General features: G+C 40.1%; 4 protein-coding genes across 8 annotated transcripts in view; 1 reads left to right on the top strand and 3 right to left on the bottom strand.

The window, feature by feature from the left end:
- Positions 1–2,168: 2,168 nt before the first annotated feature.
- On the bottom strand, positions 2,169–72,247 carry LOC117260927 (uncharacterized). 3 transcript variants are annotated; one of them, XM_033633057.2, is made up of 16 exons: positions 72,093–72,247; positions 35,728–35,810; positions 26,067–26,241; positions 22,350–22,476; positions 17,949–18,089; positions 17,793–17,852; positions 13,249–13,404; positions 12,489–12,591; positions 11,391–11,664; positions 10,794–11,304; positions 8,001–9,342; positions 7,666–7,769; positions 6,291–6,453; positions 6,008–6,126; positions 5,671–5,764; positions 2,169–3,940 (listed from the first exon to the last, which is right to left on the bottom strand). In XM_033633057.2, the coding sequence occupies exons 1-16, from the start codon at positions 72,155–72,157 to the stop codon at positions 3,441–3,443; spliced, it is 4,017 nt and encodes a 1,338-aa protein (XP_033488948.2). In that variant the 5' UTR covers positions 72,158–72,247; the 3' UTR covers positions 2,169–3,440. The 3 variants fall into 3 exon arrangements, with proteins under 3 accessions (XP_033488948.2, XP_033488950.2, XP_033488949.2); XM_033633059.2 differs by lacking the exon at positions 72,093–72,247 and adding an exon at positions 57,691–57,875; XM_033633058.2 differs by lacking the exon at positions 72,093–72,247 and adding an exon at positions 42,804–42,868.
- A 1,716-nt stretch (positions 72,248–73,963) lies between these two features.
- Positions 73,964–77,692, bottom strand: dcps (decapping enzyme, scavenger). The gene is made up of 6 exons (XM_033632746.2): positions 77,451–77,692; positions 76,262–76,412; positions 76,014–76,159; positions 75,780–75,893; positions 75,446–75,556; positions 73,964–75,196 (listed from the first exon to the last, which is right to left on the bottom strand). Exons 1-6 carry the CDS (start codon positions 77,652–77,654, stop codon positions 74,930–74,932), a joined length of 993 nt encoding a protein of 330 aa, XP_033488637.1. The 5' UTR covers positions 77,655–77,692; the 3' UTR covers positions 73,964–74,929.
- A 3,438-nt stretch (positions 77,693–81,130) lies between these two features.
- Positions 81,131–114,024, top strand: ids (iduronate 2-sulfatase). The gene is made up of 13 exons (XM_033632716.2): positions 81,131–81,355; positions 81,930–82,066; positions 84,693–84,870; positions 85,054–85,142; positions 93,620–93,820; positions 104,349–104,519; positions 104,625–104,751; positions 105,338–105,508; positions 105,900–106,006; positions 110,416–110,532; positions 111,013–111,123; positions 111,335–111,460; positions 111,553–114,024. The coding sequence occupies exons 1-13, from the start codon at positions 81,280–81,282 to the stop codon at positions 111,631–111,633; spliced, it is 1,692 nt and encodes a 563-aa protein (XP_033488607.1). The 5' UTR covers positions 81,131–81,279; the 3' UTR covers positions 111,634–114,024.
- A 17,100-nt stretch (positions 114,025–131,124) lies between these two features.
- The window catches only part of aff2 (AF4/FMR2 family, member 2), a 225,837-nt gene continuing 224,181 nt past the window's right edge, over positions 131,125–132,780 (bottom strand). For all 3 annotated transcript variants that reach the window (XM_078169186.1, XM_078169185.1, XM_078169184.1), the window contains exon 26: positions 131,125–131,638. In XM_078169186.1, the coding sequence (XP_078025312.1) occupies positions 131,517–131,638 (122 nt within the window). In that variant the 3' untranslated portion in view covers positions 131,125–131,516. The remainder of the gene's footprint in view (positions 131,639–132,780) is intronic.

The following is a 132,780-nucleotide window of genomic DNA, read 5'->3' on the forward strand; positions in this document are numbered from 1 at the left end:
CTTCATGGTGTTTGAGGGATTTTCCTTTTTGTTTTTTAAAGAGGAAGACTAGGTATATTTTTGAGCAGCTGTTAATTTCTAACACAGCTCAATATCAGGATGATTTTATTCAGACTATCAATTTGGTGTTGATATGATTTAATTGTGGCGTCAGCTTTAAGCTTTATTGTAGCATATATAACATTATGACAAAGAAGACCAATTTATCAGACGCAATGATGTTAGACGATAATTGTAATACACGCAATTCATCTGCGCAGCATTGATTTCATGGGATTCAAGGGTGTGATCAGTGTCAGATGTACAGGTACAGGTACTGTAGCTACTTGAACCAGTGATGAGTAATTTAACCTACACATAATTTTATTTGCTGCCTTGTTTTGTCTTGATTTTTCCCTCTCTCCTCCTCTATTTCTTCTTTCCTGACCCATTTTTTTCTCTCTCTTCTCTATTATGTGATTTCATTGATGTTTTGACAGGGAAATTTCTTTGATAAGCTTTTAGTGGCTTCTAACCTCTCCGGCACTTTTCTTTTTTTAATCTTGTAAATTTTATACTGTCTGTTTTTAACATTATGTGCAAATAAACTAATCTAAACTAAAACTAAACATTATTCATCCCGTTATGCGATGCCACGCATGTTTCCTCCTCCTGCAGCTGCCACGGTGTTGGCCTTTTCTGTAATGTTGCTTTTCACCTCCTCATATTTTAGTAGAATTAATCTCTGATCCTCACGAGAAATACCGTTTTTTCCCTCACATACGGCGCTCTGTGAGGACGCTCGGTGACGCTCAGTGACGCTCGGTGACGCTGCGCTTATCTCATGATTGTGATTGGCTCTTGATAAAGCAACTCTGGGTTGAGTTACCGAGTTGATATCCAGCGTCGTAATACCGATTATCCTGATTGCCATTGTTAGGGTTAGTCAATCCTTGATAGGTCTGGGTAACCCAGGAAAGGTTGATCTCGCTTCGTGATACAGGCCCCAGGATCTATACCAGCAAGAATGAACAAAAATACTAATATTATGATGTGAGTTAAAAAATTATCATGTGCGTTAAACAATTGAAAGTGCGTTACTTAGAGAAGCTGGTTTGTTATTTTGTGACTTTGGTGTTTTAAATCCTGGATCTTCGATAGGGTGTCCGTGACCCCCAGGGGGTCCTCGGAGTTGCTACAGGAGGCCTGTAAAAGAATAAAAACAAAACAAAACAAAACAATTTATGGTAAACAACAATTATGATAGGCTAACTGTTTCCCATAAATCCTTCAGCTAGCTGACACTAAATCACTGTGTGGCAGTTCACGTCACCTCGCCGTTATCCATAATGGCAAAGTGAACTAGTTAGCTAACATTTACGTACTATTAAAACATATTGGCCAATCAGCTGTAATGTTTTTCCATGTGTACAGACTTTCCTGTGGGCCACAGTGGACCTAATGTAACTTTTCAAGCAAGAGACTCTTGACACACAGTCCACCTCAGAAACCACTGGTGAAAGCGTAGAGTGGGAGGCTAACACAGCTAGCCATGCTACAACTGCTGCTGACTTGCTGCTGACTCCCTGCTCCGTTTTTCTTTTAGCTTGGGGGGCTTTAGCCTGAAGAACATTGAAGGCCCCTGTTTTAAAGGGTTAGTTTGGATTCACCAAAGCCACACAATAACACAAACTAGCTATCGATGGAGGCAGAGGTAGACCAGCAGCTCCTGTGTTCAGCAAAGTAAAATTACTGTTTTGGCAATAGATGTTCTGCTCAGTTCCCCGTCAGAAAGGGCTGTCCAGGAAGAACTGAGTGTACGACTGGATGAATGAGACTTGGATTATACTACACTTTTGTGAGATTTTGTAAACAGATGTTTTGATATAGTTGTGCTGTTTTTAAACGTGGACCCTGGTTACTTGAATACATCAAGAATATTCTGTTTTTTGATTCTTCATTCAACATGTAGGCATGTGAGAAAGTTTTCTTAATGAATTCAGTGTAACACGAGGTAAGTAACCGATGTATTACTGATTATTTGGGTGGTGTAGTATTCCTTTAAAGGCATTTTAACTTTTTACCCAAATGAACTTGGCTGTTTTGCTGCAAGAAAAACATATTTCCTTTATAATTCTGCAGACACTGTGTACGGACACACATGCAGATAATAAAAGATGCAGGAAAAACTGATTTAATTTGTTCTTTACTGCACATTTTATGTACAAGACAAATTCTCAAAAGGCAATACAAAATAAAACAAAATGCATAAAACATGTATAGTAACTGTGAGATAGATACATTTAATTGATACAAAGAAAACGTTCAGCCGTGCTTTCTTTTAGTGATGCTTTGGATCCTGCAGCAAACCAAACTCCAAGTGATTAATTAGCGGTGTGTTGATTTGTTTCATTTACATGTTTGCTTATACCTGGAAAGTGTTTGATAAGCGCCTGCAACACGCTGCCAACATAATGATGCTCTGAAGTATTAAAAACACGAGAGTCGATGTGATGAGAGTTTTCCTTGATTCCCGAACAAATGACTGTTTGGAGATGACAGATTTCTGTAGGATGCCAACAAACACTGTGTAGTTATGTATTTAAAATATCAAAAGAGAAAATTAAAAATGAAATTTACATTGACAACCTGGAACACGTTGGACACACTCGGCACTCGCCAACACCACAAAAATTAGATTGGTGTCAGTGGATCGTGTTACAAGAAATATATTTGCCTGAAGAACTTGATACACAGATGGCACTTTGAGGAAATGAGGATCAGCATATTTGACCAAAACTCATGACAAGCAGCAGTTGGATCAGCAAATTCTTGTCCAGCTTAACTTGGATGTTCCCCCATTTTACCCTCTGGTCACAATATTTTCCACTTCCCTCAAAATGTGAGCATGTATCACTGCCCTTAAATAAACACACACACACGCACACACACACACACTGAGACTGACGGTCTTTAACCAACTTTCTGTGAATAAAGTTTCCTCTTTATAAAACAATTCTGTCTTCCCTGAAATATTTAGTGATATCTGGTGGAATCATCTGAGTTACTTAAGATAAAAACGTAGATTTTCTGCTGTGAGACTGCAGGTTTTATCTCTCAATCAGGCACATTTTAACATACTAAGACTGTTGAAAAAATATGGATCCACTTCAAGTAAGACGCTTTACTGTTTGGGGTCCTACCCTGTTATTTAGAAAACACGAATGTACGACATAAGGACGTAAAGAAAGGAGGGGTTAAACTGAGCCTGTCTTTAGCTGTGATTGGAGGCTTTGCACCAATCTGAAGACTTAAGTCAGGACAGAAACCAGGAAGAACAACAGAAAACTTTTTGTGTGCAAATGCATTCTGGTCCATCCAGACTTGAGGCCCACTTCGAACCCTGTTCAGATCGGACCCACTTGGGCCTATGTACAAGATATTACCGACACCTGTGCCCGTCACTGGACGATCTGAGGCATCTCACTCCAGGCTTTGGCCTTCTTCTTGGCCAGGGCCATCCAGGGAGGCTCGTCCTGGGCCAACGCTGGGGGAGGCAGGCCTCGCTGGGAGGACGGGGTCTGGCTGGAAAGCCCCGGAGCTCTTGAACCAGACTTTTCCGGGGCGGTTCTTGATGAAAACGGAGGGGAGGTAAGCGTTGTGCTCTGTGGCGAGGGTGTCTTGGATGAGGTGGCAGTTTTGGTGGGAGATGTCGGGCTTGTGCAAGAGGGAGATTTTTGGGCAACAGGAATGGGAGTGGGGGGTGACAGGGATCTTTGGGGCAAGCTGGGTTGTGGTGTGTGTTTGGCGGCGGTAGGAGGAGGCTGGGGTTTTGGAGGGACAGGGCAGGAGAGCGACTGGGATTTGAAAGGTTGAGGTGGCACTGGAGTTGGAGGAGAGAGAGCCCGCCTGGCCTCCTTTTCTACAGACACTGAAGGTTTACTGATCTCTAACGGATTCACTGGAGGAAAAAAAAATAGAAACATATGCATGTCAACAAACATAAAATGTGATGTATCAGTAATCTTAGTATTAAAACTGTGAGGTGCATGTCAAAGAGAAAAAAAAGGATATTATAATACATATGCAGACGTGCAAATGAGAGAAATATGCAGGAAACAGCATGAAATTATACGTTACAATAAATACCTATATACATACATATATACATATATATATATATATATACACATACATATATACATATATATATATATATATATATATATATATATATATATATATATATACACATACATACATACATACATACATATATATATATACACATACATACATATATATATATATATATATATATATATATATATATATATATATACACACAGCAGTAGATCTGTTAATAGAATATGTAGTTTGCTTTCCCTCTTTATACTCTATTCTGGACCAGCTCTATTTCCATATTCTGAGATGTGCAATTTAACATTACCACTGTCACTGGCAATTAAAAATAAAAAATCAAGATTTTATTTCTGTTAAACTGTTGCCCTGATCAGTCATGTCTTTGTGAACCAGTGGTCGTGTGTGATCAATTTAACCATCAAGTGCCTCAGAGAACAGAGGATGAGCGTTACAAAGTGAAGTGAATTGGAGGGGGAGCCCAACATTAAAATTGCATCGCAAGAAATTACTACAAATTCAAGGACATGGAGGGAGTTTGGGTGGAAAACTATCTTGCTGCTTCACTACACCTAAAATAAAGAGTAAAAAAACTGATACACAACAGTCATGATGGCATATATGTGGGCATAAAGAGGCAAACCATACACATTTTTTTGGGAGTGTCATAAATGAGACTCATTTTGGAAAAATGCAAATGTTACAATTAAGGAAATTCTGGGATATGTAATACCCAAGGCATGCAAAGGTATGTACCCTGGAAATATAAATGCTTGTGTCAGTTGTAATGATGGTTATTTAACCAAAATATAGTTGATCACAAACAAGAAGGCAACAACAAGGGATTGAACCTCCTGCTATAAAACAATGGTTAGAAATTATAAGAGAGATTTATACTTTGGAGAAAATGACTCATTAGCATTGAGTGAGAGAAAATGATTGGTGATTTATGACAAAGTGGAAAATACATATATACTAACTAATTTATACATTTTATGATGCAGTATATGTATATGCCCCTCTTTGATGATGAACATTTGTAACCATGACTGTTTGGTTTGGGATTTTTACCTTTTGTTGCCTTTTTTTTTTTTTATCTTTCTAATTGTGAAAAACCTTAACATAAGTCATAAGTTAATATACTTGATACTTGTGACTTTATGCATCAAGAAATATTAAGGTTTAAAAAAAAAAGAATTTTGTTGGATTGGTTGCAGTAGCAGTGTTTGTCCAGGTGAGGGCACAATTGCATAAGTTGAAAGCTTTGCAACAAGTGCAGAGCAAATACAATAGTAGGGAAGTCGTCTTAGTGTACTCAAATCATGCCAAGGTCATTACAGAAATTACAGAAATTCAGCATGTTAAGTTTTCAAATTCAAATTTCAGTAAAACTAAACAAAATAAAGCTGGTTGTTGCCGCTGGTTATACATCTTTAGTAAATGGATTTTGGCAGCACAATGTCTTCTGCAATTTCAAATGTGTGTGTGTGTGTGTGTGTGTGTGTGTGTGTGTGTGTATGTGTGTCTGTGTGTCTGTGTGTGTGTTCTGACCTTTGCCGGAGGACTGAGCAGTTTTGCTGCTGTGCTCCCTGCTTGCAGCTGAGCTGACATACATTGGCAGTGAACTCTTCCTCTCTTGTTCCTCCTGATGACAGACAGTAGCACACACAGTTATACAGGTAAGTGGCTGGAAAAGTGTGGTGATGTACTGTTAACACGTGGAGTCAGAGGGGGATGAAATAAGATCATGACCATCATTCCATCCAAGCGCACCTCTGAAACTTGTATTTTTGGACTTTTGGAGAGCACAAACTAAACATAGTATCAGCTATGTCAACTTCTTTAACATAGTGAACTGGAACTAACAAACCAGTCACACTCAGATTACCTTCCTGACAGTAATCTCATCCAGAGAGTTTTCCTTATAGATCTTCTGTTTCTGTTTGGCCACAGAAATCCAGCTGGGAGAATCAGATCCACCAGGAACACCACGAGCTGCAGCTGGGTCTGAATCAATAACACAGCAGATACACTGTCACATCATCTGCTCCTCAATCAGGAGCTATTTAAACTTTACTTTTCTGAGAAAGAAAGCTGTAATTAGCTGTAAGCGTTGTGTGCTTTGTATATAAAAATGAAGATGGTGTGAGTTTATGTGTGTATACACACACCTGACATGCACTTGGTTTTTACTCCACTGTCTCCGTGTACGTCTGGTTTCTTAGGGAGAGCCGGCTTGTTGCTGACTGGCTGACTTATGGAGGGCTTTACACTGATTAGCTGCGGGGAGTCAACTCTACAGCTGGTTGGCTGAGCTGGTGGCTCCGTGGGAGGCTGAAAAACAGAAAAGAAGATAATAAATACAAAATTCAATACAAAATGTTATTTTACAAATGCATGAACTGATTTTTTTTGGCCACGTAGGGGCAGCAGAAACAAGCTAACACATTATCGACTTAAAAAGTTGATAACATGTTAGCAGCAGTTGCTTATTTACACATCCAGGAGAGCTGGCTCTGTTAGCTCTGTTTTTGTTCTTGGTATTTTTAATGAGGAAAAAAAAAACAAGAAGGAAAAGGCATGCTGCAGCAAAGTTTGGGCCCTAAAATCAAAACAACAAGCTTGGGGGGGGCAGTTTGGAGAAGCAGGCAGGTGTCCGACACAGAAACTAGGCAATGTACTGCTTTGTACGGGGTCAGCAGCAAAACTTATTTCAACCACCAAAAAAATCAGTTTCAGTTTAAGTGTACACTATACTTAATGTTTTTTTCACCCCTTTAACTTGCTGTCTGCAATTTCCGATAGGGAACAGACGCAGATATATTGCCTTCTTCAAAGCCAGACTCCACTGAGAAAAGTGGTGATTTAACATAGCTGAGGGCAGAAGCTGCTGGTCTACCGCTGCCTCAGTTGGATAGTTTATTGTGTTATTGTGTGACTTTGGCCTTTTAAAGGGTTAGTTTTTATTCCTCAAAGTCACACAATAACACAAACAAACAAATTGATGGGGGCAGCGTTAGACCAGCAGCTCCTGTGTTCAGTGAGGCTAAAATACTATCTTTGTAAATGAAGTGTGGTGGCTCTGAAGAGAAAATAGAGGGGGGAACTGAAGCTGTTAGCGGCTTCCAAATCAGAATGGGCTGTCTGCAGCATGGAAAAGCGGTTAAAATACGCTCAATATAGTATACACTTAAACTGTTATTCTTTTTTTTAGGTGTCTAAAATATGTTTGCTGACTGCCCCCGTCCACAGCAGTATATTGCTTAGCTTCCTTCTGTGACAATTATCTGCAGGTTTGTCACCACGAACAACACCTTTCGCAGAAAAGTAATCAGTCTGCCTATTGTAAAATATTAGTTAGCGCTACATTAATCTACCTTTAATGCTATGATGGCTAATTAAAGCTAATTTTCAGTTTTCATTACATTCCAAAACTAAGAGAACTTTGCCTTGCAGAAAGAAGAATGACAGTGTGTTGCTTTGGGAATGATTCATGTTTAAATGGAAGTAAAACTATCAAAAGTAACAGGAAAGTCTGGGAATCACCTCTGTGGATTCCTCCTCCGAGCCGAAGCGCAGCAGAGCTGACGTCTTCCTCAGCCGAACTCCAAATGGATTGTCGGGGTTTCCCTCCACTACGACGGAGCTCTCTGTAGGTGGGAGGGTGGAGAAGTTGGTCTGTGGTTTAACTTTATTTTAACTCCAACAGCAAGTTCATCTCTTGTGGCTTAAAGCAGACTACTTTCATAGCTTGTTGTGCAAAGAGAAAATGTGACTGGAAATAATATTTTAGGACACTTAAACAGGCCGAGGAAAAGACAAGTCAAGTGCCCCAAAAAATAATCTTCATGATCTACCTTAGACATGTTCAACGTTCTTACCTTCTGTGCTGGCAGCAGCTGAAGTCTGAGGTTGAAGGGATGATGGCGACGATGCAGTGATGGTACCTGCACTCCTCACTTTACTGGGGCTCAACACCAGCTCAACCTTAGCAGAACTCACTGGCCCTGCTTTCATCTCTTGGTCTTTCTTAGTTGTAGCCTCCACCTCCACACCTCCAGGCCCTGTGATGCAGGCAGGTGGGGAGGAGGGAGGTGCCGAGCTCTCATCTGCATCCTCGATAGAGAGTGACCTCTGCCAGGCAGGGGCAATGGTGAAGCGGGCTTTGCTCTTATCTGAACCACTGGACAGCTGGCTGACCACTTCCTCCACAGAGGGAGGAGGTGTAGCTTCCCTCTCTGGGGCTGACTGGTTTTCTTCTTCCACTGTTTCCACTGCTGCTTCTTCTTCTTCTGTGGACACTGTGCTTTGCTCTGTGGCTGCTACAGCATGATGAGGTGTCTCACTTTCTTTGGGGCATGAGGCAGTTGGAGACTGTGGAAAGAAAGATGCAGCTTTCTCTGAGCTTGGAGAGAGCAGATTTATGTGGAGAGTGGCAGTGCTGGTCTTACTGGGACTGCTGGTTCCACTCTCTTGTGGCTGAGTCTCATGATGTGACTCTGGAAGAGACAAAGACGAAGGCTTGGAGAACACAGTAGCTTGTTCTGTGGCCTCTGTTTGATCTTCTTCCACTGGCATCACGTCTAAATGGGATGCCTCTACAATTTCCTGCTGCAGATCTGGTTCAGTTTGATCTACATCAGGTTGGTTCACTTCACTGTCCTCCTCTTGCTCGGATTTTTCTGTGAGGTCAATCTGTACACCTTCCTCAACCTTCCTCTCTTCTCCATCTTCCCTCTCCTCTTCAAAGCTTTGACTGAAAGCTTCTCGACTGTCATGCACTATGGCAAATACCTGATCACCCAGCTCTTCATCATCCTTTAAGTGTTGCTCGATGCTCACAGTGTTGTCTCCAACCAGAACATCTACATCCTCATCTTCCACCTGCAGCGGCATGGCCACTTCTTCATCTGCTGCATCAGGAAACGTCTCAGTCATCTCTTCTGCGTCGTCCCTCTCTTCTTCTGTCGCTTCCTCTGCCTCCTCTACTCTCTCCTTTGCTTCCTTCATCTCCACCTCTTCATCTTCCTCTTCCCTGTTCTCCCGTTCCTCCTCCTCCACCTCTGGCTCTTTCTCCAGCTCTATTGCCTCCTCCTCTCCTTCACTCTCTTCTTCTTCTCTTCTCTCTTCCTCTATCAGGTTGACAGTGTCTCCTGTAAGCATGTTGTTTTGTTCCTCAGTGGTGACTTCCTCTGCCTCTTCTTTCTCATTTTCCTCTTCTTGCTGAAAGATAAAGGAAGGAGGAACATAAGACTAGTAGAGGTTGTCAACAGCAGACAGACAAAGTTAGCTAATAGCTGGTGAACATCGTAGAGTATTAGCAGCTTAAGAGTTGGTGGAGACCAAAAACAGAGCTAAAAAGAGAGCAAATATTAGACTTAGATTCCTCAGGTGGCCAGAAACATAATTTAAAACTAATGCTGATGTTGCTTCATGTCTGCTAGTTCTGTAAATAGGCAGCTGTTTGCTAGCTTGCCCACCTTATCAGCTTTATATGGTGATAACACAGTATGTCAGTGTTTGTATTTACGACAAGCAGCAAACCTCTGGAGCTGAAAAATGAAGCCAACACAGAAGTGCAAAAAACTGCAGTTCCTGTAATGACCACTTGAGGCTGGCTCCAAGAGAGAGTCAATCCCCACAGATCCCCATGTTAAAATGCCCAACTTTACAGCAGGAATAAATATGTTTATGGCCTGGTACAAAAAATGGTTTTGGTCTCTAAAGCTAATTTCCCCTTTTATGACAACTGTATGGGGGGTACATTTTTATTTAACTCACCTGTTTACATTTTAACTCACCTGTTTACATTTTATAAAGGCTTAAACTTGCCCATTATTTAGGGTGGGCTGCTTTGAATGACAGGTGGGTGCCCTCCATTGACAAGACGCCATCATGGTGACAACGTTGGTTAGGTAACGTGTTAGCTGTTGCTATTTCAGAGTTTTCAGTTTATTAAAGTTAACATTTTAGTCGCCTGAAATAGCCTTCTTCCGTGTTTAGTTGTACTAAAAGTTCCTCTAGGAATTTGGACGTTCAGTTTTTGTAAGAAATACATTTTGTTTTGATGGTTTTAAGCTTGTCTTTTGCTAGAAAAAGTTAGCATTAGCACTATTACAGTGAACCATAACTGTAAATGCAACATGCTAGCCAAGCTAGCAGCTAGCATTAGGGTTAGCTCAACCCTTTGGTCCAAATATGGTCACTTCGGGCTCCAAAGTCCAAGATGGTGATGGCCAAAATGCCAAACTCAAGGCTTCAAAACAAGAGACCACAAACCAACAGGTGACATCACGGTGGCTACGTCAATTATTTGTTGCGGTCTATTGTTGACAGCCATAGTAACGTTCGAATTTCTTAGGAGCCCCAAATACCACTGTGAAAATTTTAACTCTTGGTTGTCATTGCTGTGAATGAAACCTTCCCATAAATGGAGCAGAACAAAAAGCAATGTATATACAGTATTCAGAGAAAGAGAAAGTTTGCTGAATCCTGTGGAGACCCTGATTTTTTTTTTATCTTGTGGGCAAAAGATTAAAAAGAAAAATTCACCTTTTGGGACTGTAGAGTCACTTTTGGAACACTAAGAGTAAGTAAGAGAGGTTAAGGGTCGGGGTAAGTCAAAGTACAAGCTACTTCAATCACAACATTAAAAATGAATCAAAGATACATACACCATGTTGACTGACTTGTTCCACCACAGGTTCCTCTTCCTCCTCCTCTGCTGCTTCATCTCCCTTATATTCAACTTTCTCCTCTTCTTCAACATCTTGACAGGAAGGAGCGCTGAGAGTGGTGACCTCTTCCTCTGTGGTGTGATCTGACAGGAGGGAGCCAGTGGGAACAGCCTGATAACTGACAGGCTCTTCCACCTCCACCTCCTCTTCTTTTACCTCCTCTCCTTCCTCTATCTCAACATCTTCTCTTTCCTTTTCCTTCACCTCCTCTATCTGCAGGACAGCACCCTCAGTCTCCATGCTCAGCGAGCAGGACGCGAGGGGAGTCTTCAAGGAGCTCAGCACCTCCTGTAAGAACGAGCTCTCCTCCTCCTTGTTTTCCTGGACTCCATCTTCTTCCTCGCTCAGCGCCAAATCACTTTCAACACCCTTCTCATCTGTTCCATAGGCAATGCCTGGAGGGTCCAGCAGGTACTCTCTCGGACCAGCAGGGGGCTCTGGCGTGGCTCTGGAAGAAAATATCACAGGGGTCAGATTGATAGAAGGAGAAAACAAAAACTAGGAGCAAACAAGGAGGAAATGATGTCTAATCACCCGGGACTGTCCAGAGAGGAGGTTCTCGAGCTGAGCTTGGAGGAGGGCAGCGTCTGGACATCTGGGACCTCCTCCTCTGAGAGACGCAGCTCAGGAGGTGAGGAAGAGTCCAAGCCGTGTGAAACATCCTGTTCGGCTTCCAACCCTTCCTCTGCCTCCTCCCTCTCTTCCTCGTCTCTCAACAGAGAGTGTCTGGAAAGCTGTGGCTGCTCCTCTTCCTCCTCTTCTTCTTCCTTCCTGTCCAGCTTTGGTTTCAGCTCATCAACACTTTCAGCTGGAGCACAGACAGAGGCAAAGGTCTCAGAGGTCAACCTAATATGATACAGCGGCAGGATATGGAAGTCTGTGGCTGCCAATGTTAAATTGAAACCATTTAACCAAAACAAAAATTCATTATCTTATTTGTGGGTGCATAATGTATGAGAAAATAAGAACTGAAAAGTCAAATATTCAGTGTCATATTTGAAAATCCATAAATTGATGTATCTAAATTAAAATAAATTTGAGTGCCGTCCTAAGTAGATTACTGTTATTTCACTAATTAATTTAATTGTGAAATGGACTTTTCTTTTTTAAGTTGGTGGACAATGTACGACCTAAACTCTAAAATTAAATTTCAAAAGTTAAAGTTAGTTTATAAAAAGCCATTTTATCATTTTTATTCTAAATCAGGACATAGTTTAATAAGACCAATTTCATTCTTAAATTTAAGTTTATATTTCAGATTAAATTTCTTTGATCATTATGGCAACATTATGCTCAGGAGCAAATTGACAATTATTTGTCAGTGGAGCTTTTATTTTAATGAATTTGGGATAAATAATTCATTTTCAATTATTTCATTGGCAAACAGACAAACACAAATGGAATATGGAATTTTGATCAGAATAAATTATTTTATTATATTAATTTTCATATTGGCCAATAAGAGACCTCCATATAGGCAGGTAGTCATTAGTTGAGTTTCCATCCATATGTGGTGTTTCCACTCAGGGGTTTTCATGTGCAAATTGAAAATGTGGATAAAGACAGATCTATTGTTCTGAAGTTGAAGAAATAAAAAAGGAATAGAGCAGAGCAGAAAAAAGGAGCACTGACCTTCTGTTGACTTCTGTTGTTCTCGCTCCTCTGAAGCTTCTGTTATGGAGGTGTCCAGTGTGTCCTCCACCACAGAATCTCCCTCTGTTTTAATCTCCAGTTTCTGCATGGACAGGACACATAAGTCTTAACTACCAGTTGGATGGTGCTGAAGTGATCCCTTCACAAAGGCCTTTAACCTGAAAATGCTGGTTATACCCACTACATTTGTTGAAATGAAAGTGATTGGAACACTGGTGCTATGGCTGACCCAAAAGGTCAGTCAGTGTGTGTTATTGTTTACTGGAGCACAGTAAATATGCTCTGTTCTTTCAACATTGGATTGTGTTGTAAATGTGCTGACTGGCTAACTAGCGCCAAGACGGTCTTCTGGTCCCCCTTTATGCATGATAAATACAGAGTACCGCTATCTACGGATGTGGAGAATTATTTCCTCTCATGCAGGTGCAGAAGGTATGTGCTGGTTGGCTGTCAGCTGTAGTCTTTGCAGTGTGTTCATGTGCAACTTTTTGGTCAAGACACAGGCGATGCGAGGCAACGTAGCGGTTGGCTTTCGTTGCTGCTGGTTCTTCTAAGCCGGTTTGGTGTGTCTGGGCCTTTACAAACTTGCAAATGTAGGGGTATTCAGTTGGTTGCAGTCAATAACCTCACCACTTATTGCCACTAGATCCTACACACTGCTCCTTTAAAGCATATGTAATGGGTGTATTAAAGTGTATTTGCTCATGTTAGTGTGTTTGAATGTGTCTGAATGTCTTACACTGATAGGCTTCCTCCTGTTGCAGGCTTTGTGTCTCAGCCCCAGCTTGTGTTTGGCAGCAGAGTTATCCAGGCAGCTGAAGGGACTGGCCGGCTGACTGAAGTCTCCTGGGACCACCAGGGGGCTCACTGCTCTGGTAGAGGCAGCACAGGACAGCTGGGAAAAGAGAAGGAAACAAGAGTTTCACAAATAACTTATTAACAGGGAAAATACTCCTGAGGCATACAGGTAAATTTATTGTGATAAAGGCTGGATTTTCCCTTCAATGATAAAGGCAGCAGATAAAGAAACCAGAGGGAACAGAGCAAGACCTGCAAAGAGAGGGAATGAGAGAGGGAGAGGGTGAGACCAGCTGAATAAATATTAGCTGTTCTTATCTGCAGGACCAACACTTACTCTGTGATCACTGGCGATGTATCCCTCTATGTCCGCTGACAGATTCACTTTTTGACTTATTTCAACACAACATCTCTGAGGTTTTTACCTTTTCTTATTCATTCACAGTCTACACGACCACTGTGGCAGTTTCAGTGACACAGCTCTGTGTTTGAGAACGAAGAAAGTCCACAGCGAGGTCTGTGACTTGGCCTTAGTAACCACAACTTTGTTTATAGGAAAATACAGTGCCTTTTTTCAAATATAATTTTAATGCTTATTGCACCACTCCTTGTTCAGCTCTATTGTTTTACTTAGGTTTGTGGCAGAAGTTTCAGAGATGAAAATCTCTAAACATCAGCGAATGAGACCAAAACTATCTCCATGGTTGGAAACCACTAGATGTCATATGATATGATTTTATTATTTGGGTGAACTGACCATTTAAGACTCACGGTATTGTGGGATTTTGAGCAAAACTCATAACTGGACTGAGAGACTGTCTGTCTGACACACCTCACAGTTCTTCTTTGTTGACATCTAGATTTCTGTTTATGGAGTTTTCAGGTTGCTGTGTATATATGTGTGTGTGTGTATGTGTGTGTGTGTGTGCTTGTGTGTGCTTGTTTCTGAGACAGAAAGAGACAGAGAGAGAGAGAGAGACAGAGAGAGAGAGAGAGAGAGACGGGTTGAGGCAGAATTTAAACGCTATAACTACAAGCAGACACGCTGACTGCCAGAGAAACCATTGGAATGCACTCTGAATACACACACACACACACACACACACACACATACACACACGCACACACACACGCACACACACACACACAGTGGGTCAGTGGAATAACACATACAGTAAAGACAGAAAAGAGAAAAGAGGTCATAAAACAGAGACAAGGACGGAGAGAAAGCGACATACAGAGGAAGATGAGGTCAAGTAGAAAAGTAGCAGACTTCCAAGGTTAAGGTTTAAGGTTTGTAGAACAAGCTTGAGGGTTGGGTTTGTCCACACCCACCAAAAGACACACACACACACACACACACCCTGAGGTCCATCTCCAAGCATCACACACAAGGCACATGACAGCTCCTCAGCTACAGATACAGTATGTATTTAAATGTGTTTATGAGTTTACTGTGTGAATCACAGCTGCAGGTTAAAATACAAAACTCTGATTTTAAATCCCTCTACATTTTAAATTTCACAGCTCAAATCTACACCAACATTGAATGATAGACAAAAAAATGATCCATTTGAGTTTCAGCCCCATGAGAAGAGATGAAGTTGAACTAATGTTGTGCTTGGAGGATTGCCTCCTGTTGTTACTCCATCTGTAGTTGCCTGTTCACACATCCAACAGGCACGTAGCAACATTAGCATTATAACTTCAAGAAAGTAAGTTTGACTATTGAATGAAATATTTGACTCTTTAGCTGCTAAATGCTTAAACTGGAGGTGACCATAGGAGAGGGTGGAGCTGTGAGAAGCAGGGTCATTTTCTCAGAGACATATATACAATCAGACTACTTTTTGCAACCAGTGGAGTCACCCCCTGCTGGCCTTTAGAAAGAATGCAGGTTGAATACACTTCAGCATTGGCTTCACTTTTCAAACCCGGAGGCCACGTCTGCTTCTTTAATACAGCCTATGGCACCTTTTACATTACACACAGTCATTTGATACACTGGTAAAATAAAATTAAACATTGATGAGTGCAGCTTTAACACTCAGAGTTTAAAGTAATTCCTTCAGTCTTGAATATTTTCATCCCAAAGCCACAAACTGAAAACCCCTGTTGTGCGCACCCCCCACCTCCCTACTACCACCTAGTCTTTGCAGATTTATTACTTTCATCAGCCATCAGTCTCAGCAGAGTCATCAGCCACCACCACCAGTGTCTGGACTTGAAGGAGGGGTTTATCTTGCTGCAGCTCAGTGCAGACTCCTCTCAAATGTAAAATCTCCCTATAGAGTCTAAGTGCCTACTGTACGTCTTTCTGTCAAATGTTGACCATCACATATCATCCCTTAATCTCTACATCTGTAATCTGTATTATCTTCACCTAATACACCTGTCTCTCTCCTGACTGAAAAGACAAAGCCTGCTCTCTTTCTATTACTATTCTATTTACAGTAAATATGAAGACTGACTGACCCAAGAACCCTGGGCTGATAATATGGACACGTTGTCCAGCTCAAAACTGTCTGCAGACCTGCAATGAAATCCAAGTTCATTTTCAGAATAAAATCTCAAACAAACATTCTGTGTCTCCATAAAGTCTGTCGAGAGTTCTCAGTAAGAGGAAAAAGTGCCGCTGCGACTGTAATTCACAAGTCGCTGCAGTCCTCCTTGACCACATTCTTGTATGCGGAAGGCACTTTAAAAAGGGATATTTTCAGGTTTATTATGTGCATGTCTTTGTAGAGGGCCATTTGTGGTTCTTTTCAGTAGGGAAATGACGGGCCAAAAATCCTTCTGAAATTGCTAAAACGGCACTATCATTAAATGCTCATTTGTCATACTTTGCTGACTATGCTTTTTGCCCACATTATATCCAGCCAGGCTAAATGGATAGTTGAGGATTTTTTAGGACGTCTGCCTTATCACGAATTGGCACTCCTTTCTGTCCATCTGAACAGTACTTATTATTGCAGTGAACTGTTTTAACTGACAGTGTCGTTGGGGAGTCAGTCACATGGGCTGAGCCACAGACACTCAGTAGGCCAGCAGACAGTTAGAGGATTCAGATGGAGAAGGGGAAAGACAGTAAAAAAGAATGGGGATTAAGAGACTCATAAAAGTCAGGAGGGGGGAAATAGAGAAATATGTCAATTTGCACGAAGGAGGCTTTTATTTTCTCATGTTTCAGAAATTAGATTTGATCATGAGATGTTTTTACCATCATAGTCACATGAGGAGACACGCACACACAGAAACAATCACAGTCACACAGCCTGAAGGTTTCTCTGTATAAGGTCCCTTTATAAAGCATATATCATACCATTATTTGAATGGCTGTTTCCTGATGGAGGACTTCACTCACCATGCTACCCCCAATAATTATTGATTAAGCTTTAAAGTGATAGTTCGGATCTTTTGATGTGGAATCGTATGATGTACTTAATCTATAGTCAGTGTGTCACATACAGTAGATGGCGGTTGGCATGCCCCAAGTTTGGAGAAGCAGGTAGGAGTACCAACACAGAAGATAAGCAATGTTCTGCTGTGGACAGGGGCAGCAGCAAAACATATTTTAGCTATCTAAAGAAGTCAATATCAGGTCAAGTGTTTGCTATATACCTTGCTGTCAGACAACCCTTTTCGATGGGGAACTGAAGCTGTTTTATTGCTCTCTAGTAATTTCACATTGCTGAACACAGGAGTTGCTGGTCTCCCACTGCCTCGATCACTTTGTTTTGGTTGTGTCATTGTGTGACTTCAGTGTTTAAAAGGGTTAGTTCAGATTCACCGATATCTCAAAATGACTCAAACTAGCTAACGATTCAAGGCAGTGGTGAACTGGCAGCTCCTGTGTTTAGTTAGCCAAAATTACTGTTTTTCTCAGTGGAGTCTGGTGGCTTTGAAGAGAGCATAGATGGGGAACTGAAGCAGTTTCCCTGTTGGAATAGGCTGTCTCATGGCAAGGTAAAGCTATGAAAATATTCTAAATACAGTGTACACTTAGGCTGTTACAGATTTTTTAGGTGGGACTTTTTTAGATGGCTAAAATACATTTTGTTGCTGCCCCTGTCCACAGCAGCAAATTGCTTAGCTTCTATGTCAGTACTCATGTTTTCTTCTCTCAACTTGGGGCATGCTGACTTCCATGTAGTACTTCAGGTAATACACCAACTATGGATAAGCTCCCCGTACAAACCCATTTCAAAAGATCCAAACCGTCCCTTTAAAGGGGAACTCCACCAATTTTATACATCAGTCCATTTACAGGTCTTGGGGAGTTCTACTGTATATGTGAAAATCTTATATAAAACCCTTGTGCCTCCTGAGGGAGCTGTGTGTAGTCTGATACATTGGCTCAAGTGATGTCACTTGAGTCATGGTTGGTTGGGTATGAAAACTACATGTTTGAAAATGACAATATCCAACAATGTTATAAAAGGAAAGTACTAAATTAGTGAAGTATTCTTTTAAGTGTGTGTTTACCTGGTCGTCGTCACTGTCTATTCCCTCCAGACTGATGGAGCTGTTTCGCTGAGCCTGACTCTGAGAGGGAGAGAATAAGAATCATAGTGTTAGCACTGCCGTCTGGAAATAGCATTTAGGTGTGACAACAGAGTGGGATATAACAATATGTGTTACCATGGCTGTGTGAAGTGTTGTGTATTCAGGAGGACTACAGGGCAGGCCGTCATCCTCAGACATGGTCCCAGCATCATCCGTTCTCTTCACACACATGAGGGATGGAGGAGAGCCCAGTCTGATGGCCTGCTTCAGCTGGAGCTGCAGAAAGAAAAGAACAAGTAGGCAACTCTGTATGTGTGCGTCACCTATGATCAATTAAAAAAAGAAAGAAAAAAAATCAAAAACCTGGAAACAATGTCACAATTGTGGATATTAAAGCAGGAAGTCAGACTCTTTTAGTTTACAGAGTTTAACAGCTTTTACAGTCCTAAAACCCCCACTGTAGAGATGATTAACAGAGAATGACTTGTGAGGACAGTCGGCTGGTACTCAAGAGAGACACTTTTTGTGTGTGTGTGTGTGTGTGTTGTAGGTATCACAGAAACTCAAACTAACAGACCTGTTATCTGCCTATTACGTGTTTCCCTGTAACAGTCACTCAAGGTCTCTCTGACTCAGGTGCAAAGCAAACACTGGATAATACAGCTTTTCTTTAGCGGGGCTGGACGCTGGCACACACCGAGACCTTGACAGAAAGACACTGACCGCTGCAGTTTTCACTGTTAATGTTTCAATATTGTTACAGTAACTCTAAGACATGAGGAAACAGAGAGGAGCTCCAACTATAACAAGGACATTAAGAGCAGCTTATCTCACCAGTAGCTTGTGTTGGGAAGCTCAACTTGCTGACACATACAATTCAGTTTACTGCTAACTTAAGTTTGAGTTTGAATGTATAACAGCACAAAATGTTGTTTTATGAGGTAACTGCGCATGAATAAGACTTGAGTCGAGATGAAAAACAGAGCTAATAATGCAGGTATGTGGCATATTTGCTACCACCAAAAAATAGCAAACAAGCTAACGTTAGAATTTTGACAAGACGGAGGTAACAGTTAGCACTTCCTGTTTTTTGATCATCTCATTCATTTTTCATTTCCTGTCTCTTTTTCATCTTTTTTTTAAACTGTGCATTGCCAATTTTATGTCAAATGACTGTTTAGCGAATATCTTAATATCTTCACTGATACAGGACATGCTAGCAAAGCCATTAGCATGTCAAATTGAGGACACCATTATGTGACTGTTTGTAACGTGGAAATAATGTAGGCAAGTTTTTTGCTTTAACTTGAGCTATCATTATGAAGTAAATATTGATTGCACAATGTATGATTATAGAATAATGACACCATGAGCGTTTAGATTGGGGGAAAACAATTCATTGCTCTCCATTGCCTTTGTATTGCTTGAAGGTGCCTCCTTGTCATTTTCATCTGCTAGCAAACAACATGAAATACCTAAAGGCTGCATGCTTTGTGGTGGGTTACAGTACCAACATGGTAAAGACTTCATAACTACGTTTTTACAAGCTGCAGAATAAAAAACTGAGCTTTTATGCAGTAAGACGTGAGGCATCAGCAGGAAGATATTGGGAAACTGTGGGATCCTGACACAGTATGCCTATGTGCAACAAGCATGACAAAGGGTTTGACAAAGAGTTTGTCAATGTAACTTCTCCTCTGGTGCTAAAATAATCCTCTGACATGCTGAAATGTAGGGATGCACCGAAATGAAAATTTGTGGCTGAAGCCGAGTATTATTACATTATTATATTATTATTATAAACGCTTGGCCGAATACCGAGTACCGAATACCAAATATCGTTGTTTAGTTTTTCATTCGTTTTTGCAGATGAACCCCCTCCAGATTAGTGTTGTCACGGTACCAAAATTGGGACCCACTGTGTGATACCAATGAAAATATCATGGTTCTGAGTAGTATCACGATACCACAGCGAAAATGAGGCAGATGTGCCTTTTGTCATTTATAAAAAGATAAATCACTTATCTATAATACATCAATTATATTTCAATGGAATAAATTACTTAATGACTTATTCATACTTCAAAAACAGCATCAATCAGTGATGAACATAGGGGGGATCAAAATAAAATAAATAAATAAAATAAAAATCAACCAGCCACCCTCCTCCCCTGACAGTCCCTTCATAAGTAATGAACAGTCCCTAAAGTGCGGTGAGGTTTGTGGGCCGTTACTGCCAGAAAGAGAGAAAAGTGAACGGCTCATTTCTCCTCTGACACGTCACATACCTGTGTTCGGCTGGCTCAGCCGTTCAGGTACTTCTGGGCAGTCATGACACCAAGAAGAGGATATTATTGGAACCGACTTCTCCATCACCGGGTAAGCCGATGGTCTCCATATTTGACAGGAATACATTAATGTTACTGTCTGTGTCTGTGACCCCCGTTCAACCCACAATCGGTGGGATTCACCTTTCGTTTCTGCTGGTGGTGGAAATCTGTAGGCTGTTCGCACAGCGTGCTGAATGATTTAAGCCTATTTTGCTCGCTCAAAACTATTTTTAGTCGCAAATACGAGTGCGGTGACGGACGGATCACCACACTGCCGACATTTTATTCTGCCTGTCACGGCACGCCGTTTGATTGCGTTATCAAAACACGCCGCTATTATTCGGCCTTGCTTTTAACTTATTCCACCGAATACCGAATGTGTGTTTTTTTGCAATATTCGGCCGAATATATTCGGTTACCAAATATTCGGTGCATCCCTACTGAAATGTAATGTTTTTAGCTAGCTAAAAACATTATGTTAGCATTTCAGCCCTTAGTTGCATATTGTGGCCCCCATACTTTCCTCCTCTGGTGCATGAAGTTTTCAGAGTATGATGCTCAGTATGATCATTCACGAAAATGAAGACTTGATTTAAAGGGAGTGTATCAACCACTGTGCAACCAAAACAGGAAGAGGTTCGTGCTTTTGTTTCCCCCAGTAGCTATCAGCAGCTATCCCCAATTAGCAAAGAGTATCAATGTACATTCTCTGCAGTTACTATCCCTTTTAGTGGAAAGGGTTGATGGTGGAACAGGCAAAGTAACAACGGAAAACAAAATTCAGTGTGTCCTGTGTTGTTGGTAGTTACTTGGCTCTGAGGAAAACAGAAAGCGAGCCAGTTGTTTTTGTGACAGTAGCGCTGACAATAATACCACTTGGAAACAACAGTGGGCGAAAGTTGAAAAGTTGTCTGTTTCCACCTCAATTACAAAAATGAAGGAGTACATATTTTCCCGTCAGAATGACATCCTGACACTGTGGTGAGAGCTCTGAAGTAGCATTTAGACCATTTTGTAGGGAAATAAAATACAGAAAATATGATGGAAGAGTTAAATGAAAATATTAAATGTTAAGAAAAAATATTGAAACAAATAATACTGATGTTTGCTGACAAATCAAACATTTCTTACAGGGATGGATTTGGACTGATGACGTCCACAGGATGACCTTGTTTAGCATATCTACAAACTAACAGCAACATTATCTTAACTGAGTGACCATCATGTTGGGAGCACATTACAGTGTTACACTGTGCATTATGTTCCAATAGCTATGCTGCTATTGATCCCTACACAGTGTGTTATATTTGGCTCTGGAGCAGCCTCATTCTGCTTATCAAACAGGCAGCTCAGAGGGAGGATTAAGGTCAGGAAATCTCCATCAGACTGTTTTCCACAGGAAAGTCAGTTTATGCAAATCAGTGTATTCATTTTACTCTCAAGGTCTTACCTCTATCTCAATTACATACTTGTGCAGTTTTGCTTGTGAAATTGTTTTCTAAATGATTATTATCGCCTGTGTCTTCCTGTCTGCTGGCCTCTCGTACACACTGTGTGAATGCGGTCTCATCTGCAAACACTAAAAATGAATCACTTTCTCTGTGTTTTTGCTACAGGAGAAAGTTTTCCCTTTTATCAAATCCCTTTCAGACGTTGTTTAATTCTCACTCCCCTGTAGGTAGCTTAGAGGAGCAGTTTAACTGGAGGTCAGTCTGTCTGGGTCTCACGTCTTCCCATTTTAGCCCGGTGTTGTGACAGATATTGGTTCCGTTTGTCTGCTTTTCTTTTCATCATCCACTCCTTCATTTCACTTTGACAGACACTTCGCTTTGAACCTCTCTTTGTGATACACATCAGCTCTGCCCGTCTGAATAAATATACCAACTAAATATACAGCAGATCAGCTGGTACTGCTCTGTCAACTCATTTATTGATAAATATTGCTTATGACAGCTGAGGACAACACTGCTTCATCGACACTCTCGCTTCGAAACACACAGATTATGACTCTTTAATTTATCTATTATTCTTCCTTAACCTGCAGTCAAATCCTCTTTTCTCTCAGGTCAGAGGTCAAGTCACTATAGGGAAACTGTCCTCTATCTCCAGGAAGAGACCTAAATCTTGTTGACACAGGAGCTCAAACTTGGATCCTTTGGTTGTACATTAAACTAAAAGCCCCTGTAGGCTGGTTATATGTATTTACCTGTAGTGATTTCACTTTCCCATGAATGCTGTCCTGAGATGCCCCCAGAGCCTCGTTGGCCTCTGATGAGTCCGAAACAAAGACAGAGTCATGCGACAAGGCCTTGCTGCCCAGGCTGATCTTTGACCTTTGGGAAACAGGAAGAGGAAGAAATAAACAAAGCAGAAAGTGATGTTTCACAGATGCCAAAACAATATAAACAAATTAAAGACAACTGGATGTTAGGAGGCCCTGATGGGTCCAACACCAATGATCCATTGTTTACCCCACTAGAATTATTTCTCTTCTTATATCAAAGAAAATCATTTAAAAATAAATGGATATTCTTTTCCTCTGGTTTTGCTTGTTGTCCAGCTACATTGTGCTATCTCCCAGGAGACTATGAGGAGGAACACAGAATGGCTTTAATAAAACTGGAGCAGATATATCCTGTGACAGCGAGAAAAAGTCATGGGCAGACAAAGCAGGAAGTGGCACAGCTCAGGAAAACAAAGGAAATCAGGACTGTCCACAGGAAGACAAGTTCTACTACTTGTTATGAAAACAGGAAGCCATGAGCCTCAGCTAAGGATGAACAGGAGATGGATGTTAAACATGATCTTCCTTTCTTAAATTATCTCTGTCCTTTTCACATGAGAGGAGATATTTATCTAAATGGACAGAGGAACGCCCACCAATTGGGCAGACACATAGAACTGGGCTGCAGAAAATGGAAACATTTCAATGGGTATCAGTGTCAGTGGCTCTGTTTTGTTGGTGAAGCCCTTAAAAAGTATTGTGGTGTACAATAAGTGGCGGCTAAATAAAATACTGGAAGGTTTAGGGATATCTTTGAAAAGACAAGGTGATATTGCCAGAACTGATAATGGCTTTAAAATGAAATATTGGAAGCGGTCAACATGCTTTTTCTTACTTTGCACAATGAATAAACATTACATACAGTACAGGCCAAAAGTTTGGACACACCTTCTCATTCAATGCGTTTTCTTTATTTTCATGACTATTTACATTGTAGATTCTCACTGAAGGCATCAAAACTATGAATGAACACATGTGGAGTTATGTACTTAACAAAAAAAGGTGAAATAACTGAAAACATGTTTTATATTCTAGTTTCTTCAAAATAGCCACCCTTTGCTCTGATTACTGCTTTGCACACTCTTGGCATTCTCTCCATGAGCTTCAAGAGGTAGTCACCTGAAATGGTTTTCCAACAGTCTTGAAGGAGTTCCCAGAGGTGTTTAGCACTTGTTGGCCCCTTTGCCTTCACTCTGCGGTCCAGCTCACCCCAAACCATCTGGATTGGGTTCAGGTCCGGTGACTGTGGAGGCCAGGTCATCTGCCGCAGCACTCCATCACTCTCCTTCTTGGTCAAATAGCCCTTACACAGCCTGGAGGTGTGTTTGGGGTCATTGTCATGTTGAAAAATAAATGATCGTCCAACTAAACGCAAACCAGATGGGATGGCATGTCGCTGCAGGATGCTGTGGTAGCCATGCTGGTTCAGTGTGCCTTCAATTTTGAATAAATCCCCAACAGTGTCACCAGCAAAACACCCCCACACCATCACACCTCCTCCTCCATGCTTCACAGTGGGAACCAGGCATGTGGAATCCATCCGTTCACCTTTTCTGCGTCTCACAAAGACACGGCGGTTGCAACCAAAGATCTCAAATTTGGACTCATCAGACCAAAGCACAGATTTCCACTGGTCTAATGTCCATTCCTTGTGTTTCTTGGCCCAAACAAATCTCTTCTGCTTGTTGCCTCTCCTTAGCAGTGGTTTCCTAGCAGCTATTTGACCATGAAGGCCTGATTGGCGCAGTCTCCTCTTAACAGTTGTTCTAGAGATGGGTCTGCTGCTAGAACTCTGTGTGGCATTCATCTGGTCTCTGATCTGAGCTGCTGTTAACTTGCGATTTCTGAGGCTGGTGACTCGGATGAATTTATCCTCAGAAGCAGAGGTGACTCTTGGTCTTCCTTTCCTGGGTCGGTCCTCATGTGTGCCAGTTTCGTTGTAGCGCTTGATGGTTTTTGCGACTCCACTTGGGGACACATTTAAAGTTTTTGCAATTTTCTGGACTGACTGACCTTCATTTCTTAAAGTAATGATGGCCACTCGTTTTTCTTTAGTTAGCTGATTGGTTCTTGCCATAATATGAATTTTAACAGTTGTCCAATAGGGCTGTCAGCTGTGTATTAACCTGACTTCTGCACAACACAACTGATGGTTCCAACCCCATTGATAAAGCAAGAAATTCCACTAATTAACCCTGATAAGGCACACCTGTGAAGTGGAAACCATTTCAGGTGACTACCTCTTGAAGCTCATGGAGAGAATGCCAAGAGTGTGCAAAGCAGTAATCAGAGCAAAGGGTGGCTATTTTGAAGAAACTAGAATATAAAACATGTTTTCAGTTATTTCACCTTTTTTTGTTAAGTACATAACTCCACATGTGTTCATTCATAGTTTTGATGCCTTCAGTGAGAATCTACAATGTAAATAGCCATGAAAATAAAGAAAACGCATTGAATGAGAAGGTGTGTCCAAACTTTTGGCCTGTACTGTACATTGAAAAGTATTGTATTTCATGTGTCCATCTGCTGGTGGGCCATCATGATAAGAGTATGCATGCACTATATGATGTTAATTACACTACAGAAAAGACTTGATGATCACTGAAATTAGGCAGGGAAAAAAGTGGATATATCGCTACCAGTATCAGTTATCAGTCAAATGAGTTGTTACATATCGGCATATCAGATATCGGCAAAAGTCCAATATTGTGCATCCGAGGGTGTAACAGATGATATGGACCGCACACAGACAGCGCGATAGAGGGTGACAGTGTGGAGACAGAGAGGGAGGACAGCTCAGCCCCAGGTAGCTGCGACCAAATGCAAGACGTGGACAGAGAGTGGCAACTGACAGGATGGTTCCTCCAGTGGAGAGAAGCAAAGGAGCACGTGTGTTGTTCCATTTTGGATTGCAAAATTTTGCAGCACATAATAAAACACATTGGACTCAGTGTGCAAGGTTTCTGTGCGTATTGATTTTTATCAGATGATAAATTGAAAGAAACACATAAGAAAAATATGGACTTGGTGTTCGAAGGACTTAAGGATCTGCCAACCCACCAAAACCAATTGCATTAGCTTGTGTTTAAATGTATCCTAGCATCCCTTTAACAGCTTTTCTACCCTGACATGAATATAATTATGAGGAAAACTATAAGCCAAAAAGCTGCAAGTATTTTAATATTTTTGTTAAATATGCTGTATGTACAGTAAAATGGAATTACTGTGAGTATTCAGAATAACTGCACAGTTTGCAGAAAATGTGATGATGCCAGTTCAAAGTCCTAACAGAAATATTTAGCTGGGCCCTTCTGTAAACCTCCTCTAACAAATACAAAGCTTTATGTGGAGAAAGATATGGTTGAGATTGCTGAGCGACCTCTCCTCTATAAAGAGGTCGGCTTTTCAGCTCATCCAGAGTGCATTTAACTGAGCTGTTTTTGAGATGCAAAATGTAGCACTTAAACCATTATCCAAACATTTACCCAATAAACGACACAGAGGTATTTGAATCTTTTTTCAGTCCTGTTAATAGGCACTTGGTACGTGTATGTGCACAGGCTGTGTCAATGTTTAAATAAAAATGTTATTGTGTGTTTTTGTACATATAGTATATACAGTGTGCGTGTCTGATCTTACCCAGAGCCCTTATCCTTCTCTGATCGAGTGAGTGTGTTATTTTCGGATGTTTTGCTGACATTGTCGCTTGATTGGCTGGCTTTGAGCCCTGCGTCTGCTCCTGCGGCTGGCGGCTCCTTTCTCTTCTTCCTGGCAAAGAATTTCTTAAATGTCTGGAACTTGGACTTTTTCTTTCCTGTGGAGACAAATGAGAAAAGAGAGAGAGGTAGAGAAAATTTAAAAAAGTTGGCTTAACCCCCCTACAGGTACCTTCTTCTGACAGCACTACAGTGAATCTTTACAACTAGCTGCACAGCGATATGTTAATGAGAAAATTAGACACACAGCATCTTTACACACTGCCCTCATGTGAACTCTAGTTTGAGCAATTAGCCCTGTGTTGGCTGCAAAGGCCCAGGTAGGCTTCCCTGGAGAAACTACACACTGAGACTGATGTGTGTTTACACAGAGACGTATATAAAGACAGACACACACACACACACACACACACACATAAACACACACTCCTTTTTCTTGTAAACCCTCCCCCCCAGTGAGTCCACCTCCATTAGCACCGCAGTGGAAAAACTCAACAACTCTTTTATAACTCCTAAAACAGCTCCAAACTGCCTTCACTGCTTTCAGTCAGCGAGATGCTCACCTAGAACCTGAAATGTCAACTGGTCCTCTCTCTGTGTCCCACATTCAGCAGGGCCTAGGGCTGACTCAACATTTCATCCTCTATTCAAATCAAATAGTCAGGAGAAGGAAAAATACATGTCCTAATCTTTGTGTTTTAATAACACGACTAAGGTCACGTTCAGACCAGCTTTCACTCTGCATGTAAAAATGCAGCCTCTTCATTTATTTGAAAAAGACCAGTCTGGTGTCACAGCTGGGCTACGGCAAAAAAACAAACAAACAAAAAAAAAAACATGCAGCACCACAACTCTACATCACCTGGCAAGACACTGTGGTGGCAAATCAAAAGCATGTAAGCACACATCCCTGGAAGATTAACTTGTACCAAATATGTAGTCTTTCTCCTGTTTATCAATCCACTGTGCAGTGTTTTTACCATCTGGAAAGCCTTTAAAGTCAACACAGCCCTTTGCACTGTTTAACGAATTGCTGTTTTTTTTTTTTTAACATAGCTGTCAAGCATATCAATTATGTTTCGTGAACTGTGGTCAAACTGTCAAATATGAATCGAGACTCTGTTAAAAGCACCAAACATATTTTAGTGTACTGTTTAGCTTTAGTTTGTGACCCAGCTGCCATGTTGGAAACAGTCGAGCCATAACAAAGCACCATCCATTGGCCAGACCAACTCACTCATTTTACAGCTAAACAGTACACTAAAATATGTTTCTGGAAACATTTTAAGTGAGAAATAGGCAATGCAGTAACAGAATCTTGATTCATATTTAATCAGCGCTGCCTAGTTTGACAGTTTGACCACCGTTCACAAGCAGTGTTTGACATGACTTACAGCTGCGTTTGAGACTCCTCGGCTCTGATTGGTTGTTTTCGGTACACCTCTGTAGACTGTAGCAAATGCCATTAGAAGTAGTAGGAAGAATGTGAGCGATTTTTTTTTTCACAGACTATCTGTCTCATGTACTTTCAGAATACAGTATAGTGACAGTTTCAGTATGTATGAAAAAAAGTTATTTTCACTTCAGCTTAAGTACAATTTGGCTTTGAGCTTAATGTTACTATTAGCATGCTCAAAATGTAAAGTGACGATGCTAACATACTGAGGTTTAGCAGGATGTTTACCGCATTCAACATCTCAGTTTATCAGGTTAACATATTAACATTTGGTAATTATCCTAAAATTTAACATAATGTAGGTAGGTACTGTAGCAGGGTTGGACAAAAAACTTGGATGTGCTGGCTGTGCTAGAGGAAAAGTCAAGGGATCATCAAAGTCAGTTGGGTTAGCCCTCTGGAGATCATGACTGTCTAAACGAAATTTCATCTCAATCCACCCAGCAGTTAGATATTTCAGTGTGGACCAAAGTGGTGGACCAACCAACACTGCCATACCTCGGGTCACACCATGGATATATTAAGAGACCTGGATACAGCGTTGGAGACGGGCCCCGTTCATTCCTATGAAAGTTGCTCAGTGATGCATGAGGCTAAAAAAAGTTCCACTTCCTGAGTGTGAAGTTACTTGGATCTTCCACATAATTGGGCCCATAGAACAAAAGCACTAAAAACTTTCCTGGCCGAGCTGCCAACTTCCGGTTTAGCTCTCCGCTAACTTAAATGAGGATAAAATGACTTCATCTTGCAGCTCTTCTATGTTTTCCAAATATCAGACTGAATGGATCAAATCTTGATAGTGAAACCAGTCATTTTGTGGATGCTCAAAAAAATGTATCCATTGATGCACAAGTCAACGGAAAAAGGTCTAACTGGGCCTGATGTCATCATGTGACAAACACATTTGTGGCTCCTTAGGGAGCTGTGAAAAATCTGCTAAATATCTCAAGTGATGTCACTTGAGTCAGCGTCAGTTGGAGCTGAAGACCACAAGTCTGAAATGAAAAAAATCTGGGATGTGGAGTTTAAAAAAGTGAGTTTACCGGCCTCATCTCTGCTTGAGGCCAGCAGCTTGAGGCTACATTAGCCACTACTAGCATAACACACCCAAATCTCCCACCAACAGTCAGCAGTCGAGCTGCATTGTGGGTAATATAGGCAGCAGGTTTTGACAAGGAGGAAGAATGCAGGGATAAGAAGGCAATATCTGCTGTCTCAGTATTGATTGTTTTTTTCTCTCCTTTCCACTCCTACAGTGTTATAGGAGTGAAATGCTATATCGGTGAAGCACTCGTTAAAAAATGGTCATAAACTAATCTGCATCTACCTTCTATCAGCTTCATAGCACCAAGCATTGCAAAATGTTGGCCTCCTTGACCTCTAACCTGACTAGGGAATATAAATGACAAAAGCCAGAGGCAATCATCAGAGACTCAAACATCCTCATTGTTACAATAGCTAATGTGAAGGAATGATAGAAAACACTATCCCAACACATGGATATATTAATCCTCAGAATTTGGACAGCGTTGAGACACAAACCAGAGGGAAACATGGAGGGAGATGAGCTGTGAACAAAGACAGAGCCAAGAAAACAACAAAACAACTGTGATCGAACTATTTTGAGAATTCACATCTCCGGGCCACAAAAATGCTTTAGAAGAGACTTAAAAAAAAAAGAGAGACATTCTTTTCAGCTGTGTCATTTCTGTCTTTCTCCCGGTGGGGAATCCTTGAGTATTCATTCCTTTCTCTAAAAATACACTTTCTGGTTAGAGCTAAATCACAGCTAAAAAATGTCTGGAATCTCAGCCTGGTACCATGGCTGAGACGCATGAGATTTTAAGGTCACTTGCTGAGGAACACGCCACACAATGATTGAGCCTGTCTATTTTCAAGTTATAGATTTTAAAGTTTGTTATTGTGCAAGCAGCTTGCTTTCTTTTCTTTTGAGATGTGTGTTACTGAGTACAAAATCAAACTGCAGTCACAAACAGTTTGCTTGGAGGGCTAAATATAACACCTGCCAAGCTATTTTGATGAGTTGCCATCAAACCACAAGTAGAAGATTATGATTTTCCATCCAGCTTCTGTGAAGAAATTTTGGCTGCAAAATTCTCCTCTCTTTTGTCTTGACCTTAAAGTGAACTGCTGTATTTACTTGAGGAGCTTCCAACCAGCTCTTGGTGATGCTTCGGAGGCCTTTCTGCACTGCCAAGAGGAAAAATCAGGGGAAACACCAGCCGCCGGTGCCATTTATTGTGCTATTTTAGGCACAATACACTATTAAGTTAAAGGTCTGCACTCAGAGAGCTGAAAAAGGCCACTGCTTCAATGAAAGGTCAGTGGAGCTCTGTGGTCATTGTGGGTCTAAGATACTGTTATCCCCACACATATTATAAATAATTTCAAAGCAGTCTAAGGTCAATATCAGGGGGCACTGACCTCAGCTTACACAATTAGACGATGGTGACCTTTGACAGGGAAACAAGTTCCTAAGTAAAAGTGCTCACAACAAAGTCTGTGGATTATCTTGAGTAACCAGGTCATGATTTCTGCAAAGAGACATTGATGTTGAGTTTTTCATATGTATGTTTTTGGCACTTTGACTCAACTGCAACTCTAGATCTAGATTGATAAACAGCACAACAGGTAAGAGGAAAATATGTTTGTTTTTTTTTTAGTTTTAGGCTTAGTATCTATAAACCATTATAGGGTCACTACAAAGGCCCTGAATACACATTTCTTCGATGAGGTCCTATATGACCATATCTTTTTATCACATCATGAGCCAAAGGTAAAACAGCTTTAGCTATTTCACATGAGAGATATCTGTAGATGTGTTTTTTTCTGTTATCACTGGTTTGAAGTGGGCAGGGCTCAGTTGCAAAAAGGGGATGTCACATCTTTCTGTGCAACTAAATTTAACCAGAATCTGGTGACAGTTGTTGGGCTGTTTGCTCATGTTGTCACTTACATCTGATCAAACAGTCCTGATGAAGCACGAGTTGAAGTGAAATATAAAAGTCGTTCTGTAAGGAAGTATAAACGATAGTGATACTTCTTCATGACACTAAATCTATGGAGCTGATTTTCAGTACAGAATGTTTTTGGACATATTTGTTGAAAAACATCTGAGTCTGGAGTGTCTGGGGACTCCCCTAAGATATGGTATTCACCCAGATGGATGTGGTTTTGCAGGACACAGCAGTGAACACTTCAGCGAACTCCGTGACAGTCTCAGCCTCAGTGTGTGCTCTAAGTGCACGTTCATGCTTTATGATGCATGCAGCTTTTTAAGAACACAGAACAAAAATCCTGAATTACTTTGGTTTGATGAAAATGAGCAGTTTGACTGAGTGTATGTAAGTATGGGCTAGGTTTATTTCTAAAGCTTGGAAATGTAGACAAACTAGACTGAACAATACACACCATAAGTATGAGGACATATAGACTAGACTGTTGTTGTTTTCTTAAAATTGGTATAGTTGGTCTCACACCTGTATACATGGAAACTGATAGCCTGCCTTGTAAGCCCATTTGAGCTGGGCATGATGCCAGATACCACACTGATGTCAGATATCAGAAGACAGATACCCCCGATCTGAGTAGATTCTAGTTGTTGGACACAATTTGGTCCATCTAAATGTCGATATATTTTAGCATTCAACTCAACTCAACTTTATTTATGTAGCACCTTTTATACAAACATGTAGCCCAAGTGCTTCACATGGCAAAATTGGACTGATGAAAACAAAATTAAAAGCATAACACAAACAACTATACAAAAGTTCTTCAAGACTAAAAAATTACAACAATAAGAAAACAGAATATGAATAAACTAAACATAACAAACTAACAAAAAAGATTATTAAAAAGGCTAAAGATTAAAAATAAAGTTAATGAATAAAATAAAAATAAATAAACAGGAGGGGTAAAAAAAAAGGTAAAAACAAATGGTTAAAACTTAAAAATCAAGACTCTAATATTATTCAATATTAAAAAGCCAGATTAAAACAAAGGCCTTTAATTTACTTTTAAAAATGAAAGAGAGCTTGCCATTCTGATATCCAGTAATATTCCAGTAAAATTTCATGTGGTTAACTTTAGAATTTATCAGCAGTCAGGTAAAAGTCATTTGAACATCTGCAGGGAAGTCTAGTCGGTGGTACAAGGAGCACAAATCTGAGTGCAGCTTCATAAACTGATGATTACAAAAAAGGTTATAGGTTTAATCTTGGGGGTAAAGCAAATATTAGGTTAAGAAACAACTGTTCAGGTTACAGATTTGCTAGCTTATCTAAAAAGTGACAAGACACTGAGAACTCATGAGGACCCACAAAACTCTGTGACGTAGGACATACAGCACTGCTCCTGGGTGAAATACCTAGGGAGTCCTTGAGTGTCTGAGAGTGTGTTTACCATGACAGTGGTTGACTAAAAACTAATGTAAGAGCTGGCTTTGCTAGGAGATACAGTGGGTGAGTGCTTAATCACATACTTTTTCTTTTTACTTTTAGTAAGTACTGCAGCGGCCCTTAAAAAGTAGGTACTGTTGGATGCATAATGCACACAATCGGGACATACTACTTTCTCATAGCATTACGCCCTGAACTTTGACCCTCTTGCTTTTATATCCGTTACCTTGGAGATAAAACAAATGCCACTCACCGAATTCGCCAGACAGAGATCAACCTAGAGAGCTTTGCTGTTGTTACTTTGCAATGTATGTAGTTAAACTTTTAAGTTATAACTGCACAGATTGTAGATCCTAACAAATTATATTTGCGGCAGTGAAATTACATCTGCATTTCTCTTTCCTTGTTTTTTTTTTTTAGTTATGTCTTTTTGTTGTTTGTAATATTTATGATTATTTTGTTCACTTAGTTAATAGTCAACTGTTTATCAGTTACTTGAATGTGCTGTCATCCATCACTGCAGCTTCTGACAGCTGTCAATGAGCTGTCATCTGTTTGCAGTTCAGTCAGTGTGGCGTATTGTCCACTGTGCAGAGGATTGTGGGTCAGAACAGCCAGAAAAGCATGCTGCCTTACATACTGCAAAATGTGACCGGATGTAGTAGAACATCCTGTTATTTTTGGCGTACTGCATTTGACACACTATGTATGGAGACACACAAAATCTTTTTCTGGCTACTATATAAAATGGTAGTATGGGTGTTGGAACCTGCAGAGTGTAAACGTCTGAGGTGCGCAACCAAGTGGAAAAACTATTTTCCTCTTTAAACAAGTCCATTCAGTGTTGACTGTCTACCGTCAGTGATTTAGGCTGTCTGTCTCTTTACAAAATGAAAGTTTTGGGATGTTTCATTGTGCTGTAAGCTTGTATTTTGAATAGAAAGAGGAAGCTACTTGCCTTCATTTATGTTATTTCAGCACCTGCTGAGTGTTACTGACACCTGCACACTCTTTGCTGTGATTTAGCATTAGCTTAGCTTTCTCTCTTTAGAAAATTGATGGACTAGAAGGATGGGCACAGTGGGAGGAATGCTCTGCTGTATGCTTTGCTTTAAAAGATTGTTACATCATCAGTTGTCCATGCCCGTGCTAGGCAGTGAGAGACTGTTGATTTTGACCATGGCCATGACGCTTTTTCTGCTGTCATCGCTGGTAGTTTATCACAAAACATCATATTTTACAAACTCTTCATAAATGTTGTGTTCGTGAAAATCTGGAGGTTACTGGGGCAGTCATAGCGGGTGAGAGAGCCAGGATCCACAGAGTATGTTCGAGGCTCCACATACAGGGGTGTGTGCACACTGGAAGACAGCCAACAGCAGACAGGCACTCGGCCATGCACACAGGCCCGCAGACTTCTGCCCTCTCTCTGGTTCTTCAACACGCTCTGCAGGCCCTCTCCTCACACTGCCTCTCCAGCCACACTGAAGCTTCCAGCATGCTCCTGGGGCCCTGGCTTGACTCTCAGCCGCCTGGCTCCCTCCCACAGCCCCCATAAGCAACCTCCAGCAAGCCTGTCTGACCGGGGTTAGCTCTGCTCCTCGGCCAGAAAACCAGAGGGAGGGCAGGAGTTTGGCAGAGTCTGTGCCCACCACTGAGGGCCCTCTGTTGGCTTTCCTCTGCTGTCCACATACCCCTGGACGTGGAGCTGTGGACTTTGTCATTTCTTCCGGGGATTTTGTGCTTGGACAAGCTGTGATTGGACGACCAACACTTCATGCTCTAGCCAATCACAGTGGATTTCATAAACACCCTCTCCCGTCTCTCTGGACCATCCATTCTAGCATCAACCTTGGTAACTGACCCATCAAAATTCAAAGCAACTGGTTAACCCAGTTGTAAATTCAGTACTCCCTGCATTACTGTTTGAATCACGATTAAAGGGCAAGATGCTTAGTGGGCACATGAAATTGAAGTTATATAACCAACCATAACAAACTATTGTCATAGCTTACCCACACAGATATTGCATCAAATTATAGTATATATATGTATATGTATGTATGTATATATATGTATGTATATATATATATATATATATATATATATATATATATATGTATAGTGATATTGTTGATAGAAATTAATGGAAAACAAATCCAGTGTTGTAGATACTGATTTTTTTAGGCAAAACAAATTAAAATTTCAGTGTGACTTTACACATAAATACTTACAGATGTCTTTATATTACCTCTATCTCAGATTTTTGCTTATTTACAGTAACATGCCATGAAGAGAGCAGGCCTAAACGTGTACAATTTCTATTTACAGACTCAACCCTTTCAAACTGCAGATCCTATTACAATACAACACATTCAACTGGGCGCCACTCAGAGAAAAGCTGCCAATCTGGCACCATCTCTGGGATCACACCAACAGATTGAGATGGACATGACTGGCAGACTCCATGATCTGTGGAGTCATGCCTGACTTTCAGCTCTCCCAGGGGAGTCAGCAGTGACTCACCAAACTTAGTGCTGATGATGTTTCCCACAATAAACTACATATCACATATTTTCACTGAAATGTCAGAATTAAAAAAGGGCCTAGTTTAGATGTAGAACAAAGATCAGGCATTAAAGAGTGTTTACACTTTGTTTGACTGTCCAATAATCCCAACAGCACTTCATCTAAAATTCCTGCTGTGACTTCACCCATACAGACATCTCTCTGACCTCCCAATGCACTTCTTCCTTGTTCCCATTATATCAGCAGCATGTGTGCTATCCATCTGTATAGACAGTGTGCAGCTGGGTTCAGTGTGTGTGTGTGTAAGAGAGAGATGATGATAGCTTTCTCTTTTCCTTCATTTCCTGCCAACAGCAGTGAGGAGATCTAGATAGTTAAAGCTGGCCTGATCTTCTCTGCTGTGTGTGTGTACATAATGTCATTGGTGATATGATGTACACTTCCACACAGCACTACCCACCCATTCTCACACTTACACAGTTTGTTATTTTTATCCTAGGTAGAAGCAGCAGCTCCTGAGAAACTGTTTTGAGTTTATAGCATATATTCAGATGTTTATTTTAAAATCTGCCACTTTCGTGGGCGTTCCTACTTAACAAGACCCACAAGATTTCAAAATGTACACCAATTAGGTCCTGGTGACAGAATATAAAGAGAGTCTAATTGTATGCAGGTGTTCATGTAGGCTACTGGTGGGATATTTAAAGTTTAACTTAAATATATAAACTTGCCTGTGTATTATAAGCAGATAGATCCACGTCACTAGAAATTCTACTTAATCTAGTCTTGGGTGTCACAAATTTTGATATTCAAACACTGCAAATATTCATTTTTGTTGATAATCTAAGTGAGCTGTTTAATTTTAACAACATGGGCAAACAAACTTTGCACGTCATGGCTGCGGTCACACAGGCCAGATGAAAAGCTGGAGAGTGTGAAAGTAATTAAGGTTCTAATGATGTTCCAAATGATCTGGTTTTATTGGCAATTAATCATGCAATTTCTTAATAGTAGAAAATTACATTTGCTTACATTTATGTAAAAACGTAAGATAGAGGCAAAGAGCAAAATGCTTTAAACATTTAAAATGAAGACAATATTTGGGTCTCATAATTATACATATTCAGAGTGCCTTTTTTCATTGAAAAACCTTTTAACAGAACATTTAATCAAATTGTTACCTGAACACTCTTCCACAGCCTCAGCAGGCTCCTGATTGGCCATCACATCTGGAGGTCCTGATGCCATGGCACCACTGTCACTGCTGTGAGACAGGGAGAGAGACTGATGAGCATAAATGTTCCTCCACAGAACATCTGTGCAGTAATGTAATGATAACATGACTGATTGGACTGATTTATACTGTCCATACAATACAACAGTACAATGGCAAAAAGGTCAAGGCCATGGATATGCTCATGCTGCTTTGACAATAATGCATGACACCCATACAGTCTATGATATTACCAAGTTTCTCTGGGAATTTGGGAAAATTTAATGACCATTAAATCCCAACCCTGAAGTCTGATGGTAATCTTACTATATAATGACGAAAACTCTGTCTGTGTGTCTGTTCCACATTTTTCTCCTCACTGACTTGGTCAATCCATGTGAAATGTGGCACAGTGGTAGAGGGTCATGGGAGGATGTGTATGAAGCAATATTACATCAATTGGCCAAAGGGGGCGCTATAGCAAGCGATTGAAATTGCAAACTTTGAATGGGCATATCTCATGCCCCGTATGTCGTAGAGACATGAAACAGAGATGCCTCTCCTCACGAGGAACAAATTTGATTCAAGAACCCATAACTTCCAGTTATATAGATTTCCCGCCATTTAGAATTTTTTGAAAAACACTTAAAATCGATCTCTTCCTAGGAAGTTTGAAAAGTTGGAAAACTTACTAAAACTGAGCTTCTATAAGGCAATGAATATTGCGGAGGGCGTGGCTCATCACATAAAGGTGTATAACATCTCAAGGGTTTCACCGATCACCACGCAACTTTGTAGGCATATGACCACACATAATCTGAGGGGACCCCTCCATTATTGACCCCATCAAACAAAATGGGGACGCTAGAGAGCTAATTTCTTATCTAGGCCTAACCGCCATATCGATTTTTACTAAACTTGGTAGATATGTAGAACAGGACGCCTCAAGGTGACTGGAGAAATTTAACTCTAATTGGCAACTGGGTGGCGCTATAACAACAGAAAAATGCTTAAAAATGACTAAAATGCGACAGATCGCTGTGGCTCCCCCTGTGGCCCAATGTTTTTTGGGTTTTTTTTCTAATTTTTGGTATGACTAAGTCATGGTATGGTATGCTGTACATAATCACGGAAACTGTCAGTGTGTCATTCTGTCAGTCAGACATTCTGTCTGTCCCACGTTTTTCTACTCACTGACGTGGTCAATCTATGTGAAACTACACATTGAGGATTGGCATAGGTAGAAGGTGACAAAACTACCAATGGGTATGGACTAGTCAGTCTTTAATTTAGAATTTGGCAAATCTTAAGGGCTTGTCCTCAAGACATCGTGCAGTGTTCATAACAGTTAAGATTTATTAACCTAATTCATCAGAGACTCTGAAATTCTGCAACAAGTGAAAGAGGCTCAACTCAACACATAACAAGGCTAGTGTATTTGGTGATTTAGGAAAGGTCGGTATGTGGGTCTCTGCCAATTTAAGACACACAAATTGTCTTTGTCTCGGAGCTGGAACGTGAAAAAAAATAAAATCTGATGCTCAGACATTGTCCTGTGATGGAGGCAGCTGAATCAATCCACAGAACTGTAAATTTTTCATTAAGATGTGGCTTTGTTTGGGTGGGAGGCACAGACTGTTTATGAAGATGGACGACAGATAGGACATATGCCAAAATAAAGATCAAAGTACAGATCAAATAAACCTTTCCTAAAGATGGTTTCAGTAATTTATCACGCTGATGTTCATATAAGTGTTATAAGTTTTTCTGAAAAGTTTTGTTTAAATTAGTTATTTGATGCTGTAAAAGGGATTTGATGTCATGATTGACAGCTGTGTGTGCCAATTGGTGTGCTCGATATCAATGGTGCTGCTCACAATTGGGTCGAATGACAATTTAGATGGTAACTGGACATCGGAGAGATCACTACTGCACAGACTCTGGCTCCAAATGACATCACCAACCAAGATAGCAGCAGTCCTATCTGGGATATTTTGGCTTTATTTTTGTACAGTGGGGGTAATAGGAGACCCATGGTCTATCTTTATATACAGTCTATAGGCCAGATTAAAAGATCAGAGTACATGTCAAATAAATTTTCCCAAAGGTGGTTTCTGTCATTCAAGGTAGTTCTTGTCACAGTAATGTATGTTCAAGTGTTCATTTTACTGAAAGGTTTTGCTAAAATTAGACATTTGATGTATAAAAAGGGGGTTAACATCGTGATTGACAGCTGTGTGTGCCAATCGGTGTGGTGACTATCAATGGTGCTGTTCGCAATTGCTCAGACGGGTGTATGGGTGGGAAATTGATACTGTGGAGACAGAGCTGGCACCCCAGATGGCAGCGGCCGTATCCAGCATATCTTGGCTTCATTTTTGTACAGCGGGAGGAAGTGGAGATGCATACAGTCATTTGGTTGATAAAAGAGCAGGAGACAGAACCTGTAAGTGGGTGTGTCAAAGCAAAAGGTATGAATTAAGTAATCCGCACACAAAAACAATTAAATCGAGAGCACAACATTGTTTATCATTTCCACCATGACACCTGCTGGGCTCTGTAATTTTGTGTCTGTATTTATCTTAATCTGTCTCTATCTTCTTATATTGGTCATATGCCTACCTGACCACTTGCAATGTAATCAGGCTCGCTGGATTACAATGTGATTAAAGTCCTGTTTGGGTGTGTCGTGACTGCCAGTAAAAGTGGCTTGGCATGGGCAGGTGACAAAATCTGAAATCACACAGGGCTAAGGATCACTGTCGTCTGTAACAAGCCAATGCCTTATAAAATCATTTCAAAACTCATTGGATGGACTCCTAATTACATCAACTGTGATCTATTACTTCACTCCTTAAAAGCTGAACGTGTGTAGTGTGTCTGAAATTGTTGAGACAAACTTCAATTTGCTATTTAAACTTAAGCTGTTATGTTACACTTCAGTCCGATCTCCACTCCAGTCCCTCACTGTAATCCAAACAGTCTCAACAGAGGCATCTCAGCTATGTTTCCAATGTTCTGCTCTGCTCTGCCATCCACTTCTGTCAGCTGAAACCATCACGTCTAGGCACCAGCAGGTGCCCATCAACCCCTAACTCAAACAGACATGAAATCACATTACAAACTGATATCTTGTTATTGCTCAGACTGTGCAGCAGCATGGAGGTCATTACACTGCTACGTGAGCCTTTACTACACGAGTCACGGATATTAGAGGTTAGCAACGGATACATTTCAAAATTATAACATTATAATTTCATAAGTGATTATAATCGCAAACCTCCAGTCTTAAATCACTCAGTCACTTGACTTTATTTCACAGGACTATGAATGAGCCTTGTCCAGCAGACAGGAAGTTGGAGGTCATGTGATAGTGCAGCTCCAGCATGTTGAACCAGTTAGCTGCTGTCTCACATAGAAGGATCATTAGTTTTACATGACTCCCTATTCTAGTCTCCAATCTTATTAGCTGTGCACTTTACAGTAAGATTTCCTGTGCAGTTTGGCAGGAAGCTGAATCATTACTGATACACTTTCAGAGAACTGATATCTCAGTAAAAAATGTGGCTATGTCGGCATTCATTTGGTCATTTTCACAGAATCTATGGAGACGTCATGAGGATAGGATCAGGGAGGGGAGACAGGAGAAGGTTTTCTTGAGCCAAACTTTTCATTTATAATAAACGACATTGAGCTGAAAAACCATCCAGCTCCCAAAAGCTGTGATGGGATACTATAAAGCAATACAGATGTGCAATACAGCAACTACACCAAAACCTGCCTGCCTTGTTTTTTACTGATATGGGTGACAGAATTTTTATTCACATTGGTTGATCTGTAGACCGCTTTGGAAATATCTCAACAACTACTGGATCGATTGCTATGAAATTTTTTACAGATACTCATGGTCTCCACAGGATACATCCTAATGATTTTGGTGATCCCCTGACTTTTCCTCCAGCGCCACCAATGATGTTGTTTTATTGAGGTGTTAAGAAAAATCAGACATTCATGTTCTCCTATGAATGAACTGCAATAATCTGGGGAGCCTCTGACTGTTTCTCTCACACCATCATTCTAATTTGTCCAATACTTGACAAATGACTAAATATTTAGAAAGCTTATGCCATTTCCATCCAGTAGTGCCGAGTTCAAAATAGAGAGTGGTATGCCGCTCATATTCTATCGGCACATGCCGTTTTTTAACAGCAGGTGCCACTCGAAAGTGCTAAGCCACTGTCAGACTGTCACACCAGTACTACCCCCTGATATGCAACTTTAATGCCAATGAGTATGGCAAAAGTACTGCTGTAAATGTATATTTTTTCCTGTCTTTACTGACAGGACAGCACAATAGAGCACCATCGCTAAAGGAATGGATCTCTCTAACATCTCTCTCGTCTAGTCTGTTGTTGGGATGTGTGATGCTTTTGAATTGAGAATTAAGTAATTTCATGTAGGCATATTCTTGCTGATGTTCCCAAAGCTAACACTAGAGCTAGCCTTAGCTAACATTGCTATTGTTAGCATAGCCACTGTTGCCAGTCTTTTGTGAAATCCTCCATAAAATTAGCTAAAATTATTTTACATCTTAAGATATTTGTTTTGCTTGTATAATACAGAGAAAATAATCTGTCTCTAAGCAGAGCACTCACTGGTTATACCAGCTACGTAAAGTTACAATGATCTAGCATTTTGCAATCAATGTAAGTGTATGCTCCACATGTCACATAACTGATGACTGTGGGATCAAGTCAACCTGCTAGTAAGGCAATGCAGATCAGAAGCTCTTAAAGTACTTTGGAAACTCCATCCGCTGATGAAGACCATGTGATATGGTTGACAGCTCCAGAAAATAACAAGTCAACCTTGATTTGGGATCTTTTCATCATAATACTAAAATGTGTTTGAATAGGGCAGATAAATTATTGTCATTTCTTCAAGTCCTTATTAGAAAGTTTACAAGACAGCTGTGTTTTCCATATTTGCTGTTAGTATGGACAGGTTCTTTCTCTCCATTAAGACAGCGACTGGAAAGCGTCTTGTCAACTGTGTTTACAGTGAGTTTGTATTATAGAAACAGATGGAACATTCCAGAGGGTTTGTTGACATGCTCAAGGGCTTTCGTCAGTATTACCATCACATCAACATAAGCTATTATCATCATCTTAACCCTTGTTGAAGTCATGAGAACCATCATCGTCACCACCTTTATCTTCCTTATCATCTACAGCAGAAACACAAAACAACTGAATTGAACTAAACAGTTTTTAATATCACTTCTTTGATTAACCATTAACAGAGGTATTTACATTGTTTTGATGTTTGCATTATTGCATCTTTTGGGCCTAAACGAAGATGCACGCTGATTTTGCTGTTGTAAGCTGATAAGCTGATAGTGCTGGACTGATCCATTTCCTGTCGTGCGACCACAGGAAGACACTACAGCGCGTGCACGCACACACACACACACACACACACACAGGTTCAAGAGCCTTAATAACATCTCTAAGAAACACATATTGACACACAGAAACAAACAGATAAAAACAGACAATCACACAATATGTTGTCTATGATATGAACTCAGGAAACAATGAAGTGCCGGGGAGAGAAGAGAAACCTGTGTGAACACCCAATAACACCACCACAGGACTACGTGTTCTATCGATGGGTGAGAAAACTAAATAGAATAGGAAAAGTCTGAAGTAATGACGTTTTAAAATGCACTCTTATAGCCTATTTGAGAACAAAAACATTAAACCTCTATACAAGTCTAAAAACATTGTTGATAAGTTTGTTGAGATATTTTCTGTAAAATGCAACGTATGACAGCCTAATGAAGAAAATTCTAAATGTCATGGGAGGCTATCCCATGAATTAATCAGTGGAAATAGCTGGTAATTAATCAGCTGATACATATGCTCCGGCTACTGTAAATGAATAGTTCAATTGTGGAAAATAGTATTATTTTTGTTCTTTGTGAGAATTAGATGAGATGATCAATGCCACTTTCATGTCTGTGCCTTAAGTATGAAGCTGAAGCTAGGAGACAGCTAGCATAAGTTAGCATAAGACTGGATGCAGGGGGAAACAGCTAACATTAGCCTGGCTCCCTCTAAAGTTAAAACTCTAAAGTTCATTAATTAAAGGGACAGTTATTACCAAAGTCAAAATTACATATTTTTCCTCTTGCCTGTAGTACTATTTATCAATCTAGATTGTTTTGGTGTGAGCTGCCGAGTGTTACAGATATAAGCTATAGAGATGTCTGACTTCTGTCCAATATAATGTAACTAGATCAGGTTGTGGTGTCTGAAGTGCCAAAAAAACATGGAAGTGTGCATTTAAATATAGAAGAGAGAATGGTGTTCTCCTTTGCTGAGCTGTAACGTTAGCTAGCTCTGTGGTGCTAGGTTAGCTAGCCGTAGATGCACGCTGCCTTCTGTGTGGTGATACAGTTGTGTAGTGGTGGTGTAGTTTAGTAGATAGTTCCTTCATGAAACTACTCACAGCAAGGTCTGTGCATTATCTTGGGTCATGATTTCTGGAAAAAAACATTGCTGTTGAGCTTTATAAATGCAAGGAGTTAAATTAGCACCATCTAATTCAATTACATTGGAGAGAAGACAGACATCTCTACGGCCAATATCTCCAGCACTCTGCAACTCACACCAAAACAATCTGCACTACAGATACAGATTTTGGGAACGACTGTCCCTTTATCATATAGGCTATCCCATATCTTTATTCCATACATAAAAAGGAAAGTTAAAACAAGTTGTTTCATGAGTTCTGTAGCTATTTTAACAATTTAATGCTAGCTAAGCTAGGCTACAACAAGCTAATCAACTCCTGGCTCTTGGTCCTGAGCCTACTTAACACACAGATATGAATGTGATCTCAATTTTGTCATCTAATTCTCAGCAAGAAAGCGAAAAAGCATATTTTCCACAATGCATAGTCCTTAAGTCAAGTCGAAGGACGGTTTCATGGCTAAGTATCAAGTTTAAGGTCAGAGGGTCAGGGGTCAAAATGACTGACCTGCGCCCACTTCCAAAGCTGGCTCCCCATGGTGACATCCTCCGCTTCATCTATGAGAAGGATGGAAGGATGACGCAGGGAGGAGAGGGAGGAGGAAAACAGCAAGACAGGCCAAAAGATAGATTTGACAAGAGAGAAACAAACAGACAGGGGAAGAGAATTATAGATGAGAGGATGAGTAAAGAAAATAAATAAAGAGCACGGGGGAGTGAAAAAAGGCAAGAGTGAAGGAAGACAGTGAGAAAACAGAGGAGACGGGGACAAACACAAGACAGAGGGAGGGATGGGGTCAAAGAGAGGGGTTGTGGGAAAGAGCAGCATGAGAGGAAAGAAGAGTCAGTTAGATAAACAGACGAATATTAAGGAGAAGAGAGGGACAAAAGAGAAAACAGACTTACAGTAAACACAGAGGCCTGCCTGTGTAAAGCAGCGGCGTGATCGTCAACCAAAGATAGTTAGAAGCCCTTAGTAAAAGTATTCTCTCACTCACACAATCAAGTAAACAAGGCTTGAAATTGGCTTAGCAACAATAAACTCAGGTAGAGAAGAGAAGATGGATCAAGTATAAATAATTATGGTGCAGTGGTCATATTTTCCGATGAACCTCCCCATAAACTATGGCACTTTTGGGAGATATTTTTTCTATCAACATTTAAATGTAAGGGGACAAACTGGTTTCTGAATAGAGTGCTGCAGGAATGAGTCCTAAAATCTGGCAGTGAGTTAGCATTTTAGCATTCCTGGTTCCTTTGTCTTGAAGTCAATGGGTTTTTTGAATCAGATTTGGTTAATCTGTTGTTGACAAGACCCTAAAGGGATGCTTCACCAATTTTAAACCAGCTTTGTATCATAACAATGTGGGTAGTATGTGTAAATGAACTGTGGTAAACTTCTCTCCATCTAACCACTGCCGAGATATCACCCCTCCCTGGCGAGACTCTGCCGAATGATGCAAACGATGTAATCTGGAGGAGTTTCACTCTCCAAGGCTGTTGCTTGAGCTCCAGGCCATATTTCCATATTTTATTGTCTATCACTCATGTCGTCACCATGGACACAAAGAGTCTAGAAAAAGATCAAGAGACAGACCAGCCTCTGTCTGAGGTTGTAGTCAGTGCTTGTTGTGCTCTATATTGAGTGAGACTTTGCCAGGTAGTGACAACCACAAAATTAAGAATGATCATATTTCAACACAAACAATTCCAATCCTGATTACAATGCAGCTACAACTGAGGTTGCAACCTGCACTATATACGACAACACATCCAGTGGTCCATCCAGTGGCAACAGGCTCCGACTACAACCTAGTATGTTACAAAGCTCCACAGCACACACGATGCACCCTAGCATGTACAGTAAGTAGAAAAAGAAAAGAAAGAAAGAAAAGCCCTTTTCAGACCTGCACCCCTTTACGTGAATCCGATGGCAATTTCACATGTTGGTCTTATGTTTGAATAGGCATCCTAGTCACACTTATGTAAGAGTCACAATGGCAAACCCACTAAGTCTGCCCTAGTAACATTTCAATGTCACTTACTGCATGGCACAAGTCTAAATTAAATGCCGTCAGGTTAACATCAAGGCTGCAGCAGCAAAAGGTAGAACACCCACAGAAAGAGTTTAAATGTGCGTTTTGTAAGGCTGTCTGCTCCTAACATCTCAGTCTTCATCTCTTGTGCACAAAGGCGATAAAATCAGTTGAAGATCAGTCTATAAAAACTACATATCCTGTGTCTGAAAAGGGTGTTAGTGACAGTCTTATAGTCCATATTACACATTTTACAGCTGTGTTAACCAAATATAATGCAGAAACTAAATCAAGAAATAAAACATAATTTAATGGTGTAACATGTAAGAGAAGGTGTGGAAACCTTATAAAACATGCAAAGAGTCTTTTCTCATAACACTGGTTCTATATTTCACAGACCAGCTAAACATTTAACAAGCTGGAGCTCCCTCTTTACTTTATATTCTCATATACAAGAGCAAGTGACATAATTTTGTAGATATGAGCTTTTTTTCCAAAATGCAAAACCTCAACAGCAAACTTGGAGCCTAATTAATAATCACTTATTTTTGTGGCTATTGTAACAATTGTTTTCTCTCAGGGCACATTATACAGTTTTTTTGTCCACTTTGCATACACAACATTTTTCTGGCAGCTGTTTATTCAGTTGCTTTTACTTGAGATACTTCTGCAGCATTGCATTGCAAGCAGTGTAGACACTCTCAGGCACATTATTATCTTTATTTGGAAGCTCAGAGGTGTGTGTCTGTGCATGAGAGAGAAAAAGAGTGCATATTGGACTCATTACATAACAATGGATTAGAGTAGAGGTATTCGGATCAGTAGGGGGTCTGCCTTTATTAGACACATGAAATAACCTCATTAACGCCCACACACAGTGAGCACGCACACTCACACACTCAGTGAAGATAGACATGTCCATATTTGTCCATGACTTTATATCAGTGCTGAAATTAGGCTTATATACACAATAACAAGTTAAGACACACACCTCAGTGCCACACCATTCACACCACCGTCCAGTTGATGTAGACAGAACAGAGTCCAAATCCACCATGACTGGACTGAACAGTGTCCAGGTCTACTCAGTGAAAACAACCCTCATCTAGGAATCAGTGATTAGCAGGGCCGAAAATAAAAATTGAATGATGGGTAGAAATTCTGAGCTCTTTCATTGTAGATGACTATAACTTTACCCAAAAGGTTTCTGTCCTTCTGACGTAAAGCAAATCCAATCTAGTTCAGCCTTAATCCCTCAATGGAACCAGTCACTAGACTCAGAGAGCCACGGGCTTATGATGCTGACTAATTGGCTCTTGTCAGCACCAACATGCGGATGTCTGATGTGATGTCTGACTGTGACGAACTGAAGATCCCCCAGTGGTACAGATTCATGATTCAAAAAATAAGCTTTTAATACGATTAATAAACCCATTCATGTTTCTAAAATGATTCCTCTGTATACAAGCATATCTTCTCTATCTAAAAGAAATAATCTTGTAACATATAGTAGGTCCTATATTGGACTTTGAGCGTCTACAACACAAATCCACTCTGCTCCAGTCCTAATCCTTCTCTACCACCAGCACTAAACTCTGCTAATATGGACCTGATTACATTACTACAGCAATTAGAGACCACAGAGCAAGAGACTTACAATGAATCAGCAGCAGAGGCAGAGCTTAGACAAGAACAAATGTACTGTGTACACGATTTTAACTGAGATATTTTGACACTGTTGAATAAAACACCATTATAAGTAATCTGACATCTACTGCTGCAGAATTTCACTGGCTATAGCTGCAACTAGGTCAAGAAAGCTTGTAATTCTTTTTCCCTTAGATAACCTGATTACAGTAACGATTTTCCATTAGGCTCTAGCAGAACAAACCCCTTAGCTGTGTGGCTGCACAAAGTAAAAGCAGAGCTAAACCTCAGTCATGTGAGATCAGTTACAGCGAACATTGTTTATGAATGAAATTCTGTTTTCTGTCCTACAATCCAGCCCCTGAAGTAGGGCTACTAATATACTGTACATGCTGTCAGTGTGGGGTTTAAGTGCTTTACAGAATCTAGCACTATTAAGTATTATTAAGTGTTTTACTCAAAAATTACTTCTAAATTTTCATGCATTATGTCTTGAGAACAGCACACACAAACTAGAATTACCGCCTCATGGTTGTATGCCCCTGCCAACCAGTGATGTTGCAGTTTACAGTGCGAAACACGTTGTCTTCGCTTAGAGCAGTGGTTTTCAACCAGGGGTCCACTGAAACCCAGGTGTCTCTGAGAGAGTTCTAGGGGATCGCCAGTATTATGCGTACTATTCATTTCACATTTTTTCATTTCACTGAAGGTAGCCAAATGTGAGTAGAAGTCATAAGAGTGACTATTCTGATCATAGGTTTCACTCCTCAACCGCAATTAACAACTACAGAATTCTGGTCTTAGTCATGTCTAAAAACCCATTATCTTTTCAGATGGTCTATACTGAAGCAAAATCATAACAAATGAGGGTCTGTGACCTCGTGTGTATACATTTAGAGGTCCCAGACACGAAAAAGGTTGAGAACCACTGATTTGGATACTATTTTTTCAGACGAGTACAGAGGACTGATAGACATGGTGTAACAACAATTACATGGAGCTCAAAATCAGCAAAACCAATGAGCTTGCAATGGACTGCCAGAGGTGCACGATAGAACACAAAGTTGTAGCCCTAACAGTAGATACCGCTTTAAATATGGATGTTCCTGCAAAGAAGCTACATATTACAAAACATGGATGCTTCAAAGACATATTCAACTCAGCAGCACAGAAGATCTTACACAGTCAGCACAGTTTCAAGGTGGATACCCATGATTAGTGTCACCAATTCAGTATCTGACCAGATTCCTCCCATTCTGTTTCTGAGTTATGTCATTGAATAATGGCCCGGGAAAGGGATTTTTTGCCTATGTGAATTATTTTGTCACAATTACCAAAAACATGTTTGTTGAGGTTACAGTGATCTTAACCTTTGACCTTTAAACACAAAAAATTAATAAGTTTGTCCTTGAGGCCAAGTGGACATTTGTGCCAAAGAAATTTCCTTTGGTCATTCTTGAGATACCATGCTTACAAATAGGGGATGGACATGAGGTCACAGTGACCTTGACCTTTGACCACCAAACTGTAATTTGTTCATCTGTGAGTCCAAGTGGACCATTGTGCCAGATGTAATGAAATTCCCTCCAAGCATCTCTGAGTTATTTGAATTGACAAGAATGAGACTGACATGAGGTTTCACCTTTGACTGCAAAAGTCTGATCAGTCCATCATTGAGTCCAAGAGAATGTTTGTGTCAAATTTGAAAACATCCCCTCAAGGCATTCCTGAGATATTAAATTCATAAGAATGAAACAAACAGACGGACTGACCGACCAGCAACCTAAAACCATAATGCCTCAGGTCACGGCTGTCGCCAGCAAGTAGGCATAAAAAATCTAAAAAGATAAGGATGTTTGAGGAGATGATCACTCTGATGTTTCCCTGTGTGGGACAAACTAATCTGGACTGTTCAAACTCTGGCCACAATATTCAGTCTGGTATATCAGTAGCAAGGATCACCATCAATATATCACTGCAAGGAATCCTTGTGGGAAACCTATAAAAACCAGTCAAAGACCTATTTTTAGGTTCTTGGCCAGAGAACTCAAGAATCTATCCCTGTGTTTGAGGCACAAAAACAAGCCCTTAACTTGAGTCCCAGCAGAGGGAGAGGAGATGAGAGGCTGAGCCGAGGCAGTGCAGATGAATTGGCCATGGTAATATGATGTTAGTGGGTCTATGATGAGCCGCAAGCCTTCAATTTCCACAGAGCGAGAAAGAGAGAGATGCAGAAAAGAACGATTTGCGAGGGAGGAGAAGGATTTTTCCAGTCAGCTGAAATGATAAACTTGGCTGGGATGAGCCACCGAGTACAGATTTAGCTTTAGACAGACATGTTGTATATACAGACATAAGCAGTGTGCATGCCAACTTCAAAGTGTGTACACAACATAAAGTATGTGCCATAAGCACTATAGGGAGGTGTACATTTTAACATTTTCATATGTTTAAAACAACCTGAGATTCTGTTTACATGCTGGAATAACACAGGTATATTATAGAAAATTATGACATTTTAGACTCATATCAGACCAATGACCTGGGCTGGATCTCACCTCTGATCCCTAGTTATTCATGCTATGAATCATGATAAGCCCACTGATGGCATCCACTTTGACAAACCTTTAAAGTTCTGCTTAAAATTCCCTCATTTGCCAGTCGCTTTGTTTTAAACGAGGCACAATTATTCCGTCAAATCGGAGATGGACCAAAGCGTTCTTACAAACAGCTGGAATGAGTTTCAGCAACAACTGGCAAACCAAGATCTATTTCAGGACTGAGGGCACATCTGGACTTCCTCTGCATAGCCTACATCTGTGACTGAAAATAATCAAATGTTGTTTGTTTGTTTGTTATTTTGCTTTGTGTATGGCACATATTGTAATCTGATATGAGTGTACAAAGGTGAGTCACCAACCAAGCACATCAACTTTTAAAAGACAGCATTTAATTCCATTTTCTAATACAGTGAGTGGATATTTGCAAACTAAGACAAGCAACTTTCAGAAGACAGCAAATATACCTTTACCTTAAATTATTAACAGTAAAATATTATACTCAAAGGGGGAGTGCTGCCTATTTTCTACAGCCGAGTGAACTTTTTTGGGGCATTTTGCCTTTAATGGACAGGACAGGTAAGCATGAAGGGGGGAAGAGAGAGGGGGGGGTGACATGGAGCAAAGGGCCACAGGCTGGATTCGAACCCGAGCTGCTGCAGCAACAGCCTTGCCTGCCCTTCCAACGCCCCAACTCTGTCTTGTTTTGATCAAAAACAAAAAGATCCAGAATGAGAGCATCATCCTGAGCTGATCAGGTAATATTAGCTGCTGTGTACCTCAGATGCTAATGTGGCATCTTTGTCTAAGTCAAGGACTTGAGATTTCTACTCAAGAGAATAGCTTGACATTTTGGGAAATGCACTTGTTTGCTTTCTTGCCAAGAGTTAGATGTGAACATTGAACCCACTCTTATGTCTATACGCTACATATGAAGCTAGAGGCAACAAGACGGTAGCTTAGCTCTGTGGCTTTGCCCACAGTACACCCAAGGATTCGTTGATTTTCCATTACATCTTTTTTGTTTACAGAAACCAAAATGTAAAATCAATGGTGTTACAGAGAGTTAATTGGGGGAACTATTTACTGGCTCGTCAGCACAGTCTTTGAGCTAAGCTAAGCTAACGGCATGTTGGCTCTAACTACATATTCCATGAAGAGACACTGAAGTTGTCATAAATAACGTCATTTAACTCTTGGCAAGAAGGCAAATATTTTTCATGAGGTACGCTATAGTTCTTACTGAATCTATCATTCTGATGATGATGGCCTATTGATGGTAATGAAAGGTGAACAGTGATACTCAACTTATGGCCTACACAGTGCTCGGTGACCCATCAACCATTTTCTTATTCACAGTGAAAATTAATTGATTCAAACTGGATTTTTTTTTTACTTTGACTGTAAATAAGTTGCCAGATTACATTAAAAAAACAAAATATGATCACTATGATCACATTTTGAAAGCATCTTCTGGTGAGGATAGGGTTGGTGGGGTTGAGGCCACTGATTCTATAAGAAGCCTGTAATGTAGTGAAAAAAAATCTCTCACGAAGAGTTAATGTCTTTACAAATTAACCTAGGAAGCCTCCTCATTACCAAGACACAACATAAATAGCCTACTTAAAAGCGCCATGCTCACACACAGCTGTGACATAATAACTTTTCTGTGCTTTGGAAAGGTTTTTCAAAGATTAAACCCCCATGGCTTTAAAATATACAACACAAAGAGTAATAAGTGACTTTGTTTATACCTGGAGGTTACCTGTCAACAGTTTTACAGATGTTTCTTGTACAATGGGGGTCTATTGGGAAAATGCGTTATGGGCTGCACAGCAATTTTTATTGCAATACCGCAAGTGGCCACTGGAAAAAATTGGAAGCAAGGCTGAGAAGTGGTCCCTTATCTAGTTCTCTACTACATCCATGGGAACAGCACGTAAAAAAGGCAGCATCCTCACAGGATAAACATCTTTCACCCTCGCATTACTCTCTCTCCAGATGTTAGAGAGCTTTTACATGACTCTTGTTATTGTCTGACCCATCTCCATTACTTGAAGGAGCACAATTTGAGCCAAAGGGCCATAAAAGGATATGAGAAATATATAAAGAATGTGGCCAGATAACACAGCTCCACACCAACATTTCTTTGTTCCCTCCTCCCCTCTTATTCTGTCTCTTATTCTTTTTTTTGCCTCCAGTCACATAATCTCACCATCCCTCCTCTGTCTTTCTTTGTCTTTTCCTCTCTCTGTCGTCCAACTGCACATACCTAACTGGGAACATGGCCTTTAAAACCGCGGTATTTCCTCTTGACCCATTCAACCATTCAACGCCTGCATAGTCAGCAGGATACGGTGACTACGAAGGAAATTATTCATTATATTTCACTCCTGAGCTCTGAAAAATGTCACTGTTACTTTGACTTTCCCATGCTTAAAAATGCAATAAAGATTTGAGAAAGAAACAGTACTCAGTAGTGTTAGTATTAACTGTTAGTGTCCAAGACCTCCCAAGTGCAATAATAACTGCAGGGGTCAGAATAAATAATACTGCTTTACAGTTTTGGAGGAATAGATACTCTTAATCAACCTTGGAATAAAAGTTCAGCTGACCCGCATAAAAGTGTCCCTGGTACCAAAAAGAGTAAAAAAAAATGTATGTAGTGTTGAAATGTTTCCATCAACAATCTGCCAGTAGAAACGTTTCCACGACAATGTCATCATCAGTTATACGAAGGGCTGGACCCAAATACTCAAAGTTCTGTCAGTTGGGTAGGTATTCGTTGTTGTTGTTGTTGTTGTTGTTTTAACTTTGAGATTTGAATATTCTTTCAAAGGGGAATATTCTTTTTTTTTTTTTAAATATTCCTTTTTTAAACTTTTTTTTTTTTTTAAATGACAGTAATAATATAATATAATGAAGAAATTATAAATAAATATTCAGTGTTTCCCATATAGTGATTTATTTGTGTTGGCCCATCGGAATACCAATATAAGCCTATTATTAAAAATAGTTTAAAAAAAATTTGCAGCATTTTGTTTTGCTCAGCCCCTTCCCAGCTCTCTCTATTACTCTGTTTATCGTACTATAAGTAGGGTTGCAACGGTTTAAGATTTTCTCACAGAGTTTTCTTTTATAATTGAAACCTCAAGATTCTCCATCCAGTTGCTTTTTTCCCCCAATACTGTAGATACACAAATTTATACTGTATGATGACTGTCAGTTTTCATACTATGGTATAACATAAAACCAGTATACCACTGCATGCCTAAACATGAGAGCTCCACTCCACATTGGAAACAGTTGGTAAGTCCACCTACGCAAACACTGTAGCTCTTCGCACACAGAGTTGCTGCATTACTGGCACAATAATAAAAAAAAAAAACCTTCATTACGGGGTTAGGCTTTTTGTATAGTCTTGACTACAATCATTAGCGTTACTAGCTGCCTTTTTTTCCACTGCAATATGCGTCATGTAGCTAGCCAAAGCTGTCAGGCTAAGACGGTAGCAGGCATGTGGTTAAAGCTTTTGAGTGCTGCATACAAATTTACCTTTAAATAGCATTTTGACTGATTTCTAGGGCTGACCTGAATGCGTCAAATCTTTGATCGCTACCCTGGTAATCAATGTCCAAATCAGTATTCAAATGCTCCGTTTTTCTAAACTGTTACACCATATATCCCAAATAGCCTATAAATCAAGAAATAGTTATCCAACATAATTCATTATGCATCAACATTAATTATTAGTTATACTCAGACAAAGACATTTACACTTAGTGATAGGCCAACTTTTGTGACCCCCAGTCTGACCTCCTGTGATAGGCTTACAAATTCGCTAGTAAGTTGTTGAATAAGCCAAGCATCTGGAATAGTTTCAAAATGTACAAAGATGACCTCCAAAAAGTTGAGTGCCAGATATGCCAAAGGAACCTGGCATATCACAAATCTACCAGCCAGCTTGGCAAACCCCCTGAATACTGTCAGTAACAGCATGACTGTGTTGCAAAGTATTCTTTTATTCTTAGTGCTTGAAAACTATGACTCACTGGGATTTACCAGTAAGTGTTTTCCAGAATTTATTTTTTTTCAAATATAACAACTTTGTTTCTGCTTCTCCATTTCTAAACTGGACAGATGAACTCTGGAACAGTGTCACACCACCTGAAAATTCTCAGCCAGCTTTAGATTTAAAATGATTTTTGAAAATAACATTACTGTCCAAATAACTCTAAAATGTCTTTTACTCCCGAGGGTTGTTTACAATTTATAAACCATTCTTTTGGGTTTGGGGTTTCTCTCGTCTTCCAGCTCTCCTGTCTCTGCCACATTCTCCGCTCCATCTCCTCCTGTTTGAAATGGGGCTGTGCTCTTAGCAACAAGCCTTACATGGACTCAAGACAGAAACTGACCAAACACTCATCAGTCACTCTGCACAGTCTACATTCATTTACAGCTGCATCACCATTCCTGCTCAACAAACTCGGCTTACTGTGGTTACATAATGGCTGTTGGACCAGGGAAACACTGGGAAAGATAGGGCCTGGTGAGGAAGTGAGAAAACACACTTGTCCTCAGCTTTAAGACTCATCTACTGACACTCTGGAGCTCTATACCAGTGGTGGGCTAAATCTAAACCTGTGCATTTTTTGCAAAAACTAAATCAAGACTTTGTCTAAAGGGCAAAAACAGCTTTTGCTGCGCTGTCTATGGACTGAAATATTCAAGCTTGTAACATCATGGGTTGTGGCTAACAGTCTTTGCAAAGCCTTGTACCTTTGTTATACCTGCTTTCCATACTTGTGCAGCACATTTACAGTTTACAGGGACCACTCAAATATCCTAATAATCTTTTAAACAGTTGGTTTCTGATTAAAAGTAGGCTTCTTGGTGCGTCGTTTGCTCAGTGGTAGAGCAGGCGCCCCATGTACAAGGCTGTTGCTGCAGTGGCCCGGGTTCGAATCCAGCCTGTGGCCCTTTGCTGCATGTCATCCCCTCTCTCTCTCCCCCCTTCATGCTTAGCTGTCCTGTCCATTAAAGGCAAAATGGCCCAAAAAATATCTTTTTTTTTTTTAAAAAAAAAAGTAGGCTTCTCATTTTTAGCAACTGTCAATTTTGTCGGCTGAAACTGTCGCTGGCAGACTTAATCAGCTGTAGGAAGCTAGGAAATTAAGCTAATGGCAAGTTGACTGAAGACTCAGAGGTAACCAGGCCCTCCGGAAGTGCAGCAGGCTTTGAAGCCAATTTTTACAGTTGCCAAACAGTAGTAGTGCAATTTACGAAGTCCATCACATGATGCCATTGGTCCCAAAAGGCTTCCCACAGACTTACATTGTAAAAGAGATGTCTCTAAATCAGTTGATAAATCTTCTGAGCATCAGAGCCCCTGCAAAATGACTCCTTCCACTATCAGGATTTGATCCATTCAGTTCAATAACGTTTGGAAAGTCTGGAAGAGCTACAAGATTAAGTCATTTTATTCCCATTCAAGTTAACAGAGTGCTAAACCAAAGTAGCTGGCCCGGCCAGCAGAAGTCTCTAGTACTTTTACTCTATTAGCCAAACAATGCGGAAGCAGCGCCGATCAACTGAGTAATTTTGGTTTCATGCGCCACTGAGTAACTTTCATAGGAATGAACGGGGTCCTGCCCCCAACGTTGTATCCAGGTCTCTTTATACAGCCACTTAAGTAACGCTACATTAGTGTTATGACTGTAACTAAGTACACTATAGCCAGGCAGGGCACACTAGTAGTTTTGATACATAAAACAGAAGACACACTGCTTCACCATTTCCTTACACTTTTGCTTGATTTTTTTGATTTTGGAAAGGCTAAATAAAATACACCCATGTTTATCCTACTGGCCCCACGCCTATTAATCAATCAAGTGATTGTTATTTTATCTGCAGGGGAGAATATCTGCCTGTATGTATGCGTCTCAACATTAATGGGCCCACTGCATGCGACTTTCCTTATCGCACAGCTTTAGGCCCTGTCCACATGTACACAGATATTTTTGTAAACAGATATTTTCCTTTATGTTAAGGCCTCTCGTCCACAGACAAACTGAGTTTAGGTCACTAAAACACCTTCTAAGGTGTAGATTGTTTAAAACTCTGGTAACCTTGTCCTGTCTGTGTGGACTTAAAAAAATTAGAGTGTTTGGGAAACAATGTCCTCAATTAATGCATGCCCATTGTTGCTTTGTGTAACACTAGAAACAACAGCAGCAGCATTCAACTGGTTTGCTAATATTTTGTTAGCACTGCTTGGTCTAATAATTACTTTACACCGTAACCTAGCATTGCTACATCACTTCATGGATAAATGGAGGTATTTGCTGAACCAGCTGTTTTTGCTCCACCTAAGCATCCACAGTTTAAAGTCCACCATAAATTACGGTTGTGGATCAGACCCAATCAAAACCTGCAGATAGTGGGACACTTTAAAGAGTGGGATTGTTGTTGATGAGGATTGGAAGGAAAACTTTTGCATGTCCAGAGACTCACTCGCATATTTGAGTAAGCTCCTTCATCCTTATACTGAATGGGAATCAACGATAAATATTAGTTACCTGGCTGTAATTCCAGTTCTATGAGTATGTGCTTAGCTCTCTAACCAATAGCGAAGCCTGTTAGAGGTCGGAGCACATACAAAATAGAAATGTAGTTACCTGGCTGTAACTCCAGTTTGATTAGTATGTACGTAGTCCTCTAACTACAAGCCCAGCTGGCCCCAATCCCGTGTGGCCGAGACTCCAAAGGAGTCGAGCCGTGGGGGTGAGGGGTTTATATAGGGGAAGGGTGCTAGTTGCCCACTACCTTCTGATTGGGCAGTGAGTAAAAAAGATCTTTTTCATGGTGCCAAGGCGGTGCTTCGGAGGGATAAACCAATAGCAAAGCCCTTGAGGGGGCGGAGCACATACGGTACAGAATGTGATGTTGAGTACATGTTTTGAAAACAGTTAATGCTAACCTGTACACTTTGCTACCTTTGTGACGATAGGAACTTCTGAAGACAGCTGAAGCTGGAGAGAGCTTGGAGACGTTTTGGGGTTTTAGTATGGACAGAGATACTTTGTAGAATGAGGACAGAATTACTCTTTAAAAGAAAGGGGAAAGATAACGGTTTCAAAAAATATCTGTGTATGTGTCAAATTGAGCTATTTTTCAAATGCCAAAGAGGATCATTTTTTGGCATACTTTTAAGCTGACATGATTTAATTTGATTCAGTGTCATTTGTACTGCATGTTTAATTTAAGTGTACATTTTGATAAGCCTCAAAATCTTAAACTTAATCTGGCATCTACAACCATGTAAATACATGCCTAAAGCCCCTCTTGTGTCAGTGGAGGTGCTAAATATCTTTTGACGGTGCAAAATAAAACTCACACACTTCAGCACCGCTACTGGAAATATCCAAGGGGACACACTGATCCTCCAAACTGTACATATACTGTGTATTGCTCTCACTAGATCCCCACATCAATACAGCAAGTTGTGAAATCTTAAGCTCGACAGGGCTGCTTTACCCTGCTTAAGAGGTTAGATCACTAGGCAGTGGATGTTTTAGTAAACTGTAGATTTGAACATGCTTGAACAAGATTTATGCTGCTTTCATGTGGGACTGTGTTTATTGTGCAAGTCAACTTGAACAAAGTGTTGTGGTTCTCACGACTTTGTAAGTGAACATTTCCTGATAGCTCTGAGATCACAAGTTGTGACAGGCTAGCAAAAATGCCTTTTTTTTTTTTTTTTTTTTTTTGTCTTTTTCAACAGTGTGCTAAGGACTTAAACCACCTACATGCCAAGCATATGATGTACTCTGCTTCCTGTGTTGAAAATGCGTCTTCATGAATTCAGTTTAAACGGCACAATCAGTCTTGAGTTTATCTGCATACTGACAGTTTGTAGTAAGAGGCAATTCAAGTTAATCTTCGTTTCAGTATGAATCTATTCCAGGAGAACACAATCGTGGTTCTTTAGCTGAATCTGTGTGTAGCTGTCTCGCAGCTCATCCCCACTCCTCATTCACTCTCTCTCTGTGTCACACACACAAACAAAATGTTTGTCTAAGTCGACTCTGCTGAGTGGGCCATAAAAGCTTGTATTGTTGTCACGTCATGAGTCTGAAAGGCCAAAGACAAAGAAAGTGGAAGGGGGTATCAGTGTGCCAAACACCACATCTCAGCTCTGCTACAAGAAAAGCTACTTTACTATAGTCAAAAAGCTAAAAGCACTCATTATCCTAACCCTCTGTGGTCTGATCACACTGCCAAGCCCACTCCTATATATAGCCAGTCAAAGCATTAAAACCACTACCATCAGCTACAAGAGAAAACACGCACTCAAATTTAAATGAGGAAAGAGTCTAATACATCCCAAAGCTATTAACTATCAAGTCGTCAGTTGAGCAACAGTATGACTGATACCGCATCAGAGACAATTTACAGGAAATCATCCACCTGATTCTCTTCCATAAAACCAAAAAACAAAAGCACGTTTGGTGCTGGGATTTTCTCATTAGTCATTCACTTCCAGGGTAAAATCAGGCTCTTCAGTCCATCAACTCTGAGTCATACAGTTGACTGTCAGCACCAACTACAAGCCATCAATTGTCTCAGTAAACAAAGAGAAACAAAAGTTTGATTAGACAGCTGCAACAAAAGACAGTGTCAACTCTGGGGAAAAAACCCAACATGATAATTAAAATCCACGCACAGCGAGAAAAGATTTTTCTGTCAGCAGTTGGATTGCTTTGTGGTCAGCATGTTTGGCCACTTGTGAAAAAAATCCAGTAGCAGAGTTTGTGACTGTTGACACATGCTTTGTCGTTTAGTATTATAAGCAGCCCATTAAGATATATGTATTGAAAATGACAAATCCCTTTAAAGAGCCAACTGTCGCCCACACCCAATGACACACGATATTGTACATGAGTTGAGATGAGTAATGTTATGTTGGCAGGTGTTATGTCAAACAAGATTTTGCAATCTCAGGAGATATTTTATGGTTGATTTTGTAATACATCGTGATTCAGTGAGTTGGGTGGTACAACGGCATTGAGCATCACAATATCATTTCATCATTATCATTTACAGCTAATATATGTGATTAAAATGCAATGGCATTATAACAAAAGAGACTTACTTCCTGCTCTTGAAGCATCCATACATCCCAGCCATGATGAACAACTGAAGCGAAGCAAAGATTCTTTCCTAAAATTAAACACTTTCTCCCTGTTTGCAGAATAAATGTTTTTTCCTGGTTTGTCCAAGTCAAATCATCCAACGCCCTGTGCAGTTGTCCCACATCAGACTTCCTTTTCTTCCTGAAAACCGACAACTTCGATCTTTGCAGCAGAGAAGATGCCACTCCACAAGAGAAGATCGCTCCCTCTTCCAGGTCAAACCATCCTCTGAGGTTCCTCCCCCCTTTGAGCTCCACTACAGTCAAATTTCGTACAGAGCTCCCTTCTCCAAACTTTGGCAGCAGAGCCACAACAGCAAGCCAATCCTAACCACTCCAGTACTCACATACAACGGCAGCCAAAGGATTATAACAGGATCAGAATATCACACAGGAAGCACTGAATTATGGGAAGAAAGTTTGAAAAACAAGAATGTCCTTTTCAAATGAATCAGGAATGTCTTTAAAAAATAAGAAAAATGCTTTTCACGAAGAATCGCGTCTCACAGAACAAACTCATGGAGTGGTACAATGAGCTAGAGAGAAAACAATTGACTAAATGACTGACTGAGTGGCTGCTGCATGCCTCACTCCTCTCCTCCTGGTCACCACGGCTGGTAATGCAGCAGAGGGAGGGCTGGAGGAGGGAAGAGGATAAAGAGGGTGGAGTGAGGGAGGAGGCAAGTGTGAACAAGAGACTGCCCCTCATGTCCTTATTCTCTTTGTCTCTCCACTGTTTAGTTATCCACAAAACTGTATCTTCTGTAAAATGACCAACAGCAAGACTTTATTTCTCTGATGAATAACTGGGTTTAAATAGATGCACTGATTGGATAACGTTGAAGACAAGATGAAATGAAAAGTACCCGGTCCCCGTCATATTGTGCACCTAATTAACAATACTGTATATGCCAAAAAAAACCCCAATATTAATCTCTCCCTGACGGATAGATGCAGTTGACATTTATGGGAACGCCCACAAAAAGACTGCATCCTTCAACGCTGAGGGGAGACACACAGCATTCACTACCATTCTGAAGAGTTACTGTGTGGCTTTCTACACATCAAATAAATGTAGAAATCAAGAGTTAAAGGGTATTTTTTCAACCCTGTACTCTATTTTATTAATAGGAACATTTTTTGAAATGGATCCAATTTTAAGTGAGAGTAGCCAGGCTGCAATTTAAACACTCTCAGTTCATCTTTCCACTGTTTTAGTAATCACCAACTCTGGGCTGGTTGAAATAAACAGTGAATTCTCCCAGTCAGATGTAAAAATATGCTGGCTCTTCACTAAACTGATTGTTTATTTAAATGGAGTGTGGTGGGTTAAGTGATGGCAATTCTGGGGCGGTTTCTAATCAAACAAAAAGATCTAACGCTTTATCCATACAGTTGTTTAACCCCTGGTACAAAAACAGCCTACAAGGACCTGTAGTTCTTGAGGCTGCATTTAACATTATCCCAACGTGAGAACATTAAAGCGAATTGTCAAAACATAGGCTAATGGCATTGAGCAACGTTAGCGCTGCTAAACTGTCTCAAAACATCAATGGAATTCACTAAAATCTGCCAGTCTATCACATCATAGTGTTAATGGCTGTGGGGTACTGATTTTATAGTGAGTTTAATTAATCAAATCTATAGTAGTAATAGTGTCTCTTATGTGTGTAGAAAAAACATGCATTCCCAGCATTTACAGGCTGGCCTGGGGGTCATCCCTATGTTCCCTGGGTCCTATATTCCCCAGGTCTTATGTTCCCCCCTATGTTCTGCAACCGGAGAACATAGGACCCTTTTTCCGGAAAAGGGTCCTATGTTCTCCATTTTTCCAAAAAAGGGTCCTAAGTTCCCCGTTTTTCCAAAAAAAGGGTCCTATGTTCCCCCCCTGAAACGCGAAAGAAAAACGCACTTACATTAAACTATGTGGGAAAATGCTGAATTAAATCAGGGAAGCCCCGCATAGGCTATTTGTTGCGGAATTCGGCAATTATAGTGGAGAAAATTAATCCTTTCTAAATATATGTGACTCTTGGGGAGCGTTGTCTGCGCCTTTGGGCATTGAATCATGCGATCGTATTTTCGTACAGTACAGTATAAACTGAGGCAAATTAAGTGCTGTTTATTGTTGGACCTTGAGAACTTATTGATAGAACTGTTTATGTCCACATAACAGTTTTGCGTCTAGTCCTCAGGCATACAGGGACATATCGGATTTAATATCCAGTCTTAGTACTTGGGCTCCACTCAGTATAGACTTTCCTGGTACACTGTGTTGTTCCACTTTCATATAATGGATTTGCATTTTCAAAATTAATCAATATACAGCACTTAGTGATGACAGCATTGATTTTCCTAGCTGACTGATGCTGGTGACAGAACCTCCATAATGAAGGCTGTGGTTTGATTTTAAATGGATAGTTCAGTTTTTTTGAAGTGGGGTTGAGGTACTTATCCATAGTCACTGTATTACTTACAGTAGATGTCTATCAGCACGTCCTGAGTTTGGGGAAACAGCAGGAGCACTGAAACCGAAACTGAGTAATGCACTAACGTGGACAAGGGCAGCTGCAAAATATATTTTAGCCACCTACAAAAGTTCCACCTAAAAAAATCTACCACAGTTTAAGTGTTACTGAGAGTATTTTTTACCACTTTATATTTCTGTCAGATAGCCTGTTCCTGTGCAGAGCCACTTCAGTTCGACATCTATGCTCTCTTCAAAGCCACCAGACTCCGTTGACAAAAACAGTCATAGTTAGTTAGTTTGTATTATTGTGTGACTTTGGTGAATCCAAACTAACCACTTTAAACACAAAAGTCACATAATAACACAAACAACCTATCTGATAAATGCAGTGGTAGACCAGCAGCTCCTGTTTTCAGTGATGTTAAATCAGTGTTTTTCTCAACTGAGTCTGGCTTTGAAGAGAGCGATATAAAGGCTTCAGTTTCCTAGTAGAAATCACTGTCTGACAGAAAGGTAATGAGATGAAATTACTCTTAATATAGCCGACACTTAAACTAATATTGATCGTTCTATGTGGGACTTTTTTAGGTGGCTAAAATACATTTTATTGCTGACCCTGTCCACAGCAGCACATTGCTTAGCTTTTGTGGCAGTACTCCTGCCTGCTTCTCCAAACGGGGAAACACCATCCAACATCTACCGTAGGTAATACACTGATTATAGATAAGTGTCTCATACAACCCCACTCCAAAACTATCCTTTTAAATACACCAAAAAAAATATGTACAGTATGTGCCACCACGATCTGCAAACATGGATGCTAAATAAAAGTGGAATCAAAACCATCCTTCTGATTTTGCCATGCCTTACTGTGAGTTACGCTATAAAAACGGCCTCGTGTTAATCATTCTATCCGTCTCAGTAGGGGGCCAAGCGGTCGTGCAACAGCCTGTCGCAGTTAATCACTATAAGTAGACAGCTTATCTACCTATAGCCACTACAGCTCTGAGTGTGTGGCTGCGAGGTGACATAAGGGTTGATCCTGAGATTCCCTGCTGCTAAAACCTCTCAGACACACACACACACAATCATGAAAAGGAGTCAGTTTTAGCCAACTGGCCAGTTTACTTAAATGTAGGATCATTTAAGTTAAAAATACACAGACCTGGTAAAGCACCATCCATGACAGCGCACGTCTTTACATGTTTCAATAGTTAGAGGATTAGTGAGGTTTTAAGTGAAAGTTTAAAGATTTATTTCCTGGGAAAATGCTTTGTCACCCAAAGTATCATCTCAGTGTTGAACCCACTGCATGAAAAATTGGCTTGAAAGTGACAAAAACATCCAAATCACATTAATCATCAGGCCATTCACAGAGGAGTGGCGATAGTGGAATGAATTTCTCAATTCCAACATGCCCAGACTGAATGTTGTCTGAGTGATTCATTCCAAACATGTTGAAATTGATCAAAGCTGTCCAAGTCACTAGAGCGTGTGTGTGTGTGTGTGTCAGTGTAAACAAAGACAGAGTCAGTCTGTATCAGTTCCAGGGCTCAGCAGCTCCATTTCAACAGCATAATACACATACACACGGTCACTAAGATCAGTTTTGGCATGCTGGGACTGAGAAATTCCTCCACACACACACACACACACACACACACACACACACACACACACACACACACACACACTACATAAATGTCTACACATGACAGTGCCAATAAACCATCAGGAAGGACCCTCTCAGGGTGAAGTGGTGTTGACAGAGGATTTCCACCATTTTAATTTATGTGTTAATCAGTGTTTCCACCAATACATTCAGTGTTGCTACGGCTTTGCTGGAGATTAATTCCAGGAATCCAGATCCTGGGATTTTCCATCCTGAATCTGTCTGTCTTTAGTGCAGCAGGGATGTCAAGACACTCAGGAAATTCAATTAAATCAGTCACATAAATCTAAACGGCGTGTGTATTCTGTATTTTTCTTTCCAGATAGAAAAAAATAGTTTAATTAGTTACACTTTTTGTTCGTTGATGTTGCAACAGGGAGGCTTTTTCTGTGGTGTAATTTGTATTGATTATTATGTCAGAGTTGAGAGTGAAAGTTAAGATAAGAGAACAAACACAAAGCTTCAAAATCAAGAAAATGTAAACACATTCAGTCAGTTCCTCTCACAGAAAACTCGGTCAAACCAATTAGACGGGGTAAGTTGGCGTTCAGCTGCCAGACAGAGGAAAAGGCAATGATGCACAGGTTTGATTGAGCAATAGAGCAAAGACCGATGTTTTTGATGACAATGAACTAGTTTTACTGTAATAGGGAGTTCATGTTATGGGTGCATAATGCCAGAAAATCACTCACACTGGATGAGGAATCTGCCAAGCCTTCAAAATTACAGCATGTAGTACACAGATTTAAAATAACAGGACCTGCACTTTCTCTTATAAAGAGGCCATTAAAAACAGTAACACTGTATATGATTAAGGGGCATGAACTCAGTCAGTGTGCTATTATCATATTAGGTAGCTGAATAAAACCAAAAAGTATCTTGCCACATCTTTTACCATCCAGACTACAGAAAACTACAATTCAATCGCTGCCATTGATAGTACGGGCATATTCAAAAGGAATGCCGTGTCATCACTAGCAAATGAAACATTTTAAATAATAAATGAATTGTTATTGTCACTCACCAAGCAAAAATGTTAAATGTTCTTGGGTTCCAGTTTCTCAAATGTGAGGATTTACTGTTTTTTTCTCTCTTTATGTGAATGCAAACTCAATACCTTTGGGATTTGGACTGCCGGCCAGACAAAACAAGCTATTTGAATACCTCATCCTGTGTTCTAGATGATCGTGAGGGGCAATTTTCACCATTTTCCTGACACTTTTTAGATTAAACTAGACACCAGGTTGCGAACAACTACAACCACGATACAGCAATCTGCCACTTAAAGCGAATGTCTGCCAGGGGTGTAGCCTGAGGGGAGGGGCAATGGCACCTGCTCGGACCAAACCCATCTTTGATCACGGCCTTTATTGTGATCTGAACTAGACACTTGTAAAGTTTTGTAACTGTGTCCTACAAAACATAAGCTTAAGTACTCAAAAATGAGTCTCACGAGGTCAAACAGTACCAGCCCTTGTGACATTTACAGCTGGTGATAATAGCTTGATTAAATAGATTAAATAAGTTGTAGCCATAACAACATACATGCCAAGTTTATACTGAAGTTAGACAACTGCTGCCAAATGCTTCACTATGTTCATTAGCTAGCTGCTGAATTTTGCCTGAAATTTGGTGCTGGGCTGGTGGTGTACACTGGGTTTATCAGAATTTTTTGAAACAGAGATGTGTGTGGGTACATGAGACCTTAAAAAAGAGGGTGGATCACGGTTAGCACCACCAGCTGGTCCAGGAGCTTCGCCTCCATGATGGTCGTTTCAAGTACTGTGCTTATATGTTTCCAAGCCTGCTGTTTTCTATTGAGATAGTAACTGTGGTTTGTAAAGTTGTATAGCTCTGGGTATCCTGCAACCACTACCTCCAGTTTCTCCTCCATTGTTTACCAACTGTAAACTTGTCATGACCACCACAGAAGGCCCGCCTCTCAAATCATCTGATTGGACAATGGGAAAAAAGCAGATGTGACATGCTGCGTTTTTTCAATTCGAGGAGTTCAGAGCGCTCCAGCGAGAATGCCAGGCCCATAGAATCGCAACAACAGCCAGCAAGAAGCTACATTCTCATTAAAAACAATTACAAAAAGCCGTTCCAGCTGCTAAAATGCATTCTGTGTGATCGGGGCCTAACACTGCAGGCTGTAAAATCAAGACAATGAGCTGAAAAACGATAAAAAGCTGCTTAATCTGTAGGTCTGTCACTGCGAGTGAGCCCTTTGACATCACACAGTCATCTGACCCATTGTAAATATAAAATTCTCGGTTAGTGCAGCTTTAATAGAGCAGGGGGAGTTTGTCTCTGTCCAGGTTATCAGTCACAGCACACCCAATCCAGGAATGCTACTTTTCTTTTTAAGTGGGAAAATGAACTCGGCTCCAAGTCTTTTGCAAAAGAATCTAAATAGACCCCTGTTGAGGGAGATTTATGACCTTTCAGTATATGAAACACCTGGTTTCTCCTTTTTTACCTCCCAAAAATCAACAGGAGGAGTTTTTCAAAACACAGATATCCAGTGTCTCTATGAATGTGTTCTGTATGGATTTCTCAATGCTCACATGTCAAAACATATCCAAGAGCATGGCGCAATATATAAATGTGCATGAATGTGTGTGTATATGTGTATATGCATGTATCAATCATACAGCTTTCTGTTTATAGAGCCAAGAGGAATGTCGGTCAGTTTCCCTTCGAAGGAAAAAAGTGGATGTTGGTATTTCCTGAAACGGCCCTGAGTCTGGACTCACTGAGCGAGAAAGAGAGAGAACTAGATACCTGTCCTTTGGCTATCTTGCCTTCATCAGAGGGGTGAGGGAGGTTTTCTCTGGCTGCTTGATATACAGTCTATCAATTAGTCATTAAAGACAATAAGAGGGAAGGAGGTAAAGCACAGGTATCAATAATAAAGTTAGTGATGGCTTAATTCCACTTAGCTGCTTCAGTGTAATGTCCTGGGGCCAGTTTCACAAAGATAGCTCACACTGGTGTGTCGTGTTCGGCCTTCCTGTATTTTGCCCTGAAGAACCTCAGTCACACTTGTTTCATGAAGGTTTTTTAATAGACCCATGCCAGCTCATTCTTTAGAATAAAAATGATGAACTGAGTATCAGCCAATGATGATGACGACTTTGTCCTCCTCCTCCACACTGGCCAAACACTGGAGATTGTGGATACATCCCATTTTACAAGGTAGAGAATGAGAAGGAGAGTTCCACTGTCTCATACAGGAGCTGAAGCTCTACCAAGGCTGGTTCCTGGCACATATTAGGATGTTGGCGGGACAGTTTGAGGTCCTTCTGGGGATGCTAGTGCTGCATCTGAGGAGGCAGAGGACCTACTACCAGGATCCTATTGACCCAGAGCAGTGTCTGGCAGTCTGTCTGAGGTAAGTTATTGTACAGCTTAAGCTACTGTGAGCTAATGTATAGAGTTTCCTTTTTGAGTGTATTTGAGTTCCCTATGGTAAACATTTATGCAGTGTGGTGTGTTTAGGGCTTTTTTGGGAAAGATAAGAATGGAAGGACTGGATCACGGCTGCGTTCAGCCCTGACAAAACATTAAACAGAAAACAGGGATGAATTGAACATCCTGTTTTGTTTCGCAGGTGCACTGCCCTTTAATACAGTAAAGTTAATTCAATTCAATTCAAATGGGCTTTATTGACATGGTAAACACATGTTTACATTGCCAAAACAAATTAGAAGTAAAAACAAAAATTGTATGAACAATAAAAGAAAGATTTACCAGAATTTGGTTTATATGCATGTCACTGCTGACTCGGTAACTCCTCTGACACTCCCACAAACCCTGAGAAAATGTGCACACTGTTTATAGACTGAACGTTCCCCTGGTATTGCCTTTCTCAAGGTTTTAAGGAGTGTCAGAGCCTGATTCATTCTGGCTGCCTGATCTGTACTGTGCATGTGCAATTCTCAACAGAGATGAGAGGGAAGCAAGATGGCTCCCTTCTTAGTTACTTCCATCATCAGCTCTGGAAAAAAAAGCGATGTGTTTAATTCTGAATATTATTATTATTATTATTATTATTATTATTATACTTACGTCACATTTCTGCCAGGTATATTTGTGTTTAGTGTAAAAGTAGAGTAGTAGAAGAAAGAAGTAGTAGAGAGTTAGAATAGTTTTAGATTTTTCATCAGTTTTTATCTTTGTTTTGTTTTTAATTTTTGTTTTCAAGTCAGTTTAGTTTTAGTTAGTTTCCAGAGTGGGTTTGCTTGTTTCAGTTTAGTTTTTATTGTTTAAGTTTTAGTATTAATTTTAGTTTTGTTTTTTTTTTTTAATTATGATATATAGGTGTTATTTGTCAGGGGCAGTATACTGTAGGTATAGTAGTAGGTATTGCAAACGTAACACTTTGTGAAAGCAATTGACTTACAGTCATGCAGTCATTCCAGTCTCCATACACACATGCCTCCTCACGCAAATTTGACCGATCTGGCAAATATTAAAACTACATTCAGGAAGTTTTTCTACCAGGAGCCAAATTATCTGCAAATGTCTCGTCTTCTCCAAAACAAACAGAACAGTTTATTTATACTGGTAAAAGACTAAAAGAAGCAGTTTCATGTTAAAATAATGTGATTTTTTTCTGAACCTCTCGTTGCAGCATGGCTGCGAGCTATGGTGGCTGATGTGAAAACGCAAATGGCACTATCTAGAACCATTGTTTGGTTTGTCCTTTCTGGGTTATCGTAGAAACATGGCCCACTCCGTAGGTACTTACCGCTCCCTATGTAGATACAAACGTCTCAATCTAAGGTAACAAAAACACAACAATTTTATTTGCAGGTGATTAGACACTAAAGAAAACATACTGCTTTTATATCCTACACACCTAGTTTTAGTGTTTAGTTTAAAGGCTTTGCAAAGGCCTTTACCATGACCTATAATGGATGTGCTGTATATAAAGGTACCAGAAACAACCCCAGGGAAGAGCCTGATAAAAGCATGCCGGCTACAAACACTTGTGGAGTAAAGCTTGGTTTTCTGGAAAACAGTTCTGCAAACTGTTTAATTTTGGTGGATTTCTTTGCCCGCCAACTGAATTTCCCCCAGTTAGATTTCTGGACTTGTGGTCGACGAAGAGGCCCTGCTTTTCTTCCCTCTCCTCATTTGTCTTTCTTCTTTCCATCTCCTTCCTCATCTCCATCACTTCTTTCCCCTCCGCTGGCCCGAATTCCTCTCACTCACCCCTGCATTGCAACGCCTTTCCCCTCTCTTGTGGTTTCTGTCTGTCTCCTATTCTCTCCATTATGACGTGCTCATGCTGATCTAGATCTCTGTATAGAGGAGGAGGAGGGGAGTCTCTCTGTAGCTCTCTGAATTCCACCTCACATCTGGAAACCATCTTCCCTCTCTCCCTCTTTGCCAATCTCTCGCCCCCTTTCTCTGGAGCTCTATGTTGTAATGTAAATAGCCCTGTAATCATACTCCTGCACTGAGCCTGCCGCACTGGGTGGTGTGTGTGTGTGTGTGTGTGAGATCTTTCAAACAAGCTGAGATTTCTTCTTCTTTCTCGCAATCTCAGGTCCCAGCTGAGGTTTATGGGGCAATAAAAAAACAAAACAGCCGTCTTCAACTCTCCTTGCTCACTTACACACTTATTCTGGTTGTGCTGAAGCAACAGGAGGCACATGGGCTAGTGATTCAAATGATTTAACTGAATGATGATGGACTAATAACCTGAAACTGAGGTGCATCTCATTGCTCCAGAGTGATGACATATTATGTCTTGTAATAAACGGGCTACGGCAGAGTATTCTCTGTTCGGTACTTTTGACTGTAGATGGAGTACATAACAACTTCAAAATGTAATGTAAAATGGAGACACACTGCATTAATGTAGCAAGCAAGAGCAAAAACACCTTATCAGTTCAACTAATCATCTGGGCTGCAAGAGAGATAAACCTGTTTTGGTGGCAATCCTCCTCCCCCCTCACACAGGAAGTTACAACAAAGCAAAATCCAAAACTCAGTATGGAGAGAACAACAGAAATCTGGACTTGCTATCGAAATTAAACTTCCTCATCATCTCTGTCCCTACTACACACTAAAGGTATGGTCACATTACGCTTCCGTCCTACGAATATTTGCACCGTCTCACTTCCCCACATGATGGACAAATTCAAGTAGAACTTTCTTGTTTTGGTTCGATCTCCAGCCAAATCTGGTGGACTTGTGGGTCAGAGCTCCACTTACTTTTCTAGCACATTTGACTATGTTCACTACAATATTACACCACCAAGCTACAAACAGCAGTGTTGCTCCTACAGACTGTTTAAAGTGCTTTGTTATCGCTCGGATCAATATTAATTTATTCTCCAGATCACAGCCTTTTTTGGGATGAGTGCAGGGCAAGTCCCAGGGGTCCCATGTTCATAGAAAACCTGGAAAATTCATGTACTGTTCCATTTATCTCTCCATACATGCTCACTAGCTATGGTTGGTTTGGTTTCATTGTAACCGCTCTGAAAGTAGAGCGTGGTACTTTGAAGGGGTTTTTTTGAGCAATTTAACCAATGGGCCAACTGAACTGTCACTCCCCCTCTATCTTAGAGCTCTACTGCTCCATATCTGCTGACCACATATAATGATATAATTAACATTTGGAGTAAAGAATACAATACAGTTCTGTTCGTGTTACATGTTGTGAATGGTCATGGAAATTTGATCGTGGGTCCTTGAAAAGTCATGAATTTTTTTGGAAATTTTGTTCATGAAAATGTGTGAACAGCCTGAAGTTCATCAAACTGAACCCCCCACTTCTTTTCTGTCTTTTCCCACTGGGAAAAATCATCCAAACTCATAACATCTCTTGTCACTGATATGCAGATGATACTCAGATTTACCTCACCCTCAATTCCCAATATCAGGCTGATTTACCTTACTTACAAACCTGTCTCCAAGACATTAAAGACTAGTTACCTCATCATTTCCTGCTGTTAAATGAAGACAAGACAGAGATCTTACTCTTTGGCCCCCCACATCATTACCACTGTTGTTGCCTATAACCTCAATCACCTTTCGGCCTACGTCAGACCACATGCTAAAAACCTGGGTGTTACGTTAAATGGTGATCTATGCGTCAGGTCCAGCCTCTTCAAACTCAGAACCATCTCCAATATTATGCATTTCCTATCACCCTCTGATTTATAGTCATTTAAGCACTATTATCATCCAGGCTGGACTACTGTAACCCCCTCTACCTCACATTTCTCAGACTACCATTTCCTGTTCAATCCAAAATGCTGCTGCCCGGTTATGAACAAGGTTCAAAAAACAAGACCACATCACCCTACCCTTGCATCCTTACACTGGCTCCCCGTTGATTTCAGGATAAACTTCAGGTCTCACCCCTACATATATCTCGGAACTTCTCATCCCTCACAGCACCACCAGACTGCTCGTATCCACCCACCATGGCATGCTTTCAAGGTGCACCTTAGGACCCTTTTTGCTCTATAGATTTTAATTGTGTTTAATGTGTTTTTCTATTTTTATGTGATTCTCTGGGTTTAAATTGTGTTTAAACTTGTTTCTATTCTACTCTTGCCTCATTCATGTTTGCACTTTTATGTGTATACATATATATGTCTTTGTGAAGAACTTTGGTGCAAAACCTGTTTGCTTTGTAAAGCGCTGTATAAATGACATTAACTTTAGACAGCAACGTGTAGTCTTCCTGACCCACATGATCGCATACATGTAAACTTAACATGTCAACCCATTATTAAAGGGCCACTCCAGTGATTTACTATTATACTTCTTTTAAGTTGGGGATCACAGATAGGGACAGATTTTTTTCAAAACCAAAAAAAACCCAAAAAACTAAAATCGGTGTATCAGAGGCGGACATATCTTGACTTTTAATCCCTTGCGGAGGTCAAACTCCAAAAACAATACATTGTACATTTAATACAACCAATCATCAGATCATTTTGTTGGACGCTCTCTGTCTGGTAAATGCCCTCCTGAGTCACACAAAAAATTATACAACTTTTGTTCTGTTTGCACTGTCGTAATGACTGAGATCCCAGTTGGACATTTCAACTGGAATGCCCCCTGAAGACGGAATTCCAACTTTCTGACCTCGAAATCCAAGATGGCTGCGCCACACATCAACAGTAGTGAACACTGAAGTAATGTTTATTAACACTTTTGCCTTATTTGTGTCTCATCTGTGGACATGTTGATGGTGTTTGTATGCACAAAATGCAGGGTAATACGTTGTTAACAACTGGTTTTCCTAACCTGGCTAGAACTGCTTGCTAACAACATCTTGATTTTTTGACTTCTTGTACTGAAATCAAGCCTGCATGAACAGCACTGGACTTTAAAGCCAATATGACATGGGGCCAAACATGAAATTACAACTTCTGGGTCTGTCATGTGGTGCCATTTGGCCCAAAAAGACTTTTTCCCCTTGACTTTCATTGTGAAAGAGACATCTGTAAGTCAGTGGATTGAGCATCACAACCCACAAGAAATGACTCCTTTCACTATCTGGATCCATTTGGTCCAATATCATTTGGTAAGTCTAGAGGAGCCACGCAGTTACACCAATTTTATTCCTATTCAAAATAGCAGAGGTCAGAAGTTAGTCACTCAGCCGTGCTTGGCCACCGTGAGTCTCTAGTGTGCTTGCTTTATGGACCCAACAGTGTGGAAGATACAGGCACCACAACAAACATACACATGAGAGCATTCAGTTACACACTGAGCAAGACACAGCTACATGTCTAATGTCTAATTATGTATCGGTGAGTTATCTTGATAGGATTTCCTCACAGAGAGGAACAGTAAACAGGAAGTCCCTGTAAAACCTCTGAGGGTTTGTTCAATGACCCAATGACAGATGACCTGATCAGCCTTCTAATCAGGAAAGCTGTGACAGTTGACAGGCCACACACACACACACACACACACACACACACACACACACACACACACCCATGCTTACACAGAGGCATATTTATCAGCTTCTCAGTCAGATTACCAGCGCTGATGCCCTTAAGCTCATGTATCCTGATAATGCTAACTCAATTTACAGCAAATGCCTCGTCTAACATCATCATTTATCAGGGCTGTGGAGGCTGTGTGTTTGCTTTACTGCCACATAGAAACACTGCAATCAGACGTCCACATTGTGCTTCAATACATCCTCATGTGGATCAGATCAGCAGATCCCAGATCAATAGAGCCTTTCATCCTCTTCACTGACAGACAACATGAGTCTATTCTGAGGCTGTCAGTGTCTGTGTTCAGGATTACAGAGGTTCCCACACAGTGAAAGATAACTGTTTAAGCAGGACCGTCCTTGACCTCTCGCTACCAAACACTGAGCTGACACACACACTGTCACACGGAGGGTGTGAGTGTGTGTGAGCTCACAGTATTACAGTATGGTGGAGAAAGAAAAAGCAGAATGATTTAAAATGTAGTTCTAAAATAAAATAAAAAAAGAAACAGGGACAAACACGTGGACTTTAAATACTTTTAGGAAATACATATGCAAAGAGCATCTCTTCAATGTTACATTTAAGAGCTGATGTGGATTATAACCTGGGTCCTATTGACAGATTAGCCAGTTTAAACCCCAAACATACTTGTGGCATGGATTCCAACCTGAAATGCATCTTAATGAGTCAAATTAATACAGGATCTATCATAATAGGTGGTGACCTCTAAACTGAGCACAGCCAATTAAGATGGGATTGAATTATGTAATGGAAAGTACAAATCTTTGTGAAGTTTTATCTGATTACCAACACCCAAACTTACAGTTTAGCCAACAGTTTTGTAAAGTCTGCACATAGAGGCTTCATCACAGCAAAATCAGCTCTCAGAATATCCCAGAGATGTCCCACAGAAAACCCTTCAGACTCACTAATGGACTTCAAGAACTCTTCAGAATAATTACAGCTCAAACCAGGCCACCTACATCGCCACAGTGCTGCCAGTAAATCATGATCCAAACACGCTTTTTTCCTCGCTCAACAAACTTCAAACGATGCACAAACAAAAGCAAAGCATTGTAGGTCATGATATCGACCGCATGTATCGATCAAACGTCATAGTTCCCCGCAGCCCAATAACTCATCTCCCGCACACATTACAGCCAAAGTTTGTCACTCAGTCACAGAGCTGCAGTGCTGTCACAGCTCACTATAAAGACGGCGGGATACTTACTGTGTCTGCTCAAGCTCAAACGGTCTCAAAGTGAACTCATCCCGCAGAGACTGAAACCAAGACATGAGCGCTGTTAGTGGACTAATGATTGGATTATTTGTCTCAGTCCTGCCCTGCGTCCGCTGCTCCGCGGTGCTGCGTTCACAGGCTGCTCGGAATCTCGCGAGTTCCAACTCTACTCGTTTATGTAGATGTACAGAGGTAGCCAACAAAAGGGTAAACCGTGATTCTAAGATCACGACAAACAAAACTGAATATTAAAAAACGAAACAAAACAAAAAAACAAAAATAATGCATTTGTCCCACTCTAGCTTTAGGTTTGTAACAGAATTTGATAGCCCACACTTCAATGAATTTACATTAAACAAGAATCATGTTAGTATAAAACTGTCAAAAATAAATAAATAATTAAAAGTAATATTAGAATAACTTTTTTTGTGACCAGTTTATCTGATACAGCCTAGTTAGAGTTTGTGAGTCTAGTGCAACATACTGTATAGTACAGTGCCAGACCTTGCACATTCAGGGCCTTAGATAAGATCCACCCCTCACTACCACCAAAAAAAATTACTAAATAAAATATTATTTGCTATTGTTGTTGTTGTTGTTATTATCTTTTATGTTTATTGTATTTATTTCCAACAAAAATATGAGCTAATGAGAAAGCCACACAAACAAAACAAGGAACAATAATACTAAAAACAAGCATTAAGAGAAGTTGGTATGTGCAAATTTGCAGATTTTGTCTTCTTGCTTTTACACCTAAGCAGCTACCAATGTGGCTTACAGGATGATATAGTATGTTTCATCTTGTATGGTATCTGATATTCTAAATATTCGACCACCAAGGCTATTTCTGAGTGGCTGCTGATTCAGTTGCGACACTGAAGTCATTAAATGTTGACAGACTGAATTATATTGTTTATTTCTGACGCATTTCATTTGTAGGGCATCTACTGAGATTCAGATTTTTTTTTAAATTATTATTATTATTATTAGCCTGCTGCAACGTTTAAACCTGGAACTCTGCCAACTTCCACTGAATTTATTTTAGTTATTTATTTATTTATTTTTAGAATTTTAACCTCAAAAACTTGTTGCTTCTTAAGGTTTTACAGACCACTCAAGGGTCGTTGACACGGTTCCTGGGCATAATGGTGGATAAGGAATATTTTGTCATTTTATTCCCTGACAGCTTTGGGTCGTGTTAATTAGTTTACAGTTTTACGAGGAACACCCGAATGCACCTTAGTCACAAAGCAGAGCGCCGCCCAACTGACTTCTGATGAGATAAGAAAGTGATGCCAGCTGTGAGACACGTCCTTGTTAACAAAGACTTTCATCATGTTTCAGGTCTGAACATTTCTTTGCTTGTAAAGCTGAACAATCCATCTACTGTCACATCCTCTCTGATCAGATTGACTGGACTATACAGCCTGTCTGCTTCACTGAGCAGCATGTAGCTGTGAACCTCTGGCATTGTAGGTATCAATCTAACTAAACACGGTACTTCAGGTCCAACAGTATGTCAGCTGGCTGAGGTTAAATATAGTTTGGTGGAAAATGATATCCTTGTGTTTATATGAACTGCAGAAGTATGGCATTTAACACACCATATATTCTCTTTTTGTAAATAAAAGAGACAAAATCAGAAATCCCAGTTTGTTACCAGTATAAAAGCTGGAGTTTGTTATTCAGTGGGATGCTTTCAGTGGCAAAGCTGGATTCTTTTTGGAATCAATGCTGCCATCTAGTGTTGTGGCTGGGTTAATAATGTCAACATGATTTTGAAAATGAAACTTGCTATAATCTTGGTGGTTTGGCTTGCCTCTGTGTTTGTAGGGTGCCATACAAAAGAAATGTGCTACACCTTAAGTCATCTACCACTTTACTTCATCGGATTAAAAAAACATAAACAAAAAAAACCCCTCTGAAATGTTCCAAACAAGTGATGACATCAACAGACTGAGTAGAAAAAAAAAAAAAACTCTTTAATTCACTTATGTAGAAAACATCTGAAAAACATGAAAACAGAGCCTGACTCATGTCAACACCTTCATAAGGGATTAAAGTCAAACGTACAAATGATGTATCCAAATATGTATAAAATATTAAGAGGGTAGACAGCAGACGGACAGCACAGGAAAAACAAAGAGTCTAACAGAGTGGCAGGACGGTAAAAGGGAAACATGACAATATGTTGCCATGGTAATGCTTTATTGTTTACAAAAAATAGAATAAAATACACAAAATAAAATTGTTTGTCTGTTATTTTATGTTGTTTTTCTAGCAACATCCAGGAATTGCCTAGGTGGCCTGTGTTTTCTGTTCGTCTGAAGGAGCTATGTAATGTCTGCGTGTACATTCTGTGATGGAGGACAGCATCAAGTTAATATATTTTAACTTTGAAGGGCAATGCTGTCTGGCGTTACAGTTGCCCTTATTCCCTGCTGGCCTCACCTAATTTTACCGTCATGCTCTCATCCACTAAGGTGATATCTGGTTAACCATTTACCGTCTGCTGGATTCCATGTGAACGCAGCATTATCAATGTGTGAAATACTCCAATTATTTATGTTCTGGATTATACTACAAACCTGAGTTATGAATTGACACTGATAGAAAAATCTCTTTCAGAGAGATGATATTTGTAACAAACAACCAATCTGTACACACAGACACTGACAGTAGGGTAAGCTGACTGGCCAGCAGTGTTACTGTGGACAGAGGAAACAGCCATTTGTTAACCAATCAGATAAAAAAAACACAAAGGTTATTGGACCTGGTCTGACACTATCAAAAAAAACACTGGATGGGAATCTACATGAGACTGTACGTTACAGCCTCCCCGCCTCTTTGAACTTGCTCAGCAGTCCGTCATCTGCCCTCAGGGGGAAGTACAGGGTCCGGGTTTTGTAGAACTGGGCGTCAGACTGGAGGTTTTGGATAACGTCTGCGAGGAGGTGGGCCCTCTCCACGCCGCAGCCCGGCGCTTCATAGCCCAGCTTGGTGAAGTGGACATGGAGGTGGTAATACGACGGTTGGTAGTGCAGGTAGACTCTCAGCTTACTGGCTGGAAGGTTGTAGCGCTGCAGGATGGCCTCCTGAGGCACAGTGAAACAGGTATTGTCACTCTTTCTGTATATTCACCATCATGAAACATGCCCAAGGCTTTTGTCTCTAATTATTAACAGTTATATCTTGTCCTAACTCTCTGAAATGGAAAGTACAACTGGTTTAAGATAATGATTATAATATTCAAGGTCACATTAATGGCAGCTGCTGGAAGAAGAGGATGTTTTCTGCTCTTTCTTTCTCCAGGAAGTCACCCTGAGGTGACACTGTATCCTCACCTTTCCTTTGTGGAAGATGTTCTGCAGCAGTGGTAGATGCTTTGACGTCAGGTCTCTGAGACTCTTGATGTCTCTCTGATGTGCTATGGCAATCAGGTATAAATTATCAACCTGAAAGAAGACAAATATTGTAAAACTGCAAAGTTCAGGGGCCTAAAAATCTTTAAGTACTAACTAAAGTCATGGTCTCCTATATATTTGATGATCAGCAGGAAAACATTCAGTTGCTTGATTTCACAATTGAGTTTTGACATTTTAATTCTCATCCCAGGAGAAAAGGTTTTAATCCTGACAGTTTAGATGTATGCAATCACAATGCTAACATATGTGTCACCTGTTTCTGGTCCCATTTGAAATCTGGAAGAAGGACAAAGCCAACTACTGGGTCAGGATCTTCATAAACTATCCTGTCAGCCTCTGCCTTCTTCTCCAGGATGTTGTGTACCCACTAGGGGGTGAAAGGGATGTTAATCCACAGATACTGCTGTATATATTCACATGTATGCATCAAGATGCCAGCACAAGCATGTAACTAATGCAGCAGAGGGGGAGATTTCAGGACGCTGACCTGCACACTGAAACTCTGCTTCTGAATGTAGGGCAAAGTGATGGACTGGTAGTCCTTCCCCGTCTCCTCCACCAGGAAGCTCTCCTGACGCTGGTATTTCTTTACATGCTTCTCTGTGGCTGGACACACGACTGTGGTCTTAATCTCTGCAAAACAGAAGCACACAGTCTAACAAACGTTGATCTGGCTGGCCAAAGTGGCTGCTGGCCTCACAATATCTTCACACAGTTTATTTTTCCCGACCCTACCGTTGAGCTGAGGGGGGGCCTGTAGCCAATATGTGCTGTAGATGTCGTTCCTCATCTCCAGTTTCAGCTTGGAACCACTGAAGAGCTCAACCAGGGTGTCCTCTCTGATGGGAGTCTTCTCCAGGATCACCACAGCCTCCTGATCTGCAAGCTGGTGAGGACACATTCAACTGTGTGATTTCTGCACACATTTCAGAATTTATATTTGTACAGTGGGGTGGAAATGACAGTAACCCTAAGGGACAGGTGTTCTTTTTCATGAATAAAGACATAAAACACTAAGGGACTGTTGGCTATTTATGAGGGGGGAAAGGTGTAAAAAGAAGGAGGCATGTCAAATAATTTTTTAAGCACTGAGGAGGGACGTGTTTTTTTTATTTTGGCATAAGGGAGGTGTATACATATTTTAAATAGTTGTATTTCCTTTACTGCAAAAAGGCATGTTTTCTTTAAAAATCATCCAAATTACGCCATTTATCATAGCCAGAAACTGTAAAAACAGAAATCATCGTTGGATTTTCAAATTTGAGACGGTCCTTGGACACATCATGTGCAATGAGCACTGTCAGAAAATAAACAAACATTTCACCAAATCTGATGTTAGATAATGATGTTTCATCGACATCACATTCTTCTCATTTTAAATTTGGCCAGAAATGAACTGCTTGCACAAACTAACCAGTGTGCCCAACACGACTGAAAAAACAGTGTTTTCTTTTTTTTTTTCAACTTCAGGAACTTTTCACTTTCACTTTCACAGTCCCTAATATATCGTCATATACTAAATTAAATTCAAAATTAAGCTGGTTGATTGTCCAAAGTGTGATTATCATCTATCATCTCATTTTTATTATGTTCCTTTTGGTGTCAAATTTTGTTTTTGTTATTCTTATTTATGAAAAAGTTGTGTTCATGATTTTCTTATTGCTGACTGGTGCACAAAAGTTAACGATAATTAAAAAAAAAATCACCCATAAACACAGGTTATTGCCTGTGCATGTCGTCCTCATAGTGATAATGCAAACTTATTTTGAAATATGGAACCGGAAGTCATGGTTCCATTATTCCTGCACAAAACTACCCACACCACTCAGACTGAATACAACAATAGCATTTCCCTCTAACTTAACGTTACCAATAATAACTCTCAGCTGAGTTCCAACAGTCAGAGTTAGCTAAGGTAGCTGACCTTTCCGTGGATGAAGATGTTTTTCTCCCGGGCAGAATCACTCAAGACGCTGGTTGTTGTAAACTCAGACAGAATCTTTTCAGACTCATGTTCCTTAACATCTCCTGCTCCATTTTCACTATCAGTTTTGACCCTCTTGACTCTCTGAGACAATTCATCAGATCCAGCACCATCAGCTTCACGTTTACTCCCGGCATCCGCCATGTTTCGTGCTGCAGCTTGTGGTCAAAGATCGTCTATTTGTGAAACGACTCACTCAACTACACTCAGCTAACGTGGAGCTGGAGCCTCCTGCATGTGCTCTCTTTTCTCCCAATTTTCCCCACTGTGAAATATTTTTAAATGTTTCTCAATAACGTTATATTCTTTAATATAGAGACACAGGCGTCTGTGGTAATTTACCAATACCATAATCTTTCAACAGCGATTCTGAGAGTTCATTATTGTTCACCGGAAGTTGCATCCAATTATTTTTACCGTAGCGTCCCCAGGAATAAGGTAGATATAATAATTTATTTATTTATTTACTTGATCAAATTATTATTTAAATATTTATTAAGCATTTTATTATATAATTGTGCATTTATTTGAGCATTGAGTTATATAATTGGTTATGTACAGTCAAGCCCGAAATTATTCATACCCCTGGCAAATTTTGACTTAAAGTCACTTTTTTTCAACCAGCAAGTTTTTTCTCGATTGGAAATGACACAGGCGTCTCCCAGAAGATAATAAGACGATGTACAAGAGGCATCATTGTGGAAAAAAATATTTCTCAGCTTTTATTTACATTTGAACAAAAAGTGGCATGTCCAAAATTATTCATACCCTTTGCAAACTGTCACAGTCTATGGGAAAATCCAAAGTTCTATACTATTCCAAATAGTCCAAGCTGTTCTAAAGCATCCTAATTACCCTGATTGATTGGGAACAGCTGTTTTAATCAACTCAACAGGTGAAAAACAGCAGCTCTCTGCAGTTGGTTTGTGGACAGTCATGGCTAAGACAAAGGAGCTCACTGAGGACCTGCGGCTGCTCACAAGTCAGGAAAGGGCTACAGGGCCATATCTAAATGTTTTCAAGTACCAGTGGCTACAGTGCAAAGTATTATTAAAAAATATAAGACGTTCCGCACTGTAGAAAATCTCAGAGGACGTGGTCGGAAGCCAAAAGTGACACTTGTGCTGGCCAGGAGGATAGTGAGAGAGGTGAAAAAGAATCCAAGGATCACCACCAAGGCCATCCTGGTGAATCTGGGCTCTGCTGGTGGCAACATCTTAAGGCAGACAGTCCAACGGACACTGCACACTGCTGGGTTCCATGGACGCAGACCAAGGAGGACGCCACTTCTCCAGATAAGGCACACAAAAGCCCGCTTGGCCTTTGCAAATGCTCATCTGGACAAAGAAGAAGACTTCTGGTCTTCTGTTTTATGGTCAGATGAAACAAAAATTGAATTGTTTGGCCACAATGATGTATCCTTCATTTGGCGTAAAAAAGGAGAAGTCTTCAACCCTAAGAACACCATCCCCACTGTCAAACATGGTGGTGGGAACCTAATGCTTTGGGGGTGTTTTTCAGCCAATGGACCAGGGAACCTAATCACAGTAAACAGCACCATGAAAAAAGAGCAATACATCAAGATTCTCAACAACAACATCAGGCAGTCTGCAGAGAAACTTGGCCTTGGGCACCAGTGGACATTTCAGCACGACAACGACCCAAAACACACAGCAAAAGTGGTGAAGAAATGGTTAGCAGACAAAAACATTAACGTTTTGCAGTGGGCCAGCTAGAGTCCTGACTTGAATCCAATTGAGAATCTGTGGAGGGAGCTAAAGATCAGGGTGATGGCAAGGAGACCCTCCAACCTGAAAGAGTTGGAGCTCATCGCTAAAGATGAATGGGCAAAAATACCAGTGGAGACATGCCAAAAGCTGGTCAGCAATTATAGGAAGCGTTTGATTGCTGTAATAGCCAATAAAGGCTTTTCTATTGATTATTGAGAAGGGTATGAATAATTTTGGACATGCCACTTTTTGTTCAAATGTAAATAAAATCTGAGAAATATTTTTTTCCACAATGATGCCTCTTGTACATCGCCTTATTGTCTTCTGAGAGACGCCTGTGTCATTTCCAATCAAGAAAAAACTTGCTGGTTGAATAAAAGTAACTTTAAGTCAAAATTTGCAAGGTGTATGAATAATTTCGGACTTGACTGTATCTTACTATATAATGACGAAAACTCTGTGTCTCTGTTCCACGTTTTTCTCCTCACTGACTTGGTCAATGCATGTGAAATTTGGCACAGTGGTAGAGGGTCATGGAGGATGCGAATGAAGCAATATTAGATCAATTAGCCAAAGGGGGGCGCTATAGCAAGCGATTGAAATTGCAAACTTTGAATGGGCATATCTCATGCCCCGTATGTCGTAGAGACATGAAACTTTGCACAGAGATGCCTCTCCTCATGAGGAACAAATTTGCCCCAAGAACCCATAACTTCTGGTTTATAGATTTTCCGCCATTTTAAATTATTTGAAAAACACTTCAAATCGATCTCTTCCTAGGAAGTTTGACCGATCTGCATGAAACTCGGTGAACATAATCTAGGGACCAATATCTAAAGTTCCATCTTGGCAAAAGTTGGAAAACTTACTAAACCTGAGCTTCTATAAGGCAATGAATATTGCGGAGGGCGTGGCTCATCACATAAAGGTGTATAACATCTCAAGGGTTTCACCGATCACCACGCAACTTTGAAGGCATATGACCACACATAAAAATGGCTAAAATGCGACCGATCGCTGTGGCTCCACCTGTGGCCGAATGTTGATTTTTTTTTTATAATTTTTGGTATGACTAAGTCATGGTATGGTATGCTGTACATAATCACGGAAACTGTCAGTGTGTCATTCTGTCAGTCAGTCATTCTGTCTGTCCCACGTTTTTCTACTCACTGACGTGGTCAATCTATGTGAAACTGCACATAGGCATTGAGGATTGGCATAGGTAGAAGGTGACAAAGCTACCAGTGGGTATGGACTAGTTCATATATATTTAGTTACGACTTTACCTTCATAACGCTATTGATAAATGAAAGCATATATAAATAGATAAATAGATTATAGATAGATAAATAAATGTGTAAATATATAAATACGTAAATTTTTTAATATACAAATGTATAAATAATCATAGAAATAATAATAAATAAATAAATACATAAATAAATACACAAATTTAACATTTCTAGATGTAAGGTCTAATTTGATTTGTGGTTTATTTATGGTAAAAATTAAGAATTGAATTACATATTGTTTCTATTAATTTGCTCAAGGATTTTATTATATATCTTTTATTTATGCATTTATCAAAGCATAATTAGATGAGTATGTATTTATTAATTTATTTGAGGATTTGATTATATAACTATGTAAGTATAAGCCCTCAAAACCCTCCATAAATTCAACTAGGATTCATCTTGTTTAAATTGGTGCAGAGTGAGACCTCTCTTCATCTGCATTTCTCAGCTATGGTAGCGTGAAGTTAACAAAAAACAAAAACATACGAGCGGTAAAATGATTGACACGTCATTTAACTAATCTGATTAGTGTTTCGGGGCGAGCTGGCTGCTGAGTGCACCAATAAGAACATTTCAATCGGGCAACGCGATAATCAGGAAGTTATTTAAAGACGACGACACGCTCGTTTGTTTAGATATCCGCTTGCTGGAGGACGGCTGAAACCACAGAGGAGATGCGTGATTAACTTTGAAGTAAACTTTATCTGAGGGACACTTGTCGTTATTTTCCCCTGCCTAACCAAGATGTTCATGTGTGTCCGAGTATGGCTTCTCCTCCTGGGTCTTCACGCACTGGCTCCTGCTGCTGGGGCAAGGAGAGGTAGAGTTTGTACCGAGCAAATGCTGAATGGAAGCGAGCAAACCTCTTGAAAATGTCATCATATTTGAAAGTTTCATGAGCTTTATGATAAAGACACAGGTTGGCTTTTGGCTCGTAGACTATTTAAGTGGTTTCCTCTTATCTGAGGAGTAAATCTCAGTAACTAGCTCACATTAGCGATTAATGAGTGCCTGTTATAGTTACTTAGTGGCTGCAGTACGAGTGAGCTGACATTGTTTAATTTAATTCACGCATAGAATGGTGCCTTGTAAGATTTACTTGTATTTAAACTTCCTAAGTTTGATATTGTTTGAAGTGAAACCTGCTGGGTTCTGTTCAGCTATTGTCTGTGCAACATGTTTTCCAGTGTCACGAAGGACTTTCATTGAATCACATTGTCCTTTTTATTATATTTACTTGTTAGTCAGCACCTACTTTTTAATTTACTATCATTTTACCCCTACTTGATAGGAAGCTTTCCTCAGCAGAAATCTGTACACTACGACTGAACTCGTCACTTCATATGCTCATTTTTAAGAAACATAAATAAACTGTGGTGTATTTTTGCTTTCAGGGAGGAGAAATGTCCTTTTCATCATGGCAGATGATCTGCGGACGTCATTAGGCTGTTATGGGGACTCTGTGGTAAAATCGCCAAACATTGATCAACTGGCATCCAAAAGCCAAGTTTTTCTTAATACATATGCACAGGTCAGTTGGTGGTGTGTATGTTTATTGTATGAAATATAATCTTCAAGTCCCCCTCCAGTGTACTTTGGCATGTTTATATTTCATACACTGAACAAAAATATAAACGCAACACTTTTGTTTTTGCTCCCATTTTTCATGAGCTGAACTCAAAGATCTAAAACATTTTCTATACACACAAAAGACCATTTCCCTCAAATATTGTTCACAAATCTGTCTAAATCTGTGTTAATGAGCACTAGGGATGGGTCACGATTTTCGAATTTCGAATAGTCGTTTTATTTTTGAAAAATCGATTTTTTTAATGCGACTATTACTATTCGCCGTCTTATTTCCCCCCCTTTATTTGACATTATTCGAAAAATTGACCTCCACATCCAGCATGTTCACCTCCAACATCGTCTGAGACCAGCCACCCCGACAGCTGCTGCAACAATCGGCTTGCATAACCAAAGAATTTCTGCACAAACTGTCAGAAACCGTCTCAGGGAAGCTCATCTGCATGCTCGTCGTCCTCATCGGGGTCTCGACCTGACTGCAGTTCGTTGTCGTAACCGACTTGAGTGGGCAAATGCTCACATTCGATGGCGTCTGGCACGTTGGAGAGGTGTTCTCTTCACGGATGAATCCCGGTTTTCACTGCTCAGGGCAGATGGCAGACAGCGTGTGGCGTCGTGTGGGTGAGCGGTTTGCTGATGTCAACGTTGTGGATCGAGTGGCCCATGGTGGCGGTGGGGTTATGGTATGGGCAGGCGTATGTTATGGACAGCGAACACAGGTGCATTTTATTGATGGCATTTTGAATGCACAGAGATACCGTGATGAGATCCTGAGGCCCATTGTTGTGCCATTCATCCACGACCATCACCTCATATTGCAGCATGATAATGCACGGGCCCATGTTGCAAGGATCTGTACACAATTCCTGGAAGCTGAAAACATCCAGTTCTTGCATGGCCAGCATACTCACCGGACATGTCACCCATTGAGCATGTTTGGGATGCTCTGGATCGGCGTATACGACAGCGTGTTCCAGTTCCTGCCAATATCCAGCTACTTCGCACAGCCATTGAAGAGGAGTGGACCAACATTCCACAGGCCACAATCAACAACCCGATCAACTCTATGCGAAGGAGGTGTGTTGCATTGCGTGAGGCAAATGGTGGTCACACCAGATACTGACTGGTTTTCTGACCCCCCCCCCCAGACCCCCCCAATAAAGCAAAACTGCACATTTCAGAGTGGCCTTTTATTGTGGCCAGCCTAAGGCACACCTGTGCAATATTCATGCTGTCTAATCAGCATCTTGATATGCCACACCTGTGAGGTAGGATGGATTATCTCGACAAAGGAGAAGTGCTCACTAACACAAATTTAGACAGATTTGTGAACAATATTTGTGAGAAATGGTCTTTTGTGTGTGTATAGAAAATGTTTTAGATCTTTGAGTTCAGCTCATGAAAAATGGGAGCAAAAACAAGAGTGTTGAGTTTGTTTTTGTTCAGTGTAGTTTTCTTAGGCATGTCCTGACAACATTGATCGGCCACACAGTTCACCAAATATTTTTTGACAACTAATTTTGTGCTCAAAGTAAAAAAAAAAAGAAAAAAAGGATATTGTTACTAAATCTGTAAGATGGCGTATGACTATAGTAATCTGCAAGTCATATGTCATTCTCCAAGCTTGTACAGGTGTATTGTCATAAATACCATAAACATCATAGTAAGCTGGCTAATCAACTTGTATTTTACCATAATTGTACCACCATAGCCTTATTTATACCTCTTTGTGTAGTGGCCCTCCACCTTAGTTTTATGTGTTGTTTAATTTCATAATGGTATCTGTAGCCTATGTGTAGTGAACGACTGCAGTCAACACAGAAAATTACACTAAATTCCACTGGCAAAAATAGCACAACACATATTTCTGTGGTGTCTCTCATTTGCACTCTTCTTTATAGTCTCTTGGCCACAGTGCACTGCAGGATGGATAGACATTTTACTGAGGTCTGTCTAAAATGCAGTTTCGGACATTGTACACCAGCATTGGCCACCAACAGGTTTGGACACTGGGAAGTGCACAACTTTCAGTCAAAAAGATGTAACATCCTGTTAGAGAAATAAAGAGTCACAGTGCTGTCTGGGGCAGTGTTGGTGCTGAGCTGAGGTGAGAGCAGCTGATGCTAGTAGATGGTGCCCCTCCGAAATGCCCCATAACAGCATTTCAGAGAGCAGACCATGGCAACATATCTGTCTTTCCTTTGCTGGACTGTGTCCAGCGTGCAGCTGTGAGGCTCCCCGGTGCAGCACCAGCCAAACTGTCTCTCCTCACTACACAGCTGAAAGCTGCGGCAGGAGGAGACTGTAAAGAAGAGCGCGAGTGAAAGAGAGAAAGTTGGTTTGTTGTGTCAGTTGTTGTCTCTGGTAAACAGTAAATTCATCAAAGTAAGTGCCATATTGCTGTTTTCCAAACTGGAGCTGCAATCTTGTTTCAGTCGTTTACCACTAACACGTCCGACTGTCAGACACATCCCCATTCTCTGTTAAGAAAGATTGTTAACTAACCGTTAAACAGGAAGTAAAACTGACTGGAGGAGGGCTGCTTAAAATTTGTGTTTTTCCTTGCTCAGCAAGCTGTGTGTGCTCCCAGCCGAACATCCATGTTAACTAGTCGGAGACCAGACACGACCAGGCTCTATGACTTCAATTCCTATTGGAGAACGCATTCTGGAAACTACACGACCCTGCCACAGCACTTTAAATCTAATGGATACTTTACCATGTCTGTGGGCAAAGTATTTCATCCGGGTAAGATTAATAGTACACATTTTTAATAAAAATCTTAAAGTTAATGATGAGCCTTAGCTGCATTTTATGAGAAGAATCCAATCTGCATGAATCACTTGTTTACTTTCAAAACGTCTTGGGATTTTTTTCTTTATCCAGTTGTATAGCAGTTACAATGGTTGTGTTGTTTTTTTCTTTCTTTAGGTATTGCCTCTAATCACAGTGATGACTACCCTTACAGCTGGTCCATCCCTGCCTACCACCCAGCTTCATTTAGATTTGAAAAACAAAAGGTCTGAATTGGGAAAAGTATCTCTCACACACATACAATGTTAACAGTTGTTGCTCGGAGTAATGACAGATGACTCCTCACCCCTCTGCCATACAAAATGGGGACCACTGAATGAAATGGTATAATTTGCCATAGAAATAGATAAAAACTGGTAGATATTCTAGTAGAAAAATTTCAAAAGGGTGCACATCCTGTAGTAGAGGCCCAGGTTCTAGCTAAGGTATAAACATGGAAAAAAAGGAAAAAGCCGCACACTGGATGAAGCTCCCAAGTGAGTTTTAGTAAAAATAAAAAAAATGAGGATTTACCACATGACAAGGTAACGTTTCAAGCTTTACATATTCTTGTATCAACACGTGCAAAAAATTTCGAATAATCTGTCTGTTTATTAAGGTCTGACTTAAGGTGTGTCTCAAATCACATACTTCCGTTAGTACACTTCTATGTAGTATACTATGTGCACCATGTACTCATTGGCGTAGTGCGCGATTTTCGACGGGGTAGTGTTGTCTCAAACCACGGCCGTTGTGCAGTTACCGGAAATGACGACCGCAAATTAGCTAGTTAGCAAACTAGCATTATCGTTCGCTGTACCAAATCATTATTTTATTTTGCCAAATATGATCAAGCACAGGGCATCTGAAAATCAGCTTAAAGATCTTTTTAATGTTCACACTAAAACACAGGTACAACCTTCAGGTTAAGTCATTATTTTCCTGTTGAGAACACATGGCCCTGGACATTGTTGAAGTGCTTTGGGTGTTCATGTTACACCCTACTACTGTGCTCAAGTTACAAATGATATCAGCCTTACTCCTGTTAGCTGCAGAGCTTCAGAAGCAAAGAAGCCCACTCTTACTGGTCTTGCTTCATAAGAGACTTTGCAGGCGTTCTTTATTTCTCCTAAATTCTCAGAAAAAAAAATCTTTATATATATATAAATATTTATATTTTATTTTGATATTTTATTTAACACAGTAACATATTGATTAACAAAGAAAATAAATCCGAATTGAATTGCCAATTAACCTCACCTGCATATTTTTGGATTGTGGGAGGACACCGGAGCACCCGGGGCAAACCCACGAGGCACAGGGAGAACATGCAAACTCCATTCAGAAAGAGGCCCAGAACCTCCTTGCCCCACAAGTCATGGTAGAGAATATTGTTCGCTCGGGGTCTAAGTTCTAGAATAAATGTAGATTATTCCTTTTGCTGTCTGAAGAGGGAAATTACTTCCCCTTTCATTCGGCAAAAGAAAACCTCCGGCTCTATCATGGCTGATGTTGACATCGTCCCGATCAGGTGTTACAGGTGCGATGGTAGCTGCAGAATAATCTTAGCGTTGACTGCAGCTCTATTGGCTGAGCCAGCACCAGCTAAGCTCCACCAGCAGAGCTCAGCAGTGTCTGACTACCAAGTCTTTGGTCTCAAGTGACTGAAGAGTTGTAGGAGGTAGGAAGTCGAAAGCAAATAGGAATGTGCGTCTTTCCATCACAGTAGTGTGATGTGTATGGCTCTATCCCATTGCTGAAACCCTCAAATGGCTCTCTTTGTGAGTAATTCCTGTGAGCTGGTTGATTATTGTAATTTGCTCCCAGGTCCTCATCCTCTTTAAGGTTATCGTCATAGGGGTTCAGAGAATAGAAATAGTTCTCTGGTAGTCCCTTGTCCTCATAAATAGAATTCATGCTTCCGGAATCTTCAGTATTGACAGTCCAAAATGGCTCCCTCTGTAGGTGAGCATCATTTGGGCTTGGAGGATCATTAAGTTTTGTGGTGGATCCTCATCCTCATAAACAGAATTCATATTTACTGAATCTTCAGTACTGCCGCTGCCAAATGGCTCTCTCTGTACGGTACTCCTGCCAGTTGGAGTTTGAGGATCTGCGTCTGTGTCTTCAGATCTCCAGCTTTCAGGGCATTCCTCTGAATCATCCAGAGGGCAAACGGTCATCAACTTGAATGCAGTGTCTGCATAAGAGCTGGTGTCCATGTCCTCTTCCAGATGAGCCATTGTAACAAAACAATGTTGTAGGACCTCCTCTGGCGTGACTCTTGTCTCAGCGTCGACATCGAGAAACTCTTCCAGGAAGTGCACAAATGCCATCCTGTCTCTGTACTCAACATTGTTCATTATCTCTGACTGGTCCTCAACTGCTTCTTCCAGATTTCTGACAGAGTCAAAAATCCATGGTCCCATTTCGGGCTCGACACCGTTTGCCTCCTCGAACTCCTCCTGTGTCATCAGTTTCCAACCTCGTTTGGCTAAGCCCTTTTCTCTGGTAAAAACTGTCTGGTGAATTTCGCAGAATTCAGCCGGTGGTCTCCTGGCTGACTGCACAGATGGCAAATGGCTTGCATTATGTTGTATACTGAGGGAAGGGTGAAGAGGTGGAAGCCAAAATACAGGTATGCGAGGACACATCCCAGTCCCCACAGGTCGATGGCTTCAGTAATTGGGAGCCCCAAGGTCACCTCGGGAGCTCTGTACACAGGGGCTTGCAACCGCATCCCAACCTGTGTTTCAGAGGCTGGAAGGGCCAAACCAGTCAGTTAATTTCACCTTGAGGGGCTGATCCTGATGGTTGACGAGCATGACCTTGTCAGGTTTCAGGTCAGTGTGAATGATGCCGACATCTTTCAGGGCTTTAAAAGCTACAAGTAGCTGGTGTGATGGGGCGGATTTCATTTAAAGACAGTGGTGCCTTTCTCTGCTTCACCAAGTCCATAAGGCTCCTGTCCAGCATCTCGAAGGCTAGGCAAGACAAGCCTTCGAACGTGAAATTGTCAATGAATTTCACCAGGTTTGTCTTTTCTGGATCAAGAGCCCTGAGTTCTTCCAGAACTTCATTTGAATGGTGTTATCATCACTCTTCTTGTGGATCTTGATGGCCGTAGTCTCGAGTTTTTAAATTAATGCACTTAGCAATTTTGCCAAAACATCCCTCTCCATTAAAGTGCACTACAAGGTAGCTTGCAGACTTGCTACAGAGTGTGTCATGCTTTTGCACCTGAAATTGTGCAGACACTGACTCCATGCTAGACTCGCTTTAGGAATCTGAGCGTAGGTAAAATGTTTTGGCTGCAAAATACCTCCAAACACGTTACAAGTACAGTTGATATCTCGTGGATTCAGTCTCCTGGTGTACCTCACAGTTTATCTCAGCAGGGCTATATTTGAAAACTTTTAAAGTTGGCATAGGATGTCATAAAGCCAAAATCTTTGGAGTTGGAGTGACATCATCATTATGACATCATTAAGTTCTAAAACATTAAAGTCAAAACAGCATACTAAATTTCTCTTTCTCTCTCTTGCCCACTCACTCAGTCTTTTTTCTGACATGACCATAATAAGATACAGTATTGAGAAAGCACTGTTTAAATACAGACATTATTTTACATATAGTCAGACCATTGTCAATGCAAAAATAAAGGAAAACACGGAAACAAATACACTTTAAAAATCTTACTGCAACAGTACATGCAAAATATTTTAGCACATTAGGAAGTAAAACCAAACATGAACTAAAATTTCATTTTCTGTGCGTGTGTTATTTACAAGTTAAGACAAATAATATTAGAAGACGTATAAAATGTGAATACATACTTAGATACATAACGAAATAACTTACATTGAAAAGACTTGGAACACATCTGAGGCCTGATGTATTTCTAGCTGGTCTGATCTTTAGTAGTGTGGCAGGCAGATGAACTGTCATGCAACAATACAACTGTCTTTTATTTAAACCAATACAGTTTGTCATTTTTCATTATCAGAACAGTGGAAATACAAGTCAGTTAGTGCTACTCTGTAAAGGGAAACTTTGGTATTTTTTCCTAATCATATAGGCAATTGTGCATTGTCAGTTAAGGTCACCCAAAAGAGCTTGTTTTTGCCCCTGGCTAGACTCACAAGTCAGTCTTTAGATGCTTTGCTTAACTAAAGACTGATGACTTTCTCCCTGATTTTGTGTTTAGATGGGCGGATACAATTTCAGAGTTTAAAAAAACTCCCTACGTTGCAGAACCAATAGTAAATCTGCAGGGTGGTCCTTTGGTGGCTCGCTGAACTCTTGTGCTCGTAAACATAGTCAGACTAGAAACACGTGTAGCGGTACAAAATGGCTCAAGTCGCGCTCGCAGAAAACTCCGTCAAAGTTAGTGGATGTTTGTCGCGTTTGCGGCGACACATTCTTGCCAACTAAAAGAAACAAACATAATCTTTTACAAGGCCATGACTCATCCGTCTGGCTGGACTATAGAGGCAATCGCCTTGTTGTTTACAAATACTTTGGGTAGAAAACAAAACCAGCAGAGCTTTTAGCTATATATATATATATATATATATATATATATATATATATATATATATATATATATATATATATATTCTTTATTCTTTATTTTCATGACTATTTACATTGTAGATTCTCACTGAAGGCATCAAAACTATGAATGAACACATGTGGAGTTATGTACTTAACAAAAAAAGGTGAAATAACTGAAAACATGTTTTATATTCTAGTTTCTTCAAAATAGCCACCCTTTGCTCTGATTACTGCTTTGCACACTCTTGGCATTCTCTCGATGAGCTTCAAGAGGTATTCACCTGAAATGGTTTTCCAACAGTCTTGAAGGAGTTCCCAGAGGTGTTTAGCACTTGTTGGCCCCTTTGCCTTCACTCTGCGGTCCAGCTCACCCCAAACCATCTCGATTGGGTTCAGGTCCGGTGACTGTGGAGGCCAGGTCATCTGCCGCAGCACTCCATCACTCTCCTTCTTGGTCAAATAGCCCTTACACAGCCTGGAGGTGTGTTTGGGGTCATTGCCCTGTTGAAAAATAAATGATCGTCCAACTAAACGCAAACCGGATGGGATGGCATGTCGCTGCAATATGCTGTGGTAGCCATGCTGGTTCAGTGTGCCTTCAATTTTGAATAAATCCCCAACAGTGTCACCAGCAAAACACCCCCACACCATCACACCTCCTCCTCCATGCTTCACAGTGGGAACCAGGCATGTGGAATCCATCCGTTCACCTTTTCTGCGTCTCACGAAGACACAGCGGTTGGAACCAAAGATCTCAAATTTGGACTCATCAGACCAAAGCACAGATTTCCACTGGTCTAATGTCCATTCCTTGTGTTTCTTGGCCCAAACAAATCTCTTCTGCTTGTTGCCTCTCCTTAGCAGTGGTTTCCTAGCAGCTATTTGACCATGAAGGCCTGATTGGCGCAGTCTCCTCTTAACAGTTGTTCTAGAGATGGGTCTGCTGCTAGAACTCTGTGTGGCATTCATCTGGTCTCTGATCTGAGCTGCTGTTAACTTGCGATTTCTGAGGCTGGTGACTTGGATGAATTTATCCTCAGAAGCAGAGGTGACTCTTGGTCTTCCTTTCCTGGGTCGGTCCTCATGTGTGCCAGTTTCGTTGTAGCGCTTGATGGTTTTTGCGACTCCACTTGGGGACACATTTAAAGTTTTTGCAATTTTCCGGACTGACTGACCTTCATTTCTTAAAGTAATGATGGCCACTTGTTTTTCTTTAGTTAGCTGATTGGTTCTTGCCATAATATGAATTTTAACAGTTGTCCAATAGGGCTGTCGGCTGTGTATTAACCTGACTTCTGCACAACACAACTGATGGTCCCAACCCCATTGATAAAGCAAGAAATTCCACTAATTAACCCTGATAAGGCACACCTGTGAAGTGGAAACCATTTCAGGTGACTACCTCTTGAAGCTCATGGAGAGAATGCCAAGAGTGTGCAAAGCAGTAATCAGAGCAAAGGGTGGCTATTTTGAAGAAACTAGAATATAAAACATGTTTTCAATTATTTCACCTTTTTTTGTTAAGTACATAACTCCACATGTGTTCATTCATAGTTTTGATGCCTTCAGTGAGAATCTACAATGTAAATAGTCATGAAAATAAAGAAAACGCATTGAATGAGAAGGTGTGTCCAAACTTTTGGCCTGTACTGTATATATATATATATATATATATATATATATATATATATGTATATATGTATATATATGTATATATATGTATATATATATATATATATATATATATATATATATATATATATATATATATATATATATATGTATATATATATATATATATATATATATATATGTATGTATATATATATATATATATATATATGTATATATGTATGTATATATATATATATATATATATATATATATATATATATATATATATATATATATATATATATATATATGTATGTATATATATATATATATATATATATATATATATATATATGTGTATATATATATATATATATATATATGTGTATATATATATATATATATATATATATACATATATATACATATATATATATATATATATATACATATATATACATATATATACATATATATATATATATATATATATATATATATACATATATATACATATATATACATATATATACATATATATATATATATATATATATGTATGTGTATATATATATATGTATGTGTATATATATATGTGTGTATATATATATATATATATATATATATATATATATATATATATATATATATATATATATATATATATATATATATATGTGTATATATATATATATATATATATATATATATATATATATATATATATGTGTATATATGTGTATATATATGTGTATATATGTGTATATATATCACTGTATCACCGTTTAGACTAATCCGATGTTTGTAAAGTCTATAAACACAATGATTGAACAAACATTACTATTTCTGTGTGCACGTTTAGCTGGGCTAACCATTAGCTGTTAGCCCTGTTAGCCATTAGCGATGTCTGTAATAGGTAATAACTCGTTAAACGGTCCGTGAAAAAAATATCTTTTCCAGCGGATATCTTAGTTACAACATGATTGAGCTAGCAAAGCAGTTTTGTGTTGCTATGTGTGGTATTTATTCAGTTTTGGGAAATCACGATGTCTAGAAAGCATCAGTGGCTGCAGCTGACTGGGACAGCTAACACCAAGTTAGCAGCAGGACGTCATCTGTTAAAAGCCTCCCGTTGTCGGATACAACATGAAACTACTCCAGTTAGCTCAATCATGTTATAACTAAGACATTCGCTGGAAAAAAATACTTTCTTCATGGATGAGCACACGTTTGATAAAACGGAGTTTAATCTCTCGGCATCCATTTTCAAGTTCTCTGTGTGTTTGTTTCCTTGCGGACGAGAAAAGGGGAGCGCACATTTCCGAGAAGGTGTGTCCTTTTCAAAAATGCAAGAGGTGTTGCTTTGTTGCCGGCCGTTTTCGCCGGTGTGTTAAACACACTTTAGAAAGGAGTGTCCCCAGACTATCAGAAGGCGGAGATCTCTGATTGTCTGGTGGTGAGACTAGCCCCTGGCTGGCTCAGATTGTTATTATAATTGTCTAAAAACATTACAGAAAGGATCCCATAGAGGTCGACCCTTTTGTTAAAGAGAAAGATCCTTTTCGTTTTTAGCAGAATCAGCCCTGAAATCTCTATCACCAAACCCACCAGATTCCATTTGAATAAACAATAATTTTATCATCATAAAACACTTTATCCAAAGTCGAGAAATGAAATGACACGCTCATAAGTTGTCTTGATTCATCTTTCCACTGTTCCAACAATCAAAAACAGTTTTCCTTACCTTTTGCTGATGCGGTGTGTTTGTTAGTGTGTGTAACCAAGTCTCACTCAAGGAGAAGTCTCGTTCTGAAATTTTACAGACTTTTCCACATTGCTGAAATCAGCTAAATATTCAAAAATATTCAAAATCATTAGATAACACTAATTTACACTTTCTGTTCTCAACACAACAAACTTTTGCCGGCACTCCTCTCTAACTCTCCACTTTGCACTGTTGTTTTTTCTGCCACAAGTCACTTGCAAGATTTCGGAATGAGACTTCTCCTTCAGCAATACTTGGTCACAATAACAGAGCAGCAAAAGGCATGGAAAGACGTTTAATTTCTCTGTAGGATCCTTTCCGAAATGTCGTCAGACACTTCTAATAATAATTTGAGCCAGTCAGTGGCAAAAACAAGTACTTTTAGAGGGCGCAAATTGACGGAAGACTATTGGTTGTAGGGAATACTTTACAGCCTGTGTTGCCGCTGTGGTTGGAGCAGTCTCCCTCAGTACCGGACCAGTTTAAAAAAAATTGTTGCTTGAAGTATCTTTGTTTCTGCATGCTGTGGTAGTGAACGTACTAGACAGTGATGATTAACTTTCAAGTTATTGCTCTGTCTAAAATTTGCACTGAAATATCTGAAAGTTGTTCTCAAAGAATTATGTAGATTTCAATAGATCTTAATAGACACAGCTGGGTTAACTCAATTTAAACTTCCATGTGACAACTGACAATAAAAATGACATCTCAGCAGGAACTGTGCACAAATGTGACTTTTAACAATTTGTATAAAAACCTTGTTTCCAGATGTGTAAAGGAGAGGATGGTAAACTCCACGCCAACTTACTGTGTGCAGTGAACGTCACAGAGCAGCCTGGGGGAACCCTCCCTGACCTGGAGAGCACAGACGAGGCAGTAAGGTTACTGAAGAGTCGGGCCAACAATGATGTTCCTTTCTTCTTGGCTGTGGGCTTTCACAAACCACATATACCCTTCAGGATACCACAGGTACGTGTCTTAATATCAACACCTGCTTCTGAGATGTAATGTACATTATTGGTTAGAAAATTAGTTAAATCACAAATCGAAAGTCACACCTTTAATTCATTGCAAGGCATCATGTGGGCTAGGAATAAGGTGGATATTTTATTTGGACCACTGGCTCCATTATACTAAGTTGCTTACTGTTTGCAAATTACATTATGAGTTGATGATTTAAGCAACCACCTGCAGAGCTGTGTACCATAATGTTAGCTAAGTTACAGCCAGCTGGCTGACAGTAGCTCAGATTGGGGTTAGCTTGTTGGCTGCCACTGCATCGCTCTTTGCTAGCACAAAGCGCTTTGTAATGTTACATCATTTATTGTTGGCTAAATTAACACTGATTGTTATAATACAGAAGTTGTTATCATGTGTGACATTAGCAGGGGAAGTACTTTGGCAAGCTAGTCATCTTACATTAACATCCACTGACATTATTTTTGCAAATGGCAAGACAGCCAATTTGCCAGCCAGATCAAGCCTGGAGTCTGGATTAATTAAATGGCATTAATCACTCAAGACAGTATTTTGCTACGTTAGCTAGATAGCAATTTGTTCGTGTTAGCAAGCAAGTTAACATTAGTTACCATTAGCCTGCTCAAACCACGATATCACAAAATATTTCACACTTCAATGCTGATTTTATGACATGGGGCACTGAATTTGATGGATTAACTTTATCAGACCACAAATGTGACAAGAATTAGCTAATTAGCTTGCTAACGTTAGCTACTGCTGCACACTGCTGTAGCAGAGCTGAAGAGGGGAAAGCACTCGGGAACACACATAACATGACAACCTTTGATTTCCCTGGGATATTGGGCTCCACTTCTCTTACTTTTCCACTGGCAGGTTACACATAAGTAAATAGCCTGTTAACACTGAAGGCTGCCATGCCACGGACGGGTCAAGAGACTAGAGCAGCTGCTCCGGTGAGTGAGCAGTGCTTTGTGTCTGACGCAAGGCAGCAGATATTACTAAAGTTGTAACTTAATAAGCATCACAATCCTCTACACTTGAGTTGCAAAAACACCCAGTGTTTTCACTGGTAACGTTCAGCTGTTTGTTACTGGATGTAACTTTAGTGTTTGCTTTACACAAAAATAATACTGTGTGAGACATTACTGTGTGACGAACATGTGGCTGCTATATTTTACTCGCCGCTTAACCTTATTGCCTGAAACATCCCATAATATGCAGACTCAACAATCTTAGATCCAATTGGTCTGTCAGATACATACTATAAGAGGCCTCCCACTACTATTTTGTTAGCTCTGTGTATAAAACATACATCATGACATACGTGACAAGATGGATGAGCAGATAATCATTGTTTATAAAAATGCAAAGCAGTAATGATACTGATATTTCATACACCTGATGAATGTATGGTGGACCTGCTGATGTGCATTTCAGTGCGACCACATGAAATTTTAACTTGCGCACTCACAAAAAATGGTTGCATATGCGACCATTTTGGTCGCAGTCCAGAGCCCTGCAAAGAGGTGAGTCCAAAGGCTGTTGTAGGCCACCGAGAAAGATGGGGGAAGTCTGTTATTTTTTATATGACAACCTGTTCAACCATTGGCAAAAAAAGAGATTAATAATGGTAAAAAGTTACATAAGAATTATGTATATATGTGTGTATATATAATAATTGAATTAATTTGAGCCCTCCTATAATAAACCACTTCTGCTGAAACAAAATAAGTTTAAGTATTGTAGCTGTGTATCACCATATATGAATGTGAGAAAACATTTTGTATGAATACATTAAAATATGCGAACAAACATTTGATTTGTAACTGCAAACCTTTGTTCAAATTTTCTTCATGCACTTACACATTGGAAAAATATTTGCAATTATTTTTTTATTTGTTCACAAAATGTCATGCACAACTACAGATCTCATGGATTCAAAAATTACATCTATTTGTTCAGATATTTTTTTTACACATTTAAACATTTGAATTCATTTGATCAAAACATTTTTACCCATTCACACATTTGAATGTATTCATGTGAAATCTTTTCCGGAGTGACTATTTGCACCCCAGTATAAATAGCCTTGGCCTCTCAGCTGGGCTACTTTCACCCCTGTATTACGTGTGACAACAAACTTTGCGCGTACAAAAAACCTAACTGACGCAGACCTCCTGTCTGTTTCTGTAATACTGAAACCGTTTCCCTCAGTGGAGACAAAGCTTTTATTTACTCTTATTTCACAGATAAGAAACTATAAATTGTGATTTATATATTTATTTTATTTTATGGTAAAGCCTCCACTAAAATAGCATTTTAAGTCTTGTGTGTGTTTTATCCTTCAGGGATTTATACTTGGGGATTTATCCAGGTTTCATATGAGAAGAGGAAATCTCCGCTCGTCGCTAGGCTAATTTATACAATGTAAAAAGGCATAGGCTGGCGCTAATAATATTAGCATTTTGTATTTGTTTGGAAAACGTGATTAGTATGACAGTTGTTTTGTCGGTGAATGTTGTGAGCTGTAATGGAACCAAACTGTGTGCCTTTACCTTTGTTAAATGTTGCTGATGTCCCTGGCTTTATATGAGAAGAGGAAAAGATCGCCAGCCACTAGGCTAATCAATACAACGTAAAATGCCATGGGTTTGTGCTAATAACGTTAGCATGTTGTATTTGTGGGGAAAATGTGTCCATTAACACAAGTGAGTGTCTGTCTGTGAATGCTGCGAGTTGTGTACCTGTCAGCAGTGTGGCGATCCGCCCGTCACAACACTCACATTTGCGACTAAAAATAGTTTTGAGCGAGCAAAATAGGCTTAAATCATTCAGCACGCTGTGCGAACAGCCTACAGATTTCCACCACCAGCAGAAACGAAAGGCGAATCCCACCAATTGTGGGTTGAACGGGGGTCACAGACACAGACAGTGATGTATTCCTGTCAAATACGGCGGCCATCGGCTTACCGGCGACGGATAAGTCGGCTCCAATAATATCCTCTTCTTGGCGTCACGACTACCCAGAAGTACCTGAACAGCCGAGCCAGCCGAACACAGGTATGTGACGTGTCAGAGGAGAAACGAGCCGTTCACGGCCCACAAACCTCACCGCACTTTAGGGACTGTTCTTTACTTGTCAGGGGAGGAGGGTGGCTGGTTGATTCTTATTTGATTTATTTATTTTTATTTTGATCCCCCCTATGTTCATCACTCATTGATGCTGTTTTTGAAGTATGAATAAGTCAGTAAGTAATTTATTCCATTGAAATATCATTGATGTATTATAGAAAAGTGATTTATCTTTTTATAAATGACAAAAGGCACATCTGCCTCATTTTCGCTGTGGTATCGTGATACTACTCAGAACCATGATATTTTCATTGGTATCGTACAGTGGGATCCAATTTTGGTACCGTGACAACACTAATCTGGAGGGGGTTCATCTGCAAAAACTAATGAACAACTAAACAGTGGCTACGGTTACATGATAGCTTCTCATTCGGAATGAAATAAATCTGAATGAAATCATTCAGAATTAAAGTCTTTCCAGGTAGTTTACATGGGAAATATTCATTCCGAATGAGGGTTTACATGGGAGATCAGTTCAATCGCCTTTATTCAGGTCTGCGCAAGGTTTGGGGCAGGGAAGGTTTCTGATTGGATAGGGGGCGGGGCGGATGTTACATGTTTACGTTTACCGGAAGAAAACACTGTATAGTCCTCGCTCCGGATAACAAGATGCTTGACGATGCTGTTCTTAGTGCGTTTTTCGGGCTTGTTTTGCTTATATTCTTGAAGCAGCAGTACAACAACAACAACCTTGTTCTGCTAATGCTTCGTCTGTTGAGGAGGAGAAGGGAGGTAGAAGGTCAAAGAAGGGAGATAGAAGACCGTGCTGTGGCGAATGGAAACCGGTGATTGCAACAAGTCCGACTCCTCTATCTCAGCCTGTCGCTATGCAGCCCGTTGCTATGCGCGCTATATACGTCATCGCGCCAGAAGGGCAAGGAAACGAGCATGCGCAGAAAGACCGGAATGAATTTAAAGAGGAATGAGTGTATACATGCACACAAAATTCTTTAATTCGGATTTAATTTTCAATCGGAATGACCGTTTACATGACCACTTTTAATCGGAATGGCCTTTCATTCCGATTAAAAGTGGAATTAAACTGTGCATGTAAACATACTGACTGATATTCGGTATTCGTTACTTGGTATTCGGCCAAGCGTTTAATATTATTCGGCTTCGGCTTCGGCCACAAATTTTCATTTCGGTGCATCCCTAGTACCTGTGTTTGAAATCATCACTATTAAGACATGTTTAATGTGTGTTTTGGGTGTGTTTTTAATCAACTAAACTTTACACCGCTTCACAGAAACCTCCGTCGCCGACTAGTGTTTTGGAGGTGTAACCGCAGAGTGACACAGACGCACCACCACAGAATAGGGCTGCACGGTATATGCGGTGCACGGTAGAAATGATATACATTTGGCCCACGGTAGAGATTTGCGCTCTACCGTCTTATCGTCGATGACGTCATCGCACCTGCCTCAGTGTGAAAATGGCTGCGAGCACAGAGACAGCGGAGCAAGAGGAGCTGGTTCACGTCCGTGATTTAGTGTAGCATGTGCAACATGTGTTGCTGGAGAACTTGTGAGTGAGTGAGTTAATGTTTTATGAACAGCCCCGGACTTCTCAGACTCTTTTAGCGACTTACCGCTCAGAGGGAACTCATTCAGTGTCTCCTCTGGCAGCAGCACAGCGTCTCTCCCTCTCCCCTCTCACCATGCGCACACAGGAGTTGGTTTTCGGCAAGAGAGTTTGTCATAAACCTTTGGTAATGTAAACCTATGTGACGCTAGGGGCTCCACAAAAATCTCCACATGTGAATGTGTGATAGTTGTGGTATCATAGCAGCCTGTCACAGGTTACAGCGTGATGATTAGAGGAGAAATGGCAGAGCATAAAGGTCCAGGTGGAAAAAACACAACTCAGTCATTTAGGATTTTGCTAAAAGAAGGAAATTACCTTTTGATATAGATCCCAGGGAACATTTTGCACCATAGAGTACTGGGTTTTAATTTTGAGTTTTGAGATCTGCATTCTGCACAATAAATGCTCTAAAAAATACATTCTATCTTTGCTGCTGCTGTTGTTGTTGTTGTTGTTGTTGTTGTTGTTGTTGTTATTTTTTAGCTTAGCTTTGCTAAGGGACTACAAAACCCATTCAGAAACACTTCTATTATAACTTTTACACTTAAATTTATACCGCGATATATACTGTTACCGTGAAGGGATTCGATTTATACCGTGATATAAATTTTAGGTCATACCACCCAGCCCTACCGCAGAAGTAAAAATGCTCACAACGGCGTGGGCGACGTGCATAGGCTACGTGCGGAGGGTCTACGCATGGTTGCATTGTAATGGTAGGATAGTTAGCTATGTAGCTAACCTAGGTCCTGAGGATTGAGGTTGAGAAGATAATTTAGTTGTACAAAATGAGGGTACAAATATTTAAATAAACATACAGCTACAATACTTTTGACCATACTTCAATTCAATTCAATTTTATTTATAAAGCCCAATATCACAAATTGCCTCACAGGGCTTTACAGCATACGACATCACTCTGTCCTTATGACCCTCGCAGTTCCAGCACATGTTGCTATTGATGTGTAATTTTTGTCTTGATTATGTTTAGTTGCTGGGAACAAAACTTGATGTGATTTTCTCACATGCTAGAAGAAGCTCATTTGTTAATGCCACTTTTGAAGCGGCTGGGAAGATGCATGATCTCTGTATCTGAGCCACAGTTTTGAAACCACGATGGTCAATGGTGTCATTTGTTCATTGACACAGCTCTTTACTGTGCAGTGAAAAAGAGCAATGCATGGCAAATTATTCTCCTGTCACATGATCACATGCTATAGATGGGTTAACATGCTGGTTTGCTGGTATGTGTAACTGACTCTGACACTGGCTGGATAAACTTTACTTAATTACTGTGAATAAGCTGTTGACTAGCACCGGTGGTCATGAACATCTTATGGGAGCTACAATACTTGGTAATGCTGTGAAGCACCCTTGTGAACCGAGTTGTGGACTATACAGCCAGACACTACTGGAATTTTGAAGCTGATACTGATATTGATATTGGAATTAGAAAAATCTGACGTTGTTTTTCTGGTATTCTTTTTTTTCTTTAAGCACGTAACACACTCAGACATCTTCATTAACGTTTCCTTAAGTTATTATGATTATTTTTTTAATCAATATGTGTTTAGCCGGACATTTTACAAAAAAACTGTCACTGTCTTGTGGACGAATTATGGAACTGACACACTGTTTCTAGATTACCATAACCATATCTTTGGCATTTAGCTGATATCTGCTGACCTGCCAGTCTAGCTCTATCGCAAACCCATGGATTCACCACCACAAGTCTGCAAACACCATAACTCTGTTTGGCTGTACTTATCTGGATGCAGCTATTCTTCTGGTGGAATTTCTGCCATGCTCATTCATGAAGTCAGTCATTCACTCACTGGGATGCAGTATCCAACTCACTTAGTCTCCAGTCCCCCATTGACTTTGGGAACAAACACAAACAAGTTCACAGAGAAGTCAATGCCATATGAGCCAGTAGATAAATATTGCATTTTTTATTTTTTAGAATTACAATGTTTTTGAGAAGCAAAGTAAGTTTTGATGTGGGGCTACATGTGTAAAAACCAGAAAATAGAATGAAGAAAAGGAATCTCTGAAAGCTAGAATGAGAGATACATACTGTATGTGAAGTGAATTTGATTAGAACTGATCTAGATATATGGGGGATGCAATTCAGCATGAAGGAGGAAGAGAGCGTGATGAAGTGGAAGTTCAATGAGAGCCGAGACAGACTGAATGGAGACGAATGTCAGCATGCCACAGAGGTTTTCCCACAAAGTGAAAGTTGAAAGATTGGGGGGAAAAGAGTAGAAAAGGTCAAGCCAGCTCTGTCTGTCAGCATGTAATGCTACATGTGATTTGCCCCATATTGCCGAGACACACACAGCCATCTCAGCCAGATTAAAAACCGATGCAAACTCGACAATTTCTGGAATGATTAAAGTCAGTGAAGCTAAAGACGTGGGAACACCTGGAATACTCAAGAGTGAGAGGAGTCTGTTTCCTTTGACAAATCTGTAACTTCCCACATGTTGATGATCATAAGGATTTTTGTATACTGCACATTAGCAATAATCACAATGTTTGTAATTTATCTCAAAAAAGAGCACCAGGTTGGTGCTGATTCATGTTACCTCTTGGTAATTAGAAGTTATACCAGTCATTAACATTAAGGGTTAGTTTGGTGTTTTTGAAGTGAAGTTGTATTAGGTTTTTATCTGTAGCCAGTGTATTACCTATAGTAGGTGGCGGTCAGCCAGCATTCAGTTTGGGTAGCAGGCAGGAGTACTGTCGCAGAAGCTAAGCAATGTACAGCTGTTGTCGGGGGCATCAGTAAAAGATCATTTAGCCACCTGAAAAATCAATATTACCTTAAAGAGGCAACAGATAGGATTTGTTGTTTTTTTTAGCTTGGCGCCACCAAGTCAGTGGTGTTGCGTCGCACTGTCGCAACAACCAAATTGACGGTGGGGATCAGAGATAATCAATAAAATGTAGGCTGTAAAGCCACCAGTATACCTCTATGTATATGTAGAATGAGAAGGTGTGTGGACACTATACTAAATAAATGAGTAAAGACACCGAGGAAAAATGATCAGATTTATCTGAAGAAAAACCAAATAGTAATGCATATAATTATACCAGAATGCACAGTACCAGTACCAACGACTCACAGTAAATTATACCAATATGTACAGTATCAGTTCAAATAACAGTAGACACAGTGGAATTATACCAATGTGCATGTAAACAGTCCTGATTCTAGAATAAACCGTACCGTATGGAAACGTGTGGCCGGTTGGAGCTCAAATTGAATGGGAAACAAAGTCCAGTGTTCACTTAGCTGGGCGTAACTTAGCTGGGCGATGTCCGTCGATAGCTGCCTCCGTGAGAAGAGAACAGAAGGAAGGGAGGGGGGTATCACTGTCAGAGGGCTGCCGTAGAATGGCAACGAGGATGTCAGCTGACCAACGCTCGCTACCCGGTCCCTGGTTGCGGCGATTTGCGATGCTGGCCAGCGAGGAATTAACTAGCAGCCAGTACAGTTCAGCCCTCTCTCGTCTAGCTAACATTTAGCCGTGTTACTTACTGATCCATTAGAAAGAAAGCTAGCTGGACATCGGTTTTGAAGCCTCTTTGGTCACGGAGTTCCCTTCATCTCTTGAAAGCCTGACTGAGGTTTACACTTGTTTTTCCTCTTCTTTTATCAGCCTCCTTTGTGCTCTTCTTTGCCTCATCAGACAGAGGAGCTTGTTTTCTTTTGCTACGCCGTTTTTCACTTGTCTCCAAACTTTGTTCATCTGCCATTGTGTTCGTGACTCAACTATCTCATGCCCCGGTCAGTTCCTCATAAGGACCAGCTCCAGTCCCTGATTGGCTGACTGACCAATTTCGCAATACATGATGCGTTTCCTGCCGTAAAGCAGATTTTTTCCGTGAAATTTCGGCACCGGTGACAGAAGCTTATTGCAAAGATTGCAAAGCCACTAAGTAACCTATGTAAACACTGATAGTCTGATTTTACTGTGGCCACTACCCTGTGCAACCTACATTATTTTCATGATGATATATTTAGGAAAACATGCTATCTGTTGCCTGTTACTGTGTATGCTATATTTACAATATTTTCACTGCTTTACTTTGTTGTCAAAAAGCCCTTTCTGATGCCGAACTCAAGCTGTAATGTCGATCCTGCTTTCTTCAAAACCACCAAAGTCCTTTGACATAAACACTAATTTTACGTCACAGAAAATGGAAGTTGCTGGTCTACCACTGTCTCGATAGATTAATTGTGTGACTTTGGTGATTCCAAACGAACTCTTTAAAACACCAAAGTCACACAATAACACAAACTAATTGACTGAGCAAGGCAGCAGTAGTCCAGCATCTCCTGTGCTTAGCTACACATTGCTATACATTGCTTAGGTACTGTGGCGGTACTCCTGTCTGCTTCTCCAAACTGGGGGCGTGCTGACTGCCATCAGGCGTGTTGACTGCCATCAGCTGGGCGTAATACACTGACTACGGATAAGAACCTCATACAACCCCACTTAAAAAAAATCTGAACCAACCCTTTAATATAAAGTAATGTAAGTGATTTCACAATATTAATGAAATAATATCAGAGTTGTTCTACTGTAATGACAAATACATTTTAGAAGCCATCCTCTGTAATAATAAGATAATAACATGGGATTCCTACATTCCCTCTCCTTCAAACCTTGTTTTAAAGCAATACCATAAATACTTTTTTTAATTTAAATGGTAAGTAATTTTGTACTTTCAATGTAATAACCACGAGTTATGATGGGAAAATGCAGGTAAACAAACTTATTTTTGATGCTTTCTGCAGGTGTGACTGGTTTGACCTCGGGCAGTAGGCTGTTTCAGAGTTAAAGAGCAACAACGGCAAAAGCTCCATCACCTTTTTGTTTTCAGCGAACATGGCATCACAGTAGTGGAGGTGTGACATAGTAAAAGCATAGGCACATTTTCCAAATCTTCAGGCTGCTAGAAGAAGGATTTTTTTGCGTTGTTCCTTAGTTTGGAAAAGCAGTACAACTAGAAGGGCACTTGGAGAACACAGACCAACACCAAGGGCAAATGCCCCATCTCACAGTGCTAACAAAAATGAAAAATAATTGATTCGGATCCACTCCAAAATGTAATGGGTTCATCCTTGGCCCATCCCAACAGGCCACTAAGGTCGTTAGACGTTGATATTTGATTGAATTTAGGTTGTGTCAGGTTACCAAAACTCAATGTCTGGATGTCCAATACTAACATCGGGTTGAGGTAGAATACTGACAACACATGATGCTGATATTTTGTTGAGTTTAAGTTGTGATGTTAAGTAACAAAAATCCAACATCTACTTAACGTCTCATGCCAACATCATCTGTACTAGTACAACAACATTTAGTCCTAAAGTATGGAGAACAAAACCCAACGTCTGCCAAATGTCCAAAATTTGGCATCCACACGACATGAAATTCTAATGTTGTTAGACTTTTAACATATCATCAACCTGATTTTTATCCCAGCTAAAATTTAACATCTGTTTGCCATAAGAGTCCAACATCTTCTGATGTCATATTTACATCCAGTATCAACTGGGATGCTACATCTTTTCACCACAATCAGACCAGCAGTTTTTCCATAATCTTGATGGAAGACAGACAAACAAACAAACAACCCAAACCAAACACATTAGGCTACCTCCTTTGTGGAGGTAATAGTTGGCTGTCATAATGCAAATCCACTGTTTACTTATATCGTATAGTATGTGTACCTGATTTTATTTAGCACACTTTGGAAACCTGTTGGTTATACACTACAGGAATACCTGAGTCTATATCCCATAGACCAAATGACTCTGGCCCCTGATCCCAATGTCCCTACACTTCTACCACCTGTGGCCTACAACCCCTGGACGGACGTAAGGAGGAGAGATGATGTCCAAAAGCTCAACATTAGCTTTCCCTATGGACCAATTCCTAAAGACTTTCAGGTATGAACTAGCTGCTGTCAACACTTTGAAACCATTTATAAGTTGGTTCCCATGTTGCTACTCATTGAAACAAACACTATTAGTGTTCTGTCTCATGTCTTCCAGCTGCGTATCCGTCAGCACTATTACGCTGCTGTATCTTACATGGATGCTCAGGTTGGACGGCTGCTCAGTACCCTTGATGAGCTGGGGCTGGCTGAGAGCACAATGGTGGTGTTCACTTCAGATCATGGTAAGGAGACATGAACTTGGAATGGCTGACTATACCAGAGTTTGATTTCTAGTCAAAACACTGACAAAATTGTTCATTTTTAGTAATATTTGGTGAAATTAATAACTTATGATGTCAGTTGTCAGGCTCTCAATGCACACTGTGGAAGTAGATTGTTTTTGTGTGTTTTTTTTTTTAAGTAAATATTGCAGACATGTGGCAAGTTTGTCTTTCACCACCAGATGGCAGTGTTGTAACACCGTATTGTACCAGTACTTCCTTCCACATCTTTGCTATATTCTAAAAATCCAGCTCTTTCTTGCACTACCTCCTTAGAAAAACTTTGTGACTTGGAAAATCAATTTCTTTTAATGTCTCTTTCAGTGGAGCATGCTGGAGTGAATCCTTTCCATGACTGTTTGATATATACCCAGTAAAACCCAATCTAATGGCATCATTTTCAAATATAGGATGGCTGGGAGTCTGTATCCAAAATGTTATTTTTATGCCATAGAATTACAGTTTTAGCTCTGTTTATATCTTCCATCTGCCTCAGCCTTTTTGAACTAACATCCCTCATAATCTCTCTTTCTGCCTTTTGTTGCAGGTTGGTCATTAGGAGAACATGGCGAATGGGCTAAATATTCTAATTTTGATGTGTCAACACGTGTCCCACTTATCTTCTACATTCCTGGGGTCACCACTCGCCATCATAGGCTGGGAGAGTCTACCTTTCCTTTTATTGATGCCCTCACCCAGTCAGAGCTCATCTTTAAGAGTAAGGCCCAGTCACTGACAACAAATTACTATTGATTAACCTGTTCAGTCCATTTATTATTCAAAAGCATCTTCAAGTCACAAAAGGGAACTCAAGTTTGATTTAATATCTTTGGTCCTAAATCCTCATTAAAAATGTGTTAAAACATGTTTTATTCTGCCAACTTGACTTTAATGAAGTCTTTGATATACAGTGAGAGCTCCCAACAGTATTTAGACAGGGATACACTTTGATATTTTGCCTCGGACAGTTTTCACTTCAAATGCAAATGGTGCAATGATGATGAAATTTAAGAGCGGGTTGTCTAGTAAATTTTAGTGGATATCTTGACTAATTGCTGTCAGTGGCTGTGTAAGACTTTCTCTAATTGGCTGACCCCTCTCTCTCCCAGATGACAAAGTTATAAGGAACATGGTGGAGCTGGTGGATGTTTTCCCTACTGTGTCCTACATGGCTGGCCTCCGAGCACCAAAACCTTGTCCTGACATTTCTTTCCAGGTATGAATGGGTGACAGTGAATGCATTCATTTAATCTAGTATTTGTCACTTATTTAAGCCATGCACTTAAAGTTATAATATGTAACACTTCCGCATTAAAATCTCTACAAATGATCTAACCTTTGTTATATATTTTGATGAGTTTGGTTCTTACATTATCCCAAATGTTTCCAACAATGTTCAATTGTAATTTTATTCAAGAAATGGTGCGTTTCATTTGGTCACTTGTCAGTGGTGTCATATAACCCTTATACCCTCTAGTTGCTCTAACTCAGTGTTGGGGAAGCTACTTTGAAAGCATAGCTTTGCAAGATACCTATTACCTTACACAGGAAGAAGCTGAACTACAGCAAAGCTAGGAAGAAATCTAGTTCTGTTAACTTAAGTTACCTTGAAAAAGTAGTTCAAACTCATTTGTAAAAAATAAATAAATAAATAAATATATATACATATATGTTATGATGATGAAACGCACCATTTCTTGAGATATATATATATATATATATATAAAAATAAACAGCAGTATAAAATGCTACTCAGTTGAGTTTATTGCAAAATATGCCCACTTGTTCACAGGTCAGACTTAAACCCAATAAATAAGTAAATAAAGAAATAAAAGAATCATTACCTCTGACTAAGTGATAGGTAGGGAATTGAGGTTTAGGCTAACAGAACTCTGCCTGACGAAAGTATTGCCTGCACGCCTTCACAGCAGCATTCAGGATGAAAGATAGAGGGGGCGGGGCTGGTCAAACGGTGATCGATTTCAGTAGAGGACTAATGGTAAAATAAGAATTAAAAAATATCATTTCATTCATTTTATGGCCAAAACTTGTTTGTAGTTTCAGAGGTTAACTACACAAAAAAATGGACAAAAAAGTATTTAAACTACTTGAATCATGATGCAATTATGAATGTAGTTAAACGACCAGCAAGCTACTGCAAAAATATAGCTACGACTTTAATATTTTTCCAACAATAATCCAGTAGAAACCTTATTTATTGACACATTTTGATATCTATGATATGCTATTATGATGAGTGGCTCATGCCATCCACCAAGCTAATGCGTACGGTAACATAATAATATTACAGCAGTGTTCAACAGGCTCAAAGTATTTTTAGTTTGACTGTTTTGACCACAGATCAGAGCTGGGCCACCTCACAAATTAATTCGCCACATCATGTTAGCTACAGTCGCTGTATGTTGTACCGCTCTAAGTGAGTTAACATTACGTTAGCTAATGTTACTTGCTGTTATTTCATTTAAATAAAATGGTGTATCACAAATGAAAGTAATGTGAATAAAATATCAGTACATTTTTACATTCAGTAACATGATTTCTGCCTGAGTCACGTCAGATACATTTTTATTTGCAATGTTGGTTGTTTAACAAAGACAAAAACTCCTATAATTCCGTGCTTCTTCACAATGTCAGCAGAGTCCATCTTCTGTTATTGTTTTGACTGAGCAGCAGCTTTATCCTCCTAGAGGCAGAGCTGACATAGATAAGGCTTTGATTATAATTAAAACTTAATTTTTTTCTTGACCACGGTGGCAGAGTTTACTGTGTTGCACTTTTATTAGCAATGCTGGTGGCATTTTGGATTATTGCAGAAAACAAGTTCTGTGGCAGGCAAGCATTTATGATACTTACACATTTTGTTCATCAAGATAATCTTCACAAGTGGCCTATGGCTAAGCCACGCCCCCCTCCACTCACTCAGACAAACTATCAACATTCAGTGACCGGCGCTATGGCAGGTGTCACAGTACACGGCATTTCGCAGGAGGCAACTGATGATTTTTGAAGACATAACGATCAGATGTCATTGAGAAGTAACCAAAAGGGCCTAAACTACGCATTGGAGGGATATATTCATCATTTTATTGTTGAGAAGGTCGATGAAAAGCTTAAATTACAAGCCAGTATTTACAGGTCACAGTGTACGCTTGTGAAAGTGCCACTGAAGTTAAGGTTTTTGGCTCAGAATATGAGAAAAGGATAACGGCCTTTTTACCATCTTTACCAAGAGTGTCTCTCTGTTAGTTTGGTGCTACAGTATTTACATTGAATCATTCAGCATAACGTTTGCCAACCTTTGTTATCTCTGCGATTACAGATAAGTTAATGAAGCTAAGCTCCAGAAGTTAACGTTAGCTTAACTAGAGCCCTTTGGACAACAGCTAACAATGATGTACGATCACCAAAGTACAAAACTAGAACACAATAGGCTAATGAACTCCCAGCAAACAAGGTGGCATGATGAACAACGCAGCCAGGAGCTAACGTTTCTTTCCAGCAAAGTGACATTATGTTGCCTCAAACACAATGTTGTCTTACCTTAGAACAGATGTAGACATCTTGTTAATCTTATCCACGTTGAGTTGATGTTGTGGTCTAACGTTACCACAAAACTTTATCCAAAGGAGACACTTTTCTCTGTTGAGATGTGGTTTAAAGTGTAAAAAATACACCTCGTCGCCCAGCCTCTCAGGATACCTTGTGTCGGAGTTGCATGTACCCCATGCACACCGTTTGACCATTTTTAAACCTCAAATCTCAGAAAAAGCTCATAAAACCGAACAAAACTGACTTTCTGTAATGCATTTCAATGAACGTCCAGGCAGAGAATGTCCGAGTGTATGGGATTGGCTATACGCACTGTGATTGGCTCATTGCGTTTGAGGGCAGGACTTAGTCATAGGTCAATTGAACACCACTTTCATGTTTATTAAAACCTAAATGCAATTCCAAAAGTAAAAAGCTCCCGCTAGGCTATAAACAAACTATGAACGCAACATGATTTTTGCCACGTAGGACATACTCCTGGATCAGCATCCCACACTGCGTTCCTGGACCAACATTTCAATCAATTGATAACAGCCCTGTGACATCATCAGTGTGCTGCTCCTACGCTTCTTTCAAAATTCCTGTGCTTCTTCAGAGCTGAACTAAGTTTTCCAAATTAAAATTAGTGCAAATGAACAAAATCCTTATGAACTTTTGCAAGGTTAGCGAGTTAGCCTGCTAAGTAGGTAGGCTAAGATAACAAGTGGACTTGAGCTAGCTTGATAACTAGGTAGTGCTGTGAACATGGTGGTGATCGCAGGTATGAGCTACTGAAAAATTATATCCTTAATCTTTGTTAGCATCTAGCCTATTGGCAAGTTTGCTTGTTAGCATAGCCTGCCTAATTATCAAGATTACTTAGTCTTGCACTAGCTTACAGGAATTTTGTACAGTGTAGATGATTTTGTTTAACCGCAATAACTTCAATTTTGAAAACTTAACTCCAAAGAAGCGCAGGAGTAGCACATTGATGATGTCACAGATGCTATTGGTTGGTTGCGATGTTGGTCTGGGAATGCAGTGTGGGATGATGATCCAGGAACATGTCCCACTTGCCAAAATCACGACGTACTGAAGAACACTACGGTCACATGAACCACCACCATATCAAGACTGTAAATCTGTGTTCGTCGTGGCTCAGCGCGATGACATTCTGTAGTATCATTTAGCCACTTGTTAGCAACCACCTTTTTTAAGACACATAGAGGTTTTAAAGTTCAGGAGTGGGATTTTGATTGGCATTTTATGTTGTAGAAGAAAAAGTGAAAGTCCCTTAATCTTGTGTTAACCACTGACCTTAGTTCAGGCATCTAACCAAAAACCTATTAAAAAACCCCATTGATGGACGTCGGTGGCTAAGTGGATAGAGCAGGCGCCTAGGGGTGGGTACATGTCTGTATGGGTTACGCACTGGTTCTAAGGGTACTATACCGAAAGTGTCTGATAGAAAATACAGCTTTGGTAGTTCCACCACTTTGGTCCAGACTGAAATATCAGTCTCTGACTTACATTTCTGAGGCGGAAATATCAGGAATATCTGACAGCTAAATATGTTCCATTAAGTGAAAAAGATTGCATAAATATCATCAATTTGCTGACAGTGTGACTGCAAAGCCACCATTACTGTCATTTTAACTAAAATCTCAATGAAGTCTAATATCAACATAAATAGAATTAAATCAGCTCATTTAAGAAAGGAACTTCCTGGTATTTATTTTAGAAACAAGTGGGATTCAAAATCAAGCTCAAAATGTAATTCAATCTCTGTAACTTTGAGCTTGTTGAACTTTTGTAATGACATGGAACATGGACTCAACTAATTGGTCTTTAGTTGAGTCCATGTTTTCATGTCATTTTTCTACAAACTGCAGCACAAGAACAGAACTGAGACCTTCAGACTCCTTTTGTACAATGTGTTCAAATGGCCTTGTATTAACATTGGCAAACAAAATGAAGCAAGAAGTAAACACTCCATAAACAGGCCTGACATGAATGTGATATAACAGACTCTGACATTTATATCCTTTACTCTAAGGTCTGTTTTCTTGCTTTCAGGAGGAGTTGTGTACAGAAGGAGATAACTTGGCCTACACCTTCCGACACAGAGAAAGAGGAGTGGATGAGGAAGACATAGCCTTCAGCCAGTACCCTCGACCTGCTGAGACACCACAGGTACGAGACGAGACGGAGTGTTTAGAAAAGCAAATTAAATAGCTTTCATGTGCTGTCTAAAGGTTAAATCATTATTATTTCCTATCGCTCAGAAAGCAGGCATATTCTTTTAATTAATATGTCACACTGTTACTTGTAATGAATGGATTTTGTTGGTGAATATAAAATGTCGAAATTAGTGAAGGTCATGAAAACTGAAGTCATGTTGAATGCCTGTTGTTACGCCGTCGTACTTTGACCCTTCTGCATTATGTGCTTGCTTGTACTAGAGCTGCCAGCAACGAGCGCAGGATCTTTGAATTAACATATTATCCAGATGAGTGCTGCACCTGCTGTAGGTTAATCTCTGTACGGAACAGTTTGGCAGCCTGACATCAGCTCATCGGCCCGGCTCGCAGGATGAGTTGGCAGCTGTAGATTCAACAGCACTGCAGAAAGTTTTCTACGAGATGCTTTTACAGTTCAATGTTCTTATTTTAGGAGAACTCTGACCTCCCTGACCTTAATGACATAAGGATCATGGGTTACTCTCTACGCTCCTGGGACTATAGATACACTCTCTGGCTGGGATTCAACCCCAAAACATTTCAGGTTGGTGTATCACATACCTGCACAGCATGAAAATCATCTCTCTAATATGTGTTTTACTTTTATTCTCCTTTTGTGTGAGTGTATGGGGTTCAGGCTGTGGAGTTATATTTATGATGGATTCATCCATCTTGTCTGGCACAATATGTTGGAGACACTTTCCGTGACAGTAACAGATTATATTTATCTATCATCCATCTGCCTCTCCTTCTAGGTGAATGTCTCAGATGTCCATGCTGGAGAATTGTACATGTTAGCAACTGACCCAGGTCAGGATAAGAACCTCTTCAGTGACTCTGAGCACAGCGTGATGATGAGAAAGTTACCCAGCCTGCCTCTTGTAAGTTTGAATTTAATTTTAGAGATACACCCAATTTCCCCTCATTTATTTATTCATTTACTGACTTGTTTTCTGACTTGTTTGCCGTCCAGACTGTGAGTCTGCAGATGAAAATGAGGCTGCAGCTCCTCTACCTCTCAGCAGGGATGAAAACAAGTAGAAGGAAGGCGTGATGACGAGAATAACACACAACAGATGGACGGATGGAGACAAGTACAAAGGGATGATGGATGGATGAAAAACTTTATCTAGAAAGGGAGAATACCTTGAATGTTTCTTTTAATATAATGCAGACTTGATTTAGTGTTATGTGCCATCACTATTAATCTTTCAGGCTCAGTTCTTCAGGCTAATGTTCCTTGTTAAGAACTCATTGGCAGGCACATTTGGGTTCAACACATGAGCAAAGTGAATAACAAAGCACTTACGCTGTTTCTTTTCAGGAGTTTGTTTTGCTCAGAGAAACATCCATATGTGTGCAGAAACTTCTGATTGGTTTGTCTTGCTGCTGCTAAACTCAGCTTCCAGTGTTTTCCTTGATGTCTGTGAAAACTTGATTCACCTGTGAAAAGAAGGTGTAATTCTAATTTTGCATGACTCCAATTTTAGCAGCCAGTAGACAGAGTTCAGATTATTAATAGAGTTGTTGACATTTTGAGAAATAGACTTGTTGCCTTTCTTTCAGAGAGTTGGATGAGGAGATCAATACCATCTGGGTCGGTTCACCCCAACATCAAAACCAAGTATTTTTTCTGTCACCTATAGTGCTCTTCATCAGTCTGAATTGATTGTTGGAGATATCGGCCGTAGAGATGTCTGCTTTCTCTCCATTATAATAGAACTAGGTAGCACTTGACTTGTGGTGCTCAACGCATCAAAAAAATAGAAAGAAAGACTCAACAGCAATGTCTTTTGCCAGAAAGCATGACCTGGTTATGCACGATAATCCACAGACCTTGATGTGAGCAGTTTCATGTAAAATTCATGAAATATTTTCTATCTACCAAACTACATACACCAACTGTATCACCCCGCAGAAGGAAGCGTGAATCTACTCATGGATGAGAGGCTTGTGCACATGACAGTGTGAGATGTAAACATAATTTTAGGTGGCTCAGTGGTGCTAGATGAGCTGCAGAAGATTCACGCCTCCTTCTGCGGGGTGATACAGTTGGTGGACGTAGTTTGGTAGACAGAAAGAAGTTCTACATTAAATTGCTCACAAGAAGGTCTGTGGATTATCTTTAATAACCGGGTCCTGATTCTGGAAAGAGACATTGCTGTTGAGTTTTTTCACATGTATTTTCCAGGTACTTTGAGCACCACAAGCAGAGTGCCATCTAGTTCCATTATATTAGAGAGGAGGCAGACATCTCTATGGCTGATATTTCCAACACTCGGCAACTCACACCAAAACAATTAAGACTGGAAAAACAGCACCACAGTAAGAGGAAGAATATGTATTTTTGATTTTGAGGTGAACTGTCCCTTTAGCATGTCTAAATTACCCTGCACAGATGTCTGAACAGCTCAACAACTGAACCTTAATTTAGGAAACTCCACTGTCAGCATGAACTCTGACTGTGATGGACACTTGTGATTGGCTATGACAGTACTGCCTTCTCCATGAAAATGATTACATCACATTTTACAAGCCGTTATCTGCTTAGTCTTTTCATCTGGAGGAATATTGAGGGAACCTGAAGAATTAGCCCTTTTGATTAATAGCGACACCAGTTTCTCTTTTTTGGAGCGAGAGCTCGTCAGTGTTCTATTGATCATCCAGTCAGCCTCAGGTGTCGTCTCTTCGCTTTGAAGTAAAACAGCTAAAAGGGACTCTCAGTTTTGTACTGTAGTGTTAAACAATATGACATTTCTATTTGCACTTGATGTCACTTGCAGCTATTTGCCTCCCTCCTTGTAAACAGTCAGTTCAGATCAATTTGTGGACCCAAAATGAAGTGAGTAAAAGCCACCCATAATAATTCAATGCAAATGAAACAGACTGGAGCTACATTTTACTGCTGTTCCAATGCATGAGCATTTTGCGCTGTGGCAATTTAGAAGAAAGCAATTTCAGCTTGAATTTCAGGTCCAACAATGAATGGAGGGGATTCGGTCTGTCAACTTTTATTGTAGGCTGCACTGGCTTCATGTTAATGGGATGCAGATGAATCATGTAATCAATGTGGCTCTATCATATGTCAGGCAAATTCTTAAGATGGAATTGAATTAGCTCATTTTTGTTGTATTTCTTCCCCTGGTGACCTCAGTTTAGTGCTTTAAGTGTTTTGCAGGTGGTTCCTCTAACAATGGGTATAAGCAGTAATATAAACTGTTCTTACAGACACTTAATAACAATGGAAAAAATGAGCTTATCCTTGAGTTAGGTTGCGTCAGAGCAGCTTCAAGCCTGAGCTCCAGTTTTCTGAAGGGAAAATAAAAAATAAATGCTGCAGAAATAATTCAAATCTCAAGCTTGGCAAGGACATGCTGTTAAAATATTTATGTCTGATTCAATAAGTTTGTTAAAAAATAATAAATAGAATATTTTTGCTGCAAAAGTTGACTGTTTTTTTGTAACTTTATCACAACCTCCTCCAGTGTGTTTGTGTCTGTATTCCTGTGTTTGTCCTGCAGAAACAGAGCACGCTTCACAGCCTGTCCACACACTCCACCACTCTGTTGTGATGCATTTTGTACTCACCCACAGCAAACGTGTAAAGCTGCAGAGCAGTGAGGGAGCTCCTCAGGGAGCTCTCCAGTCTATTCTGTGTTTTCTCTCCTTTCTCCCTCTGTCGTTTTCACTCTCTCTTTGGAGCACAGAATGCTCTGCTCCCTGGTGCTTGAAGAATTTGGACCAAACTGAACATTTCCTAATTTGTGCATGATTCCACAGAGTCAATCTGTCCGGGCAACATGAACGGTTAAAAGCCTTGTAATTGCATTTTGAAATATAGTATGAATTCACTCTCATGCTTTTTGAGTTTTTTACCGTTTTCAATTTCTGGGCAATCATGCAGAACATGTGTCGAACTCGGCTTGAAGTGAAGTCTGTATGCTACAAATGAAAAGTCAAAAATTTCCCAAAGACCAGGGAGACATATCTCTCCCCTGCCAATTTCACCTCTGGTAATCATTTCTTCTTTTCATTCCATTTACCTCTCCTTCTCCTCTGCATGAAACATTCATATTTGCCTCATGGGTTGTACATTTTTTTTGTCTATTTGTAGCTGTATCTGTGTAATGGATCGTTGTATGTGAAGTTCGTAGTTTGAAAACATGAAGATGACTCTACTGGCAAAACTACAGTCACTGATTTTTTTTGGCCACCTGGGGGCAGCACACAAACTGTCAACACAACACTGACATATCACCTGGAGCAATATTTTTATGAGTTGCTCCCATGGACATACATAAAGAGAACTGCATACAGTGTTGGAGGCTGGGCCCCATTCATTCCTATGAAAGTTGCTCATACCTTTTTTTTTCCACCAACATGGGACCAGTTCTGTTCTGGTTCCCACACCTAATTATGAACCGTTAAGAGCATTTTGACCAAAAATGAATTGGTTCAAAATCCAAAAAGTTGGTTCTTAGCTGGAACCAAAAAAATAGCAGGTTTTCCTTGACTTGAAGTGCAAATCGTAATGACATCAGTGGCTGTGTCATATTTGACACAGTTGGAAAGAGAGGATGCAGAAGTCAAGTGAGACATTATCAGACAAAGGAGCTAACGGTGGTCTTATTGATAGTTGGGTAATGCTTGTTTTTGGAGTAAAAACAAATATCTGTCAAAAGATCAAAACTTTGCAGGTAATCCATGTAATCCTTGATATTTTTTTTTTTTTACTTCTGTTGTGCATTGTGCAACACCTCTGTTGATGGCACATCCTTAATTACAATGGCTCTGTGCAAAACTGGTGGAAATGCTGGCTGCTTTGCTGGATAGCACCAAGAATCCTGAATCTTGAAGATTCCAAGCTGATTTGGTAGGAAAGGTGTTTCAGTGGCGCTTGAAGCCATATAAGTTCAACTACTGTGGTAAAATTACCTGAATTGGGCCCATCAAGCAGGCCAAGCCAGTTACTTGGGGTTTAGCCCTCAGCTAACTTGAATGGGGATATAATGATTTAACCATGTGGTTCCTCTAGATTTTAAAATGTTGTTGGACCAAGTGAATCCAATCCTGATGGAGAAATAAGGTGTTTGCGGAGGTTGTGATGCTCAAAGTCTGGTGTCTTTCCTGAGGGCCTGGTTGTTCCCTGTTCTGTTTGTATCCTGCACAAGGATGATGCAATACACATTTCTGCCTCCACTTTTCATGCTATTCTGCTAATATTAAGTTGGCAGAGGTAATGTCATGTGCAAAATAAGGTTGTAACAATGGCAGAGAAGAAAATGTGTATGTAAATGATGCATAGTTTTAAATATATGCTGCTCAAAAAAATTAAGGGAACACTTTAATTACACATCAGGTCTTGAACAAATTATTCAAGTTGAAAATCTTTACTGATGCACATTGTATAATTTGTTGAGAACAAAATGAAGTAACAAAGGTCAGTGGAAACCAAAATCATCAACCCACTGAGGGCTGGATTCATAGTGTCCAGGGGGATCTCCTCCCAGATCTGTACAGGGTATCAGTGAGCTCCTGGACTGTCTGTGGCGGTACTTAGTGGCATCAGATGCACCTATACATAACGTACCATAGGCGCTCAATTAGATTTAGGTCATGGGAATGAGAGGACCAATCAATGGCATCAATGCCTTCATCATTCAGGAACTGCCTACACACTCTGACCACATGAGTCTGGACATTGTCCTGCACGAGGAGGAACCCAGGGCCCACTGCACCAGCGTAAGGTCTGACAGTTGCTCTGAGGATTTCATCCCGGTACCTAACGGCAGTTAGGGTACTGTTGGCTATGGCATAGAGGTCTGTGTGAATCTCCAATGATATGCTTCCCCTGAAGATCTCTGACCCACTGCCAAAACAGTCATGCTGGATGATGTTACAGGCAGCATAACGTTCACCACAGCATCTCTAGACTGTCACACCTGTCATGTGCTCAGTGTGAACCTGCTCTCATCTGTGAAGAGAATGGGGCACCAGTGGCAGACCTGCAAATTCTGGTGTTCTCCGGCAAATGCCAATCGAGCTGTGTGGTGCTGGGCTGTGAGCACAGGTCCCACTAAAGGACGTTGGGCCTTCATACCACCCTCATGGAGTCTGTTTCTGACAGTTTGGTCAGAAGCATGCACACCAGTCTGCTGGAGGTCATTTTGTAGGGCATTTGCAGTGCACCTCCTGTTTGTCCTCGCACAAAGGAACAGAGGAACATATCCAGCACCTTTTTCCTTTGTTTATACCAGCAGAGCAACATTAGCTGCTTTGGTCTCCACCATCCTCATGGAAACATCTGGCTCCTCAGCTGCTAAATGCTAAACTATGTTCACCAGCTAGTTGCTGATTTTTTTTGCCTTTTGTTGCTGAGCAGGTGGTGCACAGTGGATTTATCAGAGCTTTCTCAGTCTGAGTTGCATGGTCATGTTTCAAAATGAAGGTCTGAGCAAGTGCAGCTGTAACTGCTCTCTCCTCCTCTGCCTGTATTCATGTCAGCCCATATTTCTGCCTCAGTGGTTTTATCAGATCAATATTTATCATCACAAGCAGTGATCTCTGACCGCGATCAAATTGATCTAATAGCAATTACATTACTGTTTACCTGCTGTTCTTTCCCTCCGTTCATCTGCTGCTGCCCTTTCTTTTTCTCGCTCTGTTTTACCTGCTCCTTCCCTCCACTGCACTCTGTCTTTGTCTCACTCGCATCGTCTATCATTATGTTTCATACACTGGTAATCGCATTACCGCTATGGGCTCATATTCTGGCAGGTCACGCTGCCTTTCTGTTAACGTTGCCGACATACACAATTACATTAGAGAGAGGGAGAGAGTATGTGTGTAAAAAGGGCTTAGCTCAGCTGCATCATGACTAGGGTTCGTCTCAAGGGTGTGTGTGTGTGTGTGTGTGTGTGTGTGTGTGTGTGTGTGTGTATTGTGTGTGCATGAATCCAGGAATAGTAAACAAACTGTAGTATACTCTGCCTCCCAAGGACTTGAAGAAGTGGTTTCAGAGTATTTCTCAGAGGAGCTGTTTCTCACCAGAAATTCTCCTCAACGGCCAAATTAATTTTGTAGACTCGGCTGTCTTCTTCTTTTGAGGCGGCTAAGCTGCTTACAGTCTACCCAGTTTTACATCATAGAGACATTGTAGGAAAGTTATAGTAAGCTGTGGCTGGTGGTTAGTTTAGTGTGGCTGCCAAATGCTCCACTATGTTCTATAGTCTCTAACTGTGTCTGCTTGGTGCTGAGCAGGTAGTGATCAGTGGATATATCAAAGCTTTTTTTTTTTTTTTTTTTTTTAACTACAAACAGCTGGCAGCTGCAGTCAGAATTATCATTCTTATGACTGTAAGGAGTTTGGTGACAGTGGTCTCATCAGCCTTCACAGCTGAAAACACCTGTGTACAGACACTTAAAACCAGCTGTGTGTTGAGGGGCACTTGGGCAGTCTGACGTTTGTTTAGACCCCTGAAAAATCAATAGGGGAGACCGGGGTTGGTTGGCACACTATTCACTCTCTGCTGTATTTCTCTGAAATTATTTATGTCAGAATATTCAAACCCCCAGCAAATTACAGGTTAAACTCCCAGCGACAAGGAAAAGTTTTAATGTACAGAACTGTTTTATAAAATTAATGATTTAAGTCGTGTTGTGCATTTGTACCAACCACCCCAGCATGGATTGGTTGTCACAATGTTAAAATGCTATAGCTACAAAAAAATGAAGCAACTCATAGAAACAATCTGAACATTTAATTCAAACAAGAACCAGAAAATTTGCTTGATATCAGACAAAGTCGTCAACTTATTAACACTCTGTTTCCATCTTCAGTCTGACATTGTGTCCACTCTGATTTCAATTGGAGGGGGATTCAGTTTTCTCTGACCAACATATACGCCTGAGTCTAATGTCACACACTGACGCGTAGCCATGCCAACAAAGTGGCTTTTCCATTTATTTTAAAAGTGGAAACAGTAAAAACAAAAGTCAAAACAAAACAAACTTTAGATATTGAGAAGACATGTTGACAGCAGAGTCTATCTTTTCTTCAGTGCTCGCCATTGTTGTTATTACTCCTCAGTGGTTCCAGCAACACTTGACAATACCTTGAAAATAGCGTTAGTCCTGCCTGTGGCGCTGAATGACTAATGGAGTCCTGCGACGGCGCACATTGGTCATTTTTTTTATTCTATCCAAGAAACCGCTATATCAATGCCAGATGAATCAGTCAACTAGAACTCGGTGGAGTGAGCGGATTCAGAAGTGTGAAACAGACTGTAGCTGTGACAGCTACCCAAAAGTGAATCCAAAACATCTCAATCACCACCTGATGGCTGGCTGCAGATTAGCCCATAAACCCTGGACTAAAAGCTTTCAGCACACATCAAATATTTTCTGACATATTAGGTAGTTCTTATCACACTGATATTTGTTCAAGCGTTCTTTTTTTATATAAGTTTGGTTTTAATTAGTTATTTGATACAAAAAAAGGGGCTGTGACGACATGATTGACAGCTTTGTGTGCTAGTCGGTGCGTTTGCATTCGGTAGCACTGCTCGCAGACCGCTGCTTGGTCTGTTTGGTCGGATGGGTGTATGGGAGGAAACTTGATACTAAGACTGCTACTTCACAGTCTCTGGCTTCACATGCAACATCAGTGCAAGATGGCAGCAGGCCTCTCGGGATGTTTTGGCCTCATTTTTGTACAATTGAAGAGAGTGGAGACGCGTTGTCCATTGTTATATACAGTCTATGGTCTGGAACGCAACAACCAGAAAACATGAACATTTAATAGAATATCAGCCCATTTTCAGTCTATACATTTTTAAGCAATGTAGGAAGGTCTAATTACTTTGACAAAATGGGTTTGAAACCATCAAAACATCTCATCAAAATACACATTATATTCATGTCAAATTTACATGTGCCAATCAATCAATTTGTCCCAACTTTGTGATGAAATTATGTTAGTCAGCTACCATCACTCATCAGACTTTAAAATCTTATATCAAAATTTAGCTGATTCCCATGTTTATTTACCAAAAAAAGGTTGGTAACGTCCAGAAGTTTTAACACAGTAGATGATTGCAGGTGAAGAAAACAAACATTTTGATTTTGCATTTTTGCTTCAGTGACTTTCAAAGGACCAGAAAATAGCAGTGTGCCAACCAGCCCCTGTCTCCCCTACCACAAATACACGATGTCATCACCTTTGTTAGCAGCATATTGTGTTGTTTAGTCCTGTGCAGTAAGCCAGTGTGTTTTATCTCTCCAAACACACCTTTGCTTCTCTGCTCCCCCGTCTTCTCTGGCCCACAGTGCAGACATCTGCATCTCCAGAGCACGTGGAGCATCAAGGAAGCAGCCAATTAGAAATCAGACAAGATGTGATATGTTGGCTGCCAATGTGAAGCCAGTTTAATCAGGAGTCATTCAATTAGAGCTGACGAGCTCTTCCCTCGTTAGCGGCTTCTGGAGCTGTGAACCGCAGAGCTGAATAGAAAGCCCCGTTAGAACAAATCACTTTTACAGTGGTTAGCATGGTTGCTTGAACCTGACACTGACTGGGGCCTTTCTGTGGGAGTTTGCATGTTCTCTGTGGGACTGTGTGGGTTTAACCCAGGGTGCTCTGGTTTCCTCCCACAGCCCATAAACATGCAGGTCAGCTGTTGACTTTAAACAACCCTGTAAGTGTGAATAGCTGTCTGTCTGTGTCAGTCCTGTGACATAGTGATGACCTGTCCAGGGTGTTACCCGCCTCTCACCCACCGTCTGCTGGGATTGGCTCCATTTTCTCCTGTGACCCTCTAAAGGATAAGCAGGTTTAGCTAATGGATGATGGACTTTTAAACATGTGGCACAGAGTGAGGGGCACTCTATTAAAATTGCCACTCTGCTCATTGAGAAAGGCGAGGGAATTAATTTTCTGATTGAGTTTCTTTTAATGAAGTTGAATGGATATAATCAGTTGTTTGGTGGCTGCTGCTGAGGGAAACCTGTGGTTTTAAAATTGGGGTAGAATAAAATGCATTTTCACTGGAATTTCAATTATAGCACAAACAGGCCACTGTTAGGAGAATGAGAGTAAAACATAATTAGAATAATCAATGTTTTAAATACTAAAGTGTTGCCTTGGTCAGTCGTGCTCTAACCTTTTATACTTACAGCATCACACGAAGGTAAAAGTGCTGTTTTGTTGTCATTACATCTCAGACTACTAACCTGTAAGATGATTTCATAAGGTCGCCCATTTGTTTAACATTAAAGGTTACATTCATTGTTTTCCCGTTTCTCAGTCTCCATCTGATTACAGTTACAGTTTGCTTTACACCTACTGATGTCCTTTTGTCTAGTCTGTAGTACAGTTTTCAAAACTCAACCCAGTTAGCACAACATCCATCTGTCGTGACCACACAACTAACAGATTTCATGTTGTTTTCTCTAAATATACAGTCAATTAACAAGTTTCTAAAATGCTTAAATTTGTGTTCGTACCCAGCACTGAAATTATGGATATTTCTCGTCTTATTTAGAAATGCTTGTACACAGCATGTCAGAAATGAAAAACCTAATGTTCAAAACCTTGAATACAGTACACAGCCTCGACTGCTGCTACAACAGCAGATTAAAGCTACACTGACACATCTGATAACAGTTTTAAAAGAACAGCTCACTGAGTCATTGAGAAAAAAATGATTTAGATCAACCACGACTAATTTCAATCTCAGTCTGAGTCGTAGCCAGGTGTTTAATTTCTTTCATTTACATGGACGTAAACAGGAAGAAGGGAAGTTTTGGCTGAATAAGTTTAACACAGAGTAGATTGTATAGATTAGAACAGGACTGTCTGAAGCTGTGCATCTGTCATAACTCAATAGTTCATATGCTTATGATGACAACATTTCACACCAATATCTAGCAAATTAAAATGATGAAGTGATATTTTATGTCCAAAAGGTCAAAGGTCAACTTCACTGTGACATCATAATGTTGTCTGGCTATAATTCAACGTCACATCTTGACAAAAAAAAAAAAAAAAAAAAAAAGGTCACATCTTGACACTGTGCTGACTGTATAGATCTGTGCTGCAGCAGCACTGCAGCAGCATCCATATTTGAAGCATCATCATCTGTCATGGGTGCATGAGTCTGGACAGACATGGATATAAACTGCATCTACAACTTGACTGGTTTGCAGGAATGTACAACCGTGAGGTGGCAAGTCTAGTTTTCCTTTTTCTTTTTTTAAATTCAGATAGTGTGTAAGAATTTAATATGGGAATGGATAACAAGCTTCTTACGACTTTAAAACTCTGTCAGCGTGTTGCGGCTGCCCAACCAGACAGCTCACAAAGGGGAAAACTTGCACATCGGCCGCCTTGATCCCAGCGCCAGTCCACATTCACAAGTCAGTAATGGCAGTGTGCATGAGCTTCAAGTGCTCATGCTACATTAGCTGTGTTTCTATCCAGCTGTCTAAACACTGTTTTTAAACGAATAAATCCAGTGTGTTTTAGCTGAGCTGTTGAGTGGATGTGGAGACGCAATCATTGCACACTCACAGCAATTTTAATAGTTGGCGATGGTGATGTTAAAGTCATCACAATCTTCTCGTCCTGTGCGTTCATGGTTTCAACTGCAGTGTTACTACTCAGGTCAGATTTCCCATTGGGGTTAGTACACACTTATGGCTGCAATATGTGTGTGTCTGTACATTTCAGCCTCTGTGGATGTGTGTGTGTGTGTGTGTGATGCGATGCTGAAGCATATCTCTGAGAGCTTATTTGACTGCATGGTTACCTATAGCAATTAAACCTATAAATCTAAGCTGTCAGTGTGTTGGCTCTACACCAAGGACACACACACACACACACACACACACGCACACATTCAGCTAATGTCTCAGGGTCTGCAAATAGGCTTTCCACCTCCTTACTCATTTCGGGAAATACTTAATTAGACAGGATTTATGTCTCCCAGAAAATGCAGCCTTTAATTTGGACTTTAACACAACACTCCTTGTCCGTCCTCTGTCTTTATTCCGCTCATTTCTCTCACACACTCTCAAGTCCATTGAGCTCTTTTCCCACCGTCTCTCTTACTTTCTCAAGACGCACGGCCTTCTTCGCCCCTCTTGAATTCTAATGTGCGGCTATATTCAATGAATTAATCATGCATGGCCAAGTAGGCTAATAGTTGCTATGATGTAGAAATAAGAGTCCATTAGTGTTAATAAGAAGACTAGCTTGGCTCTTATAATGTAATAATACATCAAAGCCACTCAAAGGCAAGAGTCTTATTTATAAAAGAATCTGGTAGAGTGAAAAATCGGAGAGATTTCATTCATTAAGAAAAATCATATTATAAGAGTGCACGATATGGTGTTTGTATCAACTTTAGATCATTCCCCCTGCTTTCTCTCTTTACCTTTACTGAATAACAAACCTTATAATGCAACATGAGAGCACAGGTTTTGTTTTCTTGTGAATTTAAAAACATTGTGTGCTTGGAAAAAGCTCATCATGAGTCCAGATCTTTATAAAAGACATATACAGCCCAGTAAAGTACGGCATTTTAAAAAAAGACACAAGTAAGAGCAGCAGGAGCACTGGTTCAAACAGATTTTAATCCATATTTTAGAGACATTAAATATTTAAAAACAATGGAACTGCATCACAACTTCTGATCATCACATAGAACAACTTCATTATAAAAAGAACCATATAAAAGGCCCAAAGATAGCACTGATAGAAACAGAAAAACAGCCGAAGTTGTGCAACACATTTAAAAATACAATGCGATCCATGATGTGTTCTCATGTGTTGGGTTTGTAGAAATCTTTACAATGTTGCGTTTAGCCTGCGATGTACATCAGAGCCACACACAGAGATCTGTCAGGCTGTCAGAGGCACCGTGCTGCGGCCTCTCTCACAACCACCAACGTCTATTGGGAGGCCCAACACTCGCTGTGTACAGTAGGCACCATGCAGCATTTCAACATCAATTAATGCCGCATGAAAATTGATTCTGTTGTGTAATTGTAATAAGCAAAGTAGATTAAGATTCACCAGTACAAGTTTATGATTAAGGCTGTCTTTGTTGGAAAAAATCAGACCCACTGATGGGGGAAGTGCTTCGTTTAAAAACAGCTACATTTTGCACTTTTACAGATTAGTTTGGACAAAACTCAGAGTTGTGGTGTTAACTGACCTCTACATCACCACTGAGACCAGCTGACAGTTCTCCACTGCAGGGAACACATGGACTGAAACCACCAAAGTGCTCAGAGTCAACACAGCTTTTTAAAACTTCCTTGGTTTATCGGTTGTTTTGGGCCATTTTGAATCCCTGCATGATTTAACAGTGTTGTGTCCCAGGAGGGTTACAATAATAGCTATTACAAAATAACTGCACATGAGAGAGTGAAACCATCAAAGCAACCTTGGTGGAGGTTAGCATGGTTTCAGAGGGAATATTACTGGTTGACTTGTAAAATGACACAGCTTTAGAGTTTTCCTATTTACTGTAAAACTGATACACTTGGTTATGTTAGCTGAAAAATAATCTCTTTTACTAACCTACTGATAAGGTTTCATTAAGATGATTTGTAGCTTTGACCTCTGTATGGCCACTACTTTCTGTTTACAACTGCATTACCTTCTACAATATTTTTGTATCAACTACAATACAAAGTTTCTGTGAGAGAAATTGTGCTTATTTGCTTTCTTTCTCAGAATAAGAAAAGTTTGATACCACTCTCATGTCTGTACGTTAAATATGAAGCTGGAGCCCAACAATGCACAATATGCGGCTACCTTTATACCCAGGAAGTCAAATTTTGGGTTCATGTGCCACTGAGCAACTTTGAAAGAAATGAACGGGAACCCACCTCCAACACTGTATCCAGTTCTCTTTATACAGCCACGGTTTCCTGTCTTTATGCTAAGCTAGGCTAACAACCTCCTTGCGCTAGGTCCATACATAACACACAGACATGAGAGCGATATCGATTTCCTTTTATTTCCCAAAATGAGGAACTATTCCTGTAAATGTATTGTTCTGAGCAATAAATAAACACAGATGTACAGTAAATTGTTTGCAGAACTTAGCTGTCAAACTGCTGTAGGCTTGCTCTATTACAGCTAAAGATATGAATTGGTAGGTTTTGCTCAGTAGTAACTTGAAAGGAGCTAATGAGAGTTACTACACAATTAAGCATACATTTTAAAAGATGGTGCAACATGTTAGCAGTTATTCTGTAGCACTGACCTGTGTGGTAGTGACAGCCTATTAATGTCTCCCTCCAGTGACCCCAACAGATGATAATGTTTTGGATAAATAGAGACTGATCTCTTTCTGATATTTATTTCTAACATTGTTGAATGACTCTGACGGTACAGCTGAGGACAATCGAATGAACAAAAACAAAAACAAAAAAAAAAAACAAGAAGAAAAAAGCAGCTCTCTGGTAGATTACAAGAATTTGAAGAAAAGAAAAAACAACTCTCTTATCCTGATAATTACTGCTAGTTCATTTACTGTATGAGGCAGTTTTGGCAATTTTTCTAAGCAATCAAAGTGTATCTGTGATTTTCTGAAATGCAAACAAATACTAGAGACACTCATCACTACTGGAGAGATTATCAATGTATTATCGGCTTGTAACCATCTGTTGTCAAAAAATAAATCAGTCTATTTAGCTCTCTATTGTAATCACACCAACAGCGACGTCGTTTCTGTCACTGCTGCTTTTGATAAACAAGTTGACAACTGTGATAATGTAACAGGAGCTAATGAGATATTTAATAAGATGTCAGCAGAATAAAAGGCCATGCTGAGGCAGTCTGCGCCCGAAATGTCTCAGAATATACCGACACACTGACGTTGCATATAGTCAACAGAAGTGTTGCATGAGTTCAACATTTACCGTAGCCGTCATGTGACATGTAGCATAGTGGGATGAACCCCATGTTCCCCATGATGTCACCAATGCAATGTTTTTGACATTTTACAGCATATTATTGTATAACTATATTGTACCGCTGCATATAATCAAAATAAGGACCATTGTGTGAAATGAACAATAACCATACAGCAACATCACTGTTTCACCATAAAACAAAACGACACCGAACATCATTGAATTGGACTGAGCAACACTGTGGATCAACTATTGACTGGTAACGACTGAGGCCTAACAGAAACAGTTTGTGGGCTTTGTTTGTTGGCTATTGTAGAAGTTCATTGGCTCATTGGGACACTGCTAATTTGGCTTTGCGACTTCAAAAAAATAAATAAAATAAAGAAAAAAAAACTTTAAAAGGCATTTTTATTTAACAACAGGGAGTGGAGTTTGGACTGTTATCCAAAATGTTAAATAGTAAACATTTTCAGGCTTTCAGATGAAGAACCATGAGTCCATTTTAAAGGAATAATTTCACATTTTGGGAACTACACTCAGCAGACAGATAGCGTAGTGTAGCTTAGCATAAAGACTGGAAGTAGGGAAATGGTTAGCTTGGCTTTGTCCAAAGGTTAGAAAATCCACCTACTAGCACAATTAAAAGCCCACTAATTAATACATTACATCTATTTTTGAATCCATACACAATCCAAAGTGTACTGCGAAGTCACAATGCCTGACCCTAACCCTTTAATGCTTTGGCTTTTGTGCGTATGCAACTAACTAGGGCTGGGCGATATGGCCAAAAATATAAAATCGATTTTTTTTTAAGCTTGTTTCACAATTTTAATCAATTTTTTTTTTTTACAGAAAATGTAGGAAGACTCATTCATTACTGAAACAACAACTAACAGGTTATGTGATACAGCTTCACACTGATATAAAGGGCTCTAAGGATGATGTTTTTCTGGAGGCTGATGCGGAATTTAGTGTCGCCCTGGTTCCCTCGTCAAAAAGTTAGTTTTAGATTAATAAGCTCTATGGCTAACAAACGTTTATGATAGTTACAAGTTTTGTTCAACAAGATAATCTTGACAAATGAACAGCACTTTTGTGATTTTTGAAGCCTGAATTCAATCACCAGATGTAAAAAACTAACTTAAGGCTGTAAATGAACTACACTACAGTCGCATGACTAAACATTGCCACCACAACAAGACTATAAAGTTGTTTCAGCGTGATGACATTCTGTAGTCTCATTTAGCCGCTTGTTAGCAACCATCTTTTATAAGACACATGAAAGCTTTAAAATTCACAAGTGGGGTATTTACTGACGTGTTTTAAGGCGTAAAATGAACTGTGAAAGTCTCTTAAGGTTGTGTTAACCACAGACCTCATTTCAGGCATCTAAATAAAAACACACCGACTTCGAGACTAGGGAACTGGAGTGGTAAAATGCTAACTCATTTCCAGGGCTCATTCTTGGCAGCACTCCATTGCTTGATGCTTCAACTAGCATTAGTGTTAGCTTGCTAATTACTTTTTGACTGAAAATAACCTTTCTGTGCACACTGTACACATTTTTACACATTGTAAAAAAAACATCAACATATTTAATTAATCCAATTATTTCCATAAAACAAACTAGACACAATTAGTTAGTTAATTAGTGAGCTTAGAGCTGCTCGTACTGTATGGATTTTGTTACCTTTGGACAAAACCGAGCTAGCTGTTTCCTGTTTCCAGCAGTAGTGAGCTCCAAATGAACTTTGTGAACCATTAGTTGTATGGCAAATTGAATGGCAATTTAATGTTCTTTCAACCCTTTGTTCAACAGAGAGCGCCATCTGGTGGGCTGAGAAAGTAAAGTAAATGGTTCATGAAGCTTCATTTGGCCATCATTACTGACCAGCTGCTGGCTGTAGCCTCAGAGTTAGACAACAGACATGACAGTGGTATCAATCATCTCATCTCACTCTCTGCAAGACGTGCATTTCCTAAAATGTGGAACTTTTCCTGTGAAGATGATCTTAAGCATTATTACCTCCATCAGACTGTTAACTTTAGTGTTGTGCATTTAAAGCGGCTCTGTATTTTCAGGTGATGTAGAACATTCACACTGTAAATGACTATGCAACAAGAAATACATTGACTGTTTTTTGTTTTTTTTTTTCAAAATGGACACAAGTAGTTCTTGGTCTGAAGCTATCATTTATTGCATGCGATGGTTTACATTTTTCAGGCATTTCAGACAAACTCATACTTGCTCAAATCATCAAGAAAAAAACCCCCAGCAACTAATGCAAATTTGACACGTTAAATCACACATTTTTCTTAAAGCCAAACCCTGGTGTCATCATAAACGCCAGTAAAAAGCTTGTGGAAACATTTGATTTTACGAAAAACAATCTCATATTTATACCAATATGGTATGGAAAATCATTTAGATTAATTCTTTGTTCTTAAATAAATAGAGCAATTCCCACTGGACACAAATAGAGGCACTTGAGTTTCTTTTTTTTTTGTCAAAGTGAAAATTACTTTTCACATCCGCGTTGTCTTCCATACACATTCAGCGATGGTCGAATGATCCAAAACTTAAAAACTCATGCTTGATGTGCTGGATTTACAGAGACCATACAAACAAATCCAGAGTTTTAGTCTTTATAGCACATGTAAAAACAAGAGAAGCCACATGGAAACAACAGGCTCTCCTTTTGTTTTTATGTGCCACCAATGGTTAAAAATCAGATTATGTTTGGTGCTGTGTAAATGCAGCCATAGCCTGTGCATGGACACACTCATACACACCCTCACGTACACACACAAATATATAGATACCCTATTTTCTTGTTGCACTTCCTCATCCACTCACATTGAATCATTCACAAGACACTAAAAAACAAAAACAAACACTGTTTCCAGGAGTCACAGTCTGTACATTATGGTACACAAACATCGGTATTGTCCAGTCAGGTAATGATTTAAATAGACTTGACAATCGGCTGTACACGTATACACACTAACAACACAACACGACAAATGTTGGGAAACAACTACAAGATATCCAGCAGATGATGTGATCTCATTAAGCGCTGTACAAAGTCCCTGTTGTCGCACAGATTTTTTGACATCAGGGAAGAAAAGCCGTTGTGAGATTTTCACCCTGTTCACTTGATCTGCACGTGGGTGGGGAGCTTAATTGCAAATCACACTGAATCTTGTAGTTTTTTCCCCACGTAAGTGTTTGACACTTTAGTGGGTGGGTTGCTGTGGGAAATAGAACTGAGTGGAATTTCATTTAAGACCATAACCAGTAAGAGAAGAACCAGACAAATGCTTTTTCTGATGGAAGAAAACCCTTATTTGTTGGACTGCTGAGCTGTTAACTCTCCAGACTGCAACTTGACCAGGTCCTATAATCCTCAGTCTGGCCAGACACATCTTAATGTTCAGGTTATCTTGATTCGATTGTACCTGGAGGCTCCACATTTGAGATCTCAGAGCTTCTACTTTAACAAACCACTGATCAAGGTCACATGTGGGAGTTGCTTGATGGCAGCTGGACAGAGTGAGGATATTCTGATACTCATAGATGTATTTGAAGCTTTAAATATGTTGGTGTCACTGCCCTACACCATAAACTGCTCCACTGAGAGGCAGGGCTGGGTCTCAAACCACAACACCTTTTTGGACCAAAAACTTTCAATATGGAAAACTGGTATCAAATGTCAAATTCACATTTTGTTTACTTCTTCTTTAATGAGATAGCTGATCATTAAAGTAATAATTTTTATTAACGGAAATTTTTTTGTATGACTGCTTGTGTATTTATATTTGTTTGTATGTTGTTTTGGTATTGCCATTAAAACTCAGTAATCATATTGGCATAATATGGAACTTTCAAACTGTACCTGACTCCATTTAGAGGAAAAATCTAAATAATCTGATTTCTTGTGGTTAGCTAGAAGATGATCAAAAAGCAAATCCAGATTTAAAGTTATAACCTTTAAAACTTCACTTCTGATTGATCATTATTATTATTTGTACAGCATATTTTTTAATCTGAATAATATACTAATATAACTATGTTTGCATTTTTACCAGTCTGCAACCTCCAGGGCTGAAAAATGAAGCCAACATGGAAGTGCCAAAACCTGCAGTTCTTCTAACGGCCACTTGAGGCTGACTCCAGAAGCAAGTCAGTCCCCATAGACTCCCGTGTTAAAATGCCCAACTTTACGGCATATATAAACACATTTACAGTCTGGTACAAAAAGCAGTTTTGGTCTCTATAGATAATTTCCCCTTCATGACAACTGTATGAGGCTAAATGTTTTCTCAAGTTATGCATGATTAAGGGCGGGGCCACTTTGAGTGACAGGCTGTCTGCTGATAGTGCCCTTGGCCTCTCTGTCAGATCCGCCCCTCACTCCTTCACAGCTTCACCCTCTCACCCAAATGTGGTTACTCCCGGCAAAAAAACCCCAAGATGGCGCCAGCTGAAGCGTCGAACTCGACGCTTCAAAATGGGAGTCGACAAACAAATGGGTGACATCGTGGTAGCTTTGTCCATTTATTTTCACATTGTGTTACCCACACTACGTGCCTCCACAAGTTGGCCCCAGGGGACAAAGAAAGTGTTTTGAATTGAACTAAATTAGCGACACCTGTGGTTACTAATGGTAAAGCTAAGAATGTCTTACTGATACAAGTCCTAGAGTTTTCTAAGAACTGTATTGATTGCTAGGGCAGGAAACAAGCTTTGAGCAGCTACTCTGTCAGAAATACAACAGAAGAAGATGAGCAACTTGTATATCTGTTTACATTGCCAATGTCTCTGTGGTTAAACCAGGTCTGACATAAATATGTTTCCTTTTAAAAATGCCCAGGACCAGCTGCTCTGCTCTTCTGCTTCATGTTATTACATACATATATGCATGCACAGTCTTTGGTCTTCTAAATTCCATCCTGTGTGTGCACTGTCTGACGTGAATCCTTAGTGCATGTGTGCACCATTTGAAACAGAATGGCGGACTCTGTCACTGACAACGCAAACTACTATAGGAAAGGTAACTAACGAGTGTAAATCCATATAGGCAGCAGAATAAATGTCAGCCATGAATAGTGTCAAATACTGAATTGGATGTGATGAAATTCTTAAGGATTATAACTTGTGTAAAATGTGACTGACATGTTAACCACAAAGGCTGACTATTCAGCTGTCATTCTTCAGAAGCCATTTTAAATCCCTGTGACTGATTACTGTGTGTTGTTAAGTTACAGAAGGAATACACAACTGAGGCAGGTTACAACTTCCAACTGCAACAGAGGCAGAGGACTAACTTTAGCCTCATCAATAGTGTTTGTAGCTGAGCCTCTTTCCTTTACCAGCGTGGTCCTGATCTAATGGATTGGACCAGTACTCCAGTTGGATCAATATCAGCCTGAGGCTTTAATTCTAGCCCCAATCACGGACACGTTTCTGGGCCACTGCTGGATCAGATGAGCCTCTGTTGAGCTGCTTCTTTATCGTCAGCCTCCTTAATCACATCAGCCTCTCACATATCTTTTTGAAAATGATCCTGTCTTAGTAAAAATACTTTCTACCTTTCCTCTTTGCTTCTTATTTCTATTCAGGGGCGCAGGGAGGTTTCTAACACCTATTGTCCCTTTAGGAGTCTAAGCTACCTGCACCAATATACAGTTGCTCCAAAAAGCAGCATCAGCCAAATGTTTAATGTGCTAATTTGTATTTTGTGCGTCACAGTTGAAGTTCCCAAACTTAATTACTGTTCAGTCCTAATTGCAAGTGAATTTCAGCCCAATTAATCCACCCAGTCTATGCTGTTACATTACTGTGGGTGGTGTCGGGTCATTTGAAGGATCCCAGTGGGAACTGAAGCATCGTCATGAGTCTCATCTCACTTGTTATCCCAGTTCTAGCTCCCAGGCCCATCTCTTTTTTTCTTTTCTTTCTTTCTTTTTTTTTTTTTTTTTTTTCAAATTTTGGCTCTGGTCCAGTCCTTACAGCAGGTGAGCCTCTAAGCGGAGCCAGTGCAGTCCTTGCCTGATGTATCGCACCAGCTCTGTCATGCTGCTCTGCTGACTCAACGGCTCCATCACCGAGTCCAGCTCCTGGAAGAACTCTACAGGGGGGTGAGAGAGAGACACAGTTACTGAGGGTTACTGTCTCTGCTGCTGCTTGTGCTGAAATGACACATGACTACAGTTTGGCTGTTTTTTCTGTTGCTGCTGTGGGCATCGAGAGGCAAAGTCAGCTCAGTCATTTATTCATAAACACCATCAAAACTTGTGAAACAACACTTTACACAAAAAACCCCATTATTTTTTGATGAAGTAATTTAACTAATGACATTAAGTAAAGGTGGATGATGTAGACAAAAGTGCATACAATGGAAGGCTGTGTTGAGTGTAGGTAAAGACGGGGTGGTTCTGGGTCTAAACATACTGTTGGGCCTTCTCTGTGTCAATGGGTCTCACACAGGAGTGGTGATTTACATGCTTCATCACACAGAATGTTGTGTGCCTAATATACGTTCTCGTCAGCTCGCATTGGGTTGTGTCGTCACTTTTTAGATGAGCTAGCTAAACCGTTAAGTTGTTTACGAACCTAATCTTTGCCCTAATCTCAAGATTAAACCTACAGGAGGCCTCATGGCTGAAACTTCAATAGAAAGGATTTTTTATGCTGAGCCCAAATGTACTTACAAGTCAGACTATCAGTTTCTGTGTAAACAGGTGTGTGACCAAATATACAAATTACATGAAAACATGAATATAACATTCTGTCATGCCTTTATACTTGTGTATTATTACGTCTAGTTTGTCTAATTCTCCAAGATTTAGAAAAAAAAAACTCAACCATACTTTGACACTCAGTCCAACTGCTCATTTTCATCAAATCAAAATAATTCAGGACTACTGTTCTGCGATCTTACAATGGTGTACACAGGTTATCATATAAGCTATGAATGTGCACTCACAGGCTGAGACAGTCACATTGCTCACCAAAGTGTGCACTGCTGCGTCCTGCAAAACCACACCTGTCTGAGTGAACTACCAAGTTTTCAGAGAGTCCCTGCTTTGACAGCCCAACTCAACCAAACACCAGTTACAGAGAGGGTGCCCTGATGACCCTGTACATTGACTGCACTCTTACACACAAATTCATCTTGAAATCATGTTTCCTTTCTTTGGTGAGACAGGTCAAGAGGTCAAGGGTCATAATTTAGGAAAAGCTTCTCCTATCAGAGGGCTTGTAAACTAC

The sequence above is a fragment of the Epinephelus lanceolatus genome, chromosome 7 (assembly GCF_041903045.1).
Source record: "Epinephelus lanceolatus isolate andai-2023 chromosome 7, ASM4190304v1, whole genome shotgun sequence".
Classification (NCBI taxonomy): domain Eukaryota; kingdom Metazoa; phylum Chordata; class Actinopteri; order Perciformes; family Serranidae; genus Epinephelus; species Epinephelus lanceolatus.

Coding starts and splice junctions, on each gene's coding strand:
- dcps (XM_033632746.2), bottom strand. CDS start 77,654: ATGGCGGATGCCGGGAGTAAACGTGAAGCTGATGGTGCTGGATCTGAT. Junction 75,557..75,779: donor TCAAATGGGACCAGAAACAG/GTGACACATATG, acceptor GTCTTCTTTCAG/GTTGATAATTTATACCTGAT. Junction 75,197..75,445: donor ACATCTTCCACAAAGGAAAG/GTGAGGATACAG, acceptor ACTGTGCCTCAG/GAGGCCATCCTGCAGCGCTA.
- ids (XM_033632716.2), top strand. CDS start 81,280: ATGTTCATGTGTGTCCGAGTATGGCTTCTCCTCCTGGGTCTTCACGCA. Junction 111,124..111,334: donor TCAACCCCAAAACATTTCAG/GTTGGTGTATCA, acceptor CTCTCCTTCTAG/GTGAATGTCTCAGATGTCCA. Junction 111,461..111,552: donor AGTTACCCAGCCTGCCTCTT/GTAAGTTTGAAT, acceptor TTTGCCGTCCAG/ACTGTGAGTCTGCAGATGAA.
- LOC117260927 (XM_033633057.2), bottom strand. CDS start 72,157: ATGTCTTGGTTTCAGTCTCTGCGGGATGAGTTCACTTTGAGACCGTTT. Junction 11,305..11,390: donor TCCTCTCTGGACAGTCCCGG/GTGATTAGACAT, acceptor ATTTTCTTCCAG/AGCCACGCCAGAGCCCCCTG. Junction 6,127..6,290: donor AAAAACCAAGTGCATGTCAG/GTGTGTGTATAC, acceptor TTATTGATTCAG/ACCCAGCTGCAGCTCGTGGT.